Source organism: Pseudopodoces humilis, chromosome 21 (genome assembly GCF_049639895.1).
Source record: "Pseudopodoces humilis isolate 2021_Gansu_Grassland_sample_001 chromosome 21, ASM4963989v1, whole genome shotgun sequence".
Taxonomy (NCBI): Eukaryota; Metazoa; Chordata; class Aves; order Passeriformes; family Paridae; genus Pseudopodoces; species Pseudopodoces humilis.
In genome coordinates this window covers 7,183,917-7,298,324 of record NC_142220.1, presented here as the reverse complement: position 1 = coordinate 7,298,324, position 114,408 = coordinate 7,183,917, and the positions used below count along the sequence as shown (strand labels likewise).

The window sequence follows — 114,408 nt, the reverse complement described above, 5'->3', positions numbered from 1 at the left end:
CCCTACAGCTTCACAAAACTGAGCCCAACCAGCCACGGCCACAGAGAACAGATCCAGAAGCCTCCTCATGTGGGGAGGGGAAAAACTGCTTGGTTCAATCTGTCTTCTCCTGCTGTGTCTTTTCTTGTGGGGTAAAAAACCACTTGGTGTTGTTAATGTGATTAATAAGCCATCCTTGGAGTCTCTGCCACATCCTGTACACGCTTCCAGGCGGAAGTGAACAGTCAGCAAAGCCTGCACACTGCTCTGCTCCAGATGGAAAACCACGAGCAAAAGGACTCAGCTCTGGGGTGGGGAGCCTGCAGTGGGGACCCGAAGGTTGCAGACCTTTGCATGCTGAGCTGAGAGTAGTCAGGACCAGCAGTGGCCAGAGGGTGCTAAAATGGGGCTGTTTTTTCCAACAGCTTGTTGAAAAGGAGCAGGGAATTTCAGCATTACCTTGCAGGGAGAAAATATGTACACAGCCCTTCACTTCGTACTAATATTTACCCCCAGATCCTGTCACGTCAGGGTGGCTGTGACGATCACGCCTTGACCCAGACCCTGTGGCCTCGCCAGTGCTCTGCAAGTGCTGGTGGAAAAGGAGACCGTGGGAGGCTGTGGCTCACACCACAGAGGAAAACTGGCCCAGGACAATGGGCCCACACCCTCACTGCTCTGTGCTCATGGAGTGCTAAACCCACCTTGTTCCCAAGTGTCCCAGCCTGGGGATGCTGCTCTCCAGGAGCCACCCTTCACCCAAGGTGGAGATCCAGCTCTGAGAAAGCACCTTGGTGGCCCCCAGTGATGTTTTGTGGGCTGGGAGATGGAGGGGAGGAGGAATTTGATAGCTAAACCATGGCACAGGGTGTGTTTCTAGTCCACTTGCCATGCTCCAGCTCCAGGAAAGCCCCTCCATCCACTCCACTGGCCACAGGGTCCAGTGCTCCTTCCTGGGGGAATGATGGCTCCACCATCCTGTGCTGCTGTGGGATCAGAGGTGACACATCTGCACCGTGTGTCTATATCCTGCTGGCACCTGGTGACAGCTGAGGGGAGGGCCAGGAGGTCACTGTGAGGGACAGGCAGAAATACAGCTGCAGGGGGGAGATTAAGAAAGAGAATATGCAATAACTGCACTGCAGTTTTTAATATGGTTATTGAAATTCCCCATGGAAACCCCATCCCATGGAAGCTGGCAGTGAGAAGTGCTCCCCTGGGTGAGGGGTAGCACAGGGTGAGAAACCTTGGGAGACAGAGCTTGCAGATTCCCACCAGCTTGAAGGACACGTCCCTTCTTCCTCTCTGTTATCTGCACCAGGATAAGAACCAGGAGCTCCAGGCTTCGCTGGATGAACCCCGCCACGGCCACCCTCACCAGGGTGGGGGTTTTGGTGGCTCCTTGTTCTGAGCAAAGCCCCCAGGGAGAAGAAAAAAGGCAGGAAAATACCCTCGCAGCCCAGTGGGGCTGACACTGAGCAGGAGCCAGCCCTTCCTTCCGCGCCCGGCTCCTCTTCAGCTGTGCCGGCTGATATGGTTTATCTGAGCAGCGCTGAATGTAAACGCTGTCAGCGCCGGCCGGGATTAATTCCCGGGAGTTTGGCAGCCGAGATGAAATAACAGAGCTGCGGGGGGGGAGAAAGGGGGGAAGTGCACATCTCAGACTGAAAAATCCTCTCGGTTAATTTACAGCCGGGTTTCTCTTCTCCCAGGCACTCTTGAGAGAGAGCAAAGCCGGGGGCAGACGGAGGATGGGGAGAGGTCCAGCAGCAGGAGGAGGGTTGCTGTAGCAAAAGGCTGGGATCCCAGGGAGGGGGGAGGGTTGTGAAACCACACTTTCCCCATGCTCAGGAGCTGACCCCATGGTGCCAGGGGCTCTGCTGAGGTGGGCTCATGGCCCCCATCCCATCCCATCCCATCCCATCCCATCCCATCCCATCCCATCCCATCCCATCCCATCCCATCCCATCCCATCCCATCCCATCCCATCCCATCCCATCCCATCCCATCCCATCCCATCCCATCCCATCCCATCCCATCCCATCCCATCCCATCCCATCCCTTCCCATCCCATCCCATCCCATCCCAGCCCATCCCATCCCAGCCCATCCCTTCCCAGTCCTTCCCAGCCCACCCCAGCCACCCTCCAGGCCCCCCAGTGCTGCTGGAGGCACCGGGATGCTCCGGACACCTGCAGCTCGAGGGGCAGCACCGTGCCCGGACCGGAGCCCCCTCTGCTCCCCGCTGGCCTGGGGGGCCACTCCCAGCACCCACTGCCCTCTCCTTGGGGAACAAACCACCAAAAAGCTACATTCCCACTGAATATCCCCATCTCTCACCAAACACCATGAGATCACCCAAGGACTTTGCTGCTGGGGGCATTCCCAGCTCAAAATAGGTGGGACTTTTACTGCTGTTTATTGCAAATCCTTTTTATTAATTGGGAAATGTACTTTCTTTAAGGGAACACTTTGGAAAACTGCCCTGCAGAAGCTGTTGTTTTGAGGCTGATGCTCCAAAAAGACCCTGAAATAAAATAATCATCAGGATCTGCCACATTGCTATGGTTTATATTTATACAGCAGAGCAATTTGGTTTGAGGATACTTTTCTAAGGAATAGTGTTGGTTTTCATTTACTTTCTTTTGAAATTTAAGTAAATAACCACAAATGCATTCACTTATTTTCATTGTTTTCTTGGTAGAGGGTTGGCTGGACTGAAAGCCCAGCAGTGCACAAGCAGATAAATTGATTTATTTTGAACTTAGGAAAGCCCATGCCCCATCTGTCTGCCAAGAGCTGTGCACCACTTGGGGCTCTGCAGCCAGCAAAGTATGATTATACTCAGGATTTAATATATTTTTATATATTTTATATCTACCTACATAAAATGTAGTCCCTGGCCTGCATCTGCCAGGGCACTGGGTGACATCTGCACCAGGTCGAGAGGTGAAGAGAGGGTTCAAAATGCAGGAAGCAGATCCTGGAAATGGTACTGTCAGTTTTGGGAACGTGATTTAAAACTAATCCTCATGGTGGTGGCTGAGCAGGAGGTCAGTGAGACAGTGGCTGCTCCCCGCTCCAGGAAAACCTCCCTGTGCCGGGATCAGGGGCTGGCAGAGGGTTTGGGGTGATGAGAAAAAGGGATTCCTGCGGGCTTGGGGTGTCTGTGCCTACAGGTAGCGGGGTGCCTGCGGGGAGAAGGGGTTCCAGCAGACACGTGGGGGCTGCTGGCGATGCACAGGGGAATCGCCTGCCTCGGCAGTGCAGCCTGGCTCTCCACCAAACCCCCATCTCCCCTGGGATGTTGAACCCCCCTGGCCTCCCCAGCCAAGAGGGGCTGCTGGAGCTCTGCTTCCCTCCCCAGCCCAGCTGCTGGATGCAGCACGGGCGGCAGGAGTGGAAGCTCTCCGGAGGTGAGCGCAGGTAAACACGGCGCTGCAGCCTCTGCTCAGCCAGCCGCGGATCCGCCCAGCCCCGCGCACCGCCAGCCTCGGCAGAAGGAGCACTGGGAATGCTGGATAAATAGCAGTAGGCGAGGAAGATCGCTTCTCAAAGGTCAGCGCTTCCTCCGCGCTGCTGTGAACTCGCCCACTCGGATCCCTCCTCCCCTCCAGGGCAGCATCCTCTGCCCAGCCCCGGTCCCAGCAGCTCCCGCTGACCGACCCCCAGAGCCGGGGGCAGAAACAGGTCCCCACCGAGTCAAGCTATTCCCAGCTTTGTCATCTGACCGGGCAGTCGCTAGAAGGAAAATTCCCAAGGTTGGACTATCCTAGGTTATTTCACAGAGTCACAGAATTTGCTGAGTTGAGGGAGTAGGCAGCTCCCAGCCTCCTGCCCTTTCCTGCTCCACTAAATCACTCCGGAGTCCTCCCAAGTGTTTATTCTTTGAGAAAGCAATAAAAGAGGAGGAAACCCCAGAAGACAAACTCCCACCAGCCTGCCTTTGATTACATTTGATATTGTTTTATTTCTTAACGCTTTCCCACTGCAGGCTGGCTGAGGAGGGAGGGAGGGCCAGAGGGCAGCAGGAGACAGTGCTTGAAAGGGGTAAATATGCAATTTTTCCCACTGATATCTGTGGCTTAGGATGGCTCAGTCAGAATCTGAGTGTAGCAGTGGCTCTGAGGACGGGTGTCGGGGTCCCCCAGTTGTCCAGGCTGTGAATTTGGGGTGAGCAGGAGCATCCCCGTCTCTGCTGGGGTGCCGAGCATGGCACGGGTGGGCAGCGGGGGCTGGTCCCGTGCCCCAGCCCTCGATGGCTGAGGCAGAGGAGCAGCAGGGACAGGCAGGTGAGAATGACACCACAAGCTCCCTCTGTCACACAGCCGGGTGGCGCCACTGCCACCAGCTCCGTGATGCCGGTGGGAAGACCTTGGAGGAGACTTTCCGTGCGCTCCGCCCTCCCAGAACCAGACCCGAGTTCACAGTATTCCCGACGGGAAAAAACCTCTCCCGTCTTTTCATGAAGCACCAAGAGCCGCAGGGCTGTCCCCAGGGCTCCTCGTGTCACCAGGAGCTGGGCAGGGGTGACAGCTGTGACACCCGGAGTGGCACCAGCAGAGCCGGTGGGAAGGAAGAGAGAGGGAAGGGAGCGCTGGGCGATGGCAGAGGCTGAGCATCCCCTGCTGCTGCTGCTGGAACAGCTTCCACCCGCTCGGAGCGCGGCCACGGCCTGGCCTCTGCCGTTCGCACCGGGAACAGCAGCGCGGAGCATCCAGCTGCGGGACCGGGGGCTGGCACTGCCCCCAGAGGGGCTCTGCCGCCTTCCAGAGGGCCCGGGGGATGGTGGCAGCAGGGACACGCATTTTGTAACCCTGAGAGAGGTGAGACAGCTTGGGGGCGGGACACGGAGGGTGAGGGACGGGGCAAGGTGTGTCCCCTCCATGTGCCCCGAGACCAGGGGATGAAGGGATGTGGGGGACAGGTGTCCGGAGGGGCTGTGGGGACACAAGCCAAACCCATCTGCCTTCATGTGGGAGCAACTCAAGACAACCAGAGGGGTCTCACATCCATATAGGGGCTCATAAAAAGCCAATAATGGGGAAAATAATCCTGGAGAACCTGGATATTTAAGGAAGGAGTTGGAAAGATTAGAAAACCTTGGACAGCAGCCTTGGGATGGGAGTGTGGAGTTTTTACAACACAAAAACTCTAAGGATGTGGAAACTGGGATCTTTTGTTCCAATCATCCTTGTGGCACTTCCTCTGAAAAGTCCCTGGATCTGATGCCGAGCTCCTGGAGCTCCTCCACAGGTGGGGGCCCACACAAAACACCATTCCCCCAGTTCCATCCAGTTCCAGCACATCCCATAATAGTGACCCTTTCCACTTGTGTCCCCCAGCCAGGGCTGGAGGTTTCTGGTGAGGGGGAGATCAAACCCACAGCATGTAGAGCTCCTTTTCCACAGGGAGCAGGAGCCTCTCGGCTCCACCAGCTCTCCCAAAACACGACAATGGGGCTGATGCCACATGTCACAGCCTCACTGCACCTGGGTTTGTTCAGCAGCATCCTTGGGAAGAAAAACTAGCTGCCATGCCTTCTTACAGCATACCTGAATAGCAGCAGAATCATAGAATGGTTTGGGTTGGAAGGGACCACAAATCTCATCTGCTGCTAGAGGGTACAAGGCCAAGAAAAGCAGAGCCCAGTTTGCCCCTGAAAATCTTTTAAATCCCCTGAAACCTTCCCTACTGTGGTTTCTACAGAAGCCTGGTGCTGCTCAGATCTCCTGCAATGCTCCTCCACACCCAGGGACAGAACCTGCCCCAGCAGCCACCCACTCCCAGCCTTGGGTGGGCAGTGAGCAGCAGGACCTTGCTGGCTCTGGGCTGCTGGGAACAGATCCCACCCTGGAGGGTTTCATGGCATAAGAGGGAGGAATGTCTCTTGCTGAGATATCCCAGTCCTTGGCCCAGCTAATCACTCTGGGGGCTTCCAGCACCCTGCATGGGATGGTCTCCCAGCACTGGGATACACACTGCTGTGTCCCCTCCCTGCTTTCGTTGGAATACAGAGCAGCCAGAACAATTCTGGCCAGGCTGTGGAGCAGTTTGCTCCACAAAGGGAAGTGCTCTGCAGAGCATCTCCCCAGCAGTGATGCAACACCCTCTCATTGCTGCCTTGGGGTTTTTCAGTCATTTCTTTTGCTTCCTTATTGCCCAATGCTCAGCAGGGTTGGCACAGGTGGCAGTCACCCTCCTCCTTTCCCTTCTGTGGGCTTTGCCATCCAGCCTGGCTCCTCCATGGAATGACATCCCACAGGACACAAGCGTGGAGCAGGATGCAGGCAGGACCACGGCACCGATGGGTTTTGTCAGCTGTTGTTTATCCCACCCAAAGGTTTTTCTGTCCCTTCCCAAATGCAGGGAGCAGATCTGGCACCTTGGCACAGGTCCCTGCTTGCCACCTGTGCCTCACCCTTTGCTCACCCCTGAGTCACGGGCAGGAACAGCCCGACACTGCCCGCGTCGGGGTGTCTGGCCAGACACCCACCCCGGCACCTGCCGGGCTCTCCCTTCTCCACCCGCTTCAAACCACAGCTTCAAAGGAGCCGGCAGGAACCAAAAGCTTCCTCCACCCTCCTTTCTACCAGGAGCCAGGAGCAGATCTGCTGAGCATGAAGCCGTGGAAGGCGGAGGGTTGATGAGAGCACTGGGGATCAGTGAATCCAGACTGCACCACCCAAAGTCAGGTTTAGCACTGTGAGTGTGCAGGTGAAAAAAAATGTAAGGGGAAATTGTAGTTTCAGATAGCGAGGCATAAAATTCCTGGTCCTGTCTGGTCCCAGCTGTAAATTCAGCTGGTGCTCGCCTGGAAACTGTAGCCTGTTGTGCATCAAGAATTTATTTTGTGGCAAAATCCAGGGCATATTGTCCTGTATAGACCCCTCAGCAATACAGCCGTGCCAAACCCCATCTGCAAAGGTCTCTCCTCAGCCCCCACATCCTGCGAGCATCCTCAGGGATGGAGGGGAGCTGAATGTGAGGCTGTTGTGGAGGAACAACCCAGTGCTGATGGTGAAGGAGCAGGTGCAGCTCCTGAGGGGCTGAGCTCTGCCAACCCTGGGATGAGTCAGGCTGTGAAAGCTGACAGGACCAGCCGCACTGCCCCAGCCCGGCCATGCATCACCACATCCACCCGGGCAGTACCTGGGCCTGCAGAGCCTCCGGGGCTGTGCCAGCCTGCACCGGGCCTGCCACGCTGCCTGGCACCCCAGAGTGCCCACTGCTTGGATGTGGGGTCAGCGAGCCATAGAGTCCTGATGGTGGCCACTTCTGCTCGTGATTGGTCCTAATAATGACCAGCCCTAATACAGAGCAGTTCTTATAGTGACCTGTCCTAATGGTGACCAGTCCTAATGGTGCCTAGTTCTTATAGTGGCTGGTCCCAATAAAGCCCAGTCCTAATACTGACCAATCCTAATAGTGACCAGTTCTTATACTGAACAGTCCTAATTGGGACCGTTCCTAGTAATGACCATTCCTAATGGTTACTAGTTCTAATAGTAACAGGTCCTAATAGTGTCCAGTCCTAATAGTGACCGTTCTTATAGTGGCTGGTCCCGATAGCGCCCGGTCCTGCCTGGGTGCCGGCTCGCAGCTCCCGGTGCCGCGGGGCGGAGAGCCGGGCCGGCCGCGGGGGCTCATCCCCCCCGGGAGATTCCCCATGGATGGGGCCGGTGTCGGACGGGAGGACCCCGGGAGGAGACCCCGGGAGGAGATCCCGGGAGGAGACCCCGCCCCGGGACACGCCCCGGCCCCGCCCCGGCCCGGCCCCGCCCCCAGCCCCGCCCGGCCCAGGTGGAGGCGGCGGCGGCTGCCGCGGGACCGGCACCGGCACCGGGAGTGGCAGCGGGGGCAGGACCGGCACCGGGCCGAGGTGAGCGGGGCCGAGCAGGGGAGCAGAGCGGGGCGGGGTGTCCCGGTGCCCCCGCGCCGCTCCGTGACCGCCCGGTTTGTTGCTGCTTTGTGAGCGCCGCGTCCCGCCAGCTTCCTCCTCCGCCCCGCGCCTCCCGCCCGGCCCGGCCCGGCCCGGCCCGGCCCCGCGGGGCTGCCCCTGCCCACCCCGGACCCTTCGCGGATCCCCCTGCCCGGGGCCGTGCCCTGCGCGGCGCCTCCAGGGCGGGCACCCGGACGGATGGTGGGGGCCGGGCTCTTCCTCCTCCTCCTCCTCCTCCCCCTCCCCTCCATCACAGGGGGAAGTGGGTGCGTGTCCCGGCGGGGTGACCCGGCCGGAGAGAAAACCCTGCCCGGCCGAGGCAGGGAGGAAAGCTCTAACCTACTTTCTGGCGCCGGTGGCCCGATAACCAGGCGGGCGGGTGGTTTTTGTTTGTGTTTGCTGATTTTCCCCCTCCCCAGGTGAGTGGGGCTCCCTTCAGGAGCGGCAGCAGGCGAGGGCAGCTGGGCGGGGGCCGGGTCCCTGACCCCGAGCATCCTCCTGCCCTTCCTCCCGCCAGGGCTTTGTTGTTGTAGCTGGTTTGAGGTAAGGGCTCTGGGACGCTCACACGTGCTGCCTGGAGTGGCGAGTGCTGCCACCAGCCCTTCGCAGGCGAACAAAACCCTTACAGAGCAGGGCTCGGGTCATCCTCCGTCCGTGTGTACATCACGCCGGGAGCAGAGGGATGCTGTGTGTGGATATTTTAGTCAGATTTTTTGCTGTTGGTCCTCCAGGTTTGGGACGGAGGGGTGAGGCTGAGCTCTACCCCCATCCTGCCCTGCCTTGCTGCCAGGCCAGCAGGACTGGGCAGACACTGTCCTTCCAGGCTCCCTACAGCCAGGTTGTGGTGCCCACGGTGACCTGAGACCCTGCAGTTCTCACTCAGCCCCCCCAGACCCACGTTCTGCAGGGGAAAGGGGACCTGAGAGGCTGCATTGTCACCACTGGGTCCCTGTGGCAAAGAGGAAGTGTCTGCCTTCTTCCCCAGCCTGGCGTCATCCTTCTCGCCACGAGGAGCCAGGACATTCTCCTGCTCGCACGTTCCCAGTCCCTGGATGGCTGCTCCTGGGGATTTCCAGGGTGAACTCATCATACTGCTGCTGTCCTGGGCACACAGCCTCACAACCCAGCCGGGGAACTGGGCAGTGCAGCCCACCACAGTGCCATGGCTATCCTGAGCAAGGGAATGCTGCCCACTCAGCTCATTCCATTGTGCCCTCTGAAGCAGCATCCTTTGGCTCCTGCCTTTTTCCCAACTGGAGAATAACCAGCTTGAAATTGCCCTACCTCCAAAATGATCTGGAGGGTTCAAGTGCAGCTAAGCCTTCGAGAAACCAGAGCTGCCTCTGCCTGTGCTGCCCTGCTCAGCTCTGGCTTCACATGTGGCTCCCTGGGCTCCCAGCTGCTGCGCTCTGCCCTTCCCAGCTCCTTTGCAGTTAATGGGGTGATCAGCACCTTTTGTTCATGTGGAGGTGGCTTCTGCCAGCCCTGCTCTGGTGTGCTGTGAAGGAGGTGACTACCTACCACTTCCCCGTCTTGGGGGCTCTCTGGCACCGCTGCAGCTGCGCTGGGACACCTGGAGCTGCTGCAAGCCCCGGAGTGAGAAAGGGCAAACCACAGAGTGGGGCTTGACACCACAGCACAGAGCCCTGATGTGAATTCTGCGAGATGGGGCCGAGCCCGGTGCTGGCTGTGAGATGCACGTGTGGGTGCTCGCTGTGTGAGAGCGGCGCTGCAGGAACAATAGATGTCTGTGGATGCTGGGAGAGCAGCTCGGAGCTGGGGATGCAGAGCACGGGGGCGTGAGTCCGGTGGGGAAGGGACTGCCTGGATCCCCTCGGGGGGAATGCACTCACTGGGATGCACTGGGGAGTGTTTGGGCTGGGATGAAGGACGAGCACGTGGCTGTCCTGGGTCGGTGTTTTGTTTTTGGATGCGGCTCGTGTTTAGCTCTTACAGTGAAGCTGAGGGATTCCCCCAAATACATCCTTAAGGAATGTTCTTCTTAAGCTGAAAACAGCCCTTGGGACAAGCCAGGAATCAGAACAGAGCTCGTTACCAAAGAAAGCAGGAGACAGGTGATGGAGAACCAGCTGGTGGGGGAGTTGCAGAGCTGCCCAGACCAACATGGGGCTTGTGAGGCATTTCCACATTTCCCATGGGCACTGGGAGTCCTGCAGGGACCTGACCCAGAGGAACAAGTGCAGGCTTGGTGCTGTCAGGGGCTCAGCACTGAAGGAGTCAATTACTGAAAGCCGAAAATTAATTACTTAAATCTATATGAACCCACAAGTGATGGGATCATGAACTCTCCTCCTCTTGAGCAGCTTTTTACCTAATGACTTTTGGTTTCCGCTGTCCTGCCGGTGAGATGTCTGATAACACAGTGAGCTCTCAGTGGGGGTGGGCGCAATCCCTTTTAATTACAGAGATCCAGGAGCTGTGGTCCTTTGGGAGCGTGCAGTGCTTTGAATTATGGTCATTTCCTGGCGTCTGAGTCGGCCTGGAGAGCTCTGTGTGTGCTGGTAGGTATGGAGGAAACCCTTGGCACTGGTACCCCCTTTTTCCACTTAATCCCTGTTATTTAGAAAAAAAAAACAAAAAAAAGGCAGCTGTTTGCTGGTTGCTTTCTTAATGAGGCATTTAAGGTGGAGAATGGACCCAGGGAGGGGCCCAGACCAACCCTGCCTCTGCTTGCCCACCACACGGGACCCCTGTGTCAGTGTCCCCCTCGTCCTTGGGGACAAGCACTGTGGGGTGCTGGTCACATTAGCTGACACAGGACAGGGGTGACCCCAAAATAACTGCTCTGGGAGGGCAGGGGAGCAAATATTTACAGGGTTTGCATGTGAGGGTTTCCTCCTCCACCCTTGTCCTCCAGGAACTTAAAACTGGGAGAGTTGTGTGGGCTTCAATAGAGAAGGAACCAGCTCCCTGCCTGTGGGGCAGCAGCGGGGTGAGGAGGCAGGGAGTGCCTCAGTTTCCCCAGTTATGAAATGCCACAAAGGTGTCAGAAAGCATGGGGGTGTCCAGTGGAACCGCAGCTTGTCACCTCAGGGACAGCTTGTGCAGCCCCAAGAGCAGGGTTGATGCTGTGGCTGTGCCTTGGGAAGTGCAGGTATAAACAAACCCACTCAATGCTGTGTGCCAGAGGCTGCGGTGGGACATGGGACAGGAGGGAGCAGGACAATGCTCAGGGATACTCCCTGGCCTTTTCCCAGGCTGTTGACACTGGATGGGAGGAAGAAACCCAGCAGTGTGGAGGGCACATGGTCATGGCTGCATGTCCAGCCCTGTGAGGAGCCATTCAGGGTCACTCAGTGGATGCTCCTGCCTTACAGCCATCCCACAGGACCATCCCTCCCGTCTGCAGATGCCTTTTCCAGCTGCTGCAGCTCCCAGGGCAGTGGAGCTCTCCTTCGAGCAGCCTCTGTTGGTTTGTGGTTTATTGATTCCTTGCTTAAAAGTAATATTTCCTGATGTAATTCTTCTGGTCTGACAGACCCACTTGGGGCAGAAGAAGTGTGGCTGGTGTCCTCCAAGATGCCCAGTGTGCCTGTGCCCCTTCCCATGGGGCTGGATTTACTCCCTATGTGTCATGCTGCACACTGGGGGTCTGATGTAGATATTCCTGTAATTTTCCAGCCTGCAGGAACGCCAGGGAGGGCTGGGAGTGACCTCCTGTTCTGTGTGAGCCCAAAGGCTGCACCCTATGTCTGTGGGGAGATGGGGAATCTCCAGCCCTCAGTGCTGGAGTGTCCTGGCCAGCCTCAGCTCCCCCATGGGATGGGCAGGGACGTGTCACCAGGGCTGTGCTGCTGTCATACGGCTTTCCCAAGGGTGATCCCATAACCAGTCACCCCTTGTACCTGGTGACTTAACCCAGTCCAAGCTCTCCTGGGCAGGACATGGAGGTGGCTCCTTAAAAAGCAGCATCTGCAGCCCCTGGCTGAGCTGTGTGGCTTCCCTGTGGGTGCAGCATCCCAGGGGTGGGATAACAGGCAGGAGGATGAAGATGGTTGAGGAGACCCCATCTCCAGCTCTTGGCAGCTGAGAGGCTGCAAAGTGCCTGCCTGGCACAGGTCCATGGAGATGCTGTGGTGGGAAGAGCATCACATTCCATAGGCAGCAGTGAGTGTAGGATTCCCTGTGCTGGGTTTGCTCCGTGCTGGATGGGGATGAGCTGTTCCCAGTCGGGCTTTCCTCTGCAGGGTGCAGGTCTGGGCGCTTCAGGCCTCCTGCAATCGGGAGGGGAAGGAAGGAAGGCGAGGAGTGGCCCACCCACGCTCAGCTGCTGCTGGTCAGGAGGAGGGAGGAGCAGCTTCCCCCAGTTGTCCTGGGAGCACTGAGACTTCATGGGGTGTCTGGGGGACAGCCTCCAGCCCCCTGCCAGCAGAGGTGTCACCATCCACAGCCCAAAGGGACACCACAAGGTCCTTTTCCCCTCTCCTCAGGGAGCTGCTGGCCCTGGAATGGGAAAGGAGGTGGCTGCTGGTGTCCACCCAGGGCTCCCCCTTGCACAGGGGTTGTCAGGGCGAGCAGCACTTGGTACAAGCCTTGGAATGGCTGTGTTGAGATAAGGAGTCTGTTCCCAGAGATAGGCAGCTGCAGCCAAGGGGGCTGGTTCTGCTGCCAGCCCAGGGCTCGGCTCGTCCCTGGGATGAGCCAAATTCCTGCACAGGGCTGAGCACCACCTCCCACTGCTGCATCCTACACAGCATGGGGATGGTAAGAGCTCAGGGCAAGGGAACCCTCTGTAAATATGGGGCTTTTCTGCCAGCCCTGTGCTGCTCTGTGCCTCAGTGTGCTCTGAAACGGGCAGCAGGGGACTGGGGAAGTCTGCAAGCCCAGCCAGACCCCTGGCACCAAGAGCTGCTGGAAGAATGAGTGTTCATTAGAAGAACCAGAGGGAGGAGTGTCCCCTCCAGCCCCACTGACCTTTCATACAAAGAATTTTGCTTCGGGGAGGGAAGTGGGAGTGAACTCAGTAATGACCTGCAGCATGGGATGGCAGGCACAGGGCCTGCAGGCAGGCTGTCCCCTTCCCTTGGGGAAATACCAACCTGGGACCCCTCAGCCCCTTCCAGAAGGTGCAGCCAGGGCTGAAACACTTGCACCATCATGTCTGTGCCCTCTGTGTTTAAGCCAAGCTAATAAGGAATTGGAGTAGATTTGAGTAAGTAATCAGTTCTTAGGTAAAACCGAGTTAAATCAATCCTGGTAGGCTGGGGAAAAACGAAAATGAGCTTTCCTTGTGTGTGCTGTGGCCCTGCCCGTGACCCCTCTGCACATTCACCCGCGGAGCTGCTGCGCTTCCCTCGCTCCCGGAGGAGACTTTGGCCCTTTGCTCTCCCCGAAGCCATTGGGGTGTCTCAAAGTCTCAGCCTGCATGTGCCTCCCTTGGCTTGAGCTGCAGCCTGAGGAAAGGAGCAGCGTGCTGAGGGTCCCCTCCAGCAGCACCCACCAGGCCGGTGTGCCTTGGCAGGAAGCAGGGTGGGTTTGCTCGGTGCTGCTTGCTTGGGGATGTTGTGCTCTGGGGGTGCACAGACCCCAGGGAAGTGGGGAGATGTGGGGTGGGTGGCCAGTGGCACAGAGGGACCCTGGCCCACACCCACCCCAGCAGGCTGGGAAGCCTTTGGGTGTCAGCTGGGCTGGGCTGGGTGGGGGTTGTTCTGCTGCTAAAAATTAACGAGAGTGGGAAATGGGCTGTGGCTGGGATGTGGGAAATCCTCCACACGGCTTTTTCTACCCGCTCCCAGGCACTGCAGGCAGGTCTCTCCCTCTCCATGCCTAGGGATGGCATCAGCCAGGGCTGCTGGGGAGCCCAGGGCTGAGTTCCTGGTCCCCTGCCCTGGCTGTGGTGTGCAGTGGTGCGAGTGGCCCCGCTCCCCGTGTCCCTCCCCGGGGCAGGGCTCGCTTTATCAGCAGGTCCAGCACAGCTCCCCAGCCGCTTTCCTTCCTCCTGGGGCGTGCCGTGTTCCCAGCTCGCCTGCTGCCATTGCCCAATGCCCTTCCCAACGGAGGAAAATGGGCGAGGATGTTTTACTGGTGGTGTGGGTGAGGTGTGTGCTGGCTGCCTGCACGCCCTGGGCATCAGACAGGATCTCATCACTCATCCATGCCCCATCTTCCTACCCCAGCGTCAGAGAGATGCAGATTTAAGCTTCTGTGGGTGTCTGTGCTGACCGTGTGGCTCAGTGATAAGGGAGAGGGCAGCTAACCATTCCCCCTGAAGCACAGAGGGCCTCTCTCAATACTCAGAACGAAACCCTGCTTCTCACAGTTTTGCCATCCATTTCCGTTGTGACAGGGATGGGACACGTGGGGGGAAAAAATGGATTGTTTCTCTCTTTTTTTCTCCAGTAATACGTTTTTATTTCTAGAGCTGTTTGTGTTTTGGCTCCGTTTCTCCATGCCTGAAACCTGAGACTGCAAAGTGGTAAAAAGCTTTTTGAAAGGGAGCAGAAGCAGAGAAGCTGCTGGGTCTCTGCTCGGGTGTGAGTCCACAGGAGCTTGATGCTCAGCGCAGTTGCACAAATTGAGTTTCCTGTCCAGAGCTCTTAATAACTGGGAGCACCTTTTAACGCGGCTCCAGCCTTGAGAGAGGTCTTTAACGTGCTTGTGAATCATTGATGGGTGGCAGCAGCATCTCTGCCTGATGGGCTCCTGGGTGCCAGCGGAGGCTGCGGGGGTGTGTGGGGCTCTGTGGCACTGCTGACCCTTTTCTCACTGCCCTGTGGAGGTGAAGAGCTGGGGCTCATCGTGCTCAGGGTGATGGGTATGATGGGTGCTCATGGGGGTCCCACTCCCTGCCCCACAGCCTTGGGTGGCTCAGAGCTGCTTTCTCTGTTTTTCCAGTAATGTCCCTTCCCCAGCTCAGGGAGAGAGATCCCAATCCTTCCCCAAGCATCCATTAACCTGCTGCATCCAACCAGGCCTGCTCTGCAGGGCTGTCTCTGCTGTCTTGTGCTATGGCTGATGATCCCTTTGTATTGCTTGGACCATCAGTGACACTTTTTATGGATCACATAATTTTTCCCATCACTTTCTTCCTTGGATGTGCTTCCTCTGGTCAGTGCTTGTTGTGATTTGCTCTGGGGCTGGGAACCAGCCCTGGTCACCTTCCTTCCTTCGTTGTGTTTTTTGATTGAAGGCCCAAACCTCATCCCAGTTGCTCCCCAGTGGCCTCAGCACATCTGCCCTCCTGGGAACGGGTGGAGCCTTCACCCCCCTGCTGCTGTGGGAGCACAGGCTGTGTCCCTCACTGCTGGCTGTCAGGCTTTGGTGACCTTCAGCCAAAAGCTTTGGGAGGGGACATGGTGACAGTGGGGGATCTCAGCAACAAGTCCTCCCTCCATGCCCTGCCTGTTTATCGCTCTCTGTGGGTCAATGGCAACAGCCCCAGTGCGTGGAGATCTTTTCCAGCCTGAAGTGGCAACGTGCTGCCCCCAGGACCCTACTTCCAGCCCAAAACACAGCTCCTACCAAGCTGAGGACATGCCTGTGGCTGTCACCCCCTGCTGCTGTGACCTGCCCTTTCCCTGCAGCAGGGCATGTGCTCAGCCGTCCCCCCATGTCAGCTCCGTGTGTCGCCTTTCACTTCCTTTTTCTGTCCCCAGGACAAAGCCACCATGTCCACCCTGAGTGTCCAAGGGCTGGGCTGAGGCTCCCTGGGGACGTGCAGCTGAGCTGTGCGCTGTGATGGGGTGGCTGCTAGGGCTGCCGGGCGGGGAGCCACGCTCCTGCTGTCAGAGCCCTCCGTGCCAGGGCTGGGGGTGACAGGGACCTGGGAGAGCAGGGGATCTCGAGGGCCAGGCTTGTGGCTGTCTCTGGGTGGAGGCACCGTCTGGCCCTTTCCCACGCTGAGCACGCCAGCTCCAGGCACGTGGTGAGTGGGAAAACACCTTCCAGCACCTTCTGCTGGGGATTTCTCTGCCTAGCACGGGATAAGGCTCCTGGTGGCTCAGGATCTGTGCTCAGGGGTTGGCTGCTGTCTCCAGCCTGTGTGGCAAGGGAACCTTGAGCTCTTGGGGCCGCTGCCCTCCTCCCCCTCCCGCTCAATGCCAAATGTGCCGATGCACAGAGCCGTGACAAGCGCTCCGGCCGCGTGACCGTGACTGGACAGCAGGTGCCAGCCGGGCTGTGCCAGCTCCCCTGGGACTGAGGCACCTCGGGGGAGCCCAGTCCAGCCCTCCACCCCTGCATGGGGAGCTGCTGGGAAGTGAGAGCAGGATTTTAAACACGCTGCAAACCTGCTTTGCTGGGAAGCACGGAGATCTGTGCAGCCTGTGGTGGGAGCAGTTGGAGAAGGGATTTTGGGATAGGGGTGTAAGAGCTGGCTCCAATTTCTGTGCTTCAGGCTGTGCTGGTTCTCACCACTCAGAGCCATTCCCCAGAGCTGCAGAAGGATGAGGGGGGCACAGGGATTGCTTTGATCCCAGCGTGTTCCCATTCCCAGCTGCCATCTCGGGCTTGTTGCTGGCTGCCCTGAGAGGAAAACAAACAGAGTCTCCAGCTCACCAGTGGGACGGAAAGTTTTGCTTGTTGGGGCTGGCAGTCTCCCAGTTTAGCAGCTATGAAATACCCAGTGAGGCACTCATGTTCCAAGCTTGCTCTTCCTGGGTGTCTTGCTTCCCAAGAGATTTGCCTGGCAGCAGCGGGGGAAAACTCCCTGCCATGGGGCATTGCTGTAAATGGGGGCTTTTCCTCCTCCTGCTGTCCTGTGCCAGCGGCTGATCCTGTCCCTGGTGTCCAGCCACCTGCAGCCCTGTCCCCAAGGTCTAGGGAGCACCGAGCTTAGCTCTCCCTCTGCCAGGATGCTCCTGCAGCCCTTGTCCGCTTTCCCACGTGCCTCTCCCCACAGGAGGAATTGGGCCGTGTCCCGAGGCTCCCGTGCGTGAAGGACAGAGGCAGAGGAAGGCTGCTGTGGGTGTTTGCCATCACTGTGCAGGATCCCAGTCACTCTTATGAGGTGAGGAGATGCTTCTGGGGACCAGCACTGGCTGAACCCCCAGGGGAAATTTGGGAGTTGATTGCTCCCAGCTTTGGTGCTGGAGAGGGAGCCCAGCACCCATTTTAAAGTAGGAGCAGAAGGCTATCACATGGCCCTGGTGCTGATGGAGGACAGCAATTCCAGCTAGTGCTGCCAGCTCCAGGCTTTCCCATCCCTGGGGAGCTGGTTCTGGACTCCTGCATCCCCACAAAGCTGATTCCTTGGGCACCCCATGCTCCTTAAGCCAGGCTTTGCTTATGGTGTGGTCTAAGGGGAGGATTGTGTTCAGGACTCCAAGTGCTAAAGGAGCTGCAAAAGTGTCCCTGTCCCTGACTCTTGCTTTGGGAATGGGCTGCCAGTGGGATCCTGTTGCAGAGGGGGCTGGTGGGATCTCCGTCACTCATCTGGTTGCTCAAGTGATGTTACCTAAGGAGAGCAGAGCTGTCAGAGTCTGGTCATTGGGATCTTGGGCAGGGAGAGGAACCAGGCCTGTGGATCAAGCTGGCGTTTTGCAGCCAGTGGCACTGCAAACATGGCAGGTGACGCCATTCCCGTGGCCACGGCTGTCCTGGGGGAAAAGAGACGCTTGTGAGACCTGTGTGAGTCCCCTGGGGACTGGCACATGGTCAAGGAGGATGGGGAGAAGTCAGAGAGGGCTGTGCCTCCCTTCTGATTGCCCTCGTAGTCTCTAATAGGATCTGGGACTTGTTCTCTTGCACTCGGATGGAATTACTTTTCCTGCAAAGCCCTGTCTGGTAGAGCTGGCTTCAGGGACCCCTGGGAGGGGATTTCTCAAGGAATTAACCACATCTTGGCTGTTAAGCTTCCCTCTCCTTGCACATGGTGCCAGGGGGGATTGAGTCTCCCAGCCTGATGTGTGCATGCACGTGACAGAGGGGAATGTCCCACATCTCCCCTTTATGGGGCACCCCAACACACGGCAGGTCCACGTGGGAGCTGTGGGGATGTGGATCAGGTGTTTTCAGGCCTTGTGCATCCCCTCCTTTCCCAGCCTGCCCAGGTAAGAGGAGCTCCTTGCAGACATCCCCTGCAATCTCCCCTTGGCTCCCTTGCCAAACTGGGAGGGCTGGTGTTCCCATGTGCTGCAGCTGTGGGCCACAGGTCTGGCCAGGGCTTGCTGGGGTCCCCCATATTTCCGAGGCACATGGTCAGGCTCATCCTGGCGGGGTGTGAAAGCTGGGTGTCCCACAGGGATGTGGTGGGGATGCTCTGACCTGGGCACTGTTGCCATCCCTGCCCTACTGCCAGCAGGTGAAGGGGTGGTGTTGGTGACCCCTCCAGGGGACTGGAGTGAGTGGTTGATATAAACCTTCCTGTCCACCCAAACTCAGGGATGGAACGTGGGTTTTGGGGATGCAGCAGCTGGGCTCATGATGGCAAGGTCTCACCAGCCACAGGGACACAGGGGGCTCAGTCTGGTGATGTCCCACCGGGGCGGCCACATCTCCTACTGGGACCCAGCCTTTCCTCACACACAAGCTCCTGGGGGAATAGTTCTCCCCTGTGGCTGACTCCCTGCACTCTGCTAGCCTGCCGACCACCAGCAGCCCAAGATGTCAGCCGGGGACAAGAACGGGGGCAGCCGCTCCAGCAGCAGCCGCCTGCAGAGCAAGAAACCCCCCAACCTGTCCATTGTCATCCCCCCGCGGGAGGCAGAGGAGGACGGTGCCCACAAGGAGGTGAGTGGTGGAGCTGCGTCCGTCCCACGCTGGGCTCGGGGGGCTGCTGGGTGCCATCCTGTCCCCAATGCCCTGCTCTGCCTTCCAGCCCTCCAAGGTGCCCGTCTACCGCAAGAGCAAGAGCCTGCAGGAGCCTCGCCTGGAGCGCCGGCCCGGCTTCCGCCGGCAGACGTCCCTGTCCCAGAGCATCCGCAAGTGAGGGCGGGGCGGGCGCCAGTCGTGGCTGGGTCACTCAGAGGGGACCGTGTCAGGACATTTTGGACACAGACAGAGGACTCAGGGTGGGGTTGGAGAGTTGTGTCTCAGAAGGGAGCGCAAGAATCACTTTCTTCCACTTCCCTTTGACCCATAGCTGAGTCAAAACTGCCCAGCTGCAGCCTAGGCTGAGACACCCCAACCCCAAGCACCTGCCAGAGGGGACACCTGGGTGGGATGGTGGTACCTGGTGTGGGGGAGCAGCTGTGTGACAGGTGTGCCCACCGTGTGTGCAGGGGCACAGCGCAGTGGTTCGGCGTCAGCAGCGACTGGGAGGGGAAGCGGCAGCAGTGGCAGCGCAAGAGCCTGCAGCACTGCAGCATGAGGTACGGCAAGCTGAAGCCCGCCTATCGCGACATGGAGCTGCCCAGCCAGGAGGTGCCCTCCTTCCAGGCCACTGAGTCGCCCAAACCCGCCAAGATGCCCAAGGTAGAGCTCGGGGTGAGGGGTCCCACTCCCAGCCTTGCTTTCCCGGCACTGACACCTCTTCCCTCCCCCAGATCGTGGACCCGCTGGCCAGGGGCCGTCCCTTCCGCCATCCCGATGAGACTGACCGTCCCCACACGCCCCACCACGTCCTGCCCCCGCTCACCCCCGGCGTTGTCTCCTTGGCATCCTTCAACAGCATCCGCTCGGGCTACGGCCGCCTGCCGCGCAGGAAGAGGGAGTCTGTCGCCCACATGAGCTTCAAGGCGGCCGCAGCCCTTCTCCGAGTGAGTTTTGGGAGTGTGAGGGGGATCATCTTCCTAAGCTGGGTTTCAGTTCTGTCCTTCATCCATCATCTTTGTCTCTTGGCTTTTTGCTTTGCATGGAGACTGCTGTCCCTCCAGGGCAGGATTGAGGGGCGAGATTGGTTTGTTTAACCTGAGTTCTACTTCAAAGTAGAAGTTTTGGTAAAAATTGGACAATCTGAAAAAAACACCAATTTTCTTGGTTCCATTGCTGAGGGGCAAGGAAACCTCTTCAGCAATTTTATTGCTTCCAAGGAGCCCTGGGCAAACCTTGGGGATAGGTTTGTGGGTATGAGACCAGATGAATTCAGAGGTCACTTATCAAGCTGACTCACGTGGCCATGGTCCAGTGCAGATTCTGAGAAGCTAAAGGCAGCATCTTCTGCCAGTTCCTCTCCATGAGAGTGGCTGTGGTGGCTGATTGGGATTTAATCCCTGCCACTTGGCTTTGGAGAGGGAAGATCTGATAAACCCTCAGTGCTGCAAAAACTGAGGGCTTCTGGTTGCTTACCTTCATTTGCTTGCGCTGCCAAAGGGACGCTCTGTCCTGGAGCCGCTGGCTCCCAAGCGAAGGAGCAAGAGGAGCTTCCTGTACCCCAGCTTCATGGACGAGGACATGGTGGATGCTGCTGATACCCTGGACTCGTCGTTCTTCAGTAAGGCAAGCGACGTTCCATGCTGGCTGCTGGAGCTGGGGCATGTCCCAGTGCCCTGCACTGGGTGTGGAGCAGGGCTCTCACAAGGAGCCCTGTGCTGGCACTCCACCCAGTAGTGACAGAGGTATCGGTGGCTGCTGTGCCCCAGCCTTGGTGACAGGGAATGATGTTGCCATGGGGGCACATTTCACACCCTGTGATGGGCCATCAGTGGGATGTTGTTGGGGATCACCCACCCCCCTTGGCCAGTGCAATGCTCTGTCAGGGGGTTTCTGACCCATCACACGTACCCAAGGACACGTATCCACCCCCTTTCCAGATGGACATGCACGATGAGACGTACTCCATGCCCGATGACGTCTTTGAGTCACCTCCTCTATCTGCCACGTACTTACGCATGCACCAGGTGGGGGAGGATGCCAGGGTGTCCCCCGAGGTGGAGCAGCCCACCCCGTGAGTACCAACCCTCAGCAGGTGTTGTCCCCAAGGCTGCCCAGGTGCCCTGCTGCAGGCAGGACAATGTCCCCAGCCATCCCTGCCATGGGCACCAGGCACTTCCATGATGATCCTGGGGGAACGGAGCCAGGAGGAGCTCAGAGCCTCATCTCAGGGCATCCTCGGGGCTCTGGCCATGGGGTGTTTGTCAGCTGGTCCTTTTTGGCAGGTGTGATGGGTTTCTCCTCTCTCCACAGGCGGGAGGGTGTCCGGCTCGCCTCAGCGCCAGGCAGCGCGGGCCCGGCTCCGCGGCGGGGCAGGCGCATCGCCTCCAAAGTGAAGCACTTCGCCTTCGACCGCAAGAAACGCTACTACGGGCTGGGGGTGGTGGGCAAGTGGCTGAACAGGACGTACCGGCGCAGCCTGAGCAGCATCGTGCAGTCCCAGCTGGAGATCACCGACAGCCACCGGTGAGGGACACCGACCACGCCGGCACAGATGTGTGTCCCCCTCAATGCTTGGGGATCAGCATCTGGGGGACTGCGGTGTCCCTTTGCCCAGCTGTCTTTGAACAAATCCAATTTTGGGTCCTGTCCCCTCCAGGCCGTATTTCACATACTGGATCACCTTTGTCCACATTCTCATCACTCTGCTGGTCATCGGCACCTACGGCATTGCTCCCATTGGCTTCACCCAACACGTGACGACAGAGTTAGTAAGTTTAAGAGCCGTCTTTTGGGGGAGACTGTAACCACCACGGTGTCTCTGTGAGGACTGGGAGCACCTTGTGGCACTCCAGCATTTGAGAGGCTCTGTGAAAGAGCCAGGGCGAGGGAAGGAGTAGCACCGTGTTGCAGCAGAATATGTGCCGGGAGCAGAGCTGTTCCTCTCTCCTGCCTTGCTGGTGGGACCCAGCAGCCCTTCCCCTCGGATGTAGGAGCTGCTCAGCCCCTTTTGAGTGGAGGGAGACAGGGGCACACCCCCTCAGCACTCACCCCTTCAGTGGGAGCTGACCCTGGCCTCTCTTGGCAGGTGCTGAGGAACAAAGGTGTCTACGAGAGCGTCAAGTACATCCAGCAGGAAAACTTCTGGATCGGGCCCAGCTCGGTATGGACCCAGCCAGACCCTTGGCCCCTGGTCTCACACTCTGCTTCCCCTGCCCTGAGCTGAGGGGGTTCTCTGAGGTGCTCCTCTCCTCAGGGGGGCAGAGTTTAACCTCCTCACTCCAGCCTGCTGCCCTGGGCCCCTGGGCCCCCATCCCACTGGGACGTGTGGCATCCCAGTGGGATGGTCTTGCCTTCCCTCCACTGGGATGACAGAGACCATTTTCTACTGCCTGTGGAGACCCCCTGCCCCTGCTAAACTCTCCCTGGGGGTGGCTGGAGCAAGAGGAGGTGCACAGACAAAGCATCCCCTTTACTTTATCCCCAGATCGACCTGATCCACCTGGGAGCCAAGTTCTCCCCCTGCATCCGGAAGGACCGGCAGGTGGAGCGGCTCATCCAGCGCGAGCGGGACCGGGAGCGTGGCTCCGGCTGCTGCGTCCAGAACGACAACTCGGGCTGCATCCAGACCCTGCCACAGGACTGCTCGGTGTGTGCCCCTGCCATGGGCACATGGAAGGGCTGGGGATCCCTGGGGAAAAGCAGGGGAAACCATCTCAACCCTGCAGTGCACCAGGGCAGGATAGACGTGGGGTCAGAGCCGTGCATTCCCTGCTGCATCCTCAGTCTCTCCATGCTTCCTGCAGGAGACACTGGCAACATTCATCAAGTGGCCGGGCAGCAACGCGCCAGCCATGGGCTCGGGAGAGAAGCGAACCTCGGGGGCTGTGTGTCACCAGGACCCCAGGTAGAAGTAGCAGCTGCGTGGAGGTGGCCAGGTCACCTGGCTGTGTGTGGGACATGGCAGAAGGGGCTGCCTATCCAGCTTGGATGCCTTGAATCCTCTTGTCTGAGGATATGGAAGGCTTTTTCACACCATAGGAGAGTGATAAAGAAGAGGGAAATGGGGGAAACTGAGGTGGGGCCTGTCCTAAACACAGGCAGCAGCAGATGATGCTGTTGTGCTTGTCCCTGTCCTGCTGGGATGGGAACATCTGTGGGCATCAGTGGGGTTGTCCAGCAGCTCAGAGTTCCCCTACAGAAGGAGCTGCTGTGGGGTGTTGTGGGCAGGATCAAGGCAGGTCCCAGAGCAGTCTGTGCCTGAAGGGGTTACTGCTCTGCAGGGGGGGATGTGTTTGGGGGACACAGCCGACTCACCTCCCTCCTCCTGCCAGGACATGTGAGGAGCCAGCATCCAACCCACCCCATGTGTGGCCAGACGACATCACCAAGTGGCCGGTAAGAGCCTGGTGCCACCATCAGCTGGTGGCTCCATGGTGGCGGTGGCAATGAGCCCAGCAGGGGGCTGCAGGGACAGCCTGGAGCCCTGGAACTCTGACCAGTGCTCCTTTCCCTCCTGCTTCTAGATCTGCACCTACGAGACCAAAACCAACCACACGGGCTTTGCCCACCTGGACTGCGAGATCAAGGGCAGGCCCTGCTGCATCGGCACCAAGGGCAGGTGGGTCGCGGCAAAGGGGACACCTGGCTTGGCTCCCCGCTCTGCACTCCTGCCTCGTGTTGTCCCATCAGTGCCCAGAGCTGTGCCTGGGGGCAGAGGGAGGTTACAGAACCTTGAGGAGTGGGAAGCACAGTAGCAGCAGGCTGGGAGCAGAGGGGGATGCTCAGGGGTGTCCTGAGTGTGCCCTGCCCCCAGCGAGCCCCCTCCTGCCCCCTGCCAGCTGCGAGATCACTACGCGGGAGTACTGCGACTTCATGCACGGCTACTTCCACGAGGAGGCAACGCTCTGCTCGCAGGTGAGCAGGGCCAGGGAGGCATGGCAGGGTACAACCCCAGCAGCCATGCTGATGCCAAAAGGCTTTGAAGTATCCTACCAGGAATGGGATGTGGTTGGGATGGGCGTGAGCAGGGGTGATGCAAGGTGCAGAGGCTTTCCCAGCTATTGGCTGGGCTCCTGCTGCTGTGCCCACCTTGCTGGTGTGGTGCCCCACACCATCCAGAATCCCCTCACAGCTGCCACATGGCATCATTGGCAACCCATCCCTGTGACCCATCCTTTGCTCACCTGTGCCTTTGCAGGTGCACTGCCTGGACGAGGTCTGTGGGCTCCTGCCCTTCCTGAACCCGGAGGTCCCTGACCAGTTCTACCGCCTGTGGCTGTCCCTGTTCCTGCATGCCGGGTGAGCCAGAGCCCCCCGTAGCCCAGGGATGGGGTGGGAGAGAAGAGGGAAGGGCACCCCCAGACTATGGTGACAGGTGCCTTCCGTGGGGGTGTTCTGTGAGTTGTCTCATGCCCTGGGGCACTGGGTGGGAGGGCTGGGCAGGGATCTCTAACCCAGGGCCTCTCCCCAGCATCATCCACTGCCTGGTGTCGGTGACGTTCCAGATGACGGTGCTGCGGGATCTGGAGAAGCTGGCAGGCTGGCATCGCATCTCCATCATCTTCATCCTCAGCGGCATTACGGGCAACCTGGCCAGTGCCATCTTCCTACCCTACAGGGCAGAGGTGAGGGTTTGGGGGCTCTGTCCCAAATCCTGTCAGCTCCCAGGGAACCAGAGGAAACCCCTCTCCATCCCCATCCCGGGCAGAGATTTGGGGAAGGGGCTGGAGCACAGATTCTCACCCCCTGGCAGGGTTTGCTGTGGGAGATGGGGAGGTGTCCCTGTCCCACGTGTGGTGTTGGCACATGCCGTGTGTGTCACATGTCACCACGTGTCCGTGAGCGTGCAGGGTCCCTGGGCAGGCAGATGGCTAATCTGCTGCCAGCCAAACCCTGTCAGGCTTTAAATGAGATCATGCCAAGGGCCCTAATCCCCCCACAGGTGTGCCAGGATGGGGCTGTGATCTGGGAGGGGGTGATGCTGTCTGGCTGCTGAGTCACAGAAAGTATCAGCTCTGCCAAAACAGCACCACCCTGCTTCCCTCCTCATCCCCCTGTGCCAGGGTCCCACCCCTGAGCCCCATGCAGAATCCTGCACAGGGATGCAGGAGCCAAATGCACTTTGCTAGGGGAGGAGAGGATCCCTGGGGGACGTGAGGTGTGTCTGGGGTGACACAGTGTCCAGCCCTGACTTCCCCCATCCCTGCAGGTGGGCCCTGCCGGGTCCCAGTTCGGCTTGCTGGCCTGCCTCTTCGTGGAGCTCTTCCAAAGCTGGCAAGTGCTGGAGAAACCCTGGAAAGCCTTCCTCAACCTCTTTGGCATCGTTCTCTTCCTCTTCATCTGCGGCCTCTTGCCCTGGATCGACAACATCGCTCACCTCTTCGGCTTCCTGAGCGGCCTCCTGCTGTCCTTCGCCTTCCTGCCCTACATCACCTTCGGCACGGTGGACAAGTACCGCAAGCGGGCCATGATCATCGTGTCCCTGCTGGTCTTCGTGGGGCTCTTTGGCTCGCTGGTGGTGTGGCTGTACGTGTACCCCATCAACTGGCGCTGGGTGGAGTACCTCACCTGCCTGCCCTTCACCAGCAAGTTCTGCGAGAAGTACGAGCTGGAGCAGGTCCTGCACTGACCCTGCCGGCAGGGACGGGGCTGGGATGGGCGATTGTTTTCCATGGGGTGGGTCCTTCCCTGCCCGTGGCTGCTCCAGGATGGGGCAGATCCTGGGCATGGCTCCATCCTCAGGGATGGTGGGTTTGGGGTACCCCTTGCTCAACGCTGGGGATGCAGGGCTGAGCCAGCCCTGCCCTGAACCCTTCTGGGGCTCCTTCCTGATGCTGGAAAGCCATAACTGCTTTGGGGACTGACTCTGGCTGCTGCCTGTGTGGGGAAAGGGCTGAGAGAAGTGGGATTTTGGTGTATCCATGGCCAGGCTGGACTCCCAGTCCTCGGGTGAAGCTGCTGAAGTCTCCAGCCTGTGCCCCTGCCTGCCTGGGGCCCCATCCCACCTCAGTGCTCTGCAGCACTGCAGCTCATACTGTGAACAAAACCCCCTTTTTGCAGGGGCACTTTTTTTTATCCACAGCTCTTTAGGTCCAGGGTTTCTCCGTTTTGGGCTCCCTGTCGTGGCTCCAAGATGTTCAGAGCTGAGCTTCAAATATATTTTTCAGTCCTGTTCTCTCTGAGGCCCCCAAGGAGGCTTGTGCCTTCCTACATGACTCCTCACTGGATGGAGAGGCAGGACTTAGGACATGGGGCTTGTCTTTCCCTTATTTCAGTGAAATTCTCTTTTGGGAAGGGGAGGAGTGGCAAGGACCACATTTGTAGTGCCATGGTGCGAGGCAGACATGGAGAAGAACCCCTTGGGGAGCTCGTGTGGCTGCTTCTGGAGCTCACAGACCTCTCAGGAAGCTGTTGGTGCTCCCACCTTCTACCTTGAGTCCCTGCTGTTTCCCTTTTCCCTTTGTCAAAGCATGGAGATGCTGGTAGCCCTCCCTTCCTCCAGTGGTGCTGGTCAGATGGGGAAGTGCAGGATGGGGCAGTCACCTTCCCTCTTCCCTGCCCGAGGCTGCACATTCCCACCTGCCCCCAGCCCTGCTCTGCTCTCCCCAGCATCTCCTCCTCCTTCCCACCAGCCATGGTACAAAGGCAGGTCCTTCCAGGGGTCTGGGTGACCCCTGTGGGCTGTCTGGACCCAGGCTGGTGCCAGGCTGTCTCTCCCCTGAGATGTGTTGCTTTGGTGCTGGAGGCCTCAGTGCTTTTAAAGCAGGGGGGCAGGTGGGAGTCCTCCAGTTCAGATGTCCTGGGATGAATATTCAAGGGCTGAGGGCCTGGCTCCCTCTCTACAACCACTTCTGAGTGAGCCCAGGAGCATCTGCATCCGTCCCTGCATCCCTCCCTCCACCCTGGGCCAGTTTTCAGCTCCACTCTGTCCCCCCAGTTGCTGCTCCAGCCAAAGACAGACACTTCACCTCATTTTGTCTCTTTTTGATACTTTTTTAAAAAGCTGAGGGTTCCCCCCCTCCTAATAAATTTCTACCTGTATTTAATGAGATGCATGAGGCCTTTTCTCCCTTCTTGGGTGTGGGGACACAGCACTTTTGGGGCGTTCTGGTTGTTTTGGTGATGGCTGGTGTGGCAGGGAGGGAGGACAAGCTGGGGCTGGTGCCCTGATGGGCCACTCAAACCCCTCCCTGGGAGGAGACAGGACTTGGAGGGTCTCAAGCAGAAGAAGCCAAACACTTGTAACCATGGAACCTCCTGCTCCTGCTTGAGGGGAGAGCCACCCCTGCCTTTATCCCACCCTTCACTGAATGACCTGAGCCTGGATTTTCCCCTTCTCCCTTGGGGCTGAGGTGGCCCAAGAGGTCCTGGATTGCTTCCCCTCGTACCAGGGAGGTGCCCTCCCTCTGGCCATTGTGCTGAGGTCGTGATCAAAGCAGGGCAGGAACACACGTGGGCTGTGTAGAAAATCACCACCACATCTTTATTTGCTGCTTTCCAACAACCTGAGTTGTTTGTAGAAGGCTTGTCCTGGACCAGCTGTGGGTCTGGGACAGGGAGGATCAAATGGTTTGGACTGAGTCCCTGGGGAGGCTCTGCAATGTGCAGCTGAGGGTGGCCAAGGGCAGGGGGAATGTGCTCCAAGGGGTCTGGAAGGATGTCTGAGGGCTGCTCAGGGAGGGCTTGGCCATGGTGTGCTCCACTCGTGGTGGTGGTGTTGGTTGGAGGGGTGCCAGGCTGGGGCACGTGTTTGCAGGAGCTCTGCTGGGTGTCTCAGCAAACTGCGGCGGGTGGAAGTGCCCTCAAACCAGCAGAGCCCCCAGCCATTCCCAGGGCAAAGCCTTTCCATCCCAGGGGGGCTCCTGGCCCTGCAGCCCACCCAGACCTGCCAGCACAGCCCTGGCTAAAGCAGAACCCGGGGAATCGATGCTTCCAGCAGGATCTGGCAGGAATTTCTGTGCCCAGCCCTGCAGGGATGGGACGGGGCCAGGCTGATGTGGCTGGAAGGCGGATGTGACAGAGGGAGAGCTGTATCCAGGGCCAGCCAGGGAAGATGGATCACAGTGGTGGGGATGGAGAGAGGTTGCAGCCTCTCATCCCCCCAGGCAGGCGAGAGCAGAGGGGCCTCAGCAGCCGCTGTTCCTGCGCATGAAGGCGTGTCCCCGCACGGGGTGCTGCATCTCCACGAAGGCCAGGTCCCTCACGGTCACCTCGCAGGGCCCCAGCGCCTCGAAGCCGCACTTCTGGTAGAAGGGCACGAGGAAGTGCTCGCACATGAGCAGGGCGCGGCGGGCGAAGGGCAGGCAGCGCAGGTGCTGCAGGTAACGCCACATCAGGATGGAGCCCTTGCCCTGCTGGCGGACGGTGCGGTGCACGGCCAGCACGTGGATGTGCACAGCTGAGCCCTGCGGCTTGTGCAGGGTCAGTGCTGCCTGCCAGGGGGGGGACAGGGGTTAGCAGGACCAGGGGGGTCCCATCCTGCCTCTTAGTCCCCACCCCAAAGAACCAGGGTCCTCCTGGTTCCTCCCTGTTCACCTCCTGCCATCATCCTCGGAGGGTTTATCATTTTAAAATCAATGTTGATGGGATTTACTCAGCATATTTTTTAACAGCAGCATTTAAATTAATTAATGAGAAGGTTAATTTCCACCAGAGCAGCCCTGTAGCAGTTAGTCCTGGGAGAAGATTTTGGGGTTAGCCTCAGGGCCCCAGGGAGGCTGGTCCCCAGGCTCTGGCAGTGCCTCTCCCAGTGCACAAGGTGGGAAGGACAGGGTCATACCTGGCTGAGCCTCTCCTGGTCCCAGAGGGAGCCGATGATGAATGCCACCAGCCGCCCTTCCTCAAACCAGCCGAGGGACAGCTCCGGGCACAGGCTCAGAAAGTGGCGGATCTCATCCAGGTGCAGGGGACAGTCCCCAGAAACTGATATAAAGGCTGGAGGGGGGCAGTGGTGAACACAGTGAGAGAGACAAAGCACACCCAACCCAGAAAAACTCCCAGCACTGATGTGGAGGAGGGAAAGTGGGATGTGATGAGGAGAGATGGCATGTGTCCTGCTGCCTACTAGGCCTGAAGGAGTTCTGAGGGACACAAGTGGTTCTAGGGAGCAGCTGTGCTTCTCCAGACGCAGTTCCACCGCCCAGTGACCAGCTCCTAACTCTGCTGATTCCAGAGCTATGGCATTGAATTGAACCCTCCCTCTCAGCATCTCCCTGGCTGCTCCTGTCCTTGGAGAGAAATGGGCTGGGTGGGTCTGGGTGAGGGAAACTATGGTGAAGGAAGCAGGGAAAGGTTGCCAGGGTGGCACCTCGAAGTGCCCCTGTGCAGTAGGAGGCAGTGTAGTGTCCTTCCTCCCACTTCCCCTTTCCCTATCCCATCTTTCACAGGTTGCTTTGGGAGAGCTGCTCCTCACTCACTTGGTCCTACTCAGCATCACCTCCCACCATCCCCACCCCTGGGTGAGCTGTGGTTCTCCAGCTCATTAACCACAGCTCCTCCACCTCATTAGGGAGCCCGCGGTGGCCTGGCCACAAGTCCCGGCCACCGCATCCCTCGCACGAGGGCACACGCAGGGGACCTGGCCATTAGCAGGAGCACGAGAGACTGCAAACAGATGCCAAGGGATCCCCTGGGTCCCCCTTACCTTCACGCTCGATCTCGAACACGCTGACAGCATCCTCGGGGCTGAGGCAGCGGAACTCGCTGGCGGGCAGCGTGTGCCGGCGCTGGCCCCCGGGCGAGCTGCGGGGCGACCGCAGGTGCACTGGCTTCAGGAAGGGCAACGTGCTGAGAGCCGACATCCTCCTCCTCCTCCTCCTCCTCCTCCTCCTCCTCCTCCTCCTCCTCCTCCTCCTCCTCCTGCCTGGCTTCCCACCGCTCCCTCTGTTCGGGGCAGCCTCTGCCGGCTCCCACGCCCTTTATTCCAGCCGAGCTTCTCCAGCAGCGTTAGCCAGCAGAAGTATCTGTTGTTCACGGATAGGATTAGGCTGCTTGTCCCCCTTTTCCCATGGATATGTGTGTGTACATACAGCAAATTTCACCCACAGTGATGCCATCTGCCCTCCCTTTGAGCTGGGGGCACAGGAGGCTGGCACCGGCTGTGAGCTGAGCAAGCCCCAGGGACCAGGGGGACAAAAGCAGTGTCCCAGTGGTGGGACAGAGCAGGGAGAAGAGCTGTTAGAACTGGAGCAGGCGGGAGGCTGAGCATCCTGCCCAACATTGCCCAGCCCATGACAGCACCAGGCAGTGGGATGGGAAGGAGAACCCTGGAGCAAGTCCAGCTGCTGCCCTGGGGACAGGAAGGGTGGGATGTGCCTGCAGGAAGCCAAGAACCATGAAACAAGCATCTATCTGTGTGAAAGTTCCTTATGATCCTCTGGTGTCTGTGGAACAGCCCAGCTGTGCTGGAGTAAGAGGTCAGTGCCAAACCAGAGAGGTGCCCTGACAGGGACACACGTCAGACAGCCAGAGCCACCTCCTCCAGACAGCACAAGCTGACAGGATTCACCCCCTTCTCTGACTCACTGAGCAGCTGAGTGACACAGCTTAACCTCTTTTGGCTTCTTAGGTCATGTCCACGCTCACAGGGGTGGGTCCCTGGCAGGGCTGAGCAGGTGACTGATGCTGAAAGCCTCGGGTGTCTTCCCTGGTGAGGTGCCCCAGGAGCTTTGGGTAGCAGGATCCCAACAGACACAGCCCAGGCCAGGACACTCCACCTTCAACATGGGTTCCCAGAGGAGGGTCACCAGCCCTGAAGGTCATCTGGCAGCACCCATTCTGCACAGCCCAGACAAATCCATTGACCTGGATCAGAGCCTGTAGCTTCAATCTGCCTCTGCTTTCATGTGCAACTGAAGCGAGTTATCAAACCCAGAGAGAACCACAAACTGCGTGAATAACTTCACTTAGCACACGCATCCTGCAGACAGAAATAGTGGGAATGGCTATCAGAGCCATCCATTCAACCATCCACCCAAACTCAGACCAATATGCAAGCAATTTCCAGCCAAGCCAGAGCAAAGCTGGGTCATTTTTGATTATTGTTTCAGAGGTGCCGGCTTTCCCTGCTAATTATAGGCTTGCCTCCAGCTAATAGGATTTGTGGAAACAAAAGCATTACCAGCACAAACATTGCACAGGGCACAACCAGCACAAGCTGGGAATTTTCCATCCAGAAATGCCAAGGGCTGGATGCTTGAAATGCCAGTCTTATCCAGTCTGAGGTGAGACAGGGTGGTCTTGGGATTTATTTTCAATGAATTGCTGGTTTGGTTGTGGGTGTGTATCTAAGGGATCAGATCATTAGAGAGGGTTTCCTTGGCAGGGGAATTATTTAGGTTCCCCAGTGCTCATTCCAGTCACCAAGGACTGACTGAAGTCAGGCTGGGAATGGGTGGTTCATGCTCCTGCAGGAGGGAAGTAAAACAGGGTGAGCTGGTGGGGAAAGTGGGGTGCTGGGGGAGTGGGGGGTGGGTGTAGTGTGTGTAGAGCTTATTATCAAATCTTCTGGAGCTCCTTGTCCTACTAATTGGATTAGGGACTCATCTGCATGAATAAATCCCAGAGTAGGTAAGAGGGTAAGCTCAGGGGACCTTGAAAATGCAGTGGTGGTTTGATCCTGGGGGGTGCTGAGTGCCTGGGGTGAGTTCTGGGGATGCTGCTGGATCAGGCTGGGGATGGCTGTGCAGGGATGGCAGGGCAGAGAGGGCAGTTGAATATGACCTCAGGCAGGGCTGCCACTTCAGTTGCCATGGGAATTAGGGAGCTGGATTGTGGAACCATAGAATGGTTTGGGTTGGAAAGGACTGTTAAAGGCTATGCAGTTCACACCCCTGCAGTGAGAAGGGGCACCTTCCACCAGCCCAGGTTCCTCAGGGGTGTTTGCTCTCCAGGGGCCACCGTGACCAGGAGCAAGTCTCTATCCCAGAGCATATGAAGGCTGGATATCCTGAGTCACAAGAAGTCTCTACAGACTGAAGGTCTCAAAACCTCATGTTCAAATGGCTGCTCCAATCCCATCAGAGAAAACTGGGAAAGGGCAATCAGGTCCCTTCAGCTATTTCTAGAAATTGCCTGAGACCCCAGCCAGCAACACCCTGGAGCAGTAGGCAGGGAAGGAGAAAGGTTGCTCCTTGCTTGTTTTCCTTGTATTTTTTCCCCTCCAGCATGTTATTCCTGGCAACCCAGGTTATACAGCTGAAGGGCTGATATATTTATGTTTGTTTTCTGGAAATGAACTTCTTGCTTTGCTTCCCAGCTCCCTGAAGAGTCGAAGGTCTTCTGGGGAGGGAGGGATGCATAGAACCTGCTGAGCCCAGAGGAGCCAACAGTGCTCCCTACCCCTGGAGAAAACCACGAGCCCTGCACAGCCATAGGGGTAACCATGGGAAGCATCAAACCTGCAGAAGAGAAGGAAACTCTGCCCAGGTCCCAGAGTAAGTGAGAAACAGTGATGAGGAAAATTCTCCATGGCTCATCTGTCCTCTGATGCTTCAGCAAAGCCTTTTGTATTTGTTCCAGTCACTTATACCCCAGGCTGAACTTTGTGCTGTGGCTCCTTGCCAGACCTGTCTGAGATGAGCCCGCTATGTTTGTGTGTCATAGCAGTGAACCAAGAGCTTGCTCTGTAAATTTTTCCTGCCATTACTTGTGTTTGTGCACCAGAAATCAGAGCATCCCCATGGTCCAGAGAGATGCTCACAGGTAAATAAACAGGCAGGTGCACAGTACCCCCCCCTTGCAGCATCTTTTACTAAGTTATGAATCGTCTGCCTGGGTTTGGAGCTGGATTTTTTTAATTAGTTGATATTTAATTAGTTATTCACCCAGTCTTAAAGTCAGATACTCTGTGCAAAAGAGCTCAAGTTTTTCCCCCATCCAGAACGCGGAGGGTTTCAGTGAGAAGAGTCCCTTGTTGGAAGTGTAGGGGTGTCAGGGGCTAGGATGAGAGTCACACCCTTCCCTGTGCCGAAACCACTTCTCAGCAAGCTCAGCTCTGTATACCAACCTCCCACCCCTCTGGGGAAATTCCCCCCATCCTGGGATACAGGGGCAAGTGGCAGTGGCCAGGGGACCAGCAGCTGTCCCCGAGGCTGTCAGTACCCCCGGGATATGACAGAAATGTGGGTGCTTACCAGCCGGGGTCCCCGAGCCGCTGCCTGCCTCCAGGGGAGCCGTCTCAGCGCTGGCAGGAGAGGAGGATCTGGGGTTTTGCCTCCCCTCCCCTGACTGCTGCATCCTCCACAGCCCCTGTTTATATATATTTGTTATTTATGGAGCACGTGATGACATCCTAAGGAGTTTAGAACTCCGATGAAAGACAGGGAGAGGTGAGAGGCTTTGAAGTGTCAGGCCAGCAAAGGGATCACTTCAGGGGTTTGGTTTGTTTTTATTCCCCTGGCATGACTGGCTGCAGAGGGATAAAGTATTTAGCTGATTGCTCTGCTCTGCGGGCTGGCACTTAGCCAGGAAAGAGAGCACTGTCCTGTGCCTGATCCTGACTTCTCCAACAGCACCATAGGAAGCCAAAGGCAGCCCTGCCCAGAGTGGATGAGCTTTATTTGGGGAAGGATGGGGAGGCTGCTGGTTGTGCCAGGCATGATCTGTGCTTGGGCTTGAGCAGGGGGGCGCTTCTCAAGGGAATCAGCTGACTCCTTGTGGGATGGGGAGTCAGACTTAAGGTTTCTTGCCCAAAGAGCTTTTCCCAAAACCCAATCATCTCTCCCCCGTGCAGCCCTCTGTCCCTGGGAGCTGTTACATAAGAAACTGGACAGGCAGAAGCAGCAATGTTTGTCCTCATCAAGACACGTGTAATAAAAGGGGGATTATCCCAGGCAGGAGCATGATGTTGGCATCATCATTATCATTGGGAACAAGATGCAGCCCTGAAAGGAGCCTGGAGCAGGAGGCAAGAGCTGGCTTTACTCCACTGGAGACATTTCCAGGGCAGATCTGGACCTGCTTTAGCTTCCAGCCATGGGAAAAATGACCTGGAGCTACACCCTTATCTCTCTCTTTTAAGTTTTTTCATGGAATCGAAACAGAAATATGACCCAGCAGCTTTTTGCTCTTCGGAAATGGCATTTTGGAGCAACTCCCAGCCATTAAAACAGCCCAGCAGAACAGAGGTTGGCCCGTGGCTGGAATAGTCAATCAGGGATGCCGCATTCCACAGTTTTAGCTGGGTCTGTCTCTTCCTGCTCCCACACAGCTGCAAAGGGTCAACAACTCCATTAAATTAGAGCCACAGCAGTGTGCCTAGATTTGCATATTTAGCAGCTCTCTCAGCATCTTCAGAGAGCCCCGAGCTGTCGCTGCGGCCCCGCAGCCGGGCTGGTCCCTCTGCTGGAGTACCCACTCAGGAAGACAGCAATTATCTCCGGGTAGGATTTGCAGCGAGGGGTGACATGTGGGAGGCAGATGAATCACGGCTCGGCCCCCCTCCCCGTGCCAGGGTTTGGGAATGAAGCCATGCACACGCAGCTCAGGGCTCCCCGGCTGTGCCGTGCTGTGCCTCCGGCCCCATTATCCTGGTGCTCAGAGGATTAAGCTGCTTGTGGTGTCTGCAGCCTCGGCTTTGAGGCAGGGTCTGCCATCACGGGATTCAGATGGCATGGGGATCCTTCCCTGTGTGACGCCGTTGGAGAGGTTTCTCTCTCAGACTCACGTAATTGCATAATTCCCAAGCTGGACGCTGTTGACATGCCTGTTCAGCACCTCCCTCTGGCTTGGCCACGGGGACCCACATTTCCAAGAGGATGATGCTTTTCTCCGGGCAATGACCTAAAAGCAGGGCTCTGCAGTTTGGCATCACTGCAGGGTCAGCTGCGGGCTCTGATTCCCCTCTCCCTCACCTCCTTCCTTTTCATCACTCGTGCTGGTGCTTATTGTTGCTGGAACTTCCAGCAGGATGTAGCTCTTTGGACACACTCGCTATTCTCAGCACTTGCCAGGTTGCCCACCTGCTGCTTCTGTCCCCCTGTGCTCCCTCTCAGGCTGCCAGGAGTGGTTTTAATTCACCAGCAGCTCCTGAGAAGCCGGTGTGCTTCCAGCATTTCCTCTGGAGCAGAACATTGTGGTTTAGGAACCTGCCGGCTGCTGCTCTTTCGAAACAGCAATACAGGGAGGGTGGCCAGCCCCACGCTCTGAAGAGACCCTGGAGGGGTTAGTTCACCTCTGTGCTCTGAAGTGTTTCTATATATACAAATATATATATATATATTATATGAATAACATGCAAATATACATGTATATGTCTTTCTTCTGGCATATTCCCTTTGGCCCATCAGTGGTGGGACTGATTCTCTCCACAGACACTCTCAGGGAGCTGGGGAAGGGATGAAAGGATGCTGCTTCACAGCTTGTTTGGGTTCTCATCAATGGTTAGAGGAACAGGCTTTGAACTCTGGCTTTGGCCTGCAGTAGATAAACAGGACTAGTGTATCTTGCTGCTCCTCTACCTTTGAGAAAGGAGAACAAACAAGTCTGGCAGTTTCAGCCATGTCTACTTGGCCATGGCAACCTCAGCCAAAAGCAGGAGATCGGGTGCCAGGACCCAGCCAGGACCTCTTTTGTTCCCTGCCTGGAGCACAGCGCTGCTGGTGATTAACCTCCTCTCCTCTCTGTGATCTGGGGTTTCTAACTAGGTCATGGCCACTCACTGCACAGTCCTCAGGGGAAGGGGGTCAGTGGGGGCTGCAGGAGCTTCTGGAGGGGGGAGAGGGCCGGGCAGGTGGGAAGGAGCTCAAGAGAGGCAGCCCCACCCTCCAGACCCAGAGCTCCGAGCAGTTTGGAGCCAAACTGCTTTCGGGAGATTCCAGAAGTCTGGCAATAGTTGGGGTATCCTGTTGTTTATAGGGCAGCCCTCGATCCAGCCGTAACCCTGGCACACTGCTGCTGGGAGCCAGGGTGACCCCTGGAGATGGCTGGGACCAGATGCCACCCACAGGAGAGGGAAATCCTGGAGGGCAAGGCTGAGCCTGGACCAACCCCGTTGGGGGAGTTCTGAGGTCTTGGTCTCAGTGGAAAGGGTGAGAGGAGGGAGCAGAGGAGGATCACGCTCACATCGAGGTGTTCATGTACAAGGTGATGCTGCTCTGGGTTATTTGTAGGAGAGCCAGCAGTGTTTGGTCAGGGCAGCACAACCAGAGAGGGAAGGGCTGTGTAATCACGATTCCTGCAGGATCATGGAATGGCTTGACAGGGAAGGGATCTCACAGACCATCTCATTCCCTGCCCACACAGCCCCCGGAGGTTCTCTGGGATCACGGAGACAGGATGAAGTATTACCATATGCTGCATTACTTGCTTATATTTCAGTTCCCTGATGATGATGGGGACACAGGGACTCCTTCTGACCTTTTTGCCTGCGTGATGATGAAGATAAACCCCCAGCTCTCCCTGTGGGACGGTCTGCAGGCATTCCCTGCCACACGAGCTGCTCTGCAAGACCTTTCCTGAAGGCATCAGCTCTTCCCAGCAGGGAAGGAACAGGGACTCTGTGCTCCTGCGAAGCAGCAAAAGAGGGAAATACTGCGAGGATTGGCCAAGGAGGGGCTGCAGAGCGGAGCAGAGGGGGCTGGAGCGCTCGGCCCGGCGGACGGAGCCCGGCTGCAGCCGCGGAGCTCCGAGCGGAGCTGCTGTCTCCGGGGAGCCGCGGGCCGGTGTCGCCCGCTCCCCCCGGCAGACCGGAGCTGCCGGCAGGCGACAGCCCACGAGATGGCACCAGAGCCCCGCCTCAGCCCGGCACCGAGAGGACATCGCTGGACCCTGCGAGCATCAACCATGCCCCGGCATCGCGGTACCCTTGGCTCCCTCCGGGAGTGCCCGGTGGGCATCCCGGCACCCAGCGGTCATTCCAGTCCCTCTGGACATCCCAGGCAGACATCCCCAACACCCAGCAGGCATCCCGGTAGCCTGCTGGCATCCTTGGCACCTGCCGTGCCTCCTTGTGTCCTCTGGGTACCCCAGTACCTGGCAGCCCCCCCAGCACCCTGTGGGCACCTGTCCCTTAAACCCTGCAAGGGCTGTGCGAAGATGCCCTGTGAGAGAACCAAGGAGGAAGGGTTTGCCTTTCACCAGTATTTCTACAGGGAGATAAAGGGTGTCCCAGGTATCTCGGCACCCTCTGGGTATTCTGGCACCCTCCGGGCATTCTGACACGCCCTCTGGGCAGCAGTATCTCAGCAGGGAGATGCTGGTGATCTAACCTGAGTGCCATAAGGTGGTTAGATCACAGGGACAGCTTGGTTCCAGGGAGGATGTTCTCCTGCAGAGTAAAGGCCATCCCTTCCCAAAACAGCCTTACCAGCAAGAATTGTCCCTAAACTGGGCAGGGAGGCTCCTTGACATGTGTCACTTTGCAGAAGTTCTGCGTGTTTGGCTGGGTGGTGTGGACTCGCAGAGGTGCCTCAGTGGACATCTGGATAGTGATGTTAAATAGGAGATGCTCATTTTGATACCCAGGCACTGTAAAAGCTGAAGGTCGTCAATTTTGTGACAGCTCAGGCCCTGGGCTGTTGTGTCCTAAAAAAAGCAATCAGTCCTCCTTCAGTGCCACTTCCTGATGGAAGCATATCAGAGCTCCAGCTGGGATCAGAGTGCAAAAACACACCCGGCTCGACTCCTGCTAACGAGCAAACAGCCCTGACTTGTCCCCATTATAATCCCCCTGCCGTGAGCCCGGTCAGGGGTATAATGTGATTGTTTTCATGGCTATTTGTGGCTACCTGAAACCCCACCACTGCTCTTCAGCACATAATTGCCCTGAAGAGGGACAGTTTCCATCTCCACACATGATGGTGCCCATTACTGTATCTATATTTTATTAGTGGCTGTTGCAATGTACATTAAGGAGATGATGAGGAGCATCACTGTGCTGAATAAAGCTCTGCTTTGAAACCTTGAGAAGACATGGTATCAGATTAAATGGAGTCAAAGGGCACCTTCTGCCTTTCTCAAAGGCCTGATTCTGCTTCCACAAAGGCACAATTTTCCCTGGCTACAGAGGGAGAGGGGTTGGCACCTTGTCCACAGCTCCAGGTGGGCTGGATGAACACCCTGGGGAGATGTGTCATATTCCCTGCTCCAGCACAGCAATAGTCAGAGGGTGAAATCCTCATGCCACAGGCACTCAGGTGCTCTAGAAGTTCTGAATGCTGCCCACCAACCCTACACACCGTGTCCACTTCACAGAGGTCAGGATGGATGCAGGTCTGTATTCCCAGGAACATATCCGTAGAAACAGCTGTAAACCCACAGTGGCACTGACTGGATATTTAAACCTCCTTTCCCTAGGGGGCATGCTGCTATTTAGTCACCCAATGGTCCCTTTTAGTTCTACTCTGTTTCTTATCCCTGGGGTTGAAGCCAAGAAATGCTCCAGCGAGGAATCACAACACACTGCCTTTCTGATTAACAGGATGCTGTGGGGAGCGATTAAATGCTGGGCTGGAGGCTGTGTTGGCCTGGGAGAAGACAAGGGCTGAAGGGTTTCACTGCCTGCAGCTCCCTGATTTGGAGCAGGACAGCGATAGTTTGTACTTCTCCATCCCTTCGAGCACCGTGCTGCCCTGCCACTCCTATGCAGGGGTAGCGAGGAGCTGGGCAGAGCTCCCAGGGCACTCATCACCCACACACTGCCTGTCCCCTTCTCAGCTGCTTCACAGGGCTTTAGGGCTATTTGCAAGATTGGAAAAACCCAGTCTTGAGGAGAGGGTTCCAGAATTTAGGAAGTAAGCACAGGCAGACTTTTATCCTGGTTGCTTTTCCTTGGGAAGTGGACTGAAAGCCAGCTGGTTGATCCAGCCAAGGCACAGCAGTCTGGGAGGGAGAGGGCTCTGCTGCTCCTGGGGTCTTTTCTGCAAGAGAACAAATTAGGCTGAGGATTTCAGGCATTTTCTTGATATTCAAGCCAGCACTGTACAGGCAGGAAGGTCTAGAGAGAGAAAGAGGCAGGATGTGTTGTGGTAAAAGATAGGCAGTGGACGCTATTTTGGATTCCTTTAGTCCTTTGCCTGCCAGAGCAGCAGAACCTGCTCAAAAAAACTTTTCTATTTACAAAATCTCTGCAGACAGAAGGGAAAAATCCTCGGAGTCAATGAAGCCAAATATTTGGCTCATTTGCACACCCTAATGAGGGCTTCTAGGAGCCTTGAAAAGCAAGACCAGGCTTTGATGTCAGCTAAAAAGCAGCTCCCAGCATTGAGCAGTGCCCAGTGCCAGGATGGACCCCCACCTGTGCCCAGGCAGAGGGGTCTGTAAACAGCACAGACCCCATCACTGGGGAGTGGGAGACGGTGCAGGGCAGCCCGCAGTGACTGAGAACGGGGGGACGATGCAGTGCAGCGTCCCCCCATCCCTGGGGCTCAGGGACGATGCAGTGCAGCCTCCCCATCTCCAGGGACCAGGGCGTGATGCAGTGCAGGCTCTTCCATCCCTGGGGACGATACAATGCAGTCTCCCTCGCCATCCCTGGGCTTCCTGGGATGATGCAGCAGAGCACCCCTACACCGGGGATCAAAGGATGATGCAGTGCAGCCCCCCCATCCCCGGGGATCAGAGAACGATACAGTGCAGCCCCCCATCCCGGGGATCAGAGAAGGATACAGTGCAGCTCCCCCATCCTGAGGATCAGAGGATGACCATCCCTGGGGATGATGATGCAGTCCCCATTCTCGGGATGATGCAGAGCCGCCCCACATCCCTGGGGGTCAGAGGAGGATGCATTCCCCCCCCCATTCCTGGGAACGATGATGCAATCCCCCTATCCCTGGGGATTAGAGAAAGATGCACCCCCTCCCCTCCATCCCTGGGGCCAATGGCGCAGCGCAGCCCCCCATCCCTGGGGGCGATGATGCCCTCCATTCCCGGGGAGCAGCAGGCGGTGCAGCCCCCCATCCCTGGGGGCGATGATGCCCTCCATTCCCGGGGAGCAGCAGGCGGTGCAGCCCCCCATCCCTGGGGGCGATGATGCCCTCCATTCCCGGGGAGCAGCAGGCGGTGCAGCCCCCCATCCCTGGGGGCGATGATGCCCTCCATTCCCGGGGAGCAGCAGGCGGTGCAGCCCCCCATCCCTGGGGGCGATGATGCCCTCCATTCCCGGGGAGCAGCAGGCGGTGCAGCCCCCCATCCCTGGGGGCGATGATGCCCTCCATTCCCGGGGAGCAGCAGGCGGTGCAGCCCCCCATCCCTGGGGGCGATGATGCCCTCCATTCCCGGGGAGCAGCAGGCGGTGCAGCCCCCCCGTCCCGGGGCCGGGAACGCAGCGCAGCCCCCGTCGCTCCGGCCCCGCCCACAATGGGCGTGGTCACCCCGGCCCCGCCCCTGGGCCGTTACTTGCTGCCCCTCCCCTGCCCTCCCCCTCCTGCCGGCCGCGCGCTCCCGCTCACCGGCGCCATGGCGGAACAGCCCGAGGAGGGGGCACCGGCACCGCCGGCACCGGCACCCCCGGCTCCCCCCGCCGCGCTGCCCCTCTCCGCCCCGCCGGGCGGCTCCCAGCGCCTCCTCTTCTCCCACGACCTGGTGTCGGGCCGCTACCGCGGCTCCGTGCGCTTCGGCCTGGTGCGCCTCATCCACGGCGAGGACTCGGAGGAGGACTCTGAGGAGGGCGGGCGCGGGACCGCGGCCGGCGGCGCCGCCCGCTCGGGCGGCTCTGAGTCGGGAGGCCCTGGCGCCGGCGGCGGGGAGGAGGGCCGCGCCAGCCCGCTGCGGCGGGGCTACGTGCGGGTGCAGTGGTACCCGGAGGGCATCAAGCAGCACGTCAAGGAGACCAAGGTAACCGGGGCAGGGGGCGGCCCGCGGCCTGCACGGGTCCGGGTCCCTCCCTGGGGGGGCTGGCGCCGGTTGCGAGACCGGGGCGCCGCCTTGGAGGCCTCCCGGGGCAGGGCCTGCACGGCCTGCGGGGCTGCGGGGTGGGCTGCGCTGGAAGCTCCCGAGCAGGAGGAGGTTGCTGCCTCGTTTTCCCCGTGACGCCCGTCCTTGCCCGCCCGTGCAGCGAGCGGCCGGAGCGGGGAAGGGGGACGGTGTTCTGGAGAGTGTGAAATCGCATTCCCTCCCTTTATCACGCTCCCTCGGGCAGCCCAGCATGGATGCTGCTGCTGTCTTGCGCTGAGGGCAGAGCACGGCTGCTCTGCTGAGGCAGTGGGACTTGCTGGCATAAGGAGAAGCGTGCCTGTGAAGGTGATTTGAGCGAACTTCCAGACATCTCTTACTTGCTGGAGTTGTAGGCCAGTGTCTCAGCCTTTATTGCACAGTGTCGTCATCGCCTGTTCTGGGGGAGTCAGCAGTCGAGCAGGGAAAACACCCCTGGATAAAGATTTCAGCAGGAAGCAAACACGGTTTGGATCTACCCTTGTTTACGTGAGCATTTACCCCTTGCTAATGAGGCACACGTAAATCTGTGGCATCTTAATTATATCTGACGAGCCACAAGGTGTAAGTCTGCGTTGGAATATTCCCATTTCCCAAAGTTGGGCTGGCTGGGGTTTTAGCCCAGGCTGACTGACAGTTCAGAGACAAAAGCGGGCGAGGGGGGCACTGTAATCGAGCACAAAGGGGCTGCCAGGGATGGGCGTTGCACTGAACAGAACGGGTGCCTGCACTGTCCCTGCAGGGTCCCCCTGCTCCTCTGGGCTGGCAGTGCGAAGCAGGAGGCTTCTGGAGAACCGTCTGCTTTGCTGTTTCAGAAACGGCCCCACACGCCGCAGGAGGGAGGGGAGACAGAGGAAGAAAGGTGTGTTGCAGTCCTAAAGGCATCGCTAGGATTGCCAGTGCTACAGAATGAGCTAAATTTAGGTGGTAGTGTCATTAGACACGTGACTGCATGGAGATAAGGAAAATGAAAACAGGTATTCTGAAAAGCTACTGCTACATGATGTATTTCTACCTTAAAAAAAAAAGCCTCTCTTCTCTAAAAAAAAAAAACTCCATAATTCAATCACTGCAGCCTTCCAGTAAAATCTTTGTGTGTTGTTGCAGCAAAAATTTGTCCCAAGTTGAGTTTGGTTTTTAGCATCTAAACAAAGCCACCTCCATTTAGGTGAGTAAACACAGATTTAGTTGGTGCTGCTGGGTTCCCAAATCCAGACGTGTTAGCTCTGACTTCAGTCACTTGGTAACTGCACCCATTGCAGTGTTAGAAAAAGCATGAGGAGGATCAGAAATCAAAGACAGTTATGTAAATAAACAGTCTGTCTTCCCTTTTAGTGCTGCTGTCCTGGTGTAGGTGCCTTTACCATGTGGGTAATGGACCCTGGGGAGAAGTTTCCTGAGTGCTTGAGAAATTTAGGTGTACTTCTATTGATTTTTTTTTTTTAATTGGAAAGCTGCCCACTAACCAAATTGAGAAGCATTGTGTACAGTCTGCACTGCAGTTTGGGATTGCTGAAAACAAACCTGATGCCACTGGAAGCATGCAGTAGGACTGATCATGGTTTTGTGGCTGTAATTGGGTTTTTTAGCTGTCTGCTGACCCAGCTCCTTTTGGGTTCCCCTTTTGGGTATGTGAGAACCAGCCAGGTAAGCCTGACATGCTTGTCATTGTCATGCTGGGAGGGGTACAAACCATAGGCATTATATATGGTTACCCTGGGTCTGAGGTTTGTTGGCTTTTTTGGTGCTGTTACCAGGTACATCTTTTGGCCATGCCTGACTCTCTAGCATCTTTTGCTTGTGAGAGTTTTATTTGACATCCTTAAAACATTAACCTGTCCTGGTGGCAGCTAAGCCATGGACTCCAGAGGATGCTTGTTGCACTCTTTTATTTTCCTTAAATCTGAAATGGGAAGAAGGTAAAGGTGCTCTTGGGTCCAGGGCTTTTGTGTGTCTATTTAATGTATCAGATCCTGATTCTGCACAGAAAGCTGGCTGCCTCTCTGTCTCCTGTCTGTCAGGTGCTTCAGGATCTGGGAATCCTGGTGTGTGTGTTGGATAGAGCGAGTGTGGTAATCGAGGGACAAATAAAGTTGTTGGAAATTTTGGGTCCAGTGAAACAGCACCTTTGGCTTCCAGTGCAAAGGTCAAAAGCAACTTTCTGTACCCAATTATATCCTCAAGCTTTCCTGTCTTTTCTTGGACAGTTTGGGTTTTTTCTATGTGGGTTGTCCACTCATTTTTGCAGTTGGTTGCCCCGGTATCTTGAGATAGAGCTTAGCAGCTGGTGCAAAACGCGACCAGCTCCTCCAAGAATTGTATATGTGTGCACAGTTCCTGCCTTTGGTTCCCCTGTTGATAGTCATTAGCAGCATAACAATGATGTGAATAAAGAAGAGCCAGGATTTCTTCCTCTCTGGCTTCAAGTGCTCCTTTCCTGCTGTCCATGGTCATATCACCCATTTAAGACACTGGGAAATCACTGTTGCTGAGTACTGTAAAACCTAAGCAGATCTGGAAGGAGAAAGCTTCCCATTCCAAATATATTTGCCCCATCCATGACTTGCCTGACCCAACAAATCTGCAGAGCAGTCTCTCTGGCTGGCTAAAGCTACATCTCTGGATGTAATTTGGAAGGCAGATTTGGAAGTACTATGAACTGCTGTGAACACTTGATACTTTTTCTAACAAATTATCAGGAGTACTTGGGACCTATCTGAATTTTAATTTCGGGATCTCTCTGCTGTAGCTCAGCATTCCTACTGCACACTTGGGCTGCCTTTGGGAACTTTATGGAAATGCTTAAACATACTAGGTATTAGTGAGGCTCTGGGGACTTTAAAATGCTGCTGCCCTTCCTCCTGCCTCTCCCCTGAAAGCCTCAGAGCTCTCTGCCACCTTTAATTTTCACAAAGCCTGGGCAAGGCAGATAGGCCTCTTGTGCAGCTGGGGGAAATGGAAAGTGCAGGTGTTGTGTTTCAGCACCTTATCTGAAGGCCTTCAACCAGCCAGGCCTCCCGAGTTCCCTGTGCCTGCCTCTGGGAGTGAGGGCTTGGTGTGACGCTGTGATACACAGGCAGTGCTGGCTGATGTAGGTGTAGGGACCATTGCAGCACCCCAGGTTTGCCCTAAGAGTCCAGGTGCAATTTTAAAAAAGTTCTTATCAACTTTTTTGTGAAGTCTAGAATATGATTTAGTTTGATTTACTCTCTTACCTCATTCAGCTCTACTTTGGAAACGGATTCAAACTATCAGGACTCCTCAGACATAAGCTGGTGGCTGATAAACTCATCACCTGGAAATTACCTGATGCTATCTCCAAAAGGCTCTCCATGAATTTAGCTCTGCTTCATCCCACACAGACCTGTTCTTTTCCACCCTTTGCTCCTGTAATTTCCTGACCTCCAGATATTGGGTCATGGATCTAATACAAGGTCACGGGAGAAGTTTTTGAAGATCCTCAAGGTCTGTGTTTTCCCTATGTCTGTTCACGGCCATTCTGAGCCCTCACTGCTGGGATCCCAGCCCACAAGCAAGTGCCCTTCAGATGTTAATCCTAGCTAGTGACTCTGCAACTTATTTACAACTGAGGCAGGAAAACAGCCTTAAAAATCTTCCATCTTCAAACCTGGCAAAGTGTTGGCCATGTGGAAGTGCAGTGATGCAGTGTGGGTACATTGGGCAGGTGAAGAGCGATAGAGGATCCTTCTCTGGGCCGTGAGGAAATGCTGGCCACAGTGCCAAACTCTGGTTCTGTTGCAGCACACAAATTCCATGCCCATAAACTATAAATAGTGGGTTTTACTGCATGAGGAAGCTGTATCTAACCCTCTTCTTGCATCTGACATTTCAGTTAGTCTCCCAGGGGGTTCTCTGAAACCACCTGATGTTTGTAGCTGTTAGAGACAGAAGAGAAAAGGCTTACTGGAATTTTTGCAGTTCTGCATAATACAGAACCAATTAATGTGCGACCTTTCCATCCTGTAAGTATCCATTGCAAGGTTAGGTACCCTTGGGTCAATTCCCTGTTTTACTTTGATTTGTTTGGCTCTTCTGATATAGACTTGGGGATCATCATTAATATTTTACTGCAAAAGTGGAATCCGGCACAATTCACAGTGTGGAAGTCTCAGGAGTACTAAATATTGTACATTGTTACTGCTTTGTGTACTGTGTGCAGAGTGAATTGGTAATTTAGGAGTTGAAAGTGGCCGTCTGGGCTAAGCCATTTATTATAATTATTCTAAATGTAGACAGGAGTGTTATTTTTAAAATGGACGAAGCTTGTCCTCAAGCGAGCAGTGTTTGTGATGTGCTCTCTTCCAAGGTGTGCTCCCTTTCAGTGTGCTGCTATAGCTTAAAAAAACCCCAAACTAAATTAGTAATGCTTTTAGGACTAGTAAACAAACTAATGTGCACTAAAAGCTTTAGAGGGAATCAATCAATGCCCGTGACAGGCTCTGAAATACCTGTGTGGATGAGACATTTTGCTGCAGCTTTCTCATGTGAGTTTATTTGCTGATGCAATGCAGCTCCAGTTTAGACTTCGGCAAAAAAGGGACTTCAAGCAATTTTATAAATTTTCTTTTTTTGGCTGAAGATTCTTTATTGAAGTTAAATAGCAGTAGCTTTGACAGACGGTTTCTGGGACAAGGTCTTGCTTGCCTGTGGTAGCTGTCCGCTGTTCCTCTCCTCTCTTCAGGCGAAAGACATTATTTTTAATGTTCAACATCTGTGTTGGTGTGGGAAATAATTGGTGTTTAGAAAGCTAAAAGCCACTTCTCCTTTGACTGTTTAATTGCTTGGGGGATTTCAAAGGCTCAGAAGGTGATGACACCTTCCTAACTGCTACTTAGGAAAACCCTGCCTCATTTTTTCCGTTCTGCTGTTACCTCCCACCATGTGCAGATTCTTTGCCCAAAGGGACCTGTGTTTAGGTCACCCTAAGTACCTGATAATTTGAACTGAAATCCTTGTGCTTGCTTTTGAGGTTGGCAGTCCTGTCTTTCCTGGAACTGAGAGATGTGAGATGATGGCTTGGCTTCTGCTTTTTATGTAGTTCTCCAGAGTACTTGACCTGTGATTTGGCTCAGGCTCTACCTTGTGTACCTGGTGTGTCCCATTCCTGAGACCTTTAGACCTGTGGCAAGGTATAAGGATGCTAATTTCTAGAGAGAAAAAAAAAGCCTGGAGGGAGACTCCATGGTAATGTTTGGGCTTTCTTCCATTTGTTTTTAGGCTGCTAAATAGGAATGTGCACATTTATGTCTGAATCAAAAATATTCTGCTAATTTGAATTTGTGAAGTTAAGCAAAAGTGATTTTCTCTTAATGGCAACGTCCAGGGACTGGGATAGGGTTTTTTCTTTCTGAATGTTAAATGTTTCTGTGAAGGGAGCAGGAAACTTGGAGAGGTAATGATTGTTAGGGGTGATTAAAAACATCAAATATTTTGAGCAACATGCGATTTTGACAGTAAAGATGCTAGGGATTGCTGATTACTATAATAGCTGCAGCACTTTCAGATGTGCCCAAGTTTCAAGTTGACAGGTGTCTTTTTAGCTTTAATGCTGTTTCTGGTCTGTGACTGAATTTCAGAAGATCCTGTGCCTGTGGTGGTACGGAGCACACACAGCCCAGCTAGGTTGGGTTGGTGACTTAGAGACTTAGATGCATTTCTGGATAGAAAACATCTCTTCCTGTGCATTTCAGGGTTACTGTTACCTCCCTTGTCTGACCAAAAGAAAGGGATGGAGTCATGTGTCTGCTGTGCTTTCTGCCCCGTGTTTGGGAGCACCTGGACTAGGCCATGGAAGAGACACAAGAGGAAAATGTGAAAATTTACTGGGCTCAAATCTTCAGTGTGTGGTGTAAATAGAAACAAATACGATGGTGCTGGATGTGGATTTGATAAATATGTTGGATATGTGTGTGTGCAGGAGAGGTAAGGGGAAGTACAGGTGATGTTATCTTTGTTTCCTGCCTTTAATTGTATTAAGGTTTAGAGCAACCTAATGGAGAGATAGATCCAATAAGTACCTGTAGATAGAATTTCTTCCTCTCACAGAATGACCCGTAGATCAAGGCCAAAACCATGGTTTGCAGGCGGGCAGATTTGAAGACTAAGAAATCTGTACCTCTGTACATGTTTTGGATTGCTTTTTAAAGAAATGGCATCACTTTTATTCAGCCTTCTCCATCAGTCAGGTGCAGGCTGTACCAGAGAAGCTCTGACTGCAGGGAGCTGCATTTCAGTTCAGGTTACTGGGAAGACTTAAGCTAAATAGCATTGATGCTTCTATGCTGTGAGATAAGAGCATGCACCATGTACCTGTGGACCTGCTGGTCTAAAATTTAACAAATGAATAGTTATTATGCAGAAGTGGTGTCTTAGACCAGTAGCTCAGTGAGCCTTTGTAGTTTTGGTTGGGTTTTGGATTTGCTTGCTGTGTTGGCTGCTGGCATGGTATGAGGTTGCTTGGATATACAAGGTGGAAACCAAGATGCAAAATGCTTTTTGTGCACATATGTTGAGATCTTGAAAGTGGGACACATCAAGCTACACCATAAATAATCCGTCCAGTTTTTCAAAGGGTTTGAACAACCAGCTCCCTGATTATGTATGTTGGATGCTCTAGGTAGGTAGGCTTCTTTGGGATTGCAAAGCTGGGGTTTTTTTCCATGCTTTTGCCATTGTCTTTAAAATCATGACCTCTGTTTCTTTCCTCAACAGCTGGTGCTGCTGCTCTCTGTGTGAAAGAATGGGCAGTGTGAAGGCTGTTGGCAGGAGGTGACACCAAGGACTGGCAGCAGAGCAGGCCAAGAGAGGACAGGAGCACTTGGTGTCTCACTGTAGCTTCCAGGCTAGGAAAAATTAAATTCACAGGAGTCATTAGGAACAAGGAAACCGTGCTCAGCTCACATTTGCAGTGGTATCACTTCACAGCCTCTGGTTACAGCCTCTTGAGTTGAAAAGAAACTGTACAGCCATACCCTTGGTCCATTGAGCAGGATTGGTTTTGTACAATAAAACGGCAGCAGTGGTACCGTGTGGTTCTGTATTCAGCACACATCAGACACAGTCTCAGTGGTTTGCTCTTACTGCTGCCTGTAAAACCTTTAGCTTTTCTGCTTGTGAGGGAGAGGTTTGGAGACAGACAAGTGAAGAGGGCTATTTAATCACCAGCTGAAAAGATGAGGAGCTTAAGGCTTTTAACTATTTTTCTTAGCCCAGAGCTGGAAGTTCTGGTACCTTATTCCTGTGGAAGTGACTGGGTACAGTTGTCATTTGTCAGTGGATGATGAATCGTCTACTTAGTAAAATACACTAATACGGTGAGCTGGAATTAGTTCCATCATGACTGATTTATTTTTTACCTACTTTTGAAAGGATGTAACTTCTTTGAGAATAAAAGAACTTTGCGTATGAATCATTTGGGTGTAAGAAATGGTGCTGCTTTTCTGCTGATAAAGGATACTTAGCAAATAAGTAGCACTTTTCATCTTCAAAGCATTTTCTGGGCTCTGATGTGGCAGGGTGTTGGAAAGGTGACAAAAACTTCCCTCAGGTGAATCTGGGTAGGACAGCCAGCATTAGTGCTGCCAGGTGATGTTTTCCTGGTGTGTGCTCAGTGCTTTCTCTATTTGATCATTTCCAGAGCTCAAGAGCATGAGCTTGCTCTGAAAAAACTTTTTGACATTCCTCAGTGCAGTTACAGCTAGAGATTTGTCTGGGAAAATTAATCTCAGGCAGAGCCACAATACATTGGTTATTTGACATATGTGTGAAATGGGATGCTTGGGAACTCATTACTTGGCATTAACTCAAGTTTGGTTTGGTTTCACTTATGTGAGGAGCTAAACTGAGTAACCCAGTGTTTTAAAAGTTAGTTTAGGTGTAAGTCTAGTGAGCTGGGGTTTTTGCAAGTGAGAGGTGTAGTCAGTGAAGAGAAGCTGAGATTAACTCATGAGTTATTTCATAGTAGTATTTCTAGAATCAAGTGGTTGTTTCAGACTTCTTGGCTCAAGATCTGTTGTTAGAGAACTGGTCCCGGATCTCAGTCCTCAGTGAAATTGTTGGCAGCAGCTATCCTGAAAGAGTTGCAGCTTGAGCAATACTGATCACCAAGGAACCTTGGTATTTTCCTTTACCCACATGGCACTAAAATGGCTATTCTGCTTCACCTGCTGCTGGAGAGGATCCGGAGGTACCAGCAGTGTGAGGAGCTGCTGCCCATCCCAAGTGTCCAGTGCTGCCTTTGCTCTCTGCCCTCACTCACGTCTTTGCTTTTCAGTGTTTGGAGTGAGTGTGCAGGGAGCACTGCTTAATATTTTTGTTGAGAGTTGATGGGATTTCCAGCAGGGCCCTACTTGTCCTTTGGCTTTGCCCTTCTGTCTGCTTTTGAAGATGAAAGTCGAGGGTTTTTTCCCCTCTTGGAAGGTGGGTTATGTATCTAATCCAAGTGAATAAATCTTCTGACTGTTGCAAGTAATATTTAGGCTTCCGTTCTAGCCTCTGAGTCCAAGTTCCTTGAAACAACATTAGTCTTGAGACAAAATAGCCACATTTGCTAAATTTAGTGTTACTACACAGTTGGATAACTGGCTGGAAATGATACATCATGAACCGCCTCTTCAGATTTGTTTTGTCCTTAGCGCATGCAGCTTCTGTCAGAAGTCTTTTCTCTGTCCTTGTGCTGCAGGTTGTTGAAGTTACTCTGATTTCCCATGCTGTGGTACACACTTCTCACTTGTCTTAGTGAGCTGTCCATGGGTTCAGTTCAAAGCAGAAAGCAGGAGCAGGGAAGAGGGCGGAATCTCCATCCTTTAAAACTTGCTTTTGTGGTTTTTTGTTTCTTAAAGTGTGCAGATGTGGATGATTCATTTGCTTCCTGTAAGGGGTGGTCTGGCCAACGTTTAAGTGTATTCCAAAGAGCTTAGGAAGCTCATCCTAGGTGTAGTAGTACATAATCACAGAACTTCCTCGACTGTGCATCTCTGTACATTCCTGAAATACAAGAAGGAAGAGAACATCCTGTGGAATGCTACAGCTGGGAAGGTGACACTGTGCAGGAAGCACCAGCATTCCTGGCTGCTTAGTTTAGGAAGAAACTTAATGATGGTTTTCTTAATTCATTAACTGATACTTTTATCATCCTAATGTCAATGTTGTGGGATCTCACTTTGTGTTAGAATTGGACAAGCAGATCCAGGGTGTATCATTGACTCAGTAACTAGTTTTTCACCCACAACATCTGACCTACATAGCTGATTTGGCTTTTTGGTGCTTTTGACTCTGGGGCCAGAAACTTCCTCTGTTTAGTTTTGTGTGGTGGTGGGGATTGTGCTGGTACATGATGGAGAAAAATGTCGTTTGGTTCACAAATGAAATCTGCTCTGTAATGGTAAAGTATAGTGCAGGGTAACTTTATTGCAACAAAATGTGTGGGGCAGGAACTCCCTGTGAGCACTCTAGGCTGGTGCTGCTGAGGGCATCACTGCAGAAGCAGCCTGCTCTCTCAGAGAAATTCCATTAGAGAGTCAACTCTTTGCTTTGATTCCTTCAATTAGGAACCTGTCCCAGTCTGGATGAGAAAAGTTATAATTTCTAGCATAAATGTGCAAACAGCTTACACCCATCTCCTCTAGTAAAAAGCAAATCTAACTCCTAAATAGCTGCTTGTCTTTAAAATTGTGTTATTATTGTGCTGAAGCACAATTATTTTCTCCCTTTTCACCCTCAGACTGTATATCACTAACTTCCTTCCTGGAGAGGCTCTTTCCCTGCTGTTCCTGCAGCCCTTGTCCACACTTACTCCAGCTCACACCATGCTTTCTTCACCCGAGTTGGCTCTGGTGATCAACCTCGAGTGCCTTGTTGAATGCTCCTTTTCTGAGCCCAAGTATTAGATTAAAACAATTCCCACATCAAGCACTCTTTGTATTTTACAGGAGTACAGTGGGATCTACTCTTGTGTTTCTTGTTCTGTTGTGGAGCATAGAGAAAACTTAAATTATGGAAAATAAATATCACCAATATGGTAATTGCTCTGGTCACTTCAGTGAATGTGTAAACTCTTCAGTTAGAAGAGTCTTTCTGGTTTTTTTCAGTGTTGACACTTTGAACTTTGGAAGAAATCCAGGCTGAATTCCTGGTTTCCTCTTAATTGTGCTGTCTTTGTTCTTTTTTCTATTCTCAGTAACATAATTTAGTACCAAATTGCCATCCATAGATATTGGTTACCATTTGAAATCTTATCTGCTTGTACAAAATCATTAAAATAATTGTGATTCCAATTTCCTCTTATTTTAGTGTAGTGAATGCAGCCCGAGTGTGTGTGTTACACTAATTCCATGTACTCTGCTGCTTAATTGGCACTGGGTGCAAACACAGCACGTGTATTCACACCTCAGGTCTCCCTCACAAGCCTGCTTTGGTTTCTTTTGTTAGTGCCCCACACAGTTGATTTCTCTTGAGCTCCAGCAGTCTCTGATTAGCATACATACAGCTGTGCAGGGCAGCTCTGGAGGAAATGCTCTTATCTGAGAGCTCCCAAAGCTGCCATGCTCGCTCTAAAGTCAGTACTGCAAACAGGGAGCTGCAAAAGCATTTTTTTTCCCTTCAGTGGTTTTGACAGATTGGAAACTGGCAGTGCTGGAAACCCACCCAGCCTGTAGGATTTGACAAACAGTGTTTGACTTTGACCATGGTCAGTTGGGTAGAGAGGTCTCAGCACCCACCCTAGCTGTGATAGTAACTACAGAGTGCACTTTACTGTCCTGGTGACTGACAAGAACCATAATTTTCTCTTGTTGTAATCTCTTCTAATCTGGGAGTGATAAGTGCTTGCTCTCTGGAGAGCTGTGATGAGAAATGAAAGGACTGAAAAATCATCTTTGAAGGTGGTGTTTGTAGGGCAGTTTCCCATCTCTGTACTCCTGTACCTGTGTCTGAATGAGTGTTGTGCTCTTGTACTGCTGAGAGGGCAACAAACTCAGGGTGGAGAATTCCTTTCCAGAACTGGCATCTTTGTGGCTGCTTGCTACTGTTGGGGCTAGCAAGCCATTCTATAAAAGCCTTTATGAGCAATCTTAGAACTCTGCTGTGTGTCTCCTTTCTGCTTCTTGGTGCTGGCAGCAAACTAAGCACCCCAGAAGCTAAAAAGCTAAAAAGTCCATGATACTTGTTCTGGAAAGCAGCCTAAGGAGTCTTTATGAAATGCCAGTTGTTCCTGTTAGTGCTGCTAACTTAGCCCACCTTTAGCACAGTTCAGGTTGCCTGCCTCTGATCTGCAGTGCTGGCAATGCTTGAATAAAGCCTTAAAACAAAAGATCAAGGATTAGAGGCAAAATTATATTCAGAGCATCATTGTCCACCTTGTGCATTCAACTAAGCATGGTAGAAAAGACACCAAATTGCAGTTCTCAAGTATTTGCTAGTTGGGCTCTTGGCTCAGCTGGTTCCTGCTGTGCTGTAAGAGGATCAAGTACTGCTGCTGTACACCGAAGTTTATTGTTGTAGCAGGTTGTTTTTTCATAGCTTTCTTTGATTTTGATACCATTTGGCTGCTTCAGAGCTCCTGAAGTGTTCATGACCTTCGATTAGGTTTAGTTTTCTCACTACACCTGGAGAGACTCAAAGACCCTTTCTCTTCACATCTCTTATCTTTGCTATTTTCATTGTTCTTTGGGAATTGAGTTATTCAGGGCAATAGCATGTTCATTGCTCCTGAGAGTGGTCCCTACCCTGCACTGGATGGCTGGCAGGGCATCCATTTGCCCTCTCAATTTTCCAGTTTCATCAGAAAAAGATACCTAGATATTGTCAAAATGCTTAACAGATTAATTATGACCTTCTAGCCTGGGAGTGTTTCGTCTGAACTGAGGAGTGATGTTGAGCTGAACTTTTGGGTTTTCCTGCTAGTGAACAATGCTGGTATTTGAGCTAAAAGAGCATTTCTCCTCTTCCCCCCCACCCCAATTGCTTTAGGGTGTATAAAAATGAAGCAGGATTATCTGTGTTCTAAAGAAGAATAGAACAAAGTATGTTTCTTCTGTTCTCATGGAATGAGGCTCCAGGAGGAACATTGCAAGGTTAGTATGTGCTGTGTGCATACCTAGTGCTGCTACTTCAGCTTAGTCTCATCCAAACAGTGCCTTTATCTCCTGCTTTCAGGAAAACCAGGCACCTGCCATGTTCAGCTACAGTGTGATTTAGCAAAGTGGCGAATCTTCATTAGAGACCAGGAAGAGCTTTTAATCAGAAATGACAACATACAGTCTGTGATTTACACCCAGGTCTCAAGTGGTGGGTGAAATCACCCTTCTCAACACCCACCTTGCTATAAATAGCTGTTTTCACTGGGGGCAGGTGCTACTGAAATGTCACTTGGGTGAAATCTGAGTGATGTGTTGAGTGTGTGTCAGAGCCGAGAGAGGCATTGTCTTTGTTGGATGTATTGAAACGTGTGTGTCTCTGCCAAGAGATGTTGTAATGGTGAGATAGATATCGATCAGAGCTACTCTTGAAGTGTTTTGAAACTCTAATACTTCCTTGAATCATCTCAGTGCTCCATTCACAAAAGCTGTTGTTAAAATGTCACGCTGTTAGGTATGTCTTGGTTTTATCCCACCCTATTCCTCCACCATAAGGGATATTTTTTCAGGAAACTCTAGACTTTTTCAGTTCCCTACTTTTGTGCACATCACAAGGGGTTATTTTCTCCCCATTGTTATGAACAGAAGTGTTGTTTGAGTGCCCAGACAGTCGGTAACATCTGGCAGTCTGCTTTTTGGTGGAGTGTTAAGTATCTTCACAGTTCTGTTTTTATAATTGTCCTCTGAAAGAGTGAGCCATGGTGACTTTCCGAATGGAATATTTATCTGTCACATGCTGTCTCTGCAGTGTTGTTGTGGGACTATTCTTTTGACACTGACAGTTCCTGCAAGAGGAAAATTAGTTTGTCTTGATCTATCCATTCAGCTCTGGAGTGTTTCTTGAACTTTGTAGAAGGGTCTGAGATGGGTACATGTGGTAGAAGAAAAATGGGACTCAATTGCAAATTGCCATTATTGCAATCAGTTTTTGAGCTGAAATCTACCAATCGTCACTTGGTCTTGAGATGAGAGCAGCAGCTTCTTTTTAAACTTCATTGATGTCTTTTTTTAAAAGCTACTTTATGAAAAACATCTTTGCTAGATGAAATAGATTTGGGACTTCTGAATTACAGGCTTTCGTTTTAAGCAGACTTCAGATCTTTGGGCTATTCCTGTTCAAAAGGTGCATGACACTTAAATGCTTTAAAACTGAGGCTCCTGAGCACCTGGCTGGAGAGCTTGGAGACCCAAAGCCCATGGAAGTTATCCCTGTGTTGCCCTGCTTTTGGCTGTCAAGGAGGATTTTAGTGCAGAAGCCTGTGGGTAATGGCATTGTGGTGACAATGTAACCCTGAAAAGGATCTGGAGCATGGTGGTGGCAGACTCAAGCACTGATGGGCAAGTGTGTACCACACCTCTGTATAAATGATTTTCAGTAACTCCTATTTTTGTCTTACATCTATCTCAGCGTGGTCTGACTGAAAGCTGTAAAGGGCTCTGAATTTGGGGCTGAAGCAGCATGTAAGTTGTACTGAGTGAGGGTTCCTACTGGCACACAGCTGGATTTGGGAGCTTTGTTTCATTTCCCCAAGTTTGGCACGTGGGATGGAGAAGTTTTAGAGTAGATGTGATGCTGAACAGCACCAGGAACCTGAGAAGTGCTGGTGCTGCAGTGAGGGGGTGGATATCGTAGAATTGGTGTCTGTGGTGCTGGGTCCTGCTGGAGAGTGAGACTCAGGTCTGTCCTGTCTTGGGGAGCCTGGATTTGGATGTGATCTGGCTGCCAGACCACTGCCTTAGTGCAAAGTTCTTTTCACTGACATTTCCCAGCCAGTGTCTCAGAAGAGGTGCCCAAAAAAAGGAAGGTGTTTATACCATGAAAAAGGAAAGGATGTGCTTGTTTCCTTCCAATTACAGGGAACTTTAAGCCTTATTTCTCCTTAGTTTTTTCTGTTTGGAGTGATACGAACCAGAGGAAAAATCGTGGGATTTTCTTCATCTGTGATTTTCTTACCCCGCCCCTGGTGATCTCATATCGGTTAAAATCTGAGACCTATTTCTGTGCACCATAATCCTTGTTGTTTTGTGACAGCTTATTGTATGCACATTCTGTGTGTATCTCCTGCTCTTAACTGCTTAGTGTGTACCAAAGCAGGAGTTATTTTTACTGCTGTCAGTGGTGTTGAGCTTTGCAGCACTGGGCGTATCCTGTTCTGCATCCTACATCCACAGAGCAAGCAGCCTTTAGAGGAATCAAGGACTTGTACTGCTGCTGGTGATGGAGAGGGCAGAAAAACCATGAGGTTCAGCTTGTTAAAACTGTTGGGATTTTGAATATCTAAAATTGATATGGGATTGAAAAACATATCTGAAACAAATTCCAGTGGGGAAAATGCACTGCTTAAATGTGTTTTCCAAAGGCTGTGGCAATGAGGTGTGTTCTTCTGTCAATGATTTTTCTGCCTTTTCTCAGTTCCTATTGCATTCTGATGACCTCATTGTGAGCTGTTGTCCCTGATGCCCTGCTGACAGACTGTGTCCATGTCCCTGGTGTGCCCAGGGGAAGCTCTGAGCAGCTCAGGCTGCAGCTCTGAGGGATGGGCCTGGCTCCCTGGATATGCTGCCCCAGAGCAGCTTTACACAAATTCCTTCTCTTTTGAACTTTGTGTTTCATTTTTGGTTTCTCAGGGACTTTCTTTGGGTGGGTTGGGTGTGTGTGTTTTGTGGGGTTGGTTTTTGCTGGCTCTGCATTATTAGAGGCTGGAATTGAAAGCAGTTTGAATTTCCCAGAACTTCTGGGACACAAGGGTTAGCTGTAATCCTTACATGTGAGCTGCTGCTCTTTTTGTATTTTAGTGCAGCCCATGACTCTGCTTGTCTTTGTTGTCTTCACTAATAGCTCACAGGCTCCTTTCCTGTGGAGACAAGAGTTGAGCTTGCTGAGTGCCCCAAAGCCATATTCTGAATTTGTCTTCCTCCTCCATTCTGATCTTGACTTCTCTAGGAGACAAGCCCTTGTCCAACAAGGTAAAGCAGCTGGCCAGGCTCACTTGGGGCATGTGGAAGCTTTGGTGTTCATCAGTCCCAGTGCTCTCTGGAGCAGTGTGCCCATCAGATCAGGTTGCAGGTACTGCCTGCCATTATTTGAACGTGGTGGCTTTTTTTAACACCGTCTCGTGAAGCTTCTGTGAGCTGTGTTATCTGAAGAGACATAAGGCCACTGCATCCATCCCTGCTGAACCCTGAAAAAATGCAGGAGCTGATTAAAGAGGCACATTCCCTCTGGAGATGGGGCTCCTTTGAGCAAAGGAATGTAGGTCATGGTTAAGTATATAAAATGAAAAACTGCACCATTGTAGTGGCAGCATTTCCAGTGAAGTCTTTGCACTAATAGCAAACCTGTTCTTACATATATATGCTATTTAATATGACTCATTAAGCAAGCCTAATTAAATAGCAGCTTCAGCCTTACTGAATGACATGGCACTTAGAGTCCTTAAGGTTTTAGTGTTGGTATCCTGACCAGTTCATCCTCCCATGTGCCATGTTTTCACTGTCCAAATCATAGTTCTCTGGTGTCAGAGCCCAAGGCCAGGGTGAGCAGTGAGGTTTGAGGCCTCTTTAAGTATCTGATAGGATAAAGGTAACAGTGCATCCATGGCAGTCTGAGCCAGGCATGGAGCTCTGGGGTAATGAGAAATTAATCCAAATGAAGGAATTAAGCAGGATGGAAACTGGCTGTTAGGGGAGAAGGAGGTGCTCTGTGGTCACTGCTTGACTTTGTTGCAAAGGTGTGTGTTGTAACATACAGGAGACCACCTAATGTACACCTGATAAGGCATGTATCCCCCAAAAAATTCTGATGAGAAGATGAGGAATGCCTGTCAGCAGCAAGCCTCAGGCTGATGGTTGTTATGCAGATGTTCATGGTTGAGGACTTTTTCAATAAAGATTCTACTGCATCAGGTGCTTTCTGGATTTTGTGGGTCATTTCATTTCCTAGCAAAAGTGTCAGTTTTGTGGCTTTTTCTGTATGCTCAACATACTTTTTAATCTTGACAGTATCTTGAGTACATAAGTAGATACTTGAGTATATGCAGAGTGTTCACCTTTGCATGGAGAAGTGCCATTTTCTTTGTGTATTACTGTCCTCAGTTTAACAGTGCACCTAGTTTTTCACAGGTACCAAATTCAACCCCAGTGCTGCTGCATTTATTTCAGTGGCTGATGGCACAGTACCCTCCATATGCCTGCAAAGCTGAGCAACCTTTGTTAAGTAAAAATCACTGTTGTAAGCATAGGAGTGTCCTGGCAGTGCCTGGAGTTGCTTGCTGGGAGTTGACTCAGTTGGAGTTGCTGCTGGGGGTTACATCTCCTGCTCAAGAGCCTGCCACATCTGAGTAGTGTACAGTGGCAATTAATGAGCAGGGGCAGTTTTAAGGAGGAACTTAGTTTGTGTGTTTAATTAGGAATGACAGGCCATATAATGCAGCCTAAGGCTTATCAACCCATGGATCCTTCCTGGAACATGGCTGGGACTCAGCACCTTGGAGCAGTTCTGCTTACAGTTGTGCTAATGCTGTTCAGTTCATGCCATGTGACTTCTCAGCAACTCTGAAATCTGCTGTCCAGTCATTCCTTTCCTCAGCCACAGGCCTGCAGCTTTGTCCCTGTTTCAAGGCTTTTCAGAACAGTCCTCACTGTGGTGTTTTGTCAGTGCTGGGTAAAGGCAGAGTTCAGTTAACTTCAATTTTTCAGAAGAGGAAGACACAGAGCACTGCTCCAGCTGTCAGGGGAGCAGAGCCCTCTCAATCATCTTGCAAGAGTATTTTTATGGTGTTTGCAGATCTGCTCTACCTGTGTTTATGGCTCAGTGTTTCATTGGGGTTGTGATGAGCTGAAATCCCTCTTACAGCTGAAGTCCTTAAAGCAAAGAACATGTTATGTATGTATGGCACAAAACAGAATCTGGTGTTAAAGCAAAATGCTCACTTATCTATTGTATATGTGCATAGCAATATATCTTCAAAAAAGGTAATTTTACGAAGTAGGCATCAAATGAATTACAGTTCCAGGAAATATGGGGCTTGCTGTCAAGGATAACAGACCTGGCTTAAGAAGGTAAAATTTATTTTTCAGAGGAGACTATTGATTAGTTGTTCACCAGACTGTTTTTATTGTTTGATGTGTGGATGCAAAGACATCCAGATGTACAAAGCATGCACTGGGAGTCAAGCTGCTGCAGGGATAGGGATCAGTGGCTTTGTAATGGATTAGCTTTATCATTTATCCTTAGTATTTTTTCTTCTTGGTTAAGATATTTGCTGTTAGCACAGGTACAGTGCAAGACTCTGTATTGCATCTGTGCTAGGACCTGGTATCTTTCTGCTTTGGATGCTTTTTTTTAGAGGGGAAAAAACAGCCACTCACTGCCTGGCCCTGTGGCCATTTGGAGGCAGAACTGCTGACTTTGGGCAAACTGGCTTTTACTGCTTTCTGCTTGTGCTGTCTGGAGTGAGCACTTCCTTCTCTAAGGGCATCTCAGTAGAGCTGCTTACATCCAGTTAGGTTACTGAGTGTCCATAGTGAAGGTGCGTTAGATGAAAGACCTTGGCTCATCTCAGACTTTAGGCTGAGCTGACACATCTCAAGGAGGGGTGAGAAGGACAGGAGGGGAACAAACACACTTAGTAAATGTGAAACATTTGACAGTTTCCAAGTCAAACATGACATCACCCAATGCTATTTTAGCATCTTCTCTAACCAGCTCTGTATTGAAATACCTTACAGGTGATGTTACTGTGTGATGTTGATGACATTGGGGCAACAAGACACTAAGGAAGTTTTCCTGCTAGGAGCAGCTTCCCAATCGGTGTGCAAGGTGAAGGATGCAGCAAAGCATCCCTTAGAACAGTTTTAAGCCCCAGTTTGGAAAATTCTGTGGCTTTAGTCTTTGACAGTTACAGGGAAATAGTCAGCTCTGAGGTGAGTTCTGCTAGTAATCAATCTCGCCTTGCTTGCCTGTAAGAGGTGACCTTTCAGAAATGTTTTCAGTGAAGGGGCAGTTCCAGGTCTCTCAGAAACATTCCTCTTATTAAAAATGGAATATTTCACAGCTTCCTGGTTGGTCTAGAAGTATGTTACTCCCCTGGGGACTCTTCGGATGCTGGGTCTCCTAAACACATAAGCCTTGCTTGAAAACTGGATTTGAGTATCCTGGGAGACGTTTTTTCCCAGTCATTTGTGACTGCTCTATAGCTGTTTGGCTGTTGGGCTGTAGAGCCTGTATAGAGCAGAGGAGCATAAAGGTGTATTCCTACAGGAAGTTTGTAGCTGTCCAGAGGAAAACCACGTTATGTCCAGAGGCCTATAATCCACTGGCAAGGATCAATGGATGTAGAAAGAATTTTGCCTTTAAAGATGTGTAGAGGAGAAATCAGCCTTTGAGCTGTGTGTACATTGTACAAAACCAGGGAACATCTGGTTGATTGCCCCTGTGGTTCCTGTGTCATTGCTGTAAGTGTTTACTTACACCAGGGGCTCGGTGAGTTCTGTGAGCCATCTCTAGATGTGCTGCTTGGTTGCTTAGTTCCCAAGGAAGAGATGGGGAGAAAAGAAGATTCCCCAAGCTATAACCTTGAATTATTGTCACATCAAATATGCTGCTGAATAACTGAACCTGCAGAGTAATGTAGAGAGGAGAGTCGTGTTTCCATGTGGATGCTGGATGTTCTGCTGGGCAAATGCTGTGTTGTCTCAGGCTGCTGGCAGAATCTGGAGAGCTTATAGTAAATGGTTTAGAAGTCAGCCAAGAAAATACCCAAAGGCAGAATGATACAGGAGTGTTGTATGATGACATTGATGAGTTTTAAAAATGGTGTTGAAAGCTTTGTGCTCTGGCTGAGATGGGAAGGAAGAAAAAGCCAGTCCAGTAGACTTACCTGAGCAAGGAGGGAGAAACAAGGCTTTGCTCCAGGAGTATTAAGTCAGATTCTGCAGGGCTTTTATATTTCTGTCTCTATTGCATCATAACTGTCACCAGTTCTTGCTGAGATTTTTCTCAGATTTATTGAAAGGAATTGAAGGTTGGTTGCTTTTGTATTATAGAGTATATAAGCAGAAGGCAGTGAATTAAACTTGCTGTGCCTGGGAGATGTTTTAGTCTTCCCCCAGCCATTCCGCAGGTGGTAGATCCACCCCTCACAGAAAGGGATGTCACAGTGCAGGGGTTGCAGAAATCCAGTCATTAAATATCTGGGCTTCTGTAGCTTGGTGTATGGATTCGGTAGGGGCTGTTCCTCCTTTTTGTAATGGCCAATACAGCATTTATGTATGTGGGGGATAACTGAAACCCTTTCAGTGAATAGAAAATGCAGCTGAGGTTTTTTAGGCAATGATGCAATTGTGCTGCATTGTCCCAGTAGCATTCACATACTCTTCTGCAGTGTGAGCTGGGGGAGTGGCTTTGCTGTTTATCAGAAATAAATGCATGCACGGGGTACCCACGCTGCCACTGAATTTTGGGTGGATTCTCTAGCATTCCAGAGGTTGCTTCAGCTGAATGTAAAGGCTTTGATTATTTTTTTAAGCCATGTCTGACTTAACTGTGGATACAGCTGTCTCAGAAGGCGTGTTATTTAACAGGAAGCCTTTGCAGAATGATTGCTCTGCCTTGGAGCAAGCATTGGCCATTGTACCTCTTAAAGCAGAGTTTGCCTTTGCTCTGTGCCAGGAGGCAGCGAGGTGACCCCAGACCTCTGCCCTGGCTGTGTCCCCACGAAGAGCCAGTACCACGGGTTTCCTTGTCAGCTAAATTTGAGTGTCCCCAGAGTGCTCTTAATCACTAGCTGTGGAAACTGCCCCCAAGGCCAGCCTGAGCATCCTGTATTTCTCAGCTAAGCTAGCCAGGTTCTCATCCGCTTCTGGAATCCACTGCCCTCCCTCTTCTCCTCGGGCTGCAGGCAGCCTGTCTGTCCATGCAGCATTCCTCCCATGTAACAGAGCACTAAGGCACTGCTGTGTGTTTGGGGAGTGTGTTCTGCATGTGAGATCAACCAGGAATATTTCTCCAGGGGGATGCTCTGATTCCAGAGCAGGCATGAAACTCGGAGAAGGTACAAGGGAGGCTGGGCAGCTTCATGCGCTCACTGCCTGGGATTGACTTGGGAATGTGGCATGACACAGCATTTGCTGTGCTTTCAGCTACAGCTATTTATACATTGCTTTTCAGGGTTATTTTGTCTCCTCCAGGAGATTCTGTACTTGATAAAATATTCCTGCTCAAGTTTATTAAATTTGCTGAAGTTCCTAGACCTATTTGAGTATTTTGGCTCTGTGGCAATGCTCTAGCTCTGGATCCAAACAGGGCTGAATGTGAAGGAATTTTTTCTTTAAGATATGTCTGGATTCAGTCCCCCAAAATAATTTGACCTGCAGACTGGACTTGCATTGGGTCTCACATGTGAACTAAAACAGGCACACTAGGGATTTAAGGATAACGCACTAATATCTTCCCTCTTTCCTAGGAGAGAAAATTGCAGCAATTGTGAAACATTGCTGTCTGTGGGGGAAGGGACTCCTGTGAGGGTGGTAGTGGAGGCTCTGGGTGAAAGAAAGGGAAAGGAGAGTGGGCTGTATTACACTAACCATCCTGTGTCAACCTCCTACGTTTGGGTGTCGCATGGCTGACATCCTATCAAAGAGCTCTGGCTGTGTCCAGAATTTTAAGCAGCTTTATAAATAGTGTTGCTTAAACTGCCTGTGTGTGCAGAGACTGTGAACGACTGGGGTAGACCAAAATATTATTGGTTTAATTTTTAAACCAGTCCAAAAATGGGAGCAAGGAAGAGTAGAAACCTGAAGTGTAGAAACACCCATGGATTATCTCCTTCCTCTGCAATGCCAGGCGTACATCTGGGGGGTCTGTGAGAAAGGCAGCGTTGCTGGAGATGGCAGGCTGTGAGACTTGTAAGGCATGAATATGTGAATCTTGTCAAGGCATCTGAAACCGTTCTTTCTCTCCTACTTGCCTGACGTCTTCCTGCTTTCAGGTTATGCTGCGTCTGAATAATCGTGAACAATTAGAAGCTAATTTAAATGGCTGGTTTGTATTCACAGCAGCAGCAAATGAGCTAACCAGCTGGAAAGCAGACACGGTGATTTTCTGTTGATATGTCTCCCTCTTGTTGTTCCCTGGCAATTTTTGCAAGGTGGATTTTTTGCTGTGGGCTAATAAGGAGTTTCTCCTGTGTGCTGCTGACCCGATTGCAAAGGGGAAGGAGAATGCTTTGTGCCCCAGCACAGAGTTACCACCAACCCAGCAGAGTCCAGTTTAGTTCAGCAAAAGAACCCACCCTGGCTTGCTTCAGGAATGTGGAGCAAAGGAATATTTTTTTTGTGGATACACTCCTCTGCTCTAAAAGATGATGTAGAAAGGTGAAGTACACCTGTTGTGCCTCGGGAGTGAATTGGCCAGCAACAGTCACACAGATTTCCTCACAGCATCCTTTTTATCCTCTGAAAGGCAGATGGAGATCTGAGCAGCCCCACTCTTTCGTCCAGACCTGGCAATATGCCCCAAATGCAGCTCAGAGTGGCCAGTGACTAATTTCTGTGTTGCTGATGCTGTCCAGATGGCATCCCCATCCATCCAGGTCCAGCAAGAACCTGGAAAACCTGTTGCATAATAACAACTGCCATCTTCCTCCCAAGGCAACAATTTGAGAAATTCTTTTGCTTCAGGTAAACAAAAGAGCTACTGGACAGACTATGTTTGCACACAAGGAGGAGCACACCTTAACTGGCAAGTTAAAACAGTGGGCTCTTGGGAATCCTGGGAATCCAGACTGGAGGCTGAAATAGGAATCTCTTCTTCCTATCACACTGGATGGTGTCAGCATCCATGTGAGCTCCTCAGGGGAGTTTCTTCTAGCACTCAAATGCATCTCCCTGAGGGCTTATCAGGTGCTGCTGAAAAGAGCAGCGCAGCCATTGCTTTCACCTGCATGGTCAGATGTTCACCAGGGTCTCCACAGCCATTCTTTAGGTCCTGTTGGAACTGGGCATCTCTTGTCACACTGGGCTTGGGGCTTTGTGGAGCTGCTGGGTTCCTCACAGCAGTTTCTCCCTAGGGATTGCTGGCTCTGATCTGTACTTTGGGTGAGGCTTTACTGTGGGAGCATTGAGGCAGCCTCTGTGAGCAGTGTTGGCTGATGTATAGGCAAAATGTTGTCCACTTTCCTGCTTACTGCTCTCCAGCAGCTTCTCCTGTGCCTGTAACTCCAGTCTCCTGCGGTTTTCCTCAGGTAACAGTGCCATCTGGTGCTGGAGCACTGTTCTTGGTCAAGCTTTCCTCAAATACTTAGGCAGAGGTGATAGCGTAATATTGCTTTTACTCAGCCATCTTACTGTAAAAAGATGGGATGGGGTGTCCTGTAATAATCTTTGCTTTTGGGACATTGCACCTGGAGATTATCCTTTTGTCTTTTCTATTTAACAGTTGATGTTCCCAGAACTGGTACCCAGAAGATTGAGTACATGAGGCAAGAACTGTAAACACTGAGAATGGAGATAATTTTTTACTATAAACTGCTGCTAAGAACTAAGATCCAACATTTAGATTAAATCTTGTAACTGGGGACATCTTTGAAAGATTCCCTGTAGGACTCTAAGTGACTTCCTAGTCACTAAATCTTCTCTTGAAAAATCTTTACATGTTTTCTAGTCATAGCCACATACTTTCAAACCTTACTCTTCTGTATCTTTCTGCTGAGCATGCTTTTTTTAAAAGTTCATGCTTTCTGAATTGTTTTACTTTATTATTTTGTTTTGGAAACCTTTTTGCAGACACAGGGTTTGTGTTCCCAGATTAAAGTCCTGGTTATTGGTTGATGGGAGTGAGTATATGGAATGTACTGTTTGAACAAACAGCACTTGATGACAAGGTTGGCAAAATTCAAACTGTTCTGTGATTTTTTTCTTCCTATATCAGGTTGTCTTTGTTGCTTTACCCCTTGTACAGGCATCCAACCCAGGCTGGCACATGTGGGTGTGTGGTGGTATTGAGCATTTGCACACCAGATAGAAAAGTGAGGCTGAGGATACTGAAAAGCTGTGAGTGGCAATTGTTTATGCAGCTTTGCATTTATGCAGCTTTCTACTTCCAGGTTCCTCCTTTCTCCCAACCACATTCTCTCTTCTGGGAAATGTTTCCAAATCTACTTATTTTCCTTTAGAAAATAACCCAGTAACTTTGCTGCTGTCTTATCTTCCTTCCCTTGAATTACTGCCTTGTACTTTGTTTTCAGAGTGGTACATTCATTGGGCCAGGGAATCTGTGTTGTAGTGCTTTCCAAAATATCATGTAAATATGCAGAGCCACAGAAGTGATTTGTTGCCAGTAAAATTTGTAAATAATACTTCTTGGACAAAGGAAATCCAAGTAGATTTACTTTTGCTTAGCAAAAGATTTCTGTTAAATGCTCCAAAGCACAGCACTCACCCACGTTATAATTACAGTGAACTTTTGTTTCATCCAATGACTTATTCAAACTTTTTAACCAATCTCTACCTTGGAAAAGGAAAGTAGAATCTTTGTGTCTTTTCTGCCAAGAGGCTCAAAGGTGATATTTGTTGGGAGGAGGGGAAGATCCTGCATTGTTTGGCTGTGACTGAAAGACCAGAACTTTGCTGTGGAAGGAGGTTTGTGCTTTATTACCCAAAAATAATTAGGAAGACAAAAATAAAAACCAATAGGTTGTGTGGGCAGAAATATGAACAGGAGCAACAATAGCTACAAGTCCATTGCAGATCATTGTGGAAATAGGGGAGCCTCAGGAAGCTTCAGCCTGAAGTTGGAAGGGGACTCAGCTGAGGGACTTCAGGTTTCTGTGTCTCCATAATATGTCATAAAGACAAATTACAGAGCTGTGACTTTGTCTTACAAGAGCTGCAGATCCCCAGGGAGGCTTTGCAGCTTTGGGAGATTATCAGAACTAATGACACAGCTGGATTTAAAAGCTGCTGTGTTACAAACCTTCCTGCACCTCTAGCAGTGTCAAAAGGGAATAGTGATGTGGAGTCAGTGATCTTGTTCTCATTTTTCAGATTGCCTGCTCTCCTGTGGGTGTTGCAGAGACTTCTTTGCTGCCTGCCATGAGCTCACTTGTTGTTTACTCAGCGACTCTACATGATGGCAGGTGCTGCCTGGCTCTGGCAGCCCTGGATTCAGCTTGTGTGTAATTAGATAAAAAATCATGTTCCCTTAGTACAGGGGTTTAGAGTTTTGTAGACATTCAGCTGGTGACAGGCAAGTGTGTTTTGTAGCAGTGTGTGCTGGCCTGGGGCTGGAAACTGCTGTTCATCCCTACCACTGATGGAATCTTCACGAGCTAATTAGGAAATTCTACTTTAGGCCATGCCTTTTTCTTGTTTTCTGAAAAAAAATTGTTATGTTCAAACTGTACAATCAATCCACAGTAGTTTGCAGGTAACAGGCACTACTTGGGATTGGCTTAGTGGTGAATCTTGGTTTGTGCTGCTGTGGATGTGCTGAATGTTGGATGATTGGCAGATTCAGAGCTCCTGGTTGCATGAACAAAAGAATTGTAATCTATGATCAGGTGACTGCCTGCAGGTAGAGCTGCTGCGACGCAAAGCTGTCTTGGTTTCATCTTAGCCTTTGTGAAGTGTTCTAAAGCATTTATTTCAGATCAGGGAGCATTTTAGCACCCCCACTGCCTACCCCTGTTCTGTCCTTCTGTACCTGAAGTTAATCATCAACCTGACCTTTCACAGAGGGGTGTTTTGCACTGCCCAAAGCAGCCTCATGAACAGGCTTTTGGACTCTTGCACAGAACACAGGAAACAAAGGTCCTGCTAACTGTCCTTCCCCTGCTTTGACCAAACCAAATGGAACTGTGTGTTCCTGAGGCACTCAAGGCTCTTGAGAGTTAGTTCAGTTGTTCATATGCATATTGAACAAATTTTTAGTCTTCTGATGCAATTCCTAAGTAACTTAAGTATTTTCTCCTTTTGTGATTCTTTGAGTGCTTTCAGATGACAAGCAATATAATGATGTTATGAAAATGCAGAATGATGCTAAAGTAAAATGTGTGAAAATCTCTGTATGTCTACAGGTTGCCCAGAGAAGCTGTGGTTGCCCCATCCCTGGAAGTGTTAATGGCCAGGTTGGATGGGTCTTGGAGCAACGTGGTATAGTGGAAGGTGTCCCTGTCCATGACAGGGGGTGGAACAAAATGGTTTTAAAGTCCCTTCCAGCCCCCACCGTTCTTTGAATTAAAGGTATGAGTTATGTGGCAGAACAGTGACCAGCTCAGTTCTGTGCTGGTGTAGAAAGCCACATAATCCTCTGACATTTAATATTTGTGCAGGCAAAAGTTTAGACCTTGCCACAGAAGGGTGCAGTTCTTCTGCAAGTAATGCAGCCTCCTGTCTCCAGCAGATTGTGAATTCTTTTTTGTCCGAAAGAGCCACAGACCACTTGTGCTTGCCATGTAGGAGTAGCCAGGAGGTGTCATAGGCAGAACTTTTGTACCAATCAGTGCAAAAGGTTTATTTTCATATTTTTGCAGCTGCATCCCTCAAGGGTTGTTTTTAAAACCCTCTGTATTGTGTAGCTCATTGTTCAGCTCTTCTGAGTAGTAGAACTTTAGTTCTCAGGAGTCTTAAGTTTCTAGTAGCCTGTCTTCTGTCCCATTAGCCCATCTTTCTTTCCCATAAAACCCCAGCATGGCTGGAAAACTCCAGTTAGAAGTGAAACATGTGCCCCTTCAAATGTCACAGTGTGAATCATCTCTGAGCTTCCAGGGGATTCTCTGCTGTTGCTTTGTCTTCTTGTTTTTTACAGCTGCTCATGTGCACTGCAGCCTAATCAGTGTAACACAAGTCTTTCAAAGGAAGTGAATTTGGATGTGGAACATATTTTTCCAAGAGTAGTGTGTGATGCCATTGGTAGTGTGTTGATACTGAGAAGATATTAAAATATCTTAGCTTAAGATCTTCTGGGTCATTTAATTTCTGAACCTTTGTCATCTAGCTTGGTGTATCTATGCTATATTTGGACAGCTGACTTGGTTTTTTAGACACCTCATCTAGATTTAAAATAAAAACAGCTTGTGTTGAATTGATTGCTACGCTACTGTTTCAGCTGAAGTGAATTTGGATGTGTAATCAGACCTTAGAGTTAAAAAAATAAGAGCTGGGGGATGCTAAGTTGGGTTGGCTGCTGCCAGTTGTGCTTGCTCCTGCCATTTCCATGAGCACCCGTCCCAAAGCCATTCCAGTGCCAAGGCAGCTCTGGAGCTGCTTTGTTTTCTCCTAGTCCCACTGGGATCTAGTGGTGGTCAGGAGCTGCTTCATGTAGTAAGGAAGTTTCCTCTTAACCTCCAGTAAAAGCCTGGCAGTGGTCCCAGTCACAAACCAGTGAATCTGGTGGAGGTTTCCAAGTCACAGCTTCAGGACTGGATAAAAGGATCTATTTGCTTTTGGGTTTAGAAACCAGCCAAGGGAACTGTGGTACATCATGTCCTGTTTCAGGTGCTGAGAGGCTGTCCAGGTCTTTCAAAATGCCTCCAAGGAGCCTGTCTGTCAGCTCAGTGAAACAAGGTTTTAGCTTTTCCCAGCATCAGGCATTTGGATTTAGCTTTAACTGGTTATAGAGTTGTGGTACTGAGGTTTGGAGAGGTCTGTTACCTGTTACCTTGTTACCTGTTGCTGCAGTACTTGATTTCCCTGTGGTTTGCTCTTAACCTGTGGGTTTTCTTCATCTTCTAGCATTGATGTTACAAGTTTCCATGGCAACTTCCAAGCTCTCAAGTAAGTGCTGTCCATTCAAAACAGAATGCTGATGTGGGGATTGTAGGACACTGACAGTCCTGATGACCCTGGAGGAATGTCCCAGGGAGTGGATTAATTTTTAACTCCAGAACATATTCAGATACTGGCTTGCCAAGAGAGCTCTCCAGTGCAGCTTAAAAAAAACCCCTCCATCTGTGTGAGTCTAAAGTTCTAACTGTTGATGTTGGACAGAAATCAGGCACCTAGTTCATGTCTCCTCCATCACAATGTTTGTTCATTGTCACAAAAAGAAAGTGTGACATGTTTTCTATGGCTTGACTAAAAAGGAGACCAGAAAATCATAATACATCTAAAAAAGGCATCATTATTTTTCCCCTCACACTTTCTTTCTTAGTCCCATTGAGAGAATTCAAAATAGGCTTCACAAAATAGCAAGTAATGTCTTTTTTTTTACTTTTTTTTGTTTACAGTTGTAGGTGCAGAGCCTGGGAGCTGTGCTTTAAATGAGATCAGTTACATAAGATGTGCAAGGGGAGGGTTGGGACCTGTGAGATGGACAAGTAGCCCAGACTAGAATAGAAGTGACAGGTCTGTGCAGGTCAGAGCCTGGCCTCTCTGCCCTTGTGGTGGCCACTGATGTCCAAGTCCTTGTTTAAGTCAAGAGGCAGAAGCAGCTTTCATAATAGATAATTCACTTCTGAGTCAGCTGGATAAACATCTCAACCATCATACAGCAGTTCAGGTCAACATACAGAGTTTCATATCCAGCATTGTGCTTTCCTCCATTTTTTTTGGTGGTGCTTTGTATTCTCATTTTTATAAGCAGATACCAATGTGTGTGTGCTGCTTTTTCTCCTCCATCTGTACGAGCTTATTCTCAGAGCTCTTGTTTTGGAGAATGAAATTCAGAATGTGTCTGGAATAGAAAAAAAAGTGATGTTGTCACCACAGTGATTGTGTTGGAGGTAGAGGCTGTGAGATCACACTGTCACCCTTGAGCAAATGTAATTCTTTACTGGTCAGACATCCCAGTTCTTTAGGTTGGAAAAGACCTTTGAGTTCAACCATTAACTCAGCACTGCCAAACCCACCACTAAATGCTGTCCCCCAAGTTCTACAGCTGCACGTCTTTTAAGTCCCTCCAGGGATGGTGACTCTGCCACTTCCCTGGGCATCCTGTGCCAGTGCTTGACAGACCTTTTGATGAAGGAATTTATCCTAATATGGTCAGTTTTTTCATCCTTACCTCCTGTGGCAATCTTGTCTTCCTGCAGTGCAATGTGACAGTAGCAAACCAAAATGCTATTTGCAGGCAGAATTGCGACCTTCTATTCCTCCTAAAGTGAAATACCAAGACTCCTGCCCCCTGCAGAAAAAAAACATGTGGGAATAGGAAAGAAGGGATGTGCTGGCAGCAAGCATGAATGAGTTGTCCTTTCTCCTTTGTTGGATAAAATTCTGAAGATGGTGACACCGGTAGCTGTAGCCTGTGTAGAAGTGGTTTGTCCACTGTTGGGTATCAATTTATAAGCAAACCTAAATTGCTAATTAGTGAATTTAAGCTCTGCTTTAGGTATGCAGAGAGAGACCAGGGATTTGTGCCATTACTGAGTATCTCAGGTACTCTGTTTGGATACACACCACCCAGGACTGGTTGTCCCTATATTAATGCCAGCAACTCCTATATTATTTGTCACTGAACTTCAGATGTGATTGTTGCTTATTTACCTGCCACAATACTTGGCATTTGTGGCTAGTCCAGATCATCAAAGTAGATTGTTCTGGTTTTGAGCTCTTGTCAGCAGGGAGTTGTTGGAGAGAAAAATTGGCACCATATCTTGTATTTGTTCAATGAACTTGAGAGATTAAACCCATAGAGTTACACTGGGAGTTTAGCCCATGCCTGCCCAGGGATGTTTGCACCTCACTGCCAAATTGTTTGCTGAAGTGAGGATCCAGCTTTCTGCCACAGACATCTCTCTCAACCTCTGCTGTTAGTTTAAACAAACAAAACCCAAACCACAAAGATTTTGTTTCAAATGACAAGTTTGTAATAAAAAATTAGGCAAGTGGACGAAAGCAGAAAGCTCCCAAGTCTTAACGAGTTAATGCTCAGTAGAAATGTCTGTTCTCTCCCCATCTGCCCAGTTCCAGGTGTGAGCCCTGATGGCTCCCTTACTTCATTTGAGGTGAGATGACTCAGGTGAAAAGGGGAATGTGGTCCTGTTGGTGCTTGTTCTCTATGCAGAAAATCAGAATTTGTGTACCCCTCCTGCTGTGTGTGGTTTGAGAGCATCATCAGCCCTGCTAAAGTATCAGGTGTTCTCCAGATTGCAGCTGCTGCCTTTTGATGAGTAAATTTCCTATAGAGCTCAGGCACTGATTCAGTGCTGAGCACCAAGAGATTATCTGAATATCAAAGGAAATAAATGGGGGCCAGAACTATTCTGCTACTTCTTTTTGCAGTCAAGGCTGTAAGGAACATAACTGACCCCAGGCTGGGTGTGTCATCCCTCTTCACCAGGGTAAAATGTATGTGTAGTGATGAGTGTCTTTGGTTTGCCTTAATAGTGAATTTATTTTTTAAAAAGGCAACACAAAACACATTTTGCATTTGAGGAGGGAGCTCAGCTTGGCAACAGGAGCATAGGATCCCTCAGAGCATCTCTGGGAAACTGCTGTTTCTCATTCTTGGGGCTATTACTGAGGCACATGGCTATAATATAAACCCAGCCGTGTTAATACTGACTTTCATAGATATAAATATAGCAACTGAGCAGTGAGGACCTATTTTAAAAGTGCTTCTGCAACAGAATTCCCTTGGTGCTGAAGGAGGGGGCTGTCCATCAGTTGATGATCACATTGCTCTGGATGTGACAGAGGACAGGAGGAATGACTGAACTGTTGTGTTCATCAACAACCATTACAGCTTTGGTCAGGTTTCTTGTGGGTTTTGAGTCTTTAGTGACATGACAGACCTGTGAAGTATTTATTGCTGATGCTGGCATTCTGCCTTCTCCTTGGCTTGCTTTTCCTTGCGACTGAGACAGGTGGGTCTGGCACATGAAGCTGAAAATTGTGCTGCCTTTAAAAGCCAAGAGACGTGAAAATAGGTTAAATATAGTCTCCCTGTAGAGAAAGTTTTGCTTTGGGAAGAATTTGTATGATTATATTCTTGAGGAAGAATCACAAAATGGGAATGCTGCTTATTTACAGCTTCTGTGATTTACCAGCATTGACTAACCCAAAGATATTGCTGCTGCTGGGTAACATTGAATCATCTTGACGATCTGGGTTCTTCAGAGGCTGCATCATAGGGAGCAGCATGGCTCGGTGATGTGTTGAAACATAATGCATCAATTTAAGCCCTAATGCATTTTGAAATGAAAGTGTCATACACTTGGAGCTGTGCAGCGAGAAAACTTCAGTTACAATACCCAAACTGCTGCTCATGCTTGAGTACTTACTGGAATGTGAGTGTATGCAGCCTGATTCTGGATTTTAAAAGGCTGCCTATACAGTACTTACTTTAACAAATAATTTTAGAAAGCTGTATAAAAATTGATGTCTATCTATATACCACAGTGGGGTGTGGGAGGCAGTGAAAACACTTCTACAATCTGGAAATGGGCTGTGAGCTTCAGGTTTCCCGCTCCGGTGTGGTTCTGACTCCAGAAGTTGGGTCTAAAAGCCTGGCTGGATCCCTTCCTTCTTACTGAAACACGCAGTCAAGAAGGTGATAAATACTCAGGTCCTTTGGTTTGATTCCAGATCCTGTTCTTGGATTATAGATTTGTCTAATTTAGTAAAGCAGGCTGTAAGCCAGGGAGTGGGTTAGGATGAAATGCTGACAAAGCACAGTGGAGTTCAGGCTGGGGATGAACAAGGAAAAGCCGGGAATGCAGCAGCAGTGGCACGGATGGTTCTGAAAGTGACATGTAAAAGAGGCTCTGTCCCTGATGGTGCATTCATGTGTCACTTCCCAGAGCACGGGGTGTGGAATTAATGTGTTTGCAGGGCTCAGAGTGATGTACCAATGCAAATGACTTCTGGACCACTGAAATGCAGACGATGTTTCTCCCTGTTCAGCAGAGGGAGATTTTACCTGAGTTACTGGGAGGATGAGCAAGCCTGAAATTGGAGTTCACTCTTGTGGCCTCCTGTAGAACATCATCTCTCATGTAGCATTCCAGTGTATTCAATGGCAGCTGCAATTTGTCATTTTAAGCTTGTTGAAAACACTTAATGAAATAGCCTGTAAGTTGTCTTGAGGTCACTGAAAGAGCTGGATGAAGGGCCACTTTTGGAAGGACATCACTTGGTAAATCACTGGAGATTCATCAAGTGATACATTCCCTTTCCAGGAGCACTCCTGGTGCCCACAGGTCTGTGTGAGCTGCTGTAGGGTGTGTAAGGATGGTCCAACCACATCCTTTGTTTCCAGAACAAGCTCTTTGCCAGAAAGTGCTTTAGCAGGAGCTGGAATAAGCAGTACTTTGAATTTATCCATGGTGTTACTGATGTTCTGTTACCTGTGTGTACCTGAGAGCTTCTAAGTGCAGAAACAGCCATTTCTTTTCCTTTTTTTTTTTTTCAAGACAAGTGCTTGCTGCAGTGGGTTTGTCAACTGTTCCCCTGCCAGCCAAGACTTCTTACTGTACAAGACCTTGCTTTATGTGTCCCAGGCCAAACAGGCTTTCCACAGATGTTTGGGAGTATCTTGGGTGAAACCATGCAGGATGAGATGCAACTGTGCTGTGATGCGCTGCTTTGTGTGTCTTCTGTCTTCTCTACTACATATACTGGATGTGGGTAGGAAATGATGCGTGGTGCAGGAAGAGGGGAGGGAGACTTGAGGGGATGAATGAGTCAATGTCTGCACCCTTTTTGATGTGTCTGCTGACTTTAGAGCACAGTCATGGATGGAACCCCTGGTTGCTGATGTCAGATCTGTCAACTGGATTTCACTACTGTGCCAAGGGGATTAACTCTGTGTATGGAAGTGCCTCAGCATCATCCGCTGCAATCCTCCTCAGTCTGGAGGGTTGGGATACTGTGCATTTGTATTTGTCATGTTATTTCTGACTGAGTATCATGTGGGGTCACCACTAAAGCCAATCTCTCTCTCTCTCTTCTTAGCTGAAACTTGAAGATCGCTCAGTGGTCCCTCGAGATGTGGTCAGACACATGAGCTCCAGCGTAAGTGCTTTCTTTCCTTTATCCATTTTTGATTGTGATACTGCTGCATGGATTTCTGGGACTTGCCATATTGCCTGAATGGAGCTGGACACTAATGCTTTGAGCATGTTCTATTTTAAGTGTGTTGGATAGACTTAGCTGCATCCAGTGAAAATGGAATTCTGCTAAGGCTGCCTCTCTGCAGTTGCATATCTGCAAAGGTCTCCTGAGCAAGCAATCCCAGTCATGGTCAGGGAAGGAGACAAGAAGCTTGTCCACCCTGCCATTCCTAAAGTTTTATATTAATCCATTCTGAGATATGGGGACTGTGGACCTGCTCTCCCAGATTTAACAGGGAGGTTGGAGTGGGGGCAGATCCCAGTTTCACTGCTTGCCTTTGCCTTTTTGTGTGCTCTGGTAGAGAATTTGGTGGGAGTATTTTCAGACACACCTCTCAATGTACAGTGAGCAGCATCTTTTCGAGCTTCTTACAGAAAAGCAGCAAACCCAACACTGCTGGAGCATCCAGCACAGCTAGGTTGACAGAAAGCAAGCTGGTTCTTAAACAGCAGCTGATAATTGTTCCCTTTGCTCTTTATGGATGCTGTTCCGTGTGGCTCTTGTGCCTATCAGAGATGTGTGGATTTGGGTTTTGTGTAGGGAATACTGGGGAGATTGTTGAGTATCAACGATGAGATAGGATGTGCTCTCTTTAGGAGCTCAGCAAGGTTGGCAGTTTCTTGCTGTGGCTCAGAACTAACCTCTAACCCTGAGCCATATGGCCCTGCCATGTGCTTGCCTCTATCTTCTCTTGACTTGCTTCCAGCAATGTGGCTACCAAGGCTGTGATGAAGGAAGCAGCTGGCCACTAACTGCTGCAGTTGCACCACATGGTGTGCAGCCTGGTGCAAGGATAGAGAAGGCTATTCTCTGACCTGCCTGGCTTGTTTGGGTTTTTGTTATTTTTAAATAAAGCCCTTTTTTTGTCAATTAATAGAAGTAAACCCACCCCCTTTTTCACAGAATATTACAAAGAAGAAAAAAAGGAAAGAAGAGCTTGAATGATAATTTGGAAATTGCTGAAGCAAAGTATTTCCTTAAGAAATTTAATGGTTGTTTGAAATGGAAATTTGAAGTCAACGTATTAAAACTGCAGCTTTATGAAAGGGTTCTCATCCGAAACAATGAACACATAGAAATGAGAATTATTGGCTGTTCAGTGTTGTACCTGGCACAGCTGGAGCCATCAGTATTCTTCTCACTCAGGGGGATGCTTTGAGTCCTATCTCTAAACTGTTTGATCCAGTGCTTCTTAAAGTCATTTTAAGCTTTCAGGACAGCAGGTTGTTCTCCTCTTGGCAAACATGGATGTGCTGCTTTTGTTTGCCATTTCCATACTCATTTGAGCAGAAATTGGCTCCCCTGGCTTGCTGCACATGTTTTGGTAGATATGTACCCAGCAGTTGTCTTGTACATTCATTTTTGTCGGTTTGCATGTTTAAATAATGGTATTTGCTTGAATCTTGTGCCCAGTAACTTCATTTTTTCAATTGATGGAATGATGAGGTTATAACTCAATTTCTTCTGTCTATTAGAAAGCATAACAAATCTGAGTATGACTTACATTTCCTCACCCTCATACGTTTTTAAATGTTAGTGGTAAATTAAACAATAAACCCCCCCTTTAGCCCAAAGGAAACCTTCACTTGCTAACAGATATATTCTAAAAATTACAGAAGCATTTAAAATAGAAAACCTGCAAGTGTCAGCCTGCCAAATTCAGGATGTGGGATGGTTGCCCTGCACCAGTTGGCCTGGCAAATGGGGAATGTGGAACTTATTCTGTATTCAACACACCCTCTTAGGGCTTGTTTTTAACCTTGAGCGGGAAGGACTCAAAATCCTCTGTTCCTCAAGAGAGGAGAGCTGACTCAAATCCATGTGCTTCTCATTGAGCACTGAGTGTGGGAAAAGACTGCTTCAGGGGGAAATGCATAAAATGAGATCATTTTCACTGAATGCAGTTGGGCCTGAAAGTCTAATCCAGCTGGATGAGAAGCAGGAAAAGTGCCGGAGTTAATTCTTCCAGGTGATATGCTAATTTGGGGAAAAGGTAAGAAGCAGGTCTGTAATCTGTCAGACACCTGGATTTTGTTGCTTCAAAGGATGCTGGGCTATGCTGTCTGTTTTAAACAAAGGAATAAGGGTGGTATAAAGATCCTCTTATTAGAAAAGAGAGTGCTGAGGGAAAGAGAAGGATGGGAGGTGGAAGATACGGGATAGGAGGCTGTGTTTCCAGAGCTGCTGCTCTCTTGGATGGGAGTTTGCTGGTCTCCCTTAAAGCCTTGTCTCTGATGGGGAAGGAATCCATTCACTGCTTAAATATTCAGTATCTCCAGTGTGGTGCATGATGTCGGGGTACCAGAAGAAGGTACAAGGTCTAGTGAGTACGCTCAATTGTGGAGTGAGTGGGGCTTGAACCCATCAGCTCTCGTCACTCAATTCAGTTACCTCCCTTTTCCAGTTCTGCTGTTGGAATTAGTGGAAATTGATTTTAGTAACAGAAGTGTGAAATGCCAGCTCATTTCGTTTGGCCCCTCTTTTAATGGAATCAGCAAATAAAAGGATGGGTGTGTTTGAGCTGTGCCTAGCTGAGGACCTGCCTTAAAGATGCGACAAGTTGGCGATGTCTCTTTCTGGGACTGCACTGCTGAGCACTGCTGTAAACTTAGAGTGATTCAGCAGAACCCCTCAGCCTGCAAATCTGCATCCTCTGTTGCAGGCTAATGTTTCATGTGACAGGGAAATAAGTAAACTCATCATAAAGGAAGGTTCAGTGGCAGGTGAGGGAGGAGAACCTCACCTTTGACAGCCCTCTAGGTTCTGGGGCTGCTCACAACATTGATCTCTGCTTTCTTAACCACAGACAGCGCTCTACACTTGTTCAAGCATTTTATAACAGGAAGGAGAAGCAAGCTGAGCTAAACCTGTTGCTCTTGGCCATGACTAATAGCACCCAACTGTTCTTGGTGGGAGGCACCTTGATGGTGGTGCAGGGACTTTCTCCATGGGGAATACTTACTTAGAGAACAAATAGAGGGTGCTAGAGTACATCAGTCACTCCAGTCCTGGTTTTATTGCTTGCTATACTTTCACCATCCATTAAGGGGGTTTTAGACCAGGAGACAATATGATCCACAGAAATCACAGGTGTTGGATTGTATCATGTCTCAGAGCTGCTGTCGTGTTGGCTGCTGATAGAGGAAAAATTAATTCTGAAATGTGCAGTGTAGGGCAAGGAATTTATTTCTGGAGGGTTTTTTGGTTCTGACTAACGAACAGTCTAAAACACAAGGCCTGAACTGCAAAGCACAGCCAGAGGATGGTGTGGGTATACTTGTTTTAGCTTACTCTGGAGGAAAAGCAGGGCAGGTGGCTGTGCTGTAGCCTGCAGAAGCTGTGGGTTTGTTGAGCAGGTGCCACTTCTGAGCAAGCCTCACTCATCCCACGGCTCAAATCGTGCTGGCAGCAGCTGTTGTGAAGCCAATGTAGTTCTGGCCAACCCTTTTCAGGTGAGAGTGATGGTACAGCTCTGCTGGGCTCTTTCCTGGCAGCCTGTGCAGGCAACAAGCTTAGCTGCAGTCTGTTGTGGTGGAGCTGAAGCTGGGAAAGGCTCCCTTTGCTTCCCAGACCTTCTGGAAAGGAATGAGAGTGATATGTGGAGCAGCTGGAGGGAATGAGCCTCTGCCGCTTTGGGGTCTGCCAGCCTGGCTCCCCCAGCCCTCCTGGCCATGCTGGCACAGCTCTGCCTGGGGCAGGTCCCACTCTCCTCATCCCATTGCCTTGGGAGCCTCAGGGCTGTAAGGCACTGGATTGGTGTGTGAGGAAAGAACTAGCAGCAGGCATGTGGAAAGCAAGCCAGGCAAAAGGGCTGAGCAGTCTGTCCAGGAATTACCCTGGACTCTCTTTGCTCCAACTACCAGTTCTCAAGATGAAACTGAATGAGTTGAGCACCAACAAACTCCTGAACTCCCACAAGGGCTGCCCAGGGCTCTGAGTGAAAGCCTTGACTAAACATTTCCTGTGGTTGAAAGAACAGAGCTGAGCAAACAAATCCACATCTTGCAGGGTGTAAGCCCTTTGAGTGTTGTGCTCAAGTCCTGCTTGGAGCAGAGACCTTGATGTTTGAGATAAGGACAGCTCATACCAGCACATTTGTCATGCTGGCCCTCAGTCAGCTTTGATAATGGACTTGTGGTCTTCAATAAATAAGAATATCGATTGTCCCAGCTGTCAGGAGGCCAGGGCAGCTGCTGCCTTTGACAGTGTTTGGGTTAGCAGCCCTTCCTTGCAGGCCTCCACCATATGTGTGAGCAATGTGCACATTGTGTGCTCCCTGCCAAGCTGCCCCCAGAAGGCTCATGACAGCATGGCTTCTTTTCTTGGGGACAAAAAAGATTAAAACTTCGTTAAAAAGTGAGGGAGATAATGACAGACCATCTTATAATTAGACCAACTGTAAATTAGCTGGCTGCAGACCTTGAAATTTGACCACAGATGCCAGATATTTTTTTCAGTATGACACAAAATAAAGACCATTTATAATGTCCTGAAAAATCATATGAGTTAAAGTCACAACAGCATTAAAAGAATTTGTTTTGCTGCTGATCTACCCCTGCCTTTTCTGACTCAAGGCAGTACCTGCAAGGTGGTCCTATGGAGCTGGGAGCCATGCTGATTTTAAAGCAAGTAAACACTAATCACCTGATATAGTATGGTCTTATTTGACCAGGTGCAAGAGTCTCTGCTTTAGCAGCCATTTCAGATTCTAACTGGGAAGAAAACACTACAGGTCTGTAATAGTGGTCTCACCATCTGAGCTCTCATACTGTTGCATGAAATCCCCCTGCAGACCAAGGACCTGGAGGGTAAGAGGGGGTTTAGTCTTAAAGTTTATTTGTCTCTGAACTTATGACTTGTACTCAAAACACATACATTTGTATGTAGGACCTTCCCTAGGTAAGAAACTTTTTTTCCCTTTTGTGTTTTCAGGACAGTCAGTGTGGAACCGTCATTGACGTCAACATCGAGTGTGCTGTGAAGCTGGTGGGAACCAACTGCATCCTTTACCCTGTCAACAGCAAAGACCTGCAGCATATCTGGGTGAGAACACAGCCAAATTACACGTGAGAGCCAGGGCATGGTGGTTTGCAGGGCTGCTGCTGTACTTCAAGTTGCTCTTGGAGGCAAAGCATCCATGTTGTGCAAGATGCATCTGCAGTTTGGTCTTATTTTAAACTTGCTGCAAGCAACCTCCCTGGCAGAAGATGATGCAGCATCTCCTCGTCTCCCCATCTGTTCTGTGTTTCTCATCACATTGCTGAGACCAAATTGTTTTGAAGGGCTAGACTGACATTAAATTGTGTTAGAACTCCTGCACTGAGTGTGGAAAGCTGGTGTGGTGACCTGACCAGGGCAGCCCATGGCTGTGGCCCAGAGCTGCTGAGCTGTGACACCACTGTTGTTTAAACAGGCTATAAAAATGCTGAGATGAGTCAAGCATGTTTCTGTTCAGCTGCAGCAGACATCTGTTTCTCTCTTTGAGTGGATAGGTGATTTCCAGAGAACCTGTGGGCTAGGATTTAATTTTCATTTTTTCTCTGAGATAAAGATAATTTGGGAGTGAAGAGCAGGAGTGTCATAACTCATCCCAAGTTACACCCTGCAGGAAGACAGTAGGATATGAGCTCCTTGAGATGAAAAATTAGTCTTAGTGATAAAAATTTGCTCCAGTTACAACAATTATATTAAGCTTTGTTTCCGGTTTTCATCACAGCCTTTCATGTATGGTGACTACATAGCCTATGACTGCTGGCTGGGCAAGGTCTATGACTTGAAGAACCAGGTCATCCTGAAGCTCTCCAATGGAGCAAGGTATTTCTGTCCTTCCTGTGGAAGACTGTCCCTCCTGGCTATCACAATCTTGATCTGCTTTATGAGAACAAGAAATGGTTTGGGCTTCATTTACATAGTTATAAGTTATCCGCTTGCATAATCTTCAGATGTAGAGCAAGAGAACACATCTTTCTCTGAAAACATTGAGATTCATTGACTACCCTCTGGAAAAGTCTGAAAGGTGACAATTTTTTTTCAACCCCAGCAGATTAGTGCTCCAGAACTAAAGCATGTTGTTCTTTAAACTGTGCTTCTTCTCTGCAAAAGTAGCTATTTAAGATGTGTGGTTGTTCCAGACTATTTCTCAGTTAGGACAGAATAACTTACCTGCTGCCAGGAGAATTCTTACTTTAAAAAAGGGTCTGTGAAATGGTGGAAATTTGCAGGATAGTGTTTTTTATCAAAGATGAAAGAGCAGCCTGATAGAACAGCTTTCTTTTTCACCGATTTTTTTTTTTATAGATGAAAACACAATTCAAAGTCCAGAGAAAGATTTGACCAGAGATCTTGAAGGAAATACATGGTGAAATTTCTGCAAAGCTAGCAGAAGGATCTGAATTCTGCTCTTCTTGCAGATGAGATAGCGACTTGTGTGCTAACCCTTAAAAATTCACTATGTTCACTCTGTTACTGAGGCCTTTCTTATCCAACAAACTCTTGATGCAAGGAAAGGAAGGAACCAAGGTGTAGGGCCAAGCGATGACCAGGCCTGGCAGCTGGGGAATAACCTATGTGTCATGTAAATTGAGTGTTGACATTGCTGTTTAAAACACAATCCCCAATCCTGCAGCCAGCTCTGGGTCTGTCTGAGAAAAGTGAGTAATGTGGGAGCTGTAGCAGATGATTGATGGATGCATTTGAGAGTTTGCCTGTGTTACTGTGCAATTAACCCAGGCTGGAAGGTTCTTAGGTGTACGTTAAACTCTAGGAGTGAATAATAGCCACACATCTCTATCTGTAATGCCTGCAGTTACTGGTGCAATTTAAAACTTTGCTTGGAATCTTTTACCAGCTCCTGCACAGCTGTGTAAAGTGCTGTTTGCAAAACCTCTTCCTAATGGATCATTTGAAATGCCACCAGAACTTACTCTGGAAATGAAGTTATTACTGAAGGAAATATGCCCAAATTGCCTTTAGGTCCCAGCATGGCGTGAGTAACAAATGGGACCGTTGCAGCAGACAGACCTTGTCCAGCACACAGCCTGTTACTGAGCTTGGTTTTTTACCCAAAAAAGGTCCCATGTTGGATGGGACCTTTAAATACCTTTAATGCTTTTACAGCTTGTTTATAACCAGTTTTTCTCTGGACCATAAAAGCTCAGTGATACACTGCTGAGTGTATGGCCAGATGTGCTCAGGCAGTGTCAGTTCCTTGGGTGCTGTTTGCTTTTGGGGTGGATGGCTCTGGAAATGTGACCATGTGTCTCCTGTCTGCTTTCCAGGTGTTCCATGAGCACAGAAGATGGAGCCAAGCTGTATGACGTTTGTCCCCACGTCAGTGACTCGGTGAGCTGCTGGCTCTCCTGAGAGTCCTTTTGATCAACTTTGTCTTGGAAACTTTTTGTGCAGAAGGGAGAAGGCAAAATTCATAGGCATTTATTAATACTAAGAATGTATCCCTTACAGTAAGGGTTTAAAGGTAATGTTAGTAATGAGCAGGGTTTGGGGAGGTTTACAGTTAATACATCCAACGGGTTTCTTTGTAAACAACTTGTGTGACACACTGTCAGATGGCTGGTGTCAAGGCAGTTCACTCACTGCTCTATCTGCACATGCTTCTAAAGGCTCTTACTCCATTTAGTGCTTTTAAAAACTGTTCTTCTGGAAAAGGGTATTTTGTTTAACAGGTGTTCTGCTAGAAGCAGGTTTTCAGGTCATTTAAAATAACGTCTCCTGTTACTGCAGTCCATGGCATTTTTTGAACGGAGACCTGCCACCTTACTGGCATTTTCCAAAACAGTTTGCTGTGTGATGGGATCTAACCTCTCTCACCTTCAAAGGCTGATGACAGCTTGCTTGTTCTTCCAAAGGGCCTTGCTGCACTCCTGGCAGCAGTGCTGGGAGATGACAGAGGATGACGTGTGATTCTCAGGAACTAGCAAAGCTCTGAGCTCTTATCCTTCCCAGCCTTCAAAGCAAAGGTCCCTTTGATCTAAAACTGCACTTCTGCTAAAACTTGATGCCAGCTTGTTGAAGAGTAAATGGAATATCAGTTCAATAAGATTTGCTGCTGTGGTTTTCTGGTTCTGTACAGAAAGGAGTGGTCTGTCGCTCGATACTCTCCAATACCTCAGTGTCTGCTACTTTGAGTTGTGCAGTGTGTTTTCTGCTCGCTAAATCAATGTTGTAGCAACATTCAGCTTCTGGTTACCCAATTTGGAGATGGCTTGTTTTGAGTCAGGCTGCCATTAAAGTATACAGAGTCCTCTGGGGAATCACAGTTTGGGCTGAATAACAGGCTGTCTCCAGTGTTACTCTTGATCCTGTGCTCAGAATTGCTGTGTGTTAGATGCTTACCTGACTTAGATCTTGTCACACTGCTGTTATCCCTTCTGACAAATTACAAGACTCAATGCAGGTTTTTGCTCAGTATTTATCTACCCTAAACTGCTCTGTCCGCCCCCACACTCTGAATCTCAGTATCAGTGGGAAGGAGCTCTAGGAAAGCAATTGTTGTGTTTACTGTCCTGTTTTTGTTTTCAAAGAACTGTCATATTAACTAATCCACCTGAGACAGGAATACTTACACACTTAATTTGACAAGCAAAGGAGTGAAGGCACACATTCTCTGCCTGTGAAAGATGTAGGTGCTTAAATTAGAGCATGGAAAAAAGATGTCCTGGCCTGGCGGACCTTGGCTACCTTGTTACTGAGAACCTCTGTGTGGAAATATGCATCTTTTGTTTCTTGCAAGTACCTTTGCTTCTCCTGCACCAAGTCCTGGTCCTGTTTGGATGTGTGACAGAGCAGGTTGCTATAGGAACTGTTAGACTTCAGGAAAGGATGAGCTACAGGAGATGGGCATCTTGCAGACTTCACCTTTATAGTTAATTTTGATCACAAAAGATGGAAGGGAAATGCTGGAATATTAAATCTTGGAGTCCTTTATGCTGTGTTTCTCCCCTCCATTTCTCCCACAGGGTCTCTTCTTTGATGATTCATATGGCTTTTATCCTGGACAAGTCCTCATTGGGCCATCTAAAGTGTTTTCTAGTGTGCAGTGGCTCTCGGGTGTGAAGCCTGTTCTGAGCACAAAAAGCAAGTTCAGAGTGGTGGTGGAAGAGGTAAGGACTGACACATGGCCACCTTCTGCCTTGCATGGTCCCTGGCTGGCTGTTTGGAGCAGAGTCAGCTTGCCATGGTAACCTCCCAAGAGCAAATGTGCTGTGGCTGTGGTGTTCTGAGGTGACAGATTTCTCACTGGGGACTGACAGGACTTCTGAGCATCGTAGCAAGGGTCCCTGCTGGCACCCTGTAAAGTGATCAGTGTCAGCACACTCAGAGGGCAGTACTGCTGATCATTAGGGCAGTAGGAGCACATCTTCTATTGAAACTTAATGTTGCATGCTGTCCAAAAAGGGAGAAATATTGCTGACTCTTTGCTTAAAGAAGGAGCAGCTCCAAGTCAATTAGCGTGTCTCTTTGTAACATTGGACTGCTGGTTTATATGTACCATAGCTTCCTTCCCAAACCACTTGTCTTTCCTTGAAGTTAAAAGCTGTAGAATCTCCGTTGTCAGGGGTCAGGCTATGTGATTGTCCTGGATGTGGTGAAACTGCACTTGCCCATATTAAATTAAATTAAAAAAGCAGATTTGCCTCTGTATGTAAACTTCCAGATCTGAAACACTGATCTGGGAAGGTCTCTGAAATGTTAAATTGTCTTTCCTATTACTACATTGTAGGTACAGGTGGTAGAACTAAAGGTTACTTGGATCACTAAAAGCTTTTGTCCTGGAGGTACTGACAGTGTAAGCCCTCCTCCCTCGATAATCAGCCAGGAGAAGCTGTCCAGGTGAGATCCCTTGAAAACCCTTTTTCACTCCCAGCACTCTGGCCCTGCAAGCTGTGGGTGACAGTGAGAAAGAGTACATTCTCACTAAGTTCACTATCAAGTGAAGAGACACAATTTCCCTGTTTTCAGTGGGTGGTTTTTTTCTTATGTTGCATGCCTGCATACCCTAGAGCTGTAAAAATACGAGAGAACAACTTCCAAATTAGTTTAGCACTCTTGAGTTACCGGCACAAGGGCAAGCATCCTGCTAATGCCAAGTTCTCTCCAGCTGACAGGTGCACAGAGTGGTGTCTGGCAGCAGCTTCGTTCTTCCCTTTTCCTTTGACTCCTGCCTGGAGCAGGCTGCAGCTCCCTGTGTGTCAGGGGTGGGGCTCAGGGGTGCGGCTGCAGCCCGGGCTGGTGCTGAGGCAGTAACTGGTGCCCTCTGCAGGCTGCAGCTGCTGGAATGGGCTGGGAAAGCTCAAAGGACCAGTCAGATGAGCAGCAGCACTGTCATTGTGGGTCCTGCCTGGAGCTCATGTGCTGGAGAGGAGCAGCTTTCAAATTACAGCAAAAAACCTCAGATGTGTCTTGGCAGCTCTCTCTGGGGGGAAGGGGGGAGCTACAGGGAGAGGGAGTGACTTGTGTCCCACCCAAACCCTTTGTATCCCCACCCAGTCCCTGGTGGGATTCCCACTTTTCCTTTAGAATTGTGTGCCTGGAAATGATTTGGTGTGGTGCTGTGCCACCCCTGAAGCAGCACTGTTGGTGTGAAGCCATGCCAGCCTTGTGAAGGTCCTGGGCACTGCTGGCTTCTGTTCCTGTTCTGTGCTCATGGCTCTCCTCTTCTGCCAGGGTAAAGCGTCTGGGGTGCTTTGACCATGCCCAACGACAGCTTGGGGAAAGGTGCCTCTACGTGTTCCCAGACAAAGTGGAACCTGCAAAAATCACTTGTGAATGTCCAGAGAGGAACTGTGTCCTGGGTGAAGGATCAGTTGCCAAAAAGGTGAGTTGAGACGTTGAGGGAGGCGTTGACTTCTGTAAGCATTTGTGGTCACTGTGGCTTTTAAAGCAGAGATCTTCCTGGTAGTCATGTGGTCTGAAATGTGACTCCTGAGGTGGTTGTGAAGAGTAATGGCTTGTTGTTGCCAGCAGGGAAGTCACCTTGTGGAGCAGTCTGAGTGCTCTGGGTGAAGCATGCAGCTGACACCTTGAGCGAACATGAACAGGGCCTCAACACAAGTGTCACCTTGCAGGGGTCAAGTGTGCTCTGACAGCTGGGACTTAAAAAAACATGTTGTTTTCCTTGGCATTCTCATGGAGCTGAAATGTTCAGTTAAATCCTTGCTATGGTGAAACAAGGAAGTTATTTTTGCTTCCTAGGCCAAGTGAGTCGTGCTACTGTCTGTACCTGCCAGCTGTAGAGCCATGGTGTTCCTAGGTATCCTAGGATAACAGAATGTCACCAGTGACCTCTCTGCATGTCTGTGCTTGTTACATGGATTAACTTGTGCAGCTTATTCTGATCTTCCATAACAAAAAAGTTCAAAACATGTTTAAAATAAGATGAAGGAGCAAAGTTCACTTTACTTGGGCTAGTGCAGTGCTGCTCCTGAGCAGAGCACTGTGAGATGCTGATTTGAAGAGCAGTCTGGTGCAGGTGAAATTTGCAGAGTGCAATGGGTGCCGTTTTTCCTTGCTGAGCTGAGCATTTCCCAGGCTGGCTGGCAGCCTGCTGAGTGTCCAGGCACAGGTCTGACCCACGTCTGCTCTCTCCAGGTGAGACGGCTGCTGAAGAAGCAGATCGTGAAGATCATGTCGTGCTCCCCGGAGTCTCAGGGCACCAGTGAAACCCCTGACAAAGAGTCTGCTGCAGCTGTTGACCAAAAATCAGAAGAGCTTAAGCCTGAATCCAACTGTGAGCTTGATGATTCTTCCAACAGTGCACCAAGTCCTGGGGAGAGAAAGGAGGAGCAGCCTGAAGAAACGGGGAAGGAGAAAGGGGGAGCAGCAGCTCGGCAGCAGCAGCAGCAGCAGCCTCCCTTTCTCCTGAAGGATGAAGGGCTGCCTGACTACCGGCTGCAGTCCATGGAGCAGGATGCGGACGATGAGGCAGCTGATGACACTGATGACACCAGTTCTGTCACCTCTTCAGCTAGCTCCACTGCCTCGTCCCAGAGTGGCAGCGGCACCTGCCGCAAGAAGAGCATCCCTCTTTCCATCAAAAACTTGAAGCGGAAACACAAGAAGAAGAAGACCAAGGTTTCACGAGAGTTTAAGCCAGGAGACAGGTGAGCTGGATTCCCACACCCATGTGTAATTGCCAAAATCTCCCTTACCCAAGTGCTCAGCTGGAAAGCAGCACCCCTTGAACTCAGGTGCAGGATGTTGGGGAGTTTGGGCACCACTTGGTAGTAACTTACAGCAATTATCTTGTGATGGCTGTGCAGTGGCCTGTGTGGAATCAGCTTGGTCTCAGTCCAGCTTCTGATGAAACTGGGGCCATGTGACCTGACACTGATGCTATTCCATTTCAGCTGTGCCTCAGGGCATCGACAGCATATCTGTGCTGTGCTAGACTCTGTGCAGGGAAAGAGGTGAATAAAGATCACACAGCTTAAACATGACACTAATTGGTTACCTTATTGGCAGCTTCTGCAGAGAGGCTGAGGACAGACCATGCTCTAGGAATGGACAGCTTATCATAGAGAGCTGTCTCCAGAGCAGCACAGAGCTCTGAGCTGGCAGGTGGTAGTGCTGCCATGGTCTCCGTTATCCTTACCCTGCTCTGCAGAGATTTGCAATTTTTGCCAGAAGTATACTTCTTAATATTGGAATTTTTTAGTGAACAAATTGCACTCACTCCTGGAGAGCCTTGGAGGAATTGATTTCAGTAGCTTGGGGGAGGGAGCACTTCATGTATCTGCCCATTTCTAGATAAAACCGTATCTCAGCAGCTTTTGTCCTTAACTTAGGAATGTTTAAACTGTTTTCATGGGATGCAAGAACATCTGACAAGTGGTCTGCCTGTCTGCTGGCTTCCCTGGGCTGCTTAGTTGTGTACAGATTGTGCATCAACTGGTACAAGAGAGCATGTGGGAATTCTTCCAGGAAAGTGACATTATTCAAGAGATCCAGTAGTTTGAGAATGTCATGAACTTCATTTGCATTTTTTGGAGGTACTTAGCCTTGCCTATGAGTGGTTCTTGTAATCCATATGAGTTTTGGAGAAATAAGATTTGAAGGTCACAAAGCCCAGCAGAGCACTATCCAAGTGCGAGAAAAAATGGGAGCGTGTGATAGAGTTCTTGGGAACTTATTCTCAGTTCACTCATCATGTCTCACTCCCCTGCTGAGTGTCTCTGTTTTACTGAAGGTTTTGCTAAGGAGAGTTTAGCTGGAGCACCTGGTGACTCCCTGCATCATACAGGCAGTGGGGAGAAATCGCTGTGGCAGACCCAAGGAGTTCCAGTGCTGGATCAGGGCAGCTCCATGCAAGGAGATGCAGAGACAGACATGACACAGAGAGTAGGAGATAGAGGCTTTTTCAGCACAGACTGAGAGCCCCCAGCTGATGCTGTGAAGGGTACATGTGGCAGCTGGGCTCAGCTCAGTGTGAGGGGCCAGCGCTGTTGAATATTCCTCTGGGGTGCTGAGGCCATCAGAGATGTTCTGCTGCACTGCTGAGAAATGCCGAGTGCTTGGGCTGCCTGCCCTTGGTCACCACATGTGATGTGTCAGCTCCTGGGCACTCTGGCTGCAGGGGCCACCTCAGCATGTGGCTTTGCCATCAGTAAGTGACCTGCTGCAGCTGTCTGTGCAGCACACAGACCACTGGATATCTTTTAGTGAGGTTATACAGGGACTTTGATTAACATTGTCTTGATTTTTATTTGAAAATCACTGCTGCAGATGAGTTCCTCATTTCCTTGCACACCATTTCCATTCCCATCCTCAGCTGCACATGTCCTATGTCCCCCAGAAGCTGTCTTGTTGTATATCACACACACACTTGGCCTGTTACAGACCTTTTTGTGATAATTTCTGCTGTTGAGTGCTGGCCCTACTAAAGACTTGATCTTGTTTCCACTTCAGAATATTTCTCTGACATTTATAAAAACAGGGCTGGTGGCAAACAGCTGTATTTGCCTATTGTATCTTGTTTCTGATTTGGTTCTGAAACCAACATAAATCCAGCACTTGTGTTATTCTGGAAGGCCTGGCCAGCAAAGTAAAGGGAAGATTTAAAGCCAGTGTGGGACTTGCTCTGTTCTGTGCTGTAGGAGAGATGAAATCAGTGGAGGGCTCATTAGAAGAGTGTCCAGCTAGGCTGTCCCTCTTTCCCCAAGTACTTGGCCTCCTCAAGCATCCCTGTCAAGCCCCACAGAAGAGAACTAGCATGTGGTCCATTGTGGCATGTTCGGGTTTAATTTCTGAGCCGCAGGGATACGCGTGTGTTTGAACAGCTGGGAAGGACATTTTTCTCTTTTAAACAAAATCCTTTTGGTTTACCCACATTCAGTGTGTTGCCTCTTTTCTTTTGGTTTTGTTTGTTGTTTTTTTTTTCTTTCTGGAAGGGCTGTGATGATTTATCTTTGCAGTCATGTGTTTTTCTAGTTTCAAAGACTTCTCAGAGCTGTCAGGCTGGAAGGTGCTCCAGTAGAGAAGATCTCAAGTTTCAAACTGTTTGAAGCTCCTGTCATGCTTCTGTCAGGGGCAGAAAATGGGTGCTAGTAGATGTTAATTTGCCTCCATAGGAATAAAAATAAACTCAGCAGGAGCTCCCTGGGAAGTCAGTCCTCCTTCAGCAATGTGACACCACAGGGGTTGAGAACCCATCAAAACAAAGCCTGCTGTGTAGCTGTGTCCATGGGCTCTACATGGGGGTTCCTGACTTGCTTCCCAGCCTGCTGATCCCTGTACCTTTGTGCTGCTGAGGTCCACCTTGATCCCTGATGTTCCCTTTGGTAACTCATCCCCTTTCTGTGCTGCCAGGGTTGCTGTGGAAGTGGTGACCACGATGACTTCAGCTGATGTGATGTGGCAGGATGGCACCGTGGAGACAAACATCCGCTCCAATGAGCTGATCCCTGTCCATCATCTGGACAACAACGAGTTTTGCCCCGGCGATTTTGTGGTGGACAAAAGAGGTATTGGGTGTCAGAACAATGCTCTTAATTGCAAAGTATTGTTCAGTGTGGATCCCCTAATTTGCTCTGTAGCTGTTAGGATTCATTTGAGGTGAGCACCTGACAGTGATTCAGCTGACTTGGTGGGAATGGCAGCAGAGAACTATTATTTACGTACCAAAGTTGAGCTATGACGATAGGAAGGATGTGGAAGGAATAAATACCAAGGAGCCAAACTAGGATTTTCAGTATTTCTGCAGAGCAGGGGTGTTGCCCACCTTGAAAGGGCCAACAGTTCTGAGCTTTGTCCCAGAGTGAGAGGAGAAACAAACAGCTTACCTCAGGCTGTTTTCTCTCTATGGCTGATCTATCATGACCCTCACGTTTTGGGATCCAGAGGCATCTTTTTGAATCCCTGTTCTTCACCAAGCCAATTGGTGATGAGCACGGGACAAGTTCAAGGAGTCTTAAAGCTTTTGGATACAAAATATTGATGATACCATCTGGGTCTCAGCCCCTTTTCTAGCAAGGGTAGACTGTCAGCAGTGGGGACCAGAAGACACTCAGGTTGGGAAGCAGGAAAGCTGGCTGAGAATAAATAGAGGCTGTTTTATGTGGCCATTTCTGATGAGTAATAGTCTGACAGGTCTTCTGGGTTACATGTAGTCTGTGGAAAGTAAAGTTACCCGTCAGCTCCAGCTCTGCCATTCTAGTTTGGCAACAATTTTCATTGTGTAGGAAGAAGTGTTTTTCCTTATGCCATTCACAAGTGGATGGCTTCAGCCATGAGAGCCCAGGAGCTGACAGCCTCAGTCACTGAGCAAAGTCTGTGCTCCTTTGCCTGATTTGTCTGTTTTCTTCCCTACCATTGTGACCAAAAGCTCAGAGCTCCCAGGACCCTGGGTTGTATGGAGTGGTACAGTCTGGGGACCACATCGGCCGTACCTGTGTGGTGAAGTGGTTCAAGCTGAAACCCAGCGGAGATGATGTGGAGGTAAGTGCAGGAGTCAGTGCCTGCTGCAACCAGCTAGGAGAAAGCAGCCACAAAATAACACAAGCCTCACAGATAAACACAGATAAGCCTGGAAATCAGCTCTGCATTGATTGTGTGTCCTTCAGGAAGGGAACAGTGCTTATGGGCCTGAGAGACTTAGCTAGAGGTGATGTCACTTCATATTTGTAGATGCCTGTGAGGTAGCAAAGACCAGGCAGATAATTTACATACTATGGTATCATCAGACTCTGGTATGGATGAAGATTTTTGCTAAAGTCGTCACAGACAATTGATTACTTGTGTTCACTGTAAGAATTTTTCATCCCCATGTCTTTGCATGGTTCATAGAAAGAGAAACAATCTATAGCACATTGTTGTGCTTGCCTCTGCCAGGTACTATTGCCGATAGTTACCCAAATACCTTTTTGTTGAGATTTGTAGGAATGCTGTATTTTCCAGAGCCTTGATAGACTGCAGTCTAGTTGGAGATGAGAGGGGACCTTGACACTGCTTTGTCCTGGCCTGCCAGACCACATTGTCATAACTGGCATGGGCCCTTCACATGCAGAAGCAGAGCATCAGTCTGGCCTGGGGTTGTGCTCCACTTATTTCTCATAATTTGTGAGTCCCTAGCTCTCTTTCTCCAGGAGAAATCAAATGTTTCCCATTAAATGACATGTTTTTTTGTCAAACACTTTCTGTTGCCTTAGTTAATTTCAAAAGTAAACTTGCACCCTTTGGGCCTCAGTGAGCTGATTTGAGAAATCAAAGGGATTAGGAATTGAGGAATAAAACACTGTGGTTGCACATCTCCTTGTCGTGGTGACATGGACCCTGAGGTAAAAGTGAGGGTGAACAGATGAGACAGAATGTCTGCTTCCTTTCATTGTTGATTCACACGCTACTGGTTGAGGTGACAAAGAGGGACAGCAGCAGCCCCTTGCAGGCTGTTGGAGCAGCTGAAAAGGGACAGAATAAAACACAAAGTGCTTTGGAGTGCTGAAGTGTTCTGGGGGTCAGTGCAGCCTCGTGGGGCTGACATGTTGCACTGTGTGTCGGTGCAGCTGATCGGGGAGGAGGAGGATGTGAGCGTGTACGACATCGCCGATCACCCAGACTTTCGCTTCCGCACCACCGACATCGTCATCCGCATCGGCAACTCCGACGGAGCCACGGCCAAGGAGGATGAGGTGGGTCCTGGGCACAGTGGAGTGATCACATTGTCACCAGGTATTGGTGGAGACACTTTGAAAAGTTGACAGGAAGGCTTTAGGCCCCACATGGGCATCCTGAATTCCCTAGCCTTCCTGATTTTGTATTGGTGTCCCCTGCTCTCATGAGTAGCCCATCAGATCTCTGTCTGGTGGAGATGAAACCTTGGAATCCTTTGACCTTGATGACAGTCTGCAGCAGAGCAAGAGTGAAGATGAGACAAGAACTGAGCATATGCCTGAGAGCTTTTCATAAAACTCTTGCTTAGGATTTCAGAGTAACTTGTAATAAAAGGATATTCTGTGGGCTCCTGAGCAACCATGAAGATGGATTTGTCATGAAACCGGTTTCACTTGGCAGCAGAAGGCTGGGGTTCAGCTATGGCCACTGAGCTATGTTCATGTTAATTTTGTTGAGCTGATTGATCTCCTTGGGGATAGAAGAAACAATTTATATTGTAGAGGAAACACCCCTGGAGAGATCTCCAGCTTTTGAGCCTGCTGCCCTAAAGTGTTAAAAGGTGTAGTGTAGCTCTTACAGCACTGAAACATCCCAGCCTGCTCAGCTGACCTAAATAACCTGCTGCAGGGCTAGGTGCTCCTTGCCTGCACAACTGTGGCTTGTCTGTTCATGCTTGTGCTCTTTGGAGAGCCCCTGGTGCTGGGTGTTGGGGGGGGCTGAGGGCACCCCACTAGAGGGCACCCCCATTCCATGGAGGATCCTGTCCCTTGTTGGCACTGAAAGGCCACTGGTCCTGTCAAAGATCAGGATCTCCTGCCAGACCAGCCCTCCTGCTCCTTGGGGAGAGGAGTTCTCCCCAGCTCCATGACAGAGTTGTGCAGTATCTGTATGTAGGATGCAGGTGTTGCTCTAGGTGGTTCCTCCAGCTGGGGAATGTTTCTCAAATCCTTCCTGCTCTGAAGTGCCTGGGGAAGAAAAGGGACTGACAAACCTCTCTTGTCTCCACAGCCTTCGGTTGGACAGGTGGCTCGTGTGGATGTGAGCAGTAAGGTGGAAGTGGTGTGGGCTGACAATTCCAAGACTATCATTCTGCCTCAGGTGAGGTCCTGTTCCAGCTCCCAATATCACTGTAATTCTTAGCTGAGTGGCAAGACTTGGATTTAAACCCTGTGTGTAGAGAGATTCACTGGGTAAGGGACTCTTGCTCTGTTGATTGGTGCAGTCCCATGTGATAGGGTGGCTTCCCAATTCTGTTAGCACAGGAAAATACTTTTGTCAGGAGATTTGGGCAACTAGTTGCTCATAACCGCTCTCTAATCTAGTAATTAGGAAAGCCTGGACAGGCTCTTTTTGCCTTCACAAGTCCAGTGCATGCTCCCAGCTCTACCCACAGCCTTGCTCCTGGCCTCCAGCACCTGGTGCTTTACAGAGCTCAGGGATCATCAATCCTGACTGGAGCCTGGGTTAGTGAATTGCCCAACCAGGGCACTGCTGAAAGACGATTGTGAAATGCCACTATAGTGGGGTTTTCAGCTAAAGAAACTCCTCCAGAAGCTGGGCCTGAGCCACAGTTTGTTACCTTAGCTAACCTAGGGATCAGACTTAAATCTTATTCCAGGGCAGGGAAGGAAAGGGTTGAGTGCAAGCTGAAAAATACAGATGCAGCCACACTGCTAATCCACTGCACCCCGCTGATTTGTCTGGGGTTCTTTTAAGGCTTTTGTTGTACTGTCTTGAACTCATACTTGCTGCTCCCCATACAGTTTCATCCCATGTCTTCTCTCCTTGTTGCCTGGAATGAAAGCAGACAGCCTAAAGATACAAAACAACCTACATCTGTAGAGTCCCATTCTGTCACTGGCAGAGCAACCACTGCCTCCACTGCAGAGATGCCTTAGCAAGTACAGAGTACTTGAGCAAGATTCCTTTTTAAACCAAGCAGCTCTGCATTCATTACAGTAGAATAGTCAATGCCTGCACTATGGCAGTGGACTGGGGCGTACAAAGCAGGCTGCTGTCTCCCTTCCCCCTGTTGTCACATGTGCTTGGATCACAGGCACAATCAGAGGTCTGATGCGTGCTCCACAAAGGGCTGTTCTCACACTGCGGTGCCGGGGCTCTGCAGCAGCTCCTGCTGTGTCACGCCAGTCCCTTCGATTCTGCTCCTCTGCGTAATTATGGAAGTTAGGGAAATGTCAGGAGCATGAATTATCAGTTGGTAAAACCATGATTTATCAATGCCTGACCATGTGCCCAGAGACAAGCTGTCTGGGTCCTTTTTCACAGCTCTAAAAATAAAGATGGCATAACAGGCTAATTAACTTTCCAACTCAGATTTGGATTAGCTTTGAGGGCAGTGAGTTTTGATGGCTTTTCCTGCCTGCAGTCACTTGTGTTGAACCCAGCTAACCTCTGCTGGCTGCCTGTCTCTGGGTGGCACAGGACTGGCTCAACAATGCTGGTTCAGTTGAAGGCTTTGACAAGATGACTGAGGGTCCCTGTGTTTTAGCCTCTGGGGTCATATCTTGCAAGATTAAGAGGATTCTTGGGCTGTCACTCAAGTGTCAGAAGCTTGTGGATAAAATGCTCCCATCCTGTAACTGCAAACACAGCCCTGTAAAGGGCTTGCTCCCCTGGTTCTTTGTTGGTATTTAAAGCTGAAGGAGGTCTGTAAACCTCTGCAGAGGGACCTCCTGAGACATAGCATGTGCAAAAGCAAGTTGTAGGAGGCGAGGCTGGATGGAGTGGGCATGTGTTCAGCTTCCAGTAATGAGAGGGAAGAGAACATTTTATGTAAGAGCTTATTCAGCAACTTGGGTGAGGTTCCATTGTCCCAGCTGAATTTTAAGCAGTAGCCACACATAACAGCTAAAGCAGCCTAGCAGGGCTCTGTCGGCAAGTATCATGTGCCACAGGAGAGGAGAGCTGCTATGGGAATGTGTTCCTGGTTCCAGCATTGTCTGTGGAAGGACAGAAGGTGGAGGCAGCCAAACCAGGGCTCTGTGCCAACACAGTTGCTGGTGCAGAAGCAGGACCAGAAATACCAACTCCTTACATGATACCAAATACCTTCTGAGCTCTGTGTTCTGAAGCCCTGGGGTATCCAGGTAGCTGTGCTGCACCTGCCTGCACTCCAGAGCTGGATTCCAGACTCTGGGAGGACTGCAGCCCATCTAGAACTTGCCCTAATTTTACCCCCAATGCTTTAGTTGGAAAAGTGGAGGATGGGGCTGTGTGGTTTCACAATCTCTGCCAGCATAGATGGAATGGGTTTAAGCAGCCCAACCAATTCCAAATGGAAACTCCTTTTTCATAACATACTTTTAAAAACAACTAAAACTGTGCTTCAGCCTAAGTCTCATGTAACTCTGCTCTTCTTTAGCACTTGTATAATATTGAATCAGAAATTGAGGAGTCAGACTATGATTCTGTTGACGGCAGCACCAGTGGGGCATCCTCAGAGTGGGAGGATGAAAGTGACAGCTGGGAGACAGATAATGGCCTCATGGAAGATGACCACCCAAAAATTGAGGACTTTGAGCCTGAGGAACCAGCAGCAGAGGAGGTGAAAAAAGTAGAAGAACAGGTCCAGGGAGCTGTGGCTATGGCAGTTGCAGATGTTGCTACAGAGAAAGCTGGCAAGGATGGAGCCCCAAAGAGCTTCCGGGAACTAAAGGAGGCCATCAAGATCCTGGAAAGCCTGAAAAATATGACTGTGGAGCAGCTGCTGACTGGCTCTCCCACCTCCCCAACTGTGGAACTGGAAAAACCCACTCGGGAGAAGAAGTTCTTGGACGATATTAAAAAGCTGCAGGAAAATCTAAAGAAGACCTTGGATAATGTGGCTATTGCTGAGGAGGAAAAGATGGAAGCCATGGTAGAGACAGAGAAGAAGGAAGAAAAAGCAGAGGCACAGACACCAGTGAGGTCAGAGTGGCCCAGTGAGACACCAGTGCTCTGCCAGCAGAGTGGAGGGAAGCCTGGAGTCACCTTCACCAGTGCCAAGGGAGAAGTGTTCTCTGTGTTGGAGTATGCTCCAGGTGAGTGTGGGATACTCAGTCCTTCACTGCTGTCCTTTATCCAAAACCTTTGCCTCAAACTTTTTGGATTCTGTATCCTTTCTTCTTCTTCTTCTTAGTCCTTTTCATAGCCCATTAACTGGAGAGGAGAAATTAAGCCAACTTCTGTAGTACATTGTGTTCTGGGACCTAAGCATGGCTTTTAGATAGCATCTCTAGGCACTCTTGCACTTTCCCAAGGCTCAGAAAGCTTCCCTCTTTCCCAGGGTGGTGACTAATGTTGGAGGGCTGCAGACATCAGTTGCTTTCCACTGCAGACATTTCCTTGCAGGTTGCAGGGTTTGTTCAGGCTCTTTTTTCAGGGCTGAATTGGTCGAGAAGCAGAGCAAAACCAGCTGGTGTTCTTGTCCTAGTGTCCATGGTGAGTGAGTATCCTTATTCACTGGCACCAATGTTAGTAGCCAGACATAAAAAAACTGTGTGCAACATTGGTGACAGTGGAGCCCAAGGTGCTCATGAGGCAGCCAGGCCAGACCTGAGAGGGAAAGGTGACCAAACTGTTGTGAAGCTGCAGATGTAGGCAAGAGAAAGTGGGGAGCTGTGCTTAGGTTTGGCAGAGAAAGGGCCATGGATTGCCCCAACTGTGGGACAAGGCTCCTTGCTGGGCTATAGGGGACAGTGAGAACAGGAGATGCAGGTTGTGGTTGCTGTACTGTGTGGGAAATAATCTCGCCTGGCTCCTGGCTCAGCACCAAAGCAGGTTAACTCCTCTCTTCTACATGATGCATATTACACATGGGTAGATTTGCCTTCATGAGGAACCTGTGGCAGTTTCCAAAGGCAGGCTGTAATTCAGTTGTCTTCCTTGTCCCACAGATTCCCATGCCTTCAAGAAAATGGAATTCCAGCCTCCAGAAGCCAAGAAGTTCTTTAGCACCGTGCGGAAAGAGATGGCTCTGCTGGCCACCTCCCTGCCTGATGGCATCATGGTGAAAACCTTTGAGGATCGAATGGCAAGTGCCTGCTCTCAGATGCCTCTGTGGTGGTGCTGGGCTCAGCATCCAGATCCCTGTCTTTGGAATTCCCTGCTTAGCCCTAATCCTTTGCATTAGAGCTGCAGGAATGTGTGCAGCATGTGAAACAGGGCTGTAATTATCCAAAATGGCTGCTTTCACTGCTTTTGCATTCCCCGAGCCAGGGTGGCAAAAAAAGGAGCTGCTGATTGCAGGGAGCCTGTTCTGGGTGCTGAGTGGGAAGACAGGCAGGCAGCCAGCAAGGGGCTGTGTCAGCAGGGAGCAAGTTTGGGATTTTTTGCCCTCCTCAAAGCCCTGTTTCAGATGCAAAGGTTCACTTTGCTCTCAGGGTGCAACTTCTGGCAGGGGAAGGTGCCCTGAGATGTGCTGTTTGAGCTGACACTTGAAAGGGTCGAGTCAATCACATCCCCACTCCCTCTCTGTGTAAATACAGCTCTGCCAGGGTAAGAGGGTGTTTCCCAGTGCCTGACCTCCTGCCTCTCCCCACAGGATCTCTTCTCAGCACTTATCAAAGGGCCCACACGCACTCCCTATGAAGATGGCCTCTTCCTCTTCGACATCCAGCTCCCCAACATCTACCCCGCTGTTCCGCCTCTCTTCCGCTACCTCTCCCAGTGCAGTGGGAGACTGAATCCCAACCTGTACGACAATGGCAAAGTGTGTGTCAGCCTCCTGGGGACCTGGATAGGCAAGGTAATGCCATCATCCATCTGTCCCTGCGGAGCAGGGGTTGTGCTGGGCTGCTTTTGGAACAAGGCACTCCTACCAGACCTGGGTGACTTTTGCTCTTGGGTGGTGCTTGAGCTGGGCTGGCTGGGGCTTTGGGCTCTGGTTTAGGTGTCTGGAGCAGATAATTGGCATAGTTTGGCTTTTTCTGGGTCTGTATTTGGCTCAGCTGTCTCTCCTCAATGAGAAGCCTGTGGTCAATCCAGCCACAGCAGAGATGCCAGCACCAGCATGGGGTGTGCTATGGGTTATGGCTCTGTCTTTCCACACTGTGGGCAAATCATGTAGCGTAGTACAAAGTCCAGCTGGAGACTTGGAATAAGCAGAGCCAGGGAAATACATTCTGAGCAGAACAGAGCAGCTGGGGAGGGGTTGGAACTGATGGCTGGTGTGTAAGGTTACACAGTTCCAGACAGAACTAGCCTGAGAGGGGTGTGGTGCTGGTAAAAAAATAACGGAGAGATGTGTTGTTGAGATGGGACACCAGCACATCACGTGCTCATGGAGTCCTGTTCCTGCCGTGAGCCACAGGATATCAGCAACAGGAATGCAGAGCAACTGGGGCCTCACTTCATCTGACAATAGTCACAGAGCAGACTGATGGTGCTTCAGCCCTTTAACATATTTGTGTGTGCATTTCAGGGGACCGAACGGTGGACCAGTAAATCCAGTCTCCTTCAAGTACTCATCTCCATTCAAGGTAAATGCTCCTGCCAAGCCTGTGGGGCACAAAAAGGCAGAGGGAGGAAGGGATGTTGGCTTATGGGGGCACACAATTGGGATCTGCCACCCCAGTTGGGTTAGTGCTTCCTTTTGCTCTCACCTTGCTGGACAAAGCAGTGTCCTTCTCTCTGCTGGAGCAGTGGAAGCAGGTGCCAGCTTTCTTATGCCCAGAGTTCTGGCTGCATCCCAGGGCTCTGACACAATGCTTTCCCTTCTTCTTACTGCAGCAGCCAAACACAGAGTTGTCTGCTTGTTACTCTGAGCTGACAGAGGTGAACCATTGTGTCCTCAGCCTGTTACCAAAGTTAGCTCAAGTTGCTAAACTGGGCCAATTTGTTGGACTTTTTTTTATCCCCACTGAGTCACCCACCCATCCTACCTGGGGCATGTTTTGCACATGATGCTGCTGTTTATGCTCCTACCAAAGCAGAGAATAATCAGGGGTGTGCCTAGACGAGCCTCAGGGCTTCCTGCCATGGGGCTTTGCTCTGCCCTATCCAGATTGGGAGCAGACAGACTAAACCACGTAACTTCCTCATGGATGACTTTCTGTGCAGGGAGCTCAAGCATGTGATGAGAAACCTTTGACACAAAGCAAGTGTTCCTTCTGACTGGAACTCCTGCTCCTCTGAACTTCCACAGTTCACCTATATCCTCTTGTGGGAGAAGGACACCACTATAAAAGCCTTTTCTTGTTTCCAAAGCCAAGGATCCAAATTTAGAAAATGAAATACTAAATGTTTTACCAGAGCAACTTGGTGTTAGGGGAAAATCTTCTCTCCTGCTGCCTGGGTTTTGAGAGAGACTCATCATGTCCCCAGCTTTAATGCAACTTCTGGCAGGCTGCCAGCACCCTGGCAGTGCTGATGATGTTGCTACATACCTGTAATTTCATTAGACCAGGAGTAAGCAGGAGAATTCATGGTTAAGGTGACTTGTCACAGTCTTCAGTGCCTCAGAACTGCACTGTCTAATAAGACTCTGCTGGACAGACCAACCTGGCCAGCTCAAAGCCAGGCTCTGCAGTCCAGCCTTTCCTTTGTTCTGATTAAGAGGAGGAAGGGGGGGAAAAAAGCTTTTGTTGTTGTTTGCAGGGGTTTTTTGCAGGAGGGAAGTGAAAGGAGCTGTGAAACCTCTCCCTTCCTGCCCTTTTGACCTCTTCTGCTGTTGTATGCCCTCTGCATTGTGCTGGCAGAGGGCTGTTCTTGCCAGCCAAGGAACGTGGATGCCACTCCCTGCATAGTCTGATGTCCCCATCACGTCACACCGCTCCCCTTGCAACACCAGTCCTTTGCCTCCTGCAGGTTCTGGGGGCTCAGCCTTGCCTGTGCCTGAGCCTTGATCTTTACCCTCTTGGCACGTGTGGACTGCCAGGAGATGGTGATTCCCGGCGTTCCTGCCTTAACCCCTCTGTCTCCCGTTCTCCCGGCAGGTCTCATCCTGGTGAACGAGCCCTACTACAACGAGGCAGGCTTCGACAGCGACCGGGGGCTGCAGGAGGGCTACGAGAACAGCCGCTGCTACAACGAGATGACGCTGATCCGCGTGGTGCAGTCCATGATGCAGCTGCTGCGCCGGCCCGTGGAGGTCTTCGAGCACGAGATCCGGGAGCATTTCCGCTGCAACGGCTGGCGCCTGGTGTCCCGCATCGAGTCCTGGCTGGAGACCAACGAGCTGGTGGAGCGCAGCCACGAACAGGCCAACGGGGCGGATTCTGCCTCCCTCCTGTGCGACGGTGGCAGCCTGGCCGAGAGCCCCGGGGACACGGCGGGGGCGCTGGCAGAGTGCAGCTCGGAGCAGGGCGGGGGTGCCGAGCTGTCCGACTCGGCGCTGGACGGGAAGGAGGAGCTGGACGAGTCGGAGTTCCCGACCACGACGCCCAACGCCGGCGACCTCCAACAGTACTCAGACTCGGAGAGCACAGGCCAAGCCAGGGGGGACCTGGCCAGAGACCGAACGGACGAGGGGAAGGCTGCCCAGGACTCTGCCTCGCAGCCCAGTGTGAAACCAAAGAAAAGGAGAAAGAGCTACAGGAGTTTCCTGCCGGAGAAGAGCGGTTACCCCGATATTGGATTTCCCCTCTTCCCTTTGTCCAAGGGGTTCATTAAAAGCATCCGCGGTGTCTTGCAGCAGTACCGGGCTGCCTTAGCAGGGGCCAACATCCCGGAGTGGACAGAGGACAAATAAACCATCAGGTTAGGGACAGGCAGGTGCAGGGGAGAGGGAAAGCAGCAAAAAGTAAATTGGCAAATGCTGTTACCGATCAACTGGCTTCTCCTTCCAGCTTTTCTTCCTCAGCTTGGTTTGTTCCAAAGAAGGTGCTAGGCCTGATTGCTCCTCTGAGGAAAGGTTGTTTAAGCATGAATAACTCTTTTCCCCCAACCCCTCTTCCTTCCCCCTGTCCCATGTACGTGCTCTTCTTGCAAGTTTGACCCTGCAATGGTAAGATTTGAGACCTGCACAGAAGCAGTCTTGCAGCCACGTTCCCTCTGCACTTTCATCTTGGGGCACCTTTCCACACAAGGACTCTTCCTACCCAGCGCTACACCCAGCAGGTTGTTCTGGTGGGGTTCCAGCCAGGAGAAGGGATTGCTGTAGTTTCTGGAAATGAAGGGCAATGCCCTCCCAGTCTTTTATTTTTCTCTGCATTCCCACAGGTTCTATGAAGTCTACCCCAGCTTATCTGTACTTAGACATTGGATTGTGTTTGCATTGGAGTTGTCTGCACCATACAGAGTTGCTCTAGTCTTAGTTGTTTACCCATAGCTACAGGGTTCTTCCAGTCGGGGTTGGTAGGCAGGGCCAGAGCTCTGCACTTGGCACTTGTGCTGCCCTGGGAGTGCTGCAGACTTTCCATCCAGTTCTGCAACTTCCAGGTCAGTCTCCTGGAGGCAAGTCTAGCCATCCCCACTTCTTTTTCTCCAGAGTGAGGCAAACTTCCCCTTCCCCACCATGCATGCCTGTCTTCTAGAAGTACATGGGATTCAGGGTATTGCCCTCGTTACTTGCTTAGGTATCCGAGTCTTTTGTTCCCAGCCATCCCGGCTGTCACACAGCACTACACCCACCCTGGATCCCAGCCTCACCCGGGCAGGCAGCAGCGAGTGATCCTGGGGCCTGTTGTAGATCTGGATGAACCTGGCATGGCTGCTGCTCCCTCATCCAGCTGTACTCAGGTGTTCAGGAGTTCTGGGAGCCAGGGTCACCCCAGGAAAGCCGTGTCAGGGCGAGGCCCTGTTGTGGCAGCACCAGCTTGTGCCGGTTCCTGCGCTGTTACAACAGCGCTGGTTTGGGCTGCTATCAGCTCCTTCCCTTGCCAGCTGTTTCCCATGGTGGCCTGGCTGAGGCCAGCAGCACTGTGGGCACAGCACTTCCCATCCCTAATCCCAACCACGGTACTGCTGGATGCTCTGGGAAACACCTGGCGAGGGCAGCCTGTGTTTCACAGCCTGAGCTGGTGATTGTGAGCACTTTGAAGCAGTGACTAGCCAGAGTCCCCTGGTCAAGTCCCCTTCCTGAGGCCTCAGGTTCTGTCTGCACACACTTTCACTTGGAGCTGGGTGGTCCCACTCCAGCCCTGCTGCCTTTGCCCAGTGCTCAGGCATTGGAGAGGCACCCACGTAGCATCCATGGGGAGCACACTCTGTCAGCAAGAGTCCTTCCAGCTGCACAGGGAGGCAGTGGTGCCAGGCTTCCCAGGGAGGAGTCAGGCTGAGCAGATGGCTCTGCCAGAGGTAAGGATGAAGCCAAAGCTCTCTGCTCTTGCTCAGTATGGCTGCAATTAGAAAAGGAGAACAGCAAGAGAAATCCCAGCACATTGGCACAGTGCTTTTTGCTCCCAGAAGCACCAATGGCTGCACCCACCAGCCAAAATCCACACACCCTCTTCCTGCCCCAGGTGCTTTCCTGCTGCCCCCAATGATGCTCCTGAGCCAGGGGCTGGCTGCACAAAGCCCTTCTCATGTCCCCATCCAGCATTAGGATTTTGGAAGACACGTCCTTCTTCTGGTGCTCCAGAGGATGCAGGGCTTGGCTGTGATGAAGACCTGGGCTCCAGAGCTCTCCAGACACCGCTCTGTGGGTGATGATGTGTGCAGCAGCTCCAGCCCTGCTGCAGGAGCCCTCCCTGCCTGGCAGGTGGGAAGTTGGGCAGACTTGGGGGTGCAGAGAGGGGCTGGGAGCCGTGGGCAGGACAGAGCGAGCTGGAGCTGTAACCTGGCCACGCTCAGGAGGGAATGGATCCCTCTGAGCGGAGCATGGGAGTGTCTCAGAGGGCTGGGAGCAAGCGTGGGCAAGGGGTGAGGCCACTGCTCCAGGGCAGGGGAAGAACAGGCACAGAGGCTGATTCCAGGCACAGCCACGGTTAGTGAGCCAGACACTGACGCCCTCTGTCCCCAGAGCCGGGCTGTGCTGCCCCTAGACCCACAGGACCAGTGACAGAGGGAGGGAGGGAGAAACCCACCGGGGGTGGAGGAGCTGTAGGGTTCCCCTTTTCCCCTCCTTTACTCTGCAGCTCTCATCTCACAGGGCAGGGGCCAGGCAGGCACCATGTCCTCCCCTTTGCCCAAAAGGTCTCTGATCCTACACAAGAGCTTTTGCACAGGCTGGGCTCCCTTCGAGGAGGTGGATGTTGGGCTGGAAGGGGACACTGCTCCCCCAGGCACCGCTCGCTCTCTGCAACTGTCCCAAACCCAAGCGTGCACAGAGGTTTACAAATTTTCTAAAGCTTTTGATAATGTGAAGCTCCTGGGTGATGAAGTTGGTGGTGAGCACACTGCAGCTATGTAATTTTTTGTGTATGTATGTAATATTTAAGGGTAACAAAATCTAAAAGGCTAAAACCTTAAAAAAAAAAAATTAAAAACACACAAAAAAAGCCAAAGCATGATGCATATTGTTAGCCTTAAAACTGGCTACACGACTGTGTGATGTACAAATGAGAGCAGCCTGTAACTGTTTTAAGTGCTGGGGAGGGGGAAGAAGCATTACAAAATCAGTTTGTAGCCTTGATTCTGTACAGTATTTAATGAATTAAAAAAAAAACCCGACTTGAGGCCATGCTTAGAGGTGTGTTGTTCACGTGCAGATGTGGATGCTTGGTTGCTTATATGTATAAAGTGCTGTGTGACCATTAAAACTTTTTTTACCTGCAGATTTTTTTTTTGTTTGGCTAACCAAGGTGTAATAAAGGAGGGAAGATGACTTGCCATTAAATTTTGCCTCTGTGAGTAGTTCTGCGAGTTGTCTCTTTCTTTCCCCCACCACCCCCGCCACGCTTCTGGCACTTGCCCCTCTCCGGCGCATCCCTGCGCCAGCCTCGGGGCTGGACAGGGTCCCGCTGGCTGAAGCCGAGGCCGGCGAGTCCAGAGGGATCCAGGCAGGTCTGGCAGGGAGGGACTGCCACTGTGGCTGTCTAGAAACTGTTCCCCAAGACCCTGATTTACAGTCGGCATCTGTCAGGCTGGAGTTTTTTGTTTTCTGTGGTCCCTGCTGCTGCTTGGGGCTTGCAGGTGGGCTCAGCTGTGTGCCCCAGCACGACTTCCAGCAGCCCCGGTCATCACGGCCAGACTCGGGCAAAAAGAACCCTTTTGCAGCCCCCCCAGCCTGGTAGACCTCTGGAGCTCTGCCCTGCCCTGCTCCTCACCTCTGCACAGGTAAGTGTGTGATGGATGAGCTTGGGCACAGCCGTGTCCCGGCCGCTGGGGGCCAAGGGCGTCCCGCCCCTGCCGGGTGCTGCTGAAATCTGGAACAGTGATGTGGAGTCGGGAGTCCTGACTTATATTTTGTCCCCCTGGGGGCCCTCCCTGCTCCCCCTCAGCCTGCAGGAGCAGCTCGAGGTGCACGGCACGGGCACGGTGTGCTGGAGTTACTCACAGCACCCTCTGCCCCCTCCCTCGGTGCCGGGAGCGGGGGGCTGTGCTGGAGCAGGGCCGGGGGCTCCCCGCGAAGGAAGAGCCCCTTGCTGCTGTCCAACAGGTTTTGGAAGCAGATGGATGATGGCAGAAACCCGGGAGAGGGAGGGCAAGGGCGATCCCGGCCACCCTGCTGCTGCTGAGAGCCACACGGGATGGAGAGAGGAGCCTGAACAGCTCCGCTCTGCTGAGCCGTGTCCCTTGACAGAGACAGCGAGAGCTCCGAGCGCATCCCCTGCCGTGGGCTCTCCCTCCAGCAGCTCAGCAGGGTTAGAGAGTTATTGCTCAGCCTGTTTTAACACCTGGCCCGATGCCACGGGGGAATTAACTTTATTTTGGGAGGTGGTTCCCAGCTGCGGCCTGCCCTGCTGGCTCAGAGACAGGGCTCTTCTCCATGAGCAAGTGAGGCCATGGGGGGAGGACAATCGTGCTCTTCTTTCCCGGATCTGCCGTCCTAATTGCATAGTTTGCAGCTGAATAAATGCAAACAGCCACCGCTGTTTACTCTTCTGCTTTGTACTTGAGCGCTGAAAATGAGGTTTAATTACTGCAATTTTATACCAAAGAGGCTGAGTAATCCCCCCCAGGCAAGCCCTAGGGCAGGGACCTGCAGCAGGGCTCCAGCTGGCCCCTCGAAGCCTGAGAAATGGGATGCAAGAGCCCCCCAAAGGGCCCCTGCTGCAGGCACAAAGCCAAACCCCTTAGCTTCAGCGACCCCTCCTTGAACCTCTTCCCTGAGTCCTTCCCTGCTGTCGCTCAGAGGCACCGAACTTTCCCCAGGATGTCCCGAAGTGTCACCGCAGGGCTGAGCTCCCTGGATACGATCAGCCCCAGCATGAGGCTGACCAGGGAGCCATCGCTGTCCCCCAAAACCGGGGCTGGGTGGTGGCAGCAATGCTCCGTGTCCTGCGTCCTCAGCATCTCCCCTGGGAGCATGTCCGGGCCCCTCGCTCCGTGCTGCTCCTGGCCCCAGGATGTCAGGGAGCAAAAGGCTGCGGCGCTGAGCTAAACCTGTCCTGCCATCCGCCCAGCCCCTGCCAGCAGCCGTGAGCCAGGATTCAAAACCCAGGAAGGATATTTTTTGCAAACGCTAGATATTTATTTTGCATTTCTCACAAGAATAAACTCCGCTTCTACAGGAAGCTTCGGGTAGAAACATTCTTTAAAAAGTCGGTTTATTTTGTATTAGAGCTATTGGTCCTGACCCACCCTGGGGGGTGGCACTGGCTCCGGGGCAGGGACACAGCAATGCCACCGTGTGCGTCCGAGCCGGGGAGGGGACGGGGCTGTGCCGGCGCAGCCGCCTGGGGGCCGGGACCTCGTACCAGGATAAACCACGCTGGCATCTCGCCGGCACCGAGTACCTGATGGGGCTTGTGGCTCATTTTTGGAACAGCACTGGTAGCTGCCCCAAAGGGGTAAAGCTAAGCGTGGGGGCAGGCGAGGGGATGAGCCCCACGCCCCCCCAAGACCTATTGCTATGGAAGGAGGGGGTTCCTGAGTGGGAGGAAGGCTCCGCCACCCTCGCGCCGGGCCGTGCCGGCAGCTCAGCGCTGCAGGGAGGGCGAACGGGGAGCTCAGGAGCCGCTGAGGACGCGGCAGAGGCGGGCATGGACCTGGCCCTGCACGGGCTCGCAGGCCAGAGCCTCCCCATCCACCGTCATGATGCCCGCGGCCACCCGCGGCTCCAGGCGGAACGCCCGGACGGGGACGTAGCACAGGTGGGGACAGTTCAAGTCCAGGTGGGTCCCCCTGGACATGGCCAGGAAGAGCTTCAGCAGCGTCACGCGGCTGATGCCGGCCTTCATGTAGAAGAGGTGGATGCAGCCGTCGTGCAGCCGGGCCGCCGGTGCCATCAGCAGGTTGGTGCCCAGGTGGGACTGGTAGATGGCATAGACCAGGACAAACTCCTCCTCGGGGACCACAGTCCAGTGCGCCGGCACGGGCTGGCCCAGCGGCACCAGCAGCGAGTCGGGGGGCAGGGGCCCGGGCGCCTCCGTCCCCACCGGCTGCGGGATGTGGCCATTGGTGACGGGCGCGGGGGGGTCCCGGGCTGCCGGGGAGCTGCCCTGCTCTGCGGCCATGGGCAGGTAGGACAGGCGGCCCTGGTACACCCTGAGCTTGGCCAGGCACTGCAGGGTGCCCAGGGTGAAGCGGGCGCTGCCCAGCCAGCGGTACTTCTCGCTGTCGATGTCCACGTCCGAGATGAAGCCCCAGCCAAAGCCCAGGAAGGAGAAGAAGCGCTTGCCCGAGGCCGTGCTCAGCGACACCAGGTCCATCTGCGTGTACAGCCCCTTGCACAGGATGAAGGTGCAGTTTGTCAGCAGCTTTTTCTTGGCGACGTGGTCGTAGCTGTGAGGGATGGAGAGGGTGAGTTTGGAGCTCAGGGACCCCTCCTGCTGCCCCAGCATCCAACTGCAGACCTCACCCTTGTGTCATGGCTGGGACATGTCCCAGCTGGGTGACAGTGTCCCTCAGGAGCTGCTGGGAGTAGTTTTGCTGGGAATGGGAGGGATAAACCAGTTCTTGAAAGACCAAGGCAATCCTGGTCCCCCCCAGCATGGGATTGGCTGTGTCTGGGGTGGATCCTTTGGGTTAAAGCTTTACCGGTCTTTTTACTGGTCTTTGAGCCCAGAGAAGAGAAAGGGAGTGAGGGGAGTAGGATACACAGGGATTAATCCCTTGCTCACAGCTGGGGTTGTGCTGCACCAGCCTGTGGGGAAGTGAGGACCCTGCCAGGCACCCCTGGGCATCCCATCACCCTTCCCTGAGCTGGAGCCCCACAGAGCCTTTCTCTTCCCTCATCCTCGCCTGGTTCCAGTGCAGCCCTGCAGGGGGGCAGTGGTGTCCCATGGGGCTGGGACTCACCCTGCATAGTAGTTGATAGAGGCAGCCAGGGCATTCCCAGAGCCTCCTGGCAGGATGCACAGCGGCTTCTTCATGGCCTCCTTCCAGTCTGGACGCTCCATCAGCCCATTCACCACCTGTGGGGATGAAGGAGCCTGTGGTACCCGAGGAACACAGCAGCCGCTGCCCAGGGCAGGACAGAGGTGATGGCTGCTTCGCTCCAAGCTTGGTCCATCTCTCCTTTGCCATTCCCTGCCTGACTTTGTGACTCAGAGCTTGGCTCCTGCCCCAGGCACCCCCTTCTCCCAGCACCTGCCCAGCCCTGAGGTGCCCCTCACCTCGAAGAGCAGCCCGTCCCCAGACATGACCACCAATGTGTCCCACTGCGACAGGTCCTCATCCCGCACCTTCTCGTGCGCATGGTGGGGTCTTTCTGTTGGGGAAAGAGGAGAGATTTGGAGCATCACCCTCCATCCCTCTGCCCTTCCTGCTGCCACCCTCCAGACAGTGACCCCAGCCCCAGATGGTGACCCCAGCCAGGGATGCAGGAGGCAAGGCAGTCACTCCTCAAGTGCAACATCCTGTAGGACCTAGAGCTGTGCTGATGCAGAGTCAGAAGCCCTTGGAGGAACCAATCCCTCCCCATGTGGCAGGGCTCAGGTAGGATCCCAGGGAAGGGAGAAGGAGGAGGAGGAGCTGTTCATGGACTCACCGGTGACGAAGACAGTGGTGGCAATGTCTGCCTCAGCCAGCATGGGCTGCACCACTGCCTGGAAGTCATCAAGGGCACGGCCAGAGCCGCTCTGTGGATTCAGCAGCACCAGCGCGTGGCAGGGCCGGGGCAGCACCCCATAGCTGTCACCTGGGGAGGAACAGGGGGCTCAGGGTGCTGGGTCATGGCCCTGCCCTGGGAGGACTTTGCCAGCCAGGGCAGCATTTGCCAAAACCAAAACGAGAAGGGGAACCGGCCCTTCCCCATCCTCACAAGCTCCCTGAGCTTCATCCCTACCCAGAGGCAGCGGGGGTGAGCAGGGATGGGAGGGTCCCTGCTGGGAATGCTGGGGAGGTGGCACAGACAGGACACAGGGGCCTGCAGGGACTCCTTAGAGCTCCCTCACAATCAGCAGAGATGTTCACACCCAGGATGGAGCCCTGCAGCACTCCAGCCTTACCAGAGTGGGGAAATGAGAGCTCCAGGTCCTAGTTCCCCGCATCCACCCAGATGGAGCGGGGCCAGGACAGACAGTTGTGCTGGCAGACGGACGCTCCTGCTTCCCCTGCTCCCCACGGGGCTCAGGTTTCGCCTGCGAGGGCCGGGGCAGGGCTGTAATTACAAGCCTGGCAGGGGTCCCATCCCTCTGCCTCCCCAGTTGCTTCCAGCCTCTCCTTCCCCAAGCCCAGGGGTCCCCATGCAGGGGGACAGGGGGAGGCCACTGAGTTGCCCTTTGAGGGAGGCACGGGGACGAGGAGGAGGAACCCCGGGTGCTGCTGGGCATCCCAAGCCCCGAGGTGAGGAGGGGCAGTGGCCTCAGGCTGCCCCAGTGCTTCTGGAGATTCCTGGCTCTGCAGGAAGGAGCCCATTTTGGGGTTTTTGGGGATGTTCCCATCAGCTCTGCGCCCCCTGAGCTGGGCCCAGGGGGGTGTGGGTGCCCACCCCAGCACATGGGCTCAGCGTGAGGCTGCACCTGCTGACTCAGCAGTAAGACTTGCTGAGTCAGCACAGCAGAGGCCTTTTCCAGCACTATCCTGGGACAGGAATCCCCTCACAGCCCCCCTGGCGCTGGTGGTGCCCCCACCTCATTTGCACACATGCAGTGATTTGTTTGAACACATGAGCTGGGGTTCTCCAGCTAAACCCCTTCTGCCACCCGCAGTGGGGACAGTGGTGGGGAGAGGTGAACATGGGACTGTGGAGGACACCACATGTGTCACTTCCCCTGGGTGACATGCAGCATCACACCAGTCATGGCCACGAGCTCCACAAGCTGCCTGGAGGGAGGTTGGACTGGGGCATCCCATCTCCATGCAGGTCCCAGCTCTGGGAGCACACAGAGCTCTGCTGACTTCATCATCACCAGGATTATTTCCTGGCCCCATGGATGACCCAGCAGCGCTGTCACCCTCCAGGACACCTCCTTGTCGCCTTGCCAGCTGCTTGGGACCTGCCACCAAGTCCACAACAAAGATCTGCCTGCGAGAGCCCCAGGGCTGAGCCTGGCTCTGGGCACTGGCTCCAAGCTGGCTCCAGGTGTTGGCTCCAGGCACTGGCTCCAAGCTGGTTGTCCCCACTGCTGCCCAGAGCCAGTGACTCCCCCACCACCACCCTCCCCAGCCCCTTATCAGCGGGTTCCAGACACAAAGGGGCCAGCTGCTCTCGGGGAAAGCACTGAAGCACCCAGAGCAGAGGCCACTCCAGCTTGGTCCAGCCGTGCTGACCCTGCTCCCAGCCCTTCAGAGCTTCCCTGGTCCCCACAGGCACTAAATCCCCTGCAAGCAAATGCAGACAAGTGCCCACACAGGGTTTGAGCCCAAGCCCCAGCTGCTTTCTCTCTGGGGGGCTTTTCTCTCTCTTTCCCCACTCAAGTGCTGGATATTGAAAAGCAAAAGCCAAAGACATTTCAAAAGCCTAAATGCAGTTTTTAACCCTGCAGTGTTAACCAGACACATCGTTTCTCGCATGCACATGGAGCTGCAACTGAGTCTTGCCAAAAAATCCTGCCTGGACATGTAGGTGCTGCCCTGTGGCCTCCTCTGGGCAGCAGGGAAAGGCTGGGACCTCAAGCTCCTTGGCTGGAGGGGAAAATCAAACCCTGCTCAGGGCACAGAGGGATGCCACGACTCCCTCTCAAGGGAAAGATTGCTGGTACCAGGCTGTGAGTAGTGTAGAGGAGTGATGCCAGTGTGGGGCTGGTGACACCAGCAGCACCAGGCCCAGCCCTGGGGTGGAACTGGAGGGTGCTGGATCAGAGCTGGAGCCCAGCAGTGCTGATGCACAGGGAGATAGATTTCAGCAGCATCCTGACCCATCCAACCCTTCCTGTTGCACAACACCGGTCAGGCCCTGGCATCCCAGAAAGATTCCACTTCCCAGCACAGTGTGGTCGCTTTCAGCCTCAAATGCTGAGTAGAGCAGAATCTGAGTCAGCAGGAGGAAGGGGCTCCAGCTGCTGCCACAAACTCTGCTCCACTCCCTCTGCCCACATCCTCGCATGTGATGTGTCCTGGCTGTGCTCAGGCTGGGACCACACTGCCACAGCTCCGCTGTCTTCAGCCCAAACCACACCATTGCATCCCTGCATCCTTCTGGAAACTCTCTGGGCACAAGGAGCAAGTGTGCCAAGCAGAGTAAGGCTGGGGCTGAGCTTCCTGGGGCTGGATTTCCCTTCTGGGACACAAGCCAGGGAGAAGTTTGTTCCCTCCTGGATAGTTGCAGTTTGGGACATGCTGCAGGCACCCCCAGCTTTGGGGTTATCAGCTTCTAAGGGAATTTCTGTTTATCCCTTGGAGTGAAGCGAGAAGGGGGAATCATCCCTTCATCCCTGCTGCAGCATCCCGCAGGGCTTTCATCCCAAAGGATGCTGGAGCTGCAACAGCACCAGGATGGGATCTCTGGTGGCTCCCCAGGTCCCCTCCCCATGGGGACAGGGTGACAGGACTCACCACAGCTTCCTAGCGTGGCCTTATCAGTCCCGCACAGGCCTCTCTGCCGGCACGTGCGAGCGCAGGGTGTGGACGAGGGGCATTTTTAGCTCTGAGCCAAACTGAGGGAGGAGGATTGCAAATCCTGATGGCCCTCAGCAAGGAGAGTGACTGCAAAATTCTGCACTGCCTTCTCCCATCTTCTTTCCTCCCGCTCCCCTCAGGGCCCTGCGTGCAACCAGCTGCTCCTGCCCCAGCACCCTCGCACAGCCTGCTCACAGGGCGAAGGGTGGAAAGCGCTTGGAGACTTCCAACTGCAGAGTTCAGGCTGGAAATAGAGCTGGGGAACTGGTTCTGCCCTCACCCCATTCCACTGGATTTTTTTGTAATTCTTTAGGAAGAGAGACAGAAAGTTGTTTTGTAGCTGCAGGTCATGTTAAAAAAGCTGCATTTTAAAATCCAAGCAAGGAAGAGCTGGGCTAAATGTGATTTGACAGGATCCCTCTAACCGCATGCCTCTTAATTTCCAAGTCTGATCAGAGCGACTGGACAGCCAAATAAATGAAGTAGTGCATATAATTGAATCTCTGCTCAGATGTTCAACTATCTGCCAGCACGCCCTGCCCTGCCTGTGGGAGCTGGGGGACGCGGCCCCCGAGCAGGACCCTCCCCCTCCAGACACTGACAGCTCCCGAGGGGAGCAGGATCACAAAGACAAACCCCACCAGGCTGCCCTGGGATCCTGCTGGACCGCGGGGGTCCTGGGGGGATCTGCCTGTCCCCAAATCCCAAGTGATGGATGGGACCTGCTGGGGACAGTGCCTGGCTCCCCTCCTGCCTGCGTCAGCAATGATTACTTTTTTTTCCTTGGATCATGCTGCCCTTTGGAGCTTTGGAGTTATCGAACGGTAGCAATGGGGGGGGGGTGCAAAGGGCCCCCATAGTGTGACCACGTCCCTGCTGCCCCTTCAAATTAAGGGTGAAAGGGGAGAGAAACAGCCAACCCCTGCCTGGGGCTGCGAGCAGGGATGTCCCTGTCCCCCCAAGACTCGCGGGAGGGTGGGGGAATGGGGGGTGTCCTAGTGACCCCACGGGGGCGCGGCTCATCCCCGTCTGTGTCCCCCCCCGTGCCCCCGGAACGCGACACCACGCAGGGCCCGGTGCTCGGGCACAGCCGTCCCGCGTGGGGCCCGGCGGCGGAGCGACCCCGAACCGCGCCCCCGATCCCCGCCCGGGCCCGGCGGAGCGAGCCCCGCGGGAAGCGGTGCCGGGCGGGCGCGGGGGGGGCTCGGCACTCACCGTCCTGCGCGGGCACGGCGGGCACGGCGAGCTCGCGGATGCGGCGGCTCCAGGCCTGGGCGATGCGCAGGTTGCCCTCGGCGTCGGGGCCCCGGCAGGCGCGGGAGGTCCGCTCCAGGCGCTGGCGGGCGGGCGGCCCCCAGCGCGGCCCCCCCAGCGGGTAACACACCAGCGAGAAGCAGGCGGCGGCCGCGGCCGCGGGGAAGGCGGCCGAGCCCACGCAGTCGGCCGGGCGGAGCGCGGCGCCGGGCCCGGCCGACCCGCCCGGGCAGCCGCCGGCACGCCGCACCTGCAGCTCCCGGGCCGTCAGGGACAGCGAGCAGGCGGCGGCACCGGGGGCCGGCCCCGCGCCGAAGATGCCTTGAAGAAGCACCGGGCCCCCGCGGGGCCCGGGGGGAGCCGGGCGTCCGGCGGCCATCGGCGGAGCGGGCGCGGAGCGGAGCGGGAGGCACCGGGGAGCGCCGCCCGCCGCCGCTCGCTGCTGACGCCCGGCGATGGCAGGCGGGGCGGCCCCATTCATAAAAAATTAACCCACCCACCCCCCCCAGCCACCCCTTCCCTCCCGAGGGGGGGCCCGTCCCGGGGCTGGTCCGGTACCCCCCCCCCCTCCCCCCGCCACCTGCCTCAGTTTCCCCAAGCGCCGCCCCGCGCTCCGGGCAGTGCTCCGCGGGGGAACCGGCTCTGCAGACGGGCGGGGGCAAAGCGACGCTGTGGGTTTTCCGCGAGTGGTTCTGCGCTGCCGGGGTGGGTGTCTGGCGTGGGTGCTCCCACGGTGCTGGGGATGGTAAGGAATAGACCCACGGTCACGCCGGGAGCGGGGGGGCAGAGCACCCGGCAGCCACCCCCGCCCCAGTTCCTGCACATCATCCCCAGCAAGGCACGGATGGGCGCTGGCAGGTGTCTCTGGAGCCCCCACGTTGGACTGAACAGCGATTTAATACCATTTCTGCATCTCTTCAAGCACCAAAGGAGTGAAGCAGGGGCCTGAAGAAATCGAGGCACGGCGAGGGGTGAGGACAGTGGGCAGACGGCGGGGGATACTTCCAGGAGGGAGGATGGAGACGGATGATGTCCTACCCGTTACTGGTGGCTCGCCATCGGGCATCCACGCGGGCTGGAGGTTGCCATGGGCATGAAGCCCCGTGGAGGGAGGTGGGCTGTGCTGTGAACCCCACCTTGGGGCACAGAGTTCTGGGGACAGAGCCCAGGGGACTTGTCTGGAGGGTGCCAGCCAGGCTGGGAGCTGCTTTGTCCTCACGGCAGCTGGCAAAAATCATTGACAGCAGTTTTTGCTGGCAACAGGACTGACCTCACCATCCCGAGGGACTGCTGGGCTCCAAGGGGTCTGGCCCAGCCCAACAAGGACTTGTTTTTTGCCAACCAATTCCCCATGGATATAACTCTGTCCTAACCTTGAGCTTGCACCTCAGGGAGGCATCACTCACACTTGGGGCAGTTTAATTAGCACTGAGCCCTCTGTCCCTGCTTAAACCTTCTGGAACTTGCCAAGAAATTGCAGGGAGGGCACAGGATGACCAGCTGGGCAGATAACATGGTTGAGTCTCGTTTTCCCATAGCAGACCTATGAGGAGAGCCAAGATGCTGTGATTTGGAGCACTGCGCTTTCCAGAAAGGCTTCCCTGGCCACTGTGGGTACAAAGAAATGCTCAGAGGGGCAAAACCTGCTCCCAGCCCTGATGCTTTTGGCTTGGGAACTGCAGCACTCGCAGCTGATTCTGGCTGAGATTTGGGCTCAGCCGCTTCCCCGGCTGCTGCCATGACACAGTCCAGCGTTTGTAAACAGCCCGAGGTTCCTCAGCAAGGTGTCATGGGAGGAAATAGCTGGATGCCGGGGAGTGCAGCGTCCTGACCTGCCCCTCACCCTTCTTGGTGACTAACCCGCTCCCAATTTCCGCTCAGGAAGGCATGAGTCGTGTTGGGAGGATGTGAGAGCAGCTGTCCCATTGCTCCTGGCAGGTGCCATGGGACGATGAATCTGCTTTGGGCTCTGTCCTCACCATGCTGCATCCGCCCAAGGCCCTGTGACCCTGTGCCACAGGGATCCCCCTTTGACCTGCCAGCCTGTGCTTTAAGTAGGAGTGGAATGTCCATCCAGGTTCTGCTGGCAATGCTCGTGTTGTGAGGAAAGGGGTGAGAGAGACTTCATGGCAAGATGTCAGGGTCAGCAATGGGTGCAGGAAGGGTTGGGGAAGGGCTGCTCATGGTGGGGATCCAAGGGCTGGGGGCTGCAGCCAGGTTTGTCTCAGATGGTGGATGGGACTGACACAGGCTCAGCCTCTATGATGGCAGGGGAGAGACAGGGCTTTTCCATCTCTGGTCTGTGGGGACTCCCCAGACCTGACGCTGTAGCACCCTTGGATGCCCACTCCATGCCGTGACCAGCGCAGTGCCACCACCAGCCCCAGGCGGGTCCCTTTGCTCTCCGCAGCCACAGGCTGATTGAACCCGGTCCCACACGGACACCACTTGTTTGCCTCCAGATGTGATGCCTAACGCAGAAGTGGGTCACTTCCTTCCCCGTACTGATAACCACAGGGAAAGAAGGGGCTATCTTAATTATGAGAGCCTTAACGAGGCCCCTCGACCCCAAGGGCAGCCCGAAGGGTGCTCAGCAGCTCCCAGGCTGTGGGCAGGCGACTGCCGGTCGGGTTTGTCCTGATCGGCTCCATTCCCGCCCGCGCCGCGCTGCTCAGGCCGTGTGGTGGGAGGGAAGTGCCGGGATGTGACGTGGGGATGTGGCACGGAGCAGGTGTGATGGGGGGACAGCCCGTGGGGATGTGGCACGGAGCAGGTGTGATGGGGGGACAGCCCGTGGGGATGTGGCACGGAGCAGGTGTGATGGGGGGACAGCCCGTGGAGAATCCCTCCACTTCCTTCCTCACTGCAAAGGGGACTCGTCCATGGAGCAGAGCATCCAGTCCAGCCCTGACCTCCAGTCTCCCTTCAAAAGCAAACACCCCTCCAGCTTCTGTCCCGGGAGGAGCCCTGGGGTATCCCAGATGCCGCAGACATCATTTGGTGGAGAAGGTTTGTATATTTGAAGCACCGTGCCCTGGGTTCGCTGGGCAAGGTGATGGTGCCGAGTTTGGGGAAACTGAGGCAGAAACAGCAGGCAAGGTTTGTCTTGAGCTGTGCAAGAAGCCAAGGGTTAAATACACCAAAAACCTCCCTCTGGCCCTCCTGCTCCTGCCCGCAGCTGCTGCAGGAGCTGATCTGCGCTGGGAGTTATTCTGGGGGAAGAAAAGCACAGAGCCTGGGGGCTTCCCATGCCTTCCATAACCCTTCATGCCCCTGCTGCAGCAGAGACCTGGGGCTCTCGGTGCCAGGGCAGGCCTGGATTTCGGGGTCTCACTGCCACATCACAGCCCCAGAGGAGGCATGCAGAGGACGTGCCTCTGTTGCAAGATGAACTGCAGCGTTTCCCTTCGAGGCACACAGCTCCTCCACATCCCTGCCCGCTCTGCCGCGTCCGCCGGCAGCCACCCGGGGACGGGAACGGGAGGGGGATGCACTCCTCCCAAATCCATCTCTTTTAGCATCGTTCCCACTGCTGAAGGTACATGTCTCAAGGTGGAGCCAGAAATAGCGCGGCTGGCGCTGCATCGGGGCTGGCAGGGCTGCAGGCTTGGCAGGGGGACAGGCACCGACTGCAGCAGTGGGAACTTTCCAGGCAGCTCCTGCGGGAGCGGAGCTGTTTCTGTGCAGACCCAGCCCCTGGACTGTGGATCAGCCGCGAGGCTGGGGCTGATATGGGGGAACCAGCACAGAGCAGGAGGAACAGAGATAACAGGGATATCTCCTGGAGGAGAGTGGCTGCGATCACATCCCACCTGAGCTAGGACACAGGTCTGGGCTCTACCACTGATTTGCTGCAGAACTCGGGAAAGTGGCTGCGCCTTCTACCTGCTTCCATGACCCAGGGGTGGCAGGTTTCCCTCAAAATCCAGCTTCTCTCGGGGCCCAGGGAGGATTCTCAGCCTCCAAGGAGCTCAGGTTTTTTGTGGCAGCTCCTAAATCACAGCCAGGCTCTGGAGCTTGGGGGCCGCTCCCCAGCGCTGACCCTCCGCTGAGCTCTCAGCAGCTGCCGGCACAGCCTGGGACCGCAGGGGTCACCGGGAGGCCCTGAACAATGCCGACGAGCTGAGCTCATTCTTCCCAGCTGATAATTTGCTTAAAAATATTTCTGAGCTCAGGCCTCCTCAGGGAAAACACTCCCAAACGCCAGGCAAAAAGCTGCTGAGTCTGGAGGAACCACACACCCACCACTCACTCGCCGAGACGTTCCCCCGATGACAAGCCCTGGCGTCAGAGGGACTGAGGCCAAAGTCTGCCGTTTGATCTCCCCCTTCGCTGG

At 52.1% G+C, this 114,408-nt stretch overlaps 4 protein-coding genes across 5 annotated transcripts; 2 read left to right on the top strand and 2 right to left on the bottom strand.

Moving 5' to 3' along the window:
• The first annotated feature begins 7,775 nt into the window (after window positions 1-7,775).
• RHBDF2 (rhomboid 5 homolog 2) lies at window positions 7,776-26,673 on the top strand. Of its 2 annotated transcripts, XM_088065480.1 has the most exons (19): window positions 7,776-7,860; window positions 16,781-16,888; window positions 18,460-18,609; window positions 18,698-18,804; window positions 19,101-19,293; window positions 19,365-19,577; window positions 20,131-20,256; window positions 20,571-20,704; window positions 20,944-21,156; window positions 21,290-21,401; window positions 21,719-21,793; window positions 22,118-22,279; window positions 22,437-22,537; window positions 22,965-23,028; window positions 23,157-23,251; window positions 23,472-23,547; window positions 23,831-23,931; window positions 24,104-24,257; window positions 24,842-26,673. In XM_088065480.1, the coding sequence occupies exons 3-19, from the start codon at window positions 18,484-18,486 to the stop codon at window positions 25,259-25,261; spliced, it is 2,472 nt and encodes an 823-aa protein (XP_087921606.1). In that variant the 5' UTR covers window positions 7,776-7,860; window positions 16,781-16,888; window positions 18,460-18,483; the 3' UTR covers window positions 25,262-26,673. The 2 variants fall into 2 exon arrangements, with proteins under 2 accessions (XP_087921606.1, XP_014111245.1); XM_014255770.2 differs by lacking the exon at window positions 16,781-16,888 and having other exon boundaries at window positions 7,804-7,860.
• A 417-nt stretch (window positions 26,674-27,090) lies between these two features.
• On the bottom strand, window positions 27,091-29,432 carry AANAT (aralkylamine N-acetyltransferase). The gene is made up of 3 exons (XM_005526792.3): window positions 29,276-29,432; window positions 28,412-28,566; window positions 27,091-28,064 (listed from the first exon to the last, which is right to left on the bottom strand). The coding sequence occupies exons 1-3, from the start codon at window positions 29,430-29,432 to the stop codon at window positions 27,759-27,761; spliced, it is 618 nt and encodes a 205-aa protein (XP_005526849.1). The 3' UTR covers window positions 27,091-27,758.
• Window positions 29,433-40,011: 10,579 nt separating this feature from the next.
• On the top strand, window positions 40,012-101,567 carry UBE2O (ubiquitin conjugating enzyme E2 O). Its single transcript, XM_005526791.3, has 18 exons — window positions 40,012-40,404; window positions 72,552-72,611; window positions 77,643-77,753; window positions 78,427-78,524; window positions 79,988-80,051; window positions 81,686-81,829; window positions 82,450-82,559; window positions 83,394-83,544; window positions 84,318-84,829; window positions 87,534-87,688; window positions 88,549-88,661; window positions 89,726-89,851; window positions 90,843-90,932; window positions 93,217-93,874; window positions 94,730-94,866; window positions 95,377-95,580; window positions 96,256-96,313; window positions 97,769-101,567. Exons 1-18 carry the CDS (start codon window positions 40,027-40,029, stop codon window positions 98,521-98,523), a joined length of 3,924 nt encoding a protein of 1,307 aa, XP_005526848.2. The 5' UTR covers window positions 40,012-40,026; the 3' UTR covers window positions 98,524-101,567.
• A 1,758-nt stretch (window positions 101,568-103,325) lies between these two features.
• SPHK1 (sphingosine kinase 1) lies at window positions 103,326-110,553 on the bottom strand. Its single transcript, XM_005526790.3, has 5 exons — window positions 110,034-110,553; window positions 105,808-105,957; window positions 105,434-105,528; window positions 105,117-105,232; window positions 103,326-104,600 (listed from the first exon to the last, which is right to left on the bottom strand). The coding sequence occupies exons 1-5, from the start codon at window positions 110,551-110,553 to the stop codon at window positions 103,826-103,828; spliced, it is 1,656 nt and encodes a 551-aa protein (XP_005526847.2). The 3' UTR covers window positions 103,326-103,825.
• Between the last annotated feature and the right edge of the window lie 3,855 nt (window positions 110,554-114,408).

Coding starts and splice junctions, on each gene's coding strand:
- UBE2O (XM_005526791.3), top strand. CDS start 40,027: ATGGCGGAACAGCCCGAGGAGGGGGCACCGGCACCGCCGGCACCGGCA. Junction 78,525..79,987: donor AAGCTCTCCAATGGAGCAAG/GTATTTCTGTCC, acceptor TCTGCTTTCCAG/GTGTTCCATGAGCACAGAAG. Junction 88,662..89,725: donor CCAGCGGAGATGATGTGGAG/GTAAGTGCAGGA, acceptor GTGTCGGTGCAG/CTGATCGGGGAGGAGGAGGA.
- AANAT (XM_005526792.3), bottom strand. CDS start 29,432: ATGTCGGCTCTCAGCACGTTGCCCTTCCTGAAGCCAGTGCACCTGCGG. Junction 28,567..29,275: donor GTTCGAGATCGAGCGTGAAG/GTAAGGGGGACC, acceptor GCCCCCCTCCAG/CCTTTATATCAGTTTCTGGG. Junction 28,065..28,411: donor ACCAGGAGAGGCTCAGCCAG/GTATGACCCTGT, acceptor CCCCCCTGGCAG/GCAGCACTGACCCTGCACAA.
- RHBDF2 (XM_088065480.1), top strand. CDS start 18,484: ATGTCAGCCGGGGACAAGAACGGGGGCAGCCGCTCCAGCAGCAGCCGC. Junction 21,794..22,117: donor TCTGGATCGGGCCCAGCTCG/GTATGGACCCAG, acceptor CTTTATCCCCAG/ATCGACCTGATCCACCTGGG. Junction 22,538..22,964: donor GTGTGTCACCAGGACCCCAG/GTAGAAGTAGCA, acceptor TCCTCCTGCCAG/GACATGTGAGGAGCCAGCAT.
- SPHK1 (XM_005526790.3), bottom strand. CDS start 110,553: ATGAATGGGGCCGCCCCGCCTGCCATCGCCGGGCGTCAGCAGCGAGCG. Junction 105,529..105,807: donor CACCACTGTCTTCGTCACCG/GTGAGTCCATGA, acceptor TTTCCCCAACAG/AAAGACCCCACCATGCGCAC. Junction 105,233..105,433: donor GGGACGGGCTGCTCTTCGAG/GTGAGGGGCACC, acceptor TCATCCCCACAG/GTGGTGAATGGGCTGATGGA.